We start from the raw sequence: 144,179 nt of genomic DNA on the forward strand, positions 1-144,179 counted from the left end.
AGCATTTTTCTCTCCACATTGCAATATGTTTATTAAACCCACTTCAAATTACAATCACTGGGTGTGTTGCAGGTGGTTGTCATAATTTCCATAACAGTACATAATCACGGTCTTTGATAGTTTTTGGAAAATAACATGACTTTTGTGGAAGCTGCGGAGAAAAGATTCTCATGCAGGAAAAGGTATCATACTGTAATACAAGAAAAATCCTTTGCTTGTCTCCAAACTCGTAAAAAAAGGACAAGCTCTGGGTCTCATTAGAAAGCCTACGTATTATATTGTTTTCAAAGTATCAGTAATCAGTCAAATATGCAAAGTCTGTTTACTTGTCAGATATGGGCCTCATTTTCTCTTTAAAGTGTTGAATTCAATAGTTAATCCCGCTGTGATGCTGTGCTCTGTCCTGCACTTTGTGAAAACTCTTTTTGCAAATTTTTTGTGGAAAAAAGATGTAAGATCTTTATATTCTCTATCAGACTGTGTTCGCCTTTTGACTCAACAGGACCAACTATACTTGCTCTGATAAACAATTCTCTTGCATCTGGTTGTATTCCAGCTGCCTTTAAACATGTTGTTTTGCAATCACTTATTAAAAAGAAGAACCTAGACCCTGCTGATCTTTCAAACTACAGACCTATATCTAAATTATCATTTCTGTCTAAGGTTCTTGAAAAAGTTGTTTTAAACCAAATAAATTAATTTTTAAGCTTACAGGTTCTAGATCATATCATAGCACAGAACAGAGACTGCTTGTTTTGAGAGTTTTTAATGATCTTCTTTAAATCGTTTACTCTACTAGCCCTGCAGTTCTAGTGCTTCTGTCTGTCAGCTGCCTTTGAGACTGTGGACCACAAGATCCTTCTGTTTCATCTAGAACATGAAGGTGGAATCCAAGGCACAGTTCAGACTTGGTTCAAATCATACCTGACGAACAGAAGTTTCTCTGCACTTCTACAACAGCACCACTCACTTGTGGAGTGACTCAAAGGTCCATTCTGGGCCCACTTCTTTTCATTGTATAACTTGCCTCTAGGTTCTATCTTTAGAAAACAAAGTATTTCTTTCCACTGCTTTGATCTTGACCTCCGGGTGTGTATGCTCATTCAGCTGAACAGCAGAGATCCATGGAGACCTCTGTTAAACTGTCTTAGCAACATCAAGTCAGTCATCTAACCAGATGCTTTTACGCAAACCTAAAACCAGATTAAAACAGAGAAGTGGTTAATAGCAATACATAAATGGAATAATGCATATATCCATGGATCTATCTGCACAGGTAGGACATTTACATTTTTATTAAAAAATAAAATTATACTTAAAAACACATTTTTCTCCTTATTTTTTGGCACCAGTGTGACATCCTTTATAGACTATACTTTTATTTATTTTTATTTAAAAAAAAGTATTGAGATGATTTGTTGTGAGATATTGTGAGTTGAGTTATTGTACAATTCTGTTCTTTAAATGTTTGACAACTTAATAAATAATTCATTTATTCTAAACAATTTATTCTTATTTCTTTAGTTGAATACATGTAAATGCCAAGACAAGACAGTTTGACAGGTACAAAATATAATTTTTTGATGTTTTTTTTGTATCCATGCATCTGTAACACCTGGTGTATAAGGGATAATTAATTTCACCATAATAACATCTAATTTGTAAAGATGAAATATAATTATTTTTGATATTTCCAAATTATGATGTTTACAATATCAATCTTATATCACTAAATTGACACTTAACTATTGACACATTAACTTATGAAGTCAAGTTTACTGTATTTATGGACTATATCAAAGTTTAATGTCGGCTAAATCTACTCAAGTAATGGGATTTCAAGCCAGGTGAATTAGTTGAGCCTACAAATTCACCTCTTTTCCGAATGTCATTTTTTGCGTTTTTGTTAGGTGCACATCATATACGTGTATAGGTAAAAAAGTAAGTATCCAACCACAGTGAAAGTTGTGAAACCTTCTTTACTGTGGGAATGATATTTGATTAACTATATTCTTAAATACAAATTTACTCAAAGGGGGTGGACCATGTTTGGTTGAGGAGTGCAGTATAGCACACTTATTTTAAGACAGTCGATGGTTGACGTAATCATTCATAGATGTAAATTAATTTTCCTGTTTATAAACATACAATAAGCCCCATCCTTATCCTGTATTTTATTATTTTATGTTATTTCATTGTTGTCAGTGTGATTAGGTTAATTAGTTTGCGAACAGCACGAAAGGACCAAAGAATGTCGTAGCATCTACTAATATCCTGAAAAAACAACAACAAAAACCCCCCAGACTCCTCCACATCCCCGGGCCATGTGCAGACTGGAAATGCTCTGCATCTCTGTGTGCGCGCCTTGATTAATTTTCCCACAATGCAACGCGGATCTGTCATGGCTGCTCACTGATTCCGCTTGCTCCACATGGGCAGAAATAAACATTTTATCACTGATTGAGACGCTCCGAATCGGCTCGTTAGCACAGCGCTTTATAGCTGGCTTTTATCTGGGACCGTCCTGACTGAAGGCAGCAGCTCCAGCTTGACTTTGGCAAGAACCAAATCCGTTCAGTCATGCCGCCGCTAGACGTGGAGATCGCAGCACTCCGAGGGTTTTTAACTGCCGGTGAAACAGCGGAATGGAAGCAGAACATTTTCAGTATTGCAGGTGAGGCAGCCGCTTGATTCTGCTCCTTTATTCACCACGTAGCTATTGACACTGTCATAACGAGGTTAGTTTTGTCTCAGGTTCTCAAAGCTGTCAGGTTGTGCTCGCCTGCCAAGCGAAGGCACATTTAAAATGTAGAAGCATTTGACGGTAACAGCTCTGGTCTAAGTCTTTAACGGTATTGACAGGACTTCCTGTGTTGTCTTAATAAAAGTGTTGAGTGCTAGAGCAACAGTCTAAATGAATTCATGTTCATGTAATGTCTGCTAAGCAAACTTAGCTACGGTACGTGTCATTCGCGCTCTGGTGGATGTCACACCAAATCCCGTTTATTTTTTTGGCAGTAAAAACTTGCATTGCTTGTGGGCAGCGGTAGCTATTGCGTCTTGTAATATTGTAAAGCGATTTAAAATGTGGTATGTAACTATGCTATTCGGCGTTAATCTTATACTGGGATTGATTTTCAGTAAATGATGAAGTCGATTTAAAAGAAATTAAACATTAGCTAACGTTAGCTTTAGTTCGCCCAGTTGTCCCAATGTTCACCGGAGACGTAGCTGGACGGAAACTAGATGGTTATGTTGAAAAGCTATGAACTACAGCTAGCGTGGTTGTTTTTTTTCCTGGTAGGTTTTATCATTAGAGTCTAGCATGACGTCTTCTGTCCATACACCTGCGTCCAGTCGACTCGAGCCGCATCTGTCAGCTGCGTTTAGAACCCTGAAACTAATCCACAACTGCCAGAAAGCCCCAATGGTAGACATCCTGTATTAAACAGTGCTGTCTGTTTAACTGGGGCTCTTTGTTACCAGCAGGCTTTAAATGGCCAGACTGCGAGATTCCTGCTGGATAACCCGTCTCTAGTGTGACTTCAGTACGGTTTGTTCCTAGACCACGTCTTATTTCTGCCGCAGTAATTGACAGTGCATTAGCATTTAATTAAACTGGAGAGATTTGTCAGTGGAGATATGAAAGAAACTTAAGGTAGGGACGAAAATTGCAGTCTTAAAGCACAATATTCAGCAACTAGCTGTAAATCTATTATCCAGTTCTTGGAAGACAATTTCTTATAAGAATGAAAGAGCCTTTCACTGTCAGTTTAAAGGTAACATGATAGTCATTTTTTTCTGTTGAAATAAATAAAATGGCCAGATTGAAATATTTAGGAAAGCATTAGCTTTGGACTGCATAGCAATAGTCAGACTTTACCCCAGATGCTCTGTTATACTGGAAGGCTGAGGCTGTAGAATAAAGTAGCCTAAAACAATGAAGGAAACGAGAGATGGCTCTTTATTACAGGGTCCCACTGTAGCCAGGTAAGTACTTAATGACCTGTACCTCATTTGATTTCGGTGTGACACGTTTTCTATGTTGACAATGAAACAGATATGTCTTTAAATTGGACACAGCTCACAGTGAGTGACACCACTGTTGTTCTCGGGCTGTAAATGGTTCGATGCGCTCTGCTAAGGTGCTCTATGTGCCAGGATGTGTGCAGGCATGGTCCATCTCTCTGACATCCACACTGTCTTCTTATGGGCTTTGTTGGTTGAGTGGCATGGTTAAGTGCTGTGATCTTTTGCAAGATCCCGAAACAGTCATACTGGTTTCTGTTTTATCCTTGAAAGAGATACTTTTTCTCTCTCCATTTAACGTCATCAGACACCTTTTCTTCATAGCTGGCTCTAGAGTTTTGTAGTTTGCTGCATCTAAGGTGCTCTACAGTACAAAGAATGAAAAGTCCTCTGTACACCATTGCATCTGTATGCAGTTTATTTTGGGTTTTTTCACACAAAAAAAACATGGATGGAAAATCAGTAAATGTAGCTGAAAAACTGCATCAGTGCCACAAATTTGTTTGTCATGATCTTTATATGTTATCCAGGTATGAATACAAAAAAACAGTTTCCTTCCTGCACTGTCATTGCGAGATGTGTTCATGCTGTTGGTAAGAAAAGTCTGTCGATGGTTTCATGTGATGAATCACATTTGAAGATGTAATTAATTTGGTGCAAAAAACCGCAGGCACTGCTCTCTTTTTTATTTGATGTGCTTCATTTGATGTACGTACTTGTACAGATGGACTTGTTAAAAATTTGTTCTTAAAAACTTGTTATTCGTATCAGATCGAGAGGTCTTTCTGTTTACCCGATCCACTGTTTTATTGTACAGGTATTCAGGTAACAGTTTTTTGTACTCTTACCTAAGTTTAACTGCCACTCTTTGATACTTTAAATTGAAACTGCATACTTTTATTCAACAACTACATTATCAGTTATGTTTAGTGTAAGTGCTGTTTGTAGTTACTTCATGTTTTCATTTGAGGTAATTTTTTTGATGAAATTTGATGTTTGAGAATAATGTATATTGTTATCATTTCAGTTTATTTTGGAAAGTCTCAACAGGTTGTTGAGCTTTATTGTGAAAGGTTGATGCGGAAAATAAACAAGTGGACGGCGGAGCCACACGATGGTTTTAACGTCGTTGTTGCTAACAAACCGAACGTAAAACAGTCGCATGTCCGACCGTAGTGTTATTATTTTTAATATAAGAGAAAGAGAGAACTATAAGAAGAAATGAACATAGCAGCTACGTTTAGCTAACATGTTCATCTAACAGTTTAAGATGTTTGCCAAATAGTTTGCAACCTACAATACTGTGCATAAATCTTGAGCCACCCCTGATTTCTTTATAAACTTAGCACAAAAAGTAAGGAAATTTGTGTTTGGTTAATTATGTCTTTGTTGTAACAATGCTTCTTGGCAGTAAATCATATACTGCTGGAAACCCTGCGTGTTTCCCCGTAGTAAGGAAAATGCATGTGCAGCACAACTAAAAATGAAAAAATCAACTCTGCTAACTTAAGAAAAACTTGCCAATGTGAAATTGGCTACTCTGTTGGCTCATGTTTGGTGTCATTTATTGGTTTGGATGAATAAACAAGACCTATTGGCAATTAATCAGTTGCAAAACCATGTAAATCACAGTTCAACAAAAGAATGCTTAATACTAATACAGTGAATTTGAAATGAAACCATATATGTATAGGCTTTCATCTTTAATTCAAGGGGTTAAGCCAAAGTATTGTATTTATAACAGTTTTATGCATCGTCCTCCATTCACAGGGTGATAAAATTAATTGGACAAAATAACATCATTTGAAAAATAACTTACTGCAAGATTTGGATAGCTCTAGCAGGCAGAAACTAAAGACTGCAGCCGTCTTTAGTTTCTGAGATTAGCTAACTGACTTGGCCAGTGAAGAATATCCCATTTCTTTGCCCTGAGAAACTCTAGGGTTGCTTTTGCAATATGTTCTGGTTCATTATCTATCTGCACTGTGAGGTGGCATCCAATCAGTTTTGCAGCAGTTGGCTAAATCTCATTAGAGAGCATAGCCCTTTGTACTTCAGAATTCATCCGGCTATCAACAGTCGTATCAGCAAGAAACACTACTGGCCTGGCTCCATTGGCAGACATACATGTCCATGCAATAACTTTGCCAGATGACAAATGGTAAGCTCTCCCTTCCCTTTTCCAAACTTGTGTAGCTACTCCATACTTTTCACCACTCTTGGTCAATCTTGGTTTCATCTGAAGCATTAGATTGTTTTTTATGTGAGAATTTATGGGAGTAAGTTAATTTGACACCGCTTGTGTCAAGCCAAATGAGATTGTTTGACTTTCTTGGCAGGTAATCTTTCATAAACCATTGTTCTTATATCCCCTCGACCTATTACCATGGAAGTGTTGTGGCAAGATTTATGATGAACTGACATCTTCTTCTGCATTATTTCCCAAAAGTGTGTCGTATCAGAGGTGGTGTAGGGTGTAGATGATCGTAGAACATAACACTCAGAATTAAAGCCAGGCTAATGCAGCTGATTGAGCTTTTATGCAGATTATCGAAGCTGTATGGACAGCCCTGCTTCAAGAAAGACAAGCAGCCCGTGACTGTGTGCATTTTTTAGTGTTTCACAGAGAAATTGGGGTTCCCATGTGAGCTATTCCTGATCTTTCATCTTGAATCTATATGGCTTCTCAGCCCTGTACGCTTTTGCAAATTCTATTCACCATTTCCTTATTAACTGCAGCTCAATGCCTGAACATTTATGAATTATGGACTAATTTGAGGGCCCCTGCCTTGTTTTCCATAATTGCTGCCATTTCAACAGTAGACCTGAAGAGTAGTTGAAATGTCATTAAACATGTGGCCATACCTCAGGCTTTCATTTTCCCCTCATAAAGCCAGAGCCTTCCTCCTCCCGTCTTCTCCCTCCCACCTCACTGCGCTACTATGGCAGCCCCTGGGTTTCATTAGATCGGCAGTCAGATGAAAATCTCCACACCTCTTTTACAGCACCAGTCACACTGCAAGCATTTATTAAAGCCAAGTGGACAGTTGAGCGACCATGTGACTGACCTGTGGATGTGGGCATGTGGGATAGGCTCACACTCCTACATGAAAATAGTTTTCCATCTTTGACAAAACTATGGTGTTTGGATTCAAGGATGCGTGTCATTGGTAAGGGGGATGCATCGTCTTATTGTTTCTAACAGCTGTCTGGAAATCAACTAAGCAAACCTCTTTTGGATATAGAGATATTTTATTTATTTATTTTTAATTTAAAAAAGAAAAGAAAGAAAAATGGTTGTAGAGAGCAGTGAAGCTGGCACAGGTTCTCTGACATGACACATCTGTTATTAGTGTTTAGGTTATTTGTTGTCCACACCTGGTTTGTGATGGAGACAATCTTGTCTGTTTCTCAACTTGGCCAGGCTTTGTTATGCAGCTCAGAGCACAATCTACTTCCTCCCCTCTATTCCCTCCACCAGGGTAACACAAAGTAATCAATGCTAATGAGCCAAGCCAGTCTCCCCGCTCAAATAAAAAGCTAATGAAAGACGGGGAGATGTTGAACGGAGCACTCGGGCAACACAATTATTTCTTGTTGGCAAGCGGTGGCCCAGCAGCTGCCCTCTGTCTTTCAATAAATCGACATTTCTCATCATCTCGGTATCAGCCTTTTCAGCATGTCCTCTTTATCTCACAAGTGTACGGTGGTTTTGGAGCATGAGCAAGGTAAATACACACTGTATGCAGTATAGGTAGGGGATTGTTTATAGCAGAATAAGGCTACAGTGGAAATAAGTGCATTAGCACCACTGATGTCAACTTGGGCTTGGTCATTGTTTCAACATCAAACTTTGTCCCTGTTTACATTGTTATACAGCTAGATTTTGCAAAGCAAAGCTTTCTTGTTCTTTTAAGGGGTTTAAAGAAAAGACTCATTATAGAGAGCACAATGTGTTTGGTGCCACAGTGCAGTCAGATCACAGTTCTGATTGCAAAAGCTGCCAGACCAGACAGGATTTAAAAACAAAAAATCAGACCAATCGATTCAGCTTTACACACAAACTTAAACTACACTTTCTTTGTAGCAATTGTTTTTTTGTTTTTTGCATTTGGGTATAGCAGATCTACATAGTTTTGTTTCTGTCATTTATGTTAAGTACAGTGAATTTGTGTGTCATGAAATGCAACTCATAAATAAAATTGCCATTGCATAAAAGGTGTTACCTGTTTCTTTGTTTGCTGCAAAAGAAGTCAAACAGTGTTTGACATCATCTGACAGCTTGACAACTGCAAGTATTAACTCATTCACTGCCAGCCATTGGCAGTGAATGAGTTAAACCCATTGACTCATTCACTGCAATTGACGGCTATAGACGTCAATGGCAGTGAATGAGTTAATATCAGTACCGGCCTAAAAAAAAAAACCTCTTATACGTTGGAATATCCTTTTGAGCAGTGAGTGTCCAAGGCATTGATCTTTCAGGTCTAACCAGTTACCAAAGGCTGGCGTGATGGTTTAGAGTTCAACACCACATAGCAAATTGCCAGAACCACAATGGAGCTTCTTCAGCAGAAGTTTGCAACGGACTCCGTCAAAACACGGACTCAGCGCCACAGAACACTGATGGAAAGACCCGAAGATGGCAGTTCAGATGTTTTACAGACATCTGAAACTCTAGAACTGCAATTACTGCTAAAGACTTGTTCTAGCGCACGCGCGCACACACACACACACACACACACACACACACTCCTTTTTTGCCTGTCTATGATTGCACCAGTCACTAGGCTTTTTTTGTAAACATTGAAACAATGTAATTGTTATGAGATGGTCAATCCTGTGTTGGTATAATGTTCTTTGGTCCTTGGGGTATGAGGGTTTTCCGTATGAGTGCAAATGAGTCTTTTCTAGACTAAGAAGCAGCGACACTAAACATGTTCTTTTCTTTTGGCAGTAAACAAAAGTCTGTTCTTATTCACAACATGCCGTATTAAAGCAATGTATGATATTTCCTGGCAATATTGGGATCGTCATTCATGTACTTGATCCAAATTTCCTTAACTGCAGTACACAGCATTATTTTTTTTTAGTTACAGAAACCAAACGGTAAACTTCACTTCTCCAAACATTGTCTTCCAGAGGCAGGCCCTCTGCTGGAGTCCCTTATGGAAGGGGACTTTGAAGCAGTTCTGCTGAGCACGGGAGTGACAGATCTGCTCAACGGACATGGCGACTACCACGAAGGGGAGAACATCGAGTCCTACCTGGAGAGACGTTTACTACTGTACCTGACCGATGGCACCAATGATAACCAGACCAGCAGGTACTATTAGGGCTGGGTCACTTGATGTCTATAACCGATTCAATTCTGATTCACAAGGTCCTGATTCAATTCGATCTCCAAGTGGAATTCAATTTTGACTCAGTCAGAAATATTATAATTCTAATCGTTTATCAGTACATATCCATCCATCCATTCGCTTCCGCTTATCCTTTTCAGGGTCGCGGGGGGTGCTGGAGCCTATCCCAGCTGTCATAGGGCGAGAGGCGGGGCACACCCTGGACAGGTTGCCAGTCTGTCGCAGGGTTAACACACAGGGACAGACAACCATTCGCACTCACATTCACTCCCGCATTCACACCTATGGGCAATTTAGATTTGTCAATTAACCTATCCCCACAAAGTCATATCCATCATTTAAAAAAACCCAGCAGTGAACACAGACTGGTGCATAATAAGTGAACGAATAATACAGAAAACAGATTTTTGATGGCAAACTGGTCTTGAAGTACACTGAGCGAGAGAGCACTGTGCAGGAAGTGTGATTTTTAACCGTGATGGATGCAAAACAGCAAAAGTAAGAGAGAATTCATGACATGTTTTTCAAATGGGAAGCGTAGTTTTGATCTTCTTTTGCTGCTGGTTCAGCAAATTCTGGTCCGAGTGACAAAACCTGCAGCTTCAGAATCTTTGAGTTGTCGGCTTTCAGCACTGTCCGTGTATGTGCAGCTGGGTCGTGCTTTGTGTTTGCATCTTTGATCGGAATCCATTGACCTGCTTTTTCAGTTGTTTGGTGTTTTAACTCTTTGGCAGTTTTTGAAATGTTTCATGACCTTTAAACTGAGATTCTGGCGTTTCTGGCAAAATATATTTATATTTAAAATCGATTCAACATTTAGTATTGCATTATTCAAACTAAAATCGATTTGAATCGGAAAATTGCTATTGTGTATTACTGGCATTTTGCAAACTTTATTGATGCATGCTCAATTATCCAGGTAAGGAACTCGCAGATTGTGTTGATCTGGACGTTGATAAACATTTCGTCACTCACCCAAGTGACTTCTTGGATTCCATGTGAAATCCACACACCACATGGCTGGATTTTATTTCACTGGGAATAGTATGACTTATGTGAATCTCATAGACTTTTCTAAACTCTATGGCTATGCCAACCAAAATAATAATTAAATAATTCAATTATTTGCATTTATAAATATCAGTATTTGCAAAAACTACTGTAAATTACTACTGTGGGGCTTTTAAAGACCTTTCCCATTTAATCTGGCTGATATGGTTCATGCTAAATTAGATGGAGAGTTTAAGGGGAGTTGCACAACAGTAGTGAGCCAAGCTCCCTTCAGTCATTCATTTCTACATGAATCACTTAACAGCAAATATACTGTGCTGGTAATATGTGTTTAGCATATATCTGGTCTGGGTGGCTTTTGTTTGAGCTGCACTAAAAATAAATTAAGATGATGCATGTTAACTTCAGTTATTTTTTACATTTGCTGTAAATTCAGCAAAGTACAAAAACTGAGTTTTGTTCATAAAGACAAACACTATCACCTGTTTTTACAGGTGAGCCTTTTGTGGCTGTTACCTAATCTTCCTACATCCGAGTATACTCATGTCAAGAACTAGACTTTCAGGGCACAGTCGCACTAGGCACAGCTACTTTAAACCACATATTAACACTTTCCTATTTTGACAAAGTAATTAAGTTGTGGTTCTTCTATTTTTAATGCTAATATTAAAAAGCCTGCCCTTTCCTTGTAAGCAATGGGTACCAGGGAAAGTCTGTTTCTATTACCTTGCAGTATTAATGTGTCAATCAAGCCTGAGCACCAACATGGCAGCTTAGAGCTTGAAGAGTCAACGAGTATCTCTGTTGTTACTTTTGTAAACTAAAAAAGTGAGTTTTCTGAATTGAGGACACCAAGATGTCCATGGTGGCCCAGAGATGGACAGTGTACATCATTGTTTCTTTCTCTCCATTCACCCCCAATATTCCTTTTGGCATGAAATATTAATTCTTTAATAAGTTCAGGTTAACATCTCTCACTTCTCATTCTCAGGGCAGAACTGTACGTGAGTAAATGTTGAATCCAGCTCTCGTTCCTTCTCGTCCTCCTTCACCCCTCATAATTTTTTGTCTCTTCCATCACCCTCCATCATTTTCTCATCCTAATTGAAATGCAGCAAAACATGTCGATGGTTGTCCCTTCCATTGCCAGAGTTACTGGCTGTAGTCTGTTTTTTCCTAAAGACCTGAGTGAGCATCTCTCAAAAAAAGTTCACTTGTTTTTCCTCACTTCTGAAAAGTATTGTTGAAAAATCTCTCTGCAATATTTCTGTGCAGTAAATCTGCTGTGTGTCTTGTCCTTCTGGCTGCAGGGAGTTGGCAGTTTTGGCCTTGGCTGTCTCATGTCTCCACATGTTTGCCCAGAGTAACTGGACCGGTCCTCCGGTCTCCTTCGATATCTGTGATCTGCTGACCCCAGCCCTGTTGTCATCTCAGGTATGATTTCTTCCTTCTCCTTCATCATCCTGTCCGTTCTGCAGTGATTTATAGGCTGGCGAAAATTTGAACCGACCTTTGTCAAGGTTTTGTTGATATTTTTTTTCCATGGGCTTATCAGTAAATGTCAACATATATTGGAATTAAGTCAGTTAGCTTAGAAGTTAAACGGTGAAACTGTAATAGAGGAAACTTGAATAGTCTTTTGGGAGAAGCAAAGGAGCTGAGTGTCAGCTAAACTGAAACAGATATGTGTGATTTTCTTCATGTTTGGGGATGCAGGTTGTTTGAGGTTGATTGACCTTGTTGATTGTATAAAGGTTATTGCATTATTGAATTTCAAAGCAGAATTTACACAGCAAAATCTCTGAAATGAAAAAAAAAAAATGCTTTGGAGACAAAGTAAAGATGTGTAAATTTCAAGTCTGCCATACAGCATCACTGCTGTTTAACAGAAATCCTAAAGAACCAAATCAACTTAAGATTTGTGCTTTTGTATTAGAACACACACACACACACACACACACACACACACACACACACACACACACACACACACACACACACAATCTATTGGATTCAGGTGTTCCAGTTGCTTCTACAGGTGTAAAAAATCAAGTACAAAGCAAACATTTGTGAAAGAATGGCACTTTCAGGATCTGAGTGAATTCCACCGGTAATGTGATAGGATGCTAAACTATCTGTTTAACATCTGTTTAATCTGTTTATCCGGTCAGCTCTGAGCAGTGGAAGAGCTATAATACTGCTAAGCATTTGGAAACGAAAACAACTTGGCCACAAAGTGGTAGGCCATGTAAAATCACAGAGCAGGGTCAGCAAACACTAAGGTGTATAATGTGCTGATGTCAGTCACTACAGGCCTTCATGTGGCCTTCAGATTAGCAGTGTAAAGAGCTTCGTGAAAGAGCTTCCATGGCCGAGCAGCTGCGTCCAAGCCTTGCATCACCTAGGCAGGTGGAGTGGTGTAATGCATGCCACCACTGGACTCTTCTTTGTCTGGCAATCTGATGGACGAGTCTGAGTTTGCCAGTTGCCAGGAGGAAAGTACTTGTGTGACTTCACTGTCAAAGTGTAAAGATTATAGGCTTGATTTTCAGGAGCTGAGCTCAGTCCTTCGGTTCCAGTGACAGGAACTGGAACTTAATGCTTCAACATACCAAGACATTTCAGACAATTTCATGTTTGTAAATTTGTGGGAACAGTTTGGTGGATGGCACCTTTGTGCTCCAACATTACCAGTGCACAAAGCTAGGTCCATAAAGACCTGATAGAGTCAGGATTTAGATTTGGGATGAATTGGAGCAGAAGCTGCGATCCAGGCCTTCTCGTTCATTTCCTGACCTTACATGTGCTTCTGGAAGAATGATCAAAAATTCCCATAAACGCACTCCCACACTTGCCAGAAAAGCTATAGCTGTTATAGCTGCAAAGAATGGGCTGAGATCATATTAAACTCTATCGAATAAGAATGCGATGTCACTCGAGTTCATATTGAAGTGAATACTTTTAGCAATATAGTGGAATTATGAGAGCAGACTTTTAATTGACTAAGTTATTATTTGAAGGAGTAAGGTACTTTAAATTACAATCTAAATAACATCCCAATTCCTACTGATTTGTAAGTTAGCATATTATAAAATATATCAAGGAATCATAGTCTTGTCAAAGTGGTCAAAGCTTCCTTTTAAAGTGACCTGAATCGAGCAGAGCCAGACGGAGCTCTGTGGACTAGAGCTCAGTACTGAAGCATCTCTGGAGTCCTAATTACTTGGGTTTAGGAGATTGCTTCCCCCTGGCACTGCGATACTGTGAGCACAATAGAGCATTTCACCCTGCCATAACACCAGAAGAGAGGACCAATCCTTTTATCAAAGTAATTTCTTTGGTGTCAGTGATTTATCTCTGCTGTCACATGAAGGAGGCTGCGGTATGAAGCAGGTCACCCATACATGCGTGGCAGCATGCGTGAAAGGGAGGACAAACATGGCAGAGCCATAATCGTGTGGAATTAATTCTGATAAAAAAAAAAATAAAAAAAAGAAGTTAAATGCACTTCTGAGTCCGATTAATGTAGATGATCTTTTTCAAATGAATTGTGACAACAAACAAACAAACTAGGGAGAAGGGTTAAAAAAACTCATCTAAAAATCCGTTTTAGTCATGGGCTGCTAGGACACTTGAATAGAACAACTCTTAATGTGATGGTAATAAACACACTGTTTTCCTACAAGTTTGAGCACCTGCTGTGAAATGAGTTTTTCTTGCACTGTTGTTGTGAAGGGGAGCCTGGATTTCATCTCTCATTCATGTTAGTGAGACGAGAGAGTGTGACGGAGAGGATGACACAATGAATTTAAGTAACTGAAATGATTCTGCATGTATGCTTGGCACAATCACCTGAGAAGAGAACATGCTGTAAAACTGGGAAACTTCAGTAAAAGCTGAACTCAGATCTAGCTAAACGATTTTGACAAAACATGTTGAAATGCCATCTAACTTAGTGTTTGCAGTATAGGCAGGTCCTTTTTGTGCCTTAATGTGCCTATAGGCTTCTAATCAACAAAGTTGATTTGCAGAGCTAGGCTGAAGCAGCAGCGGCGACTCAGCAATAGTAAGAAAGCAGTCCTAATGTCAGACCTTCATTTAAGTCAGCCATTTGTCAGTGTGAGGACTTAATCCTAATTTCCTGACTAGGAGCCTCAGATGCTGGTTGATGCCATCCACTCCAGCCTGCTCCTGGATGGGGAATCGGTGTATAGCCAGGTGGCCAACCCCTTTCTCCTACTGTTGGCCAGGGTAATTGTCACCAAATGCTTCCCCAAGATGGATAGGCTTCAGGTAAGTCAGTCTTTCTGTTACAATGATCGTAGAATTATCTGAACTTATGTATTCATTATAAATATATGCATTATAATAATAATTTTCATTGATGTTTACTCGTGGCCTGCAGAATCTTTTTAAATCAATTTTACAAGTCATTGTGTTGTTTCCATACATAACGAATCCATCCAAAAATATATGCTAACACTTGATGACACAATCTACACCAGAGATGAAAACTGGAGACCAACTCACATCTACTTCATAAATTTTACGGTCACTACATCAATAGGATGTGTGTTTGTAATTGTTAAGTCTAATTGTTGAATGTTGTCATTGGGTTTCTTAAATTTGTACAGTCTTGGTTCAAGCAGTAGGATCAAAGCTATTCCTTTGTTCCTGACCACCTCTCCAGCCCCTCTGTGCTGGGGGAGGTTTTACTGCAGATTCATGCTATCTGAAAGATCTGTTTCTTGTGTTGTAAGCTTCCTGCTTTTATGATCCTTTTGGTCAGCAGGAGGTCACACACACACACACACACACACACACACACACACACACACACACACACATACACACAGTGCCTTGTCTTAGGCTATGTCCACACGTACCCGGGTATTTTTGAAAATGCAGATTTTTCTATGCGTTTGCACCTTTCGTCCACACGTAAACGGCGTTTTCGGTCACTGAAAACAGAGATTTTTAAAAACTCCCACCAGGGTGGATATTTTTGAAAACTCAGTTTTTGCATTTACGTGTGGACGAGAAGAACGGAGAAAACGCAGCGTCAAAGGTGTGTGCATTTTTTTGACGTCACACTGTGCGCCACGTTATTGTTTCGGTGAAATGAATTTCTTCAATACTGTTACTGTTAATTCTACTCTCTGCAGTGTTTAAATGCTTACATATACACACAGTTACTGTCCCTCCACACATACGACTCGGTTCTGCTTCTATGCCCCAGCTTTGTTTACTTTTTCCCACCGAGGCTTCTAGACTTCTGATTGGCCAACATTTCTGCACGGTTAGGAATATATGGCATGTTCATAGCAGCGTTTTCCTTCATTTCTGCGTTTATGTGTGGACGGGATTATTTTTTAAAATGAAAACGGAAAATCTCCGTTTTCAAAAATACCCGTGTACGTGTGGACGTAGCCTTAGAACCAATGGGGGGGGTTTACGGTGGGAGGTGCTTGTGTTGTATTGCATATTGTAACTCAGGGCCGTGCAGTGACGTTTAAAGGGGCGGGTGCTCAAAGTTAAAAAGGGGCACATTGAACCAGGCTGAATAACAACAACACACATTCATCAAGAATCTTAATATGGGATCGCATCATACTATATCACTGTTGTGAGGTGGCGACAAGGCAAAGCAAATGTAGCCGATGTTTTACCTGATGGGTACAATGTTGCTGTTGAGGGGTTGCTGCTGCTCCTGCTGCTGATAGTGCTGGAGGGCAGGGCTGTGTTGATCTGAGACTGTAGACAGTAAAAAGTCCACAGGAGAGATGGTAGCTGATTAAACAAGTGTCATGAGATAATAACAAAATGCAAAGATTGGTGACAGCACTTGGAACCATAAGGCAACAAAAAACTGTGAGAAATAATTTAGGCTCTGCCTGTGAATCACTCTTTGCTTCTCTTCTTCCTTCCATCCCATCATTTCATATATCACTCTCCACTTGCTGTCTATGTGAGAACAAGGCACAACTTGCTATTGCAATAAACTATAATCTAATTATCCACACCTAACAACTCCTGCACTTAATCTAAATGATGACAGAAAAATGTTATAGCCCTGCCTTTAGTAGCCTCACACAGGTCCTGCTGTTTCCTCCTCATGTCCTTACCAGGCATGTCTGGACAATGTTATATCCTGAGTAATAATTTAAAAAAAATCCATACACATAAAACAAACACATGCACACACACACACAGTGACATTTTAGACCTTCTTCAGAATACTGTATATACTATGGGCATCAGTGTGCTGATCCAGAATCCTTACATTATTATTTATTACTAGAGCTACAATAATAAAGCAATGAGGAGGGGGAGGTAATAAATATGAAATAATGTCATTATGATGATTCCATTTGTTTCACTATCCACTCTGTGCAGGGCAAAGCTTATTACATTTTTAAACTGTAGAGATACAATCATTTTACTGCTGTAAAATCAAAATTTTGTCTTATTTAAAATATAAATCTAATATAATCTGCTTGTGTTACAGCGTGTTTTTTAAAATATTATAATGCATAATTATGTGGACATGCATATTAGATCGTTTTTAGTGAAATATAATCCCTCCAGAAAGGCAGGAAAAGCCCGGAAACTTACTTTAAAACTAAATATGTTCCCTAAAACGGGGACAGAGCTACAGACCCATGACAGCCTTACACAGGTAGCCAGCAGCTGTGACCAGCACTGCTTGTGCAGTTAATAAAAGGACAGGTAATGTTTGTCGCGCTGTTGCACACACAGCACGCTCGTTTGTTTCAGTTCGTCAGTTGCAACAAGACAACTTACCAACGTGTACGTAATAAGCTACTCCTGGGTGCTACACACTACAGTGTGCGCTGTACACCTACTTACTGGTTGTGTCGCATCAGTCTGTGTCTCTGAGTTAACTTGTGTTTCTCCTACAGCTCCGGACCGCAAAAAATGCGCGTGCTCTTTGTGAGCTCGTTCCCGGCTCGTAACCAGCGCGTTCTGCCGTCAAGGGCGATCATTGGTTAAATGTGATCATGTGACTGATGCAAGCCGGATCCTCCTTTTATTTAGCAAAACTGTGATTAATAGTTAAATATTATTGTTGAGGGGCACAGACAGGACTCCGCACGCACACACACATAAAAAAATAAATGAACAAAAGGGCACTTTGGGCACCCATCAGGAAAGGGGCGGGCGCTCAAGCCCCCCCCCCCCCCCCCCCCCGCACGTGCCTGTTGTAACTGTCATGTCAATAAATAGCTACGGGGACAGCTGCTCTTTGAAGGATTTTGGGCATGAGACAGGTTAGGAGCGTGAGCTCCAAGAGCTGGTTCTTGACCAAAAACTTTCCTCGTTAGCGAGTGAAAAACCGGTTGAAGATGTTCTGTTATGTCTTGTTTTCTTCATGATGAATAAGTCTCTAAACTAGCAGGGCTTGTGGAAACACAGACCCAACAGTAGTAGTTTGAAAATATTTGTTTTACGTCATTGATTTAGATCCTAGTGGTACAGATCATGTTCCTTGCTATCCATCAAGGCCCATCATTATTCACACTGAGTGGACTTAATTTCTCTTTAGCATAAGGTTTGAAGGAAAAAAATGTGAGTGCATACTGATTCATTGAGACGGGCAATTAAATCTCCATGTGACTGTGCATCCTCGCTAACACACGAGTAAGATTTTAACATGGTTCACTTGCACTCTACCAGTGTGTGACAAGAATGGGAGGTTGCAAGGTGTAAGGAGGTTTTGGTGTAAGGGGAAATAAAACACTCCTCCTCTCTCTCTGCCACTTTCTGTTCTGTTCAGATGCAAAAAGCTAAGGAGTGAGCTGTTTTTAGTGCATGCTCAGCACTTAGCTCCAGGATGCAGCACTCTAAATGCTGGTGTTGTATTTGTCCTGAAGGCGCCTCGAGATCAGCATTATGTGTTTATTTATTCACCTATGCTCTGAGGGGAGTGCTTGTTATAACATTAAGAACAGAGTAAAAATGTCTTCCCTTTAAACACACGTTGCTGTGTAAAAACACTTACCCTCACTAACCAAAAACACAACAAACTGATAATGTAGAAATAAAAAAGAAAATCAAAACATTATTGTGATGTAGTTTCCAGATATGTTGATCTTTAAACATTCCAGCTTTTCAGTAGATTACCAGGCACACAGGCTGGAACTGTGACACAATACTGTTTGTATCATGGCCTCAGTCTTGCCTATCAATATTTTAATTGCATTATTTTAGATGGTATTTGTGGTCTTCAGACTAACAAGCAAGAAACTGAAGCGTGTAAGAAGCTTAAGCACAAATGATCTCATCTCTGTATTAAATCAGATGAAATGGTAATAAGCTACAACCCTGTTGTCAGAGAAGTTGGGTCGTGGCTTTCGTTTAATAAAAACTTGACTCACTTTGTTCACATGTACATGCAGCTGCTGCCCTGCTGGACCCTTCGCTACATTAACCTACACCAGCAAATTCTAGAGGCCCGTTCCCCACAACTCTTCAGCTTGGCCCAGATCAGCATGGACAAAGGTCTGTTTGTTTTTTGTTATTGTTATTGTGTTGTGTTATATGCTCGTGAGTGTATGTGGGAAAGAATATTTCAAACCTAAGTGAGCATTTAGCCAGTTTACCACGTCAAGCATCAGCCGTTTCAGTGTATTCGCGCTGTGTGTGCTACAGTTTGGACAAATTGACGATAGAGTTGTTTCCAGCTACGTCTGTGGTGTCAGAAGTAGTGAATTCTTTGTGGTCCATTTGGACTACACCATAGTCAGCAGTTCACTCTGAGCTGCTGTGCTGCTGATATGTATCAGTATCTTATTTAACTGTTAAACTGGCTGATGAAATTAATGCACATTTATTGCGTACATGAAACGAAAAAAACAAATCGTGAATTATCGCAAAATGTTTTAAGGTTGGTTGAGGCAGAAAATTTAATAAATGCCAAAACTATATAGAGGCTGGGAGGACACAAACAGCCTCAGGGTGACAGGCTTTAGTTTGTTGGCAGATCAAATTCAAATTAATTTTATTGATTGGATAGGTGTTCTTCATGGCTGCAATTCCTGCAGTGTAAAATAGACTTAGCAGCAGATTATAGTCAAGTAGTAAGCTTATATATGTTCTGCATTCCCACATTAATATGATATGCGACACATAGTTTGTGCTTCATTCATTGGCTTTAGTAATTATATTCTATTTTGTGATTAAAACATGCTTTAAGTAAAAGAATCAGTCAAAACTGGACTCTTTTTGACTGATTCACAGATTGCTTTGCTTTGAAACCAAAACTCCAAATATAACTTACTCCCAACCGCATTATTTATTACCACAGCGGTTTAGCCACGCAAAAAGAGTCTCACTTTAAGCTCAAAAAAGCCATTAATCTGGCTTCGTAGTACACTGTGACCTATGTGATCAACACTGGTCTTGCATCCATTATGTGTATTCCTTGGGTTAAGCAGGTCCTGTTTTCCTCTTCGTCTCTGTCAGTAGAGGTTTCTTTGCAGCATTTCCACATAAAAGTCTGACTCCCACAGTCCTCCTCAGTTATGACAACCATTTATGAAGTCAAAAACATTATTAAACATTATTCCTGCATTAGACAAACATCCATATTAAAGACTTTGAGTAGTCTTGTGCACTTTTATAAGATAAATCTTATTCATGAATCTTATTTTGTTGTCTCTATATGTGTGTCTATGACTTGGATTTCATTTTGTACTGAGAGGTTTTCTGGGAAGGCATGGCCCATTTCATACATATGCATACTCCTTTCAAAAATGTCTCTGGCATATAGAACATGAAGCACGCACTGGTTTCTTAGAGGACCACTACCCAAACTGACATGTGGGTACCAGTGCACTGAAGAAACGTTCTTTGTTTATAAGCAGTTGTTTAATCACACTGTGTTCCTGTAATGGAATTAGAGTGGAGAAAATATCAGTATGTGAAATAACTGTTCTGCGTAAAGCAAAGCTACTCTCCCTTTCCCATCGTCCCAGCAGAGCTTTTATCAGCATTTGGATTGTTTATGTAATTATTGTTGGGTTTTTTCCACAGCCTTTCCAAATGGCTGCTTGCTGGAGTTTGTTTTTTAAAGGCAGTGGGTTTGTTGGAGCGCAGTCTGTTGTGTGGCAGTTAACAGAGTGTGAAGGGCGAGCCGACTGCACATACTACAAAACATACTGATCCGTATTCCAGAGGAACAGTTGGACACGATGCTTTTACGAGTGGTGTGAGCAGAAAGGTGATGCTGTGACAAGCATGCACATCTGTTTTCTGCCCATGGAGGTGCTGCCATGTCTGGCTTGATTTCCTTTTGTTTGGTACGCAACAGGAATATTTTTGCTGAATTAATGTCCTGAACATTTTTACTGTTGGCCAGTTGCCTTTAATTATAACAGGTTTTTTTTCTGTAAGGACATTCTTTGAGACTTACTCTGAGCTGCAAAGTCAAAGTGTCTGCATGTTTGAAGGTGCCCACTGATATTGTCACAGCTTAGCTGATCAGAGTAGTTGTTGGGTTAGAATGGAAAAAAACACACCTATAAATATCTACAAAGGGTGTGTGTGAGACATATTTTACATATAAGTCTATTTTAATATGAAAGGTTGAGGTTATTGTCACTTGGAAAGAACAAAATCGGCAGCTTTAGGCACCCAGCACTTTGATGGCTCACAGTTTGTACCAAAAATGTTAAAAGAAGTCCCATGAAGCTAGAAACATTTGTGATGTGTATGTTTTGCAGAGATTTACCATATAAGTAAGCAAATCAGTATGAACGCTGCATGTTTATTTGCTTCTGTGAATCAAACTGTAGTATATAACTGTTAACACGATGTGCTCGCTTTAGTTAACGTGCAAATAGCCAACCGGCGACAGCGCAGTAACACCTGTTACAAATGATCCTGCTAGCCAGCTGATATGGTTGGCTTTGCTTTGCATTGCTTCTGTTAGTAAACTTCCAAATTTTTTTTTTTTTTTTAAACAGAAGCCATTGCAAATGATGTCGGTATTTGTCTTGGCCTACAGAAAGTGTTTGATACAGTAGATTATTGTCAGTTATTAAGGAAATTAGAGAGATGTGGAATAAGAGGAATAGCCTGTTCCTGGTTAAAGCTCATTTGAAAAATAGACAACAGTGTGTGCAAATTAACAAAACTGTTTGAATTTAGAAAGGTTCAATGTGGGGTTACCTCTATGATCAGTGATCGGTCTAAAACTCTTTAGACTTTACATTAATGATATAAACAATTTACTAAAATGAGTAAATTGTTTAAATTTGTTATTTTTGCAGATGATTTAAAGATTTAAAGGATATTTTGTGTGCAAAAGAACGTGAGTATGACATTCTTAACATGTGGTTTGATATCAACAGATTGTCCCTTAAGAAAACTCAATTCATGCTTTTTGTGACCAAAAAAGGATGTAAAGAAAATATTGAATTAAAGGTTTTTAATACCAAAATTAAAACAGTCAGTGATGTAAAATCCTATGAACAACATTTTCATTATATTATAGGGAAAATGTCAAAGTTATTATGTGTTCTTTATAACACTAAGCATCTATTAGAGCTTTACATATAATTTCCTGTTCACTTGTATTTTTTTCTTGTGTGGAGTTGTGGGAGTCGGCTTTTAAAACAATAATAAATTCAATACTTATACTACAAAAAAAAAAAAAAGAGTAATCCGAGTCATTAATAAGACTGGTTATGATCACACTGAGGCAATGTTTCTAAGGTCACACATAATGAAAGTGAACGATTTGGTGTTTTTAAAGTAATGAAAATGATGTTTAAGCAAAAAACAAGTTACTCCCAAACTGTGTTCAAAGGTTTTCTCAATAATTAGAGATTTTTGTCATTTTACTGTAACAAAAGCAAATAAAGAGATTAAACAAAGGTGTACTTCTGTTGTTGAGGTTTAATTGTCGAATGATGTTGATATGTGTTTAAAAATAAAAAATGCAATTCATTTGCAGTCTTCAAAAGAATGCACTACAAATATATTTATCGAGGGTTATATTTGATTTGTTAATGTTAGTCTTGTCTATTTGGAAAGGTGGGGTACCTTAAATGATAAGAATGTTGGCCAGGCATAAATATAAGCAGGGCTGCACATAAGTGGTCCGCAGGTGCGCATTCGCTGTCAAAATAAAAGAATGAGGGAATGAGACTGCGCTTTCCTCTGTCCATTCCCATCGACTCCATGCTCAGTGTGTCTTTTTAATGTCTCATTTCAGGGCCTGAGTTCTTCGAGCAGGGTTGTAAGGAGCATAGATATATTTGGTTCATGCATAGAAAAGAAACTGGACCCCTGGTGTTTTCTCAGCTACTTTGACAATCTCTGAACATTTTAACTGCAAAATCACAATGTAAGATGGCTAATCTGTGTTTCATGTTCATCCTCACTGGAATGTTCTTCCCTTTCCTTTTACAGTGCTCAAATGCCAGTCTGTGTTATCACAACACAGAAACCTGGCTATTCAATTCCACCTCGAGTGCGTCTACACTAGTCTCACCTACTATGAGTACCAGCGTGCCAAGGAACACATCGAGAAGGCTCGGGAGCTTTCGGGGCTCACCATCAACATGACTGGTAACTGAAGTACACACCTGGAGAAAAGAATGCTGAATTGACAGATAACCATAGGAGGCCTGTATAATCAGGGAGAGTTGACAAAAGGGAGTTCTACATGAAACACAATTTGACAGTTTAACAAATTATTATTAGCAAACCCAAAGCTACTAGAGCTGCAGAATTAGGTCTCCAGTAGTTTAGCCTATGTTGAACTCTTGGAGATCTTATTGTTTAGGAAGGAGCTTTAGTTTTAGTCAGTGACTCGTTATTTCTCGAATTCTACAAACAGGATAAAGTATAAACTATTAGCTTCTTAAGTGATAAAGTAACATTAACCTTGTGCCCTGGCTGTGGCTCATCTTTCCAGTGTGCTGCAGCGCTGTATTATAGGACTCTATGAAGTACTGTCCAGTTATCATTTTACACCCGTGCAGCTTTTTATTGGAAAAAATAAGTTTTTAAATACTTATGCTGTATTTTTATATTTTAGTTCCCGTTTTGGTAAATGGGCTGGTTCTTTTATAGCGCTTTTCTACTCTGAGCACTCAAAGCGCTCATCCACACAGCGCTTTTTTTTTTCTATGTTCTTTCTATGTAAGTAGCACTAACATGGGGTTCACATGTGTTCACACACGGGGTTAGTATCTTGCCCAAGGATATTTGGCATGCAGACTGGAGCACCACCAACCTTCTGATTAGTAGGTGACCTGCTCTGCCACCTGAGCTACAGCCACCCCTTTTACCATTATCTTTTATTAAGAACAATTTAGCCCATAAATTAAACTTCTCAGATATGTTATTTTTGCTGCAGTGTCTACACTAGTAAGATCTTTTTATATAAACGAACATAACTATTATCTTTCTCACCGGCATTTTTCAATCATTCAATCAACTTTCATTTCAAAAGTTATAGAGTTGATGTGTGATTTTTTTTTTTTTTTTTTTTTTTTTTTTTTTTTTTGTAAGAAATTGATATTCAGAGATATTCAGGAGATCTTTAGATGTCAGCTGCTGTAGCTAGCTAGCTTTTTGCTAACTTTATATTCAGCATAACCTCATAAATCCTTGATATCCTTGATTTCAGATTTGGGTGTGTTGAAGTATGGACAGAGCAATAGTTGTCCAACATTCTAAGCTGGACTGACAACATGTTGCATTATTGCATTATTTGTTGAATAATGCAAATGTAGTTACCAGTGGTGATGCTGAATAAAATGTCCAAATTTAACCATAGTATATCTAAACCTTTTAAGCTGATTTCATCTGTAGGTGCCCTTGGCAAACGTACCCGGTTCCAGCAGAACTACTTGGCTCAGCTCATCCTTGAAGTCAAAAGAAAGCAGGACCAGCCTTGTCAGATCAATGATGAGGAAACTCCCACCCCTACACCTCAGGCTAGTCTTCCCAAGGTATGAGCGTCTGTTTGTCTTCTTCCCAGCGCACTTTGGTTGTTCGGCTGACTGACTGTTGAGCCTCTATCTTCTATGTTTCAGACACATTTATTTAAAGTTCGGTAACTTGCAACATGTCCCTTAAGCCCACTTACACACACATTGATAACACATCGTCTTTTCCACCTTTAAGCTAATGTCCACACACTCACAATTTACCTTTCAAAACTGAGAGAGATTCCATGAAACCTATGTGTTTATTGTTGGTATTTATATTCTTGGTTAACTTGAATTAACCTTTTTATTTTGCCTTTATACACTCTAAGACCATTTGTACTTGAACTGTCTCTCTTATTCAGTTTTGTGATTGCATAAGTATTTGAAGTTTGATGTGTGACTTAAAATGGGTATGTTTGAGTTTACTAGGAGAAAATCTTTAATGGCAGGGGCCATACTATAAACAGACAAGAGTCTAACCTTGACTCCTCTAAAAATGGATAGCTTATGGAAGCTGTCTCGTTGACTTGGCAACAGTCTGCCCATTTAACCTTTTCTGCTAGCCAAAATTTACAGAGGTGCAAATGCTTTTTAATACCCACCATCATCAGCAGAGGGGGGTGTCTACTTCTGGACCTTTTATAATACCCTGTGAAACCTGTTGATACTGTTGACCCTGTTAGTTCTCTGTTACAAGTTACAAGTTCTCAATATATAGGCCTTTAACTCAATCTTTCTCCTGAAATGGGAAAAGAAATGAAAATTTTTATGCTGGAGTGCAGTTAAAATTCATATTCTACCTCTAATACTTTGCATGTGCAAGACCAACAGCATATCAGGCAGGTGTTGTCATAATATTTTTGATTATTGACATACATGCACATAGTCATGCATACGTAAGTCTTTATAGAGAGGCATGGTTTAGGCTGCATCAAACCCGGTCCCTGTAGCCTTTTGGCATATAGGTTGCCTACTTAACCAAGTGAATGATAACTGACAGTGGCTTATGAATCTGATTGTTTGGTAGGTAACCAGAACCTGAAGTAGCAAAGCAACCTTAAACCATGATGTTGATACGTGGAGTTCCCACCACTATGCATTTGTGTCACCATGACGGGTTTTGTTTGTTTTTGCACACTGTTCTTCTAAAATTTTAGGAAAAGTTAATATTAGTGCCCAATGAACATTGTCTTAGAAATGCTCTAAAATGTACCATGACACATTGTATAATGTAAGGAACTCACATTTATTTAGCACTTTTTTTCTAGTCTTACTGATCACTCAGAGTGCTTCAACTACTTTCTTTTTAACCTCACATGAATAGTTTAGAGTTTGAAGTGGGAGCTATCATCATCTGAGTTGAACATCTGAACCAATGTACCACCCACTGTTTCCTTCATGGTGTCCGTCCACACTGTTCTTATTATTTCTTTTTTTTCTTGAGGTGAATATAAAATTTAACCTTGTTTTAAAACTGTATTGGTTTTGCTGTGACCCAAGTTTTTGTAAATGGTTAAGAACTTTTATTTATAGAGAGGAGAACCTGTAAAAGCCCAGACTTTTTTTTTCTGTCTTTATTTTGGCCACATTTGACAGGAACTGCATGCTGATATCCTCATATAAAACCTTTTTACAACAACTGTTAATAAACTAAACAAGAGCAAAGATATTATGATCCAGATTGATTTTTGCTGGGTTTTTTTGAGAATGTCAGAAGAATGTCAATTATCCTTGTTTCTATTTGATATGTATTTGTACAATTACTCAAACATCCTGGGTCTAGTTCTAGATTAAACTTGACTTTAAAAGGTAACCGCTTCTAAGAGCTACCTCTCATGTGGTTTTCATACCTCTGGTATAGATTTGTCTGACTTTTTGCGTAAATCGGCTGACAAAACAATCCTTTGCTATCCACTCTGCCAAAATCAGATTGTCCTCCTTAGTTCGGTCCTCTTTACATTTATATTAAGTTTAGTTTGTGTGTACGAAAGAGATCTTGGTGTGTGACAACCTATTTTCCTGGTGTCTATGAAAACTAAAATATCACTTTGCTTCCCTAAATTCCCTCTCTGGTGTTTCCCAAAGTTGCACAGTCAGATCTCTAGTGCTCAAATGTGTCAGCCACTTCATGATGAAGTACTGGTCAGATGCCCACCACAGTGTGCTGACACACACACTCTCGCACAAAAACACCAACAAGCAGAAAAGAGAAGAATGGTTACTGTCTAAATGTTTCATTATGCTCTCCAGGCAGAGAGAAACTTGCTTTTAAATGGTCTGTAAAGCACAGAGATTTAAACGATCTCCCACACACACTGCACAATGACTGTCTAATTTCCCTCCATCATACCTGGTAAGTCTCCCATTCATCCTTACGCTACGCAGGTTTGGTTTTAGGTCCCTACACAGTCAATCACTCTCTCTGGCTGACTCCTTTTGTTCTTTTTGCCAGCATTGTGTGCTTACATGGAGGTGGTTTATTTACCTCACACTGCTGGATGCTGTGTAGTCTGGCAGTGAGCTCGGGCTGGGTGATTCATTTCATTTTCAGACAGGAATTTGACTTAAAACATTAACATTAAAAGCAAGTTAATCAAGCGAAAACAATCACTGTAACACATTTTATTCACAGTGATGGTCTTGATTTGTTACATGTTAAGCAGATCCGTGTCCTCTTGTGAACTGGATGTAAAGTGGATTGTACAAATGTGAGGCAGGGTGGTTGTACCCTGCTGGAAATGTGTTGTTGTTGTGATAGTAATCCTGCTTAGTATCCAGAGATTCAGGCATCTAGTCTGTATAATTGGATAAGGAAATGAAAACCCCTTTTCTAATCTAAAAGTGACACCAAAACCCTCCACTTTTTTTTTGCTAGAGTTTTATTGTCCATGTTAACATTGTTTTGGAGCACAGGGTGGCTAGGCTGAGCCTTCGACTTAGGATAAAAAGCTTAGATATTCAGGATTCATGCTACAACTTCCTTTGCATTAAAAGGAGCCACTCTGTCTGTCTGGTATCTGATAAAGTGTCTGCCTCTGGTGGTTTTTCCTATCATGTGTAACTGGTATGAGATTGTTAATCAGATCAAGAACATGGTAAGAGATTATATACGTTGTCTAGCTTGTTAAGACCTAGAAAAAGTCACAATGGACAGAACCGTCTCTCTAGCTTTCTCACTGGGGATTTATCCTTCATCTGTAAATCTATGCTATGGTGACATTGGAACCACACCCCTCTTAAACTACTTACTATAACCTGTGACCTAAACCGATATTAAGCCAGATTTAGACCACAGAGGTCTAAATCAGGTGTAAGACCTGATTTGTCCCCCTTGATGGACAATGATTCATATTTTCTTTTTTATTGATCTGATCTAATAAATTCAAAATCTTTTCCAAAATATTTGCTGGAAATTCACAGGAGGAATCAATGGTACTCAGCAGGCTAATAGCAATAGTTGCAGACTGCATCAACCAGATGTGCATTCACTCTTCTGGGGGGGGGGAGGATTAGGTTTCAGAGTGGTTTGCAGTTCCTATTGAAGCATAATTCCCCAGTTAGTCATCTGCCATTCAGAAGTAGCCAAGCCAAAAAAACTCTGTTTCTGATTTGTAATAATTGCAATAGTTCTTTTTTCCCCATCAGTTTCCCAAATATTTCACTTACTAAGTGTTTTTGTTTCCAGCTAATCACATATTTCAAGCTAATCTAACATTTAACCGTAGCAGTGGCAAAACACAATTACAAAGGTGGAACTTTTCCTTGATCTAGGGGCTAACATTTCACTGAAAGCTGTCAGGGACATTTTGTTGTGTTTTCTTTTTTTCTTTTTTTTTTTTTATATCATGCTAACAAAAACCTTATTAGCTATGTAGTTCAGTCCATGTACATTCCAAGATACTGGTAGTCGGTGCTAAAGAATTTAGGAATGAGACACTGGTTCTAGCTTACATACATTTTCTGAAATCTTTCGAGCCTTACCTGTAGTGCGCCCATAGAGCTCTTAGTCTTGTAGCCATGGCTCAGGTCCAGTTCCTTGTGCTATGTTCAAACCACTAATACCCTCATTACTGGTGGAGGGGAGTAAATTGGCTCAATCAAAGCTGTCATTAACTAGAGCACACAGTCTCCCCATCTCAAGTGGATAGAAGGAAAGTAGAGAGGCAAGGAGTAGGGACTGTTTATCACTGGCCAATCAAACCTAGTGCCAACCGGGAAACGGGGCCATTTCTGTTGCTGTGGGTCTGAGTGGACTTAGACCCACAGATCCAGGGCTTCTGTTTTTTTGCTGATGCCAAACCACATTATCACAACAGAGGATTTGATTGAGTTTGCTCAGACCAGAGGAATGCACTTGCCTGTCACTGACAGTTACTGATCATTAAGTCCAGAATTTTTGAATACCTCATAATTGGTAAAGTAGTTTGAGCCTTAGCTCATCCTGACTGCATGGTGTTCTTATGCAGGACTCTAAAAATTCAAACTGAGTGTGTACACGTGTAGGTGAAGGTTAAAGATGTTATGTGTGTTATGTCTGAATAATCTATCCATATAGGCCTACCCATTAGCTTGTTGGTTGGTAGGTGCAAGGCAGTCTGTCTTAATGAAGCACCTCAATTACCAAAAACATCTTTAGAAAAAAAAGGCAGAATTACATATACTGATTTTTGTGCCTTTATTTCTGATACTTGTGAGTGTGAGTGACATCTGACATGGTTTAATCAAATGTGACTGTGCAATCAGCAGTGTAACAAACTCAAATTCAGCTTTGAAAGCTTTGGAAGTGGAACTTGCACCTTAGAAGTTTTGTTTTGTTTCTGGGGAATACCAAGCTAAATATTATTAAACCAGTACTAATCACCTCTGAACATTACCCTCTTAGCCATCAAACAGCATCTCTTTTTAAATATATTCCGCAGTTAAACAGGTCTTTTAAATCAATTCATTTCTAAGATCTTTCAAAGATCCAAGCTATTACATGCAATAGGCTTATAGTTGTATGGTTGGTATTTCATTCCAGTTATTGGTCAACACTGTTGTTTTAATATGTGCTATATAAATAAATTTTGATTTGATTTGATTGGTCCAGTGAGAACTGCTAGTCCATTTGAGTAAAGCACACCCTCTCTGGGCAAAAAGATGGAGTATTGGTTGTTTGGTGATTTTCTTTTAGCAATGAGGTTGATCAGAAATGCATAAAGTTTATACGTTAAAGCACTGCATTAATGTATGGTTTAATATACCTTATATTCTAAAGCTCTTTAAGAATAGGTGAGGTGCAAGAGAACATTTCTCTTGATGCAGAGATACTATGGGTCGTTCCTGAATGACATATCACCTTATCGTCTTTAGAGGAATTCCAGACACTCTTTTCAGTCATAATCCACTGCATGTGGCTTGGGCAGTAAATCAGCCTTGACTTCATACTCAGCTGTCTTTACCACAACAGACCTCAGTTTGGCACAGAAACCTGAGAAAATTGAGGCCTAAAATATGGAAGTCCTAATTTGCAGCCACTGTGTGGCAACCTACCTCTACCTCCAATCTATGTGACCATATTAACAGAATCACTAGTTACCAGCAGTTAACTGAAATCTTGATTGTTTAGCTTATCTTTGAATGCTCAGTAAAACGAGTTATTTTCTTGCTAATATCCATATTGAAGTGATGGCCCCAAGTAGCAGCATGTTTGAGACAGTCTTCAAATTTAAAACCCTTACCCTTCTTAACATTGTAGCTCCAAGCAATTTCTGAAAAGTAATGCTACATTCAAAAATGTATGCTTAGTCGCTTGGCAGAACCTTATAGTCTTCATATTCAGTGGTTTATGGCTGCTGATTGTACACATTGTGTTTCTTTGCCTACAGGACTATAGTCTGGGGGATGACACACTACTGGATAAAATCAATTTAGCAGAGCCAGATCAGTACCACTTGCCTGACCTAACTGCTGAAGAACAGGCCGTCATCCTGGGTATCTGGTAAGTCTGCTGCCTCAGAGCTGAACTGTAGCTGTGCGTAAAATTGCAGTTAGAATTGTTTAAAACAGTGGGAAAACCACTAAGAGTGCAGGTATATTGTAATACATAACGACGACGGGTTAATTGGGTTAATAGTTCATCTGTTGGATGTCAGAAGAAATTGTGTCTCAGGCCTGAAGACTGAAATAATTTCTCACCATCCTGCACATCTATTTAGATCTAATGATCCCCTCAGTTCAGTTTGCCCCTGCATGAATATATGCCATATTCTAGGGCTGCTCGATTATGGCAAAAATGATAATCATGATTATTTTCACTGAAATTCAGATCTCGATTATTTGACGATATTTATTTAACAATAACAATGTGTTGAATAATGGCTTAAAAGATGGTCAAAAAATAATATAAAATAGTGTGCAAATACTGATAACAGTGCAAATGTTTGCAATATAAAAAATAAATGAAAAATGTAAACATCTGTGTTTAGTGAACTTCAAAATACTCCATAATATTTATGCATACAAATAACCAAACATCAAGGCAAGCTGTGTAGCCACACAGTGTACAATTGCATCAAACTGACATTGAGGTATGTCGATTTACCGTGTGAGCACCGGCTCTGTGGTGCAGCTACGACACCGTAGCAAAGTTTACACACTGTCTTGATCCACGTCTGACTCCGCGAACCCATAATGTTTCCACACCACTGAAGCTCTTTTACCTCTTTTCAACCAGCGGCATTCTTTCTTCAGCAGCCATTATCCTCTCCTCTCCAAATAAGAGGAGGAGGCTACCCCCCCCCGTCCCCGTCCCCGTCCCCCGTCCCCCGTCCCCTTCTGTCTGCCTCAATTTTATCCCACAACTTAGACATTCACATTACTCACACTCTCATTACACATACATATAGGATCTTGGGGGTGGGCACGCTACATGGACTCCAAATTACCATCAGGGTGTACAACCTCACCCCTGGCGTCGTTGCCCACCTCTCAATTTTAAATACACTTAGACATTGAGGGTTAGCAGGAGGGACCATGCGCTTACCTGCTGCTCTCTGGCAGGTAGCTCCATGCCCTCCTGGGTTTTAAATGCACCTTAGAACACACATGCATCAACACTACATATGAGCGGGTGGAGGGAGGTTTGGAGTCTTCTCCCACCCCCATTCTCTGCGACCTGCTGGAGCGGGGGGGCTAGGAGGATAGGTTGGCCGTCCGACTGCGGTCTGGAGTGTGGGGCCTCCCTGCTGCTGCGGAGTTGGGGCGGTCTGCCCCCCCACCGCAGGGAAAAGGGAAACACCACCTGGGTCTGGGTGCAGTTCCCCCCTCCAGGGGCAAGGGTACCTAGACCCGGTTCGTAGAGTACGCTTGGGGAGTGTGATTGTGTGTACAGCGTAGGGCTGCTCGATTATGGCAAAAATGATAATCACGATTATTTTCACTGAAATTGAGATCGCGATTATTTGACGATATTTATTTAACCCTTTAAGACCCACCATAGAACCAAGTCCGCCAGAGCTTATATTATTTTTTTTAGAATAGAATAGAATAGCCTTTATTGTCATTGTACAGAGTACAACGAAATTGGAGTGCCACTCCCTTGGTGCAAGTTTCAATAATAAATATAAATGTAAAATATAAAAAGTACAAAAAAAACCAATCGTAAGTACTCAAACAATAGTATGTACAATATATACAGGATAGCAGCATTAATATAATGACAGTATGAATAGCAGCATAATATAATGACAGTGACGGTATGGAATAGGTTCAATTGTTTTTGTGCTTATTCACTACGGTGATAGCTCTGGGAAAGAAGCTATCCCTGAATCTGTTTGTCCTGGTTTTATGTGACCTGTACCGTCGGCCTGACGGTAATAGTTCAAACAGTTGGTTGCTGGGGTGAGAGTAGTCCTTGATGATATTGCCAGCTCTGCTGAGGTACCGAGAGTTTGCAGTGACCTCCAGGCTGGGCAGAGAGCAGCCAGTGATCTTCTGGGCTGTGTTGATGACCCTCTGCAGTACTTTCCTGTCTGCAGCTGAGCACCCTGCATACCATGTTGTTATGCCGTACGTTAGGATGCTCTCTATGGTGGCTCTGTAAAATGTCACCAGCAGCCTCTCCTCCAGGTTGTTCCTCCTGAGCACTCTCAGAAAGTGGAGACGCTGCTGGGCCTTTTTAACCACCGCCGTGGTATTTGCAGTCCAGGAGAGGTCATCAGAGATCTGCACGCCCAGAAACCTCATGGAGTGTACCCTCTCCACACAGCTCCCGTGAATGTAAAGTGGGGCCGGGTCTGCTCTGCCCTTCCTGAAGTCCAAGATAAGTTCTTTAGTTTTCGTGGTGTTCAGTTGGAGGTTCTTAACTGAACACCACTCAGTCAGTCTGTTGACCTCATCTCTGTAGTCCGACTCCTCCCCCCTTGAGATGAGTCCAACCACTGTGGTGTCATCCGCGAACTTTATGATGGTGTTTGAGAGATGGGTAGGGGAGCAGTCGGATGTGTAGAGCGTAAACAGGAGGGGACTCAAAACACATCCTTGTGGAGACCCGGTGCTGAGTGTGATGGTGCTGGACCGGTGGGGGCCGAGTCTGACAGACTGTGGTCTATTTGTCAGGAAGTCCTTGATCCAGAGGCAGATGGGGGTGGAGAGTCCCAGGTGAGACAGTTTCTGGACCAGGATCTCCGGGATGATATGATTGAATGCTGAGCTGAAGTCCAGAAAGAGCATTCTCACATAGCTTCCTCGGTGCTCCAGGTGACTCAGCGCAGTGTGGAGCGCTATGGTGATAGCGTCCTCGGTGGAACGATTTAGTAGGCAAATTGGTGGGGGTCCAGAGTGGGAGGCAGACCGGCCCTGATGTGCTAACAGACCAGTCTCTCAAAGCACTTCATCACTACAGGCGTAAGTGCAACAGGCCTGTAGTCATTTGGGCTGGCCACAGCTGTCTTCTTGGCGATGGGGATGATGGTGGAGGTTTTGAGGCAGGGCGGGACGTTGTTTGATGACAAGGAAAGGTTGAAGATTTTAGTGAAGACTCCGGTCAGTTCGTCAGCACATGCTCTGAGAACCTTTCCATGTATTCCATCAGGACCTGCTGCCTTCCTGGGATTCACTGACCTTAGAACACACCTCACTTGGTGCTCCCTAAGTGTTAGTGTGCCAGTGCTGGGGGCGGGTGGAAGTGGTGTGGCAGCTGAGGGCTTGGTCGTCTCAAAGCGGGCGAAGAAACGGTTTTACATGTTGTAGTGCCGTTTGTGGGAGCATTTCAAGTTGCTATGCAACTGTTATAGCCCATATTTTAATAATATGTATGCGTTAAGTCCATAGTAACTACATTAATTGCAAAAAAGTGCAATAAACTACAAAAAAATTGAAAATCGTTTTTGTTTTTTACATATATTTCTACTTGGAGAAATTTAAGAGGTTTATCCCTCAAAACTTTAAATACAAAAAAGTTGCAAAAAATAGTTTACAACAACAGGAAATTTATTTTGAGTGTCTTCATAGTTTTATTTTGGAGATACACCAATTTTTATATACTGCAGGAAAAACAAAAAAACAATCCTATGATGCAAATTTGCAAAGAAAACAGCAGGTGCATCAAAATAAACTATTTCCAGCAGTGCAATTCGAGTTCTAAGCATCCCAGAAACTATTCAGAAAAGTCAAACATGACCAGTATAGGTTTTTAAGGCGTACAAGTAAAAAAAAAATACATTTTCCGCGAAAATGACGTCACTTCCGGTTTCGGCCAGGAAATGGCGGACATGCGACAGTTCGCGCTGACGTCTGTTTCACTGTGGGAAGTGTTACGAACAGCTGATCGGATCGGCAAAGCGTGTTTCTGGAATATTATGTTTTTGTTCCTGCAAGCGCTTTTTATGCAATTTTTGCAAAGCTATATGTGGAAGGAAACCGTGACCGAGGACAAGCTGATGGCATCAGATGTAAGTACAACTCCTCCGGTTTCATATGCAAAAAAAATTATTGCGCTAGCTTACACGGTTCAGGTTCTACAGGGATTTAAAAATAGTTACGCAAAACGGAGCGTGCTGCTCTGACTGGCTTTAAAGGGTTAACAATAACAATGTATTGAATAATGACTTTAAAAAATAATATAAAATAGTGTGCAACACCACTGAAGTTTTTTTTTTACCTCTCTTTTCAACCAACGGCAGTCACTCTCCTCTCCAAATAACTTCTGCTTAGCTTTCCGGGCTTCCCTCGGGTCCTCTTAATCAGCGGTCTCCAACCTTTTTTGTGCCACGGACCGGTTTATGCCCGACAATATTTTCACGGACCGGCCTTTAGGTGTCGCGGATAAATGAGGGAGGGGCTAATAATCGGCTCAGTCATTTTTAATGATCGTTGAAAGCCCAGATCGTAATCGTGATTAAAATTCGATTAATTGAGCAGCCCTAGTACAGCGTCTCTTTATGTCTGTCTCCACGTTGGTTGAGTGTGGAGTAAGTGCATATGAGAGCATGAGGGTGGGAATGGATGTTTGTGTCTGTGTGTGCCTGTATTTCTGTGTCTATATGTCAGGTTGGGTATCAGACGCCACCTCTCTGGGGACATCTCAGGCCCTCCAAGGTTTGGAGGCCTATCTCCCCCCACCACTTCCCCTGCCAGTGGTGGACCCCCTCAGACATCGGTGCGTTGGTGGTTCTTTGTGTCTGGGGATGGGCGTTCGGGTACACACCGGCTCACTCCTTGGCGGCCGCTTATCGGGGCCTGGAGCCTGGGGCTTGCTCGGGCCACTTCGGAGGTGGGGTGCCCCCGGCCTCTCGGCCTGGGGCTCGGTCACTCAGGCACGACTGGCTGCCGGCGGAGCTCACGGGCGCGTCACTGCAACTCCCCCTGGCTTCTGCTCCGCGGCTGCTGAGTGAGCTCTCATCTGGGACTCTCCTCAGCTCTTTCTGGGACAGTGGCGTGGCTGCCCCTCTGTTGGTCTTCCTTGGTCTCTTGTGTTCTGGGGGCCTCTGGATGTCTGGAGTTTTGATCTCCTCCATACCTGCTTCATGCCCTGGAGGACGGGGCTGTGGCCCCCCCACACCCTCTAGCAGATCATTACATGAAGGAACCTTTTAAAATAACAAGCGCGTCCATGCTCACAGGTGTACACACGGGTGATCACACCCACAAACTACACCCTTTTGGCTCCTACCTCAAAGCACACTGTGTTCTGTTGATCTTATGTGCTGCACAATAATCTTTAATATTTAGTATTTACTGTCATATTCCCATATATCATTGTGATGTTGTTTATTCTATTACTCTTGTTCTCTTCTGCTTGTTTTCTTTTTTCTTTCTCAGCAGGTGATCCAGGTGATTGATATATGCTTTTTTTATTTCTTTTTTTTTTTTCTTCTTCTGCTCATTCTGTTGGTTTTTGTCTTTTGCCCTTCTCCCCCGTCCCTCTTCTCAGCTGTTTCTCTTTCCCTCTTTCTTTCTCCCCTTCTTTCCTCCAGTCAAGTCTGTCCCGTATTCAGCAAGTGAAAATAAAATAAACAATAAAAGGTGAATCAAATGGACCATTACGGCAAGGCTGGGATGGTCAATTTGGTAAAGTAAATCCGTTGGGCATCTTTCTTTGCCTTTAGACAACAATTCTGATGGCAAAAGAGCCAAACGGGACAGGCAAAAAAAAAAAAATTGAGCAAGTGTGTTACCAAACAAGACACCTTAATAGATAGCCCATGACTATCTGGCACTGGACTTTGGCCCTTGTGGGACATGATTGTCGCGGGTGGAGGATAACCTGTGCTATACGCTCCCCACTCGTCTTTACTGTTTTTAAGTCTCTCTTTTTTCCTCTTCCTTCTTCTATTTATCTCTTTATCACTTCTTCTCTCTTTTGCTAACCTGGCCCTCACCCCCTGTCAGCTCTGGGGGTGAGGGAACCTCATGATCCTTTATATTTCATAAATATGTGACACCCCAGGCAGTTTTTCAGCCAGTAAGCCCCAGGAGTTTGCATGAGTTAGCTGATGTCGTCCCAACTGTTTTGCTATGTTACATAGCTATGAATTCTGCCTGGTTACCAGGCAGAGCAGTATTAACTTACATAAACCAGAAAAAAGCCAATATGGGGTCAGCATCAAAACCAAACAAAGGTCCGTCAATGGATCGAATTCCCTGATTCTTAAGATTTAATTATGTCTATCAGTGGTGTACTAAGGGCTGTGCTCTGGTCTTAGATGACAGTCACTGGAATATAGTGCAGTGGGTAGTAAACTGAATGTGTGACTGTGTACATTTACCACCTGCACAAACATTTTTCCAGAGTCAGTTAATAAGTTGTATGTTTTTCTATGTAAAGTTTAGAGTTCATCAACACTTCTTTTACCCAACCCTTTCTTTTTTTTGTGACCTGTAGTTTTCTCTAAATTTATAGCTGAGTGACTGTTATTTGTGAACGTGTTTGTCCTGGTGGTTTAATCCAGGCAAAGGGATAAAAAAAATAGACTAAAATGTAATATATAAAAATAGTTATCTTCACAGTAACCTGGTGATTAATTTCCTATGCTGGTGCTGGAACTGAATGGGCCAACTGAAGGCCAGTGGAGCAGTCAGTGAGATTGCTAGGAGATGATTGATGAGCAGCAGGTCTGTTTAAATTAAAGGAAGATCTGTACACCCTGATACCACTACAAAACAGTGTTAAGAACAAGTCTCTTGTATAGTGTGTGTCTTCCAGAGTGTTAGCAGACCACATTTATTCAAAAATTAAGCTAGGTAGTCATTTGACACTCAACCTAGTATAGAAACCTTGAGAAAATATAGATATCGCTAGCTCCGGGACGTCGGGCTAGCGATTTTGCGAGCCCTGTATAGTATATTTAAACATTTTAATAACTTGTCTTTATTGTCACTGCTTTTTGTATTAATGAGTGCTAATCCCAGGATATAATCAGTATTTATTAATTCCTTGCCAAGGGCTTAAACAGCAGAGACTCTGGTTATGAATTCTCCATGGTCCCTTTAACTCTGGGAATGTGACCTTGTCTGGTTTCTCTTTTCTCCCTCTTGAGCTCTTGGCAGATCTGAAATTTACCTCTTAGAAAAAGTACTTTTAAAGCTCACTGTGGATTCTGATTAATTCCCACGCTGACTTATATATAATAATTAAAACAATTTCTAACGGTCTACCCTTTATTGATTGTAACAAATCATAAATCATTCCCAGGCGCTTGCATGGTTGGCTGATGTTATCCACATTGGCTCAAGAGTTGTGTAAAAGACCATTTTTGATCTTGGAAATCGGTGGTCCGAAATGTAACAATCCAGCCTCCCCCCTAGTTTGCTTGTTGGTCAACTTGGATGACATCACTACTGAGATGAATAAGATTGTACTAATGAACTGGAAAAATTAAAATAATCTTAATTCTAACCAATATAGAGACTGTCAGATAGATCATATTAGTTTTGAATACAGCCTCTTCCACCACTATAGATCAATCCTTCTGGGCTCCTTTAGTCGGCTCCATCGCCTAGTGGGGATGGGGGGGGGGTGTTCCGCTTTCATTACTGTGGTTGATGCGGGGGTAGGTACGGGCTTGGGGTGTCTGGGGATTCTCTAGGGACAGATTTCTTGGGGGGCTCAACCTCGGGCTGTGTTCATGACCCGGATGGGGCTCTGGTGGCTCTTGGATGGTGTTTTTCTGGCGGCTGCCTGGAGGGTCTGTTTTGGTGGACGTAGGACACTGGCCTGGTAGCCTAGCTGCCCCAGGGTGGGTCTGGGGCAAGCTTGGAGACTTGGGGTTCTGGGGGTGCTCTGCCTCTCTGCTGGGACTCTGATAACAAAAGGTTATCAAAAATAAAACAGGAAATAGGCATGGGAAACTAAACGGGGGCAAAGCCGAAAACACCGGGTCAACGACCCAAATTCCCTGACACACCGAGGGGATCTGGTTAATTAAAGCTCAAGTTACCAGTTGTTTTACTTGTTAAATAGGATATTTGTATTAATCTTTCCACTATTTATTCACAAATATTTTTGTCTGCAGCACTGACTTCCAGAAGAATAACCCTGTGCACAAACTAACAGAAGAAGAACTCCTGGCCTTCACGTCTGTAAGTCATTGTTTACTTTTTTATGACCAGCATTGTAAGTTTTCCCTGTAATACTAAAGAGAAATGACTTTGGTAGTATGCCTTGCCTTTTTTAACCCAGCCGACACATACACTCCTCTGATTAACAGTGAAACTTAGAATTAACAAAATGAAAAATAATGCAGCAGTGTATAAATCACTATTTGGGCCTCATTCATCTTGCTTATACAGGCAATAAATAAGATATGTACAACCAGACTTGCAGTTAGATTGGTAAACATCCTAAATGTAAGTTTTTCAGCAGAGTGCTGAAAATATCGTCGTACCAGCAAATTGAAGTGGACATACAAACATAAGCCACAATACAAAAATGATGAAATGGCTCACCCAAAGGTGAGCAGTAAGAAAGCTGAGCTCATGTTGAGGGAAACGTAACCATAAATCTTTAGGGACACTCCCAAAAACAACCAGTAATTTTTATGAAGGCAATTCCTGAAAACTTTAATGGAACTTTTTGTAGTGGCAGACAAACTGTAGTGGGACCACTACTACGATTTTATCGTTATGATGATGTTAGTTGGAAGATATAATTACACGCTAATCAATGTATATTCATGAGTACAACATAATTGTTTAATTAAATAACCTAAAAATCCCTTTTTAAATAAAGCTGTATTTGAGATGAATATTGTCACCATAATTCACTCTGGAGAGCATGCACGTCTTCAAAACTTCAAACCTTAGCTTTGCTGTAATTATTTGGTTAGCCACTAGGATGCACTTTAAATTTGTACTTGGCAAAAAGAAGCAACAAATACTGTACTGGTGGGATTATTGAATAGTTAAGTGTGTCCTACTAGTTGTTCTGGCTTGCTTAAGCCTGATAATAACGCTTTTGTTTCCTTTCATGAGGTCTTGGAACACATTAGATTTGATTGTTAAAATGACACATTGTCACATTCTCACCACTGGTCCTAATATAATGATTCAGTCTTTGTCACTATGGCTGTAAATTGACACAGCACTGTTATTTACACTTAGGATATGAGTGGTTGTAACTTTTTGAGCTCATGATATGTAAGACTTTGTTTTGCAAAGAAAGTAAATTGGAAATACTAGAAAGAAGAGTATGTGGCAGTCAAAGTCAGATCAGAACAGCTGCTCTGTATTTCTTTGAAAAATGTTAATTACTTTGTCCTGTACCTACATTTTTAATCCTGGTGCATTACCTGAAATCCTAACAAGATAAGGCAATATGCAAGTCTGCGTGTCCATGTTTATTGGTGCTATCCAATTGGAAACAAATATATTTGTGGGTACATTTGTACTATGCCAGTGGTTATTCTCTGTTCATCACTTTTCTTTGAAGTTGAGCAGTAGTTATTATGAAGCCAGCTGTGTATACAAAATAAGATGGCAGCATATCTGTGTCTCACTGCGTTGGCTGGAAATGCTGCTGCAAGCAGCTGCTGGCTCTGTGGGCAGGCATCTTCCCAGCCTACATGTAGATCCAGGAATCTGCAGGCTGGTTAGATGGTTGTCACATGTCTGGCTGTCTTCATCGATACCTGAATCCTATCACCTTACTAGAAGAACATCTCTCAGCACTGCTAATGTGTCAGTTATTACAGGAGCTTTTCGCCCATGATTTGAGTGTAACAGGGAATATTACAGGCACTAATAATAAGCTGCACAAAAATCAACCGAGTTGTTTCATCTCTGCAGTGAAACTTTGAATTCATTCTAGAGAGAAGCTTATGAGACTTTGGCAGCTTGTGTAGGGTTCAGGCAGCAGTATCACAGGGATTGATGATGCACCTCAGCAAACTACCAGCTGCTGGAAACCCAACAAAGAGGATTTAAGGATCTGACTTGTGTCTAGGTTCCAGTTAGGACCATTATATCTATATCCCTTTCATCTCTGCAAACATGCTTCCTCACAGATCTCTCTGTCTGATCTCTATTTCTGCACCACTCGTACATCAGAACACTGCATAGTAAATATGTCAGGTTTTTTTTATTATTTTTTTAAGAAAAACAATGATCTTCAAAAACAAAAAGAGACCGTAAATGTAGCAATACGGATTTATTTATTGCCCTGGCTTTAATTCAATGAATCTGTTAATTTTGGAGAACTGTACCAAAGCACGTGTACGGTAGGTGACAAGGCTCTGCCCTACCATCCGAACAGAAATCTTTATGCAGATCGATGCGTTTGCAGGACATGAATTATGCTGGAAGAAGGGTAAATTGGCCTGACTCCCTTTGCAACTGAAGAAGGTGAAAGCCTGGCCCACAACAAGAGCTCATGGTATTCTGCAGTTAATGAATAAATTGAACCTCATCTCAGGGTTGCAGTAAAAACTCACACAGGTCTTATTCCCATGTGACACAGCCTGATGTCTCCTCTCACATCCAGATGTTTGTTCAGCCCCAGTCTACTCTTTGCAGCATTACACACTGTCCTAAATGCCTCTCACATTAACTCAGTTTTGATCACCATACTCAGTACCTACAAAAATAAATACATAAATTTAGTATAAGTATAACCTGCTCCCAAGCAAACCTGTCTCCTCATAACGGAGTCTCAGTTTCTTGTCGACAGCTGTCTGCTGTATTGAATCTGTCCCTATCGGACTTCATCAGTCTCTCAAATTGTTGTATTGTAATTTTGACCCCCTCTTCATTTCATTGTGGGTATTTGTTTATGCACAATAGGAGTGAATGATATGTAGTAATGATATGCAACAAGGACACTGCTTTCAGTTTGTACGCATCTTTAAGGTTCTAAAAAGCATCGAGTTTGGACGGGTTTTACTACTTGTAATTATGAAGTATGCAACATTTTTTCTAAGCTTTTTTTCTGTTACTCCAAAGCATTCAGTCAAACATAACAGAAAATAATCAATATAATAAGTGGATTTAGTCGTCACCATCAAAACTTCCTCTGTCTTCTCGTTGCTGTTAAGAAACACCCATTTGCGTCAGGAGCGACATGACAAACGCTTTGGATGCTTTATCGTTTGATTTTTTTTTTTAATTGCTCAACGATTGATGTTGGTAGAGGAATAACTGCATAATTAGGACAATTTACTGTTGCATTAATGACTCCAGCAAGACTTGCTAAGCATCCACAAAGATCATTAGTGTTTGTTTATCTCACCTCGAACCATGTATCTCTTTTATCACGCATTTCCATTGTCATAAATATACAGTGTGTAGAAAGTTACTGTTGTATAACTTGTTCTGATTAAAGATGAGTCGAGACATGAATTCAGATGAAAAGCTTCAGTCGTCTCTCTGACATCTACCTACCAGTAAATCTGCTGAACACACCCTCCCCGCTTTCCCTTTAATCAGCTCATCTAAAGCTAAACCACTAAGCTGTGCCAGCTATTATACAGCAGATTATCACCACAGCACACAGATAAAGACTTTGTGGCTGTAATAGGTTTTAATAATTAGGTGTTCTCACTAAAGCTTGCTGCTTGATTTCCCACTACAGTGCACAGCAGACAGGCGAGCCCTGTGCTTATTTCAGCTACAGAAGAAGAGGAAAAAGAAAGTTACTCTTGTGTGCATTTCCACAGTGCTGTGGTACAACCGCAACGCCAAATAATTTGGGAATTAAAATGTTTTTTAAAACGGCAACAATTTGCAGAACATATATATTCTATAATAGAGCATTAGAAATATATTAAATGTTTAAAATGTGTTACGTTTGAGAGGTGTTCAGATGTAAGTAGGTTAACTGACAACAGGTCACTGACGTGTTTGCAGTTTAGAGAGGCTGTATTTATGAATGAGCAGAAGAACCTGTATCTACAGATTGGGAATTCATTTCAGAATGTCATTCAACATAATAAAGAAGACTTAAAATTTTTATGTCATCATATATGATAGATCATCAGATATTCAGAGTGTCTGTATTAAAAAAATAAATAAATGAGAATATCTAAAAATCAGTGGCTGCCCATGATCTTTGGGTCCTCAGGCAGCACTGCATTAGGAAGAAAAACATCATCCTGCTATGCAGACACTGCATGTGTTCACGAACCCTTCCAGAAGGTATCGTCGGTGCCATCCAAAAGCTCTATCATGCAAATAACAAACCAGATGTGAACATGATCCAGAAATGCTGCCCTCTTCTCTGGGCCAAAGCTCGAAGTAACACATGCTCCCATCTGGGGAAGGCCTTGCATATTTAATCAATACAATGCTAAACACAGCATCTATAACAACATCATGGCTTCATAGTAAAAGAGTCTGACTGCTGAACTGGCTTAACTGCACCAAACCATTTGGGCATCATGAAATAAAAAAGCGCCGTGAGACGACCCAGGATTGTTGAGCAGGTAAAATCTTTCGTCAGACTAGAATCTGACAACATTTCAGAGCAGCTGCTGGAAAGCTTTTATAAAAAGAAGGTATTTTTCCAATAATGGTAAACTCTCTCAGTTCAAATGTTTGGTATGGTTTCGGTCTTCTATTGTAAGGGAAAATGTGTTTACGAGATTTGCAGATCATTGCATTCTGTTTCAATTAATTTATTTTTTAAAATTTGTTAATTTATTCATATATTCATAAATACTAATGACGTACTAATTTTGAAGGATAGCGTGGTGTGTTCAGATTTTTCTGGATTACTTTGTACTTCTATTGTGTTACAGACTTTATTAACAGCATATAGCTGCTAACTGTACCTCTGACTGTTAACAGGTGGGCTTTTTTATGTTGAGATTATAATGTCTAAAATCTATGCAAATATAGACGAAAGGTATGCACCGAAATATTTAGTGTTCATGGAGAGCAGCTCTTATTTTATGATGGTGCTGAACATGAGCTTCTAAGTCTTGCTTAGAAATCATCATATTTCATTAAGTTTTAGTCTTCTTAGAATCTCACTCTGTACATCCATCTGATTCAGTAACTAACTTTTAATGCTAAGTAAGTGCCAAAAAAATACAAGTCAAAAATGGCACTCAAAAGAGAATAGCACCATTAATACTCACACAGTGTGGACTGGATTAAAATCACAGACCATGTAATAATAAAGTCCTTCCACTTTCCAACAGAGAAATAAATCTTGTCCAAAAGAAGCTTGGATGGCAGCTTCGAATATAGACTGATTAATTATACAATAAATTTTCAAGTATTGATTGAATTACTCCATTTTTTTTTTTTTTAAAGCTTTTTATTCTTCAGTTTTCCTGTCACTGTTTCCTACTTGAAACATTAATCAAGATATGGAACAAGTTTAATCTTGAACTGTTTGTAAAATTCATTCCCTAACCCATCTGGGCCTGGACTCTTACCATTTTTTAATAAACCAATAGATTTAATAATTTCTTCCTTTGTAATCTTGGCATTCAAAATCTTGCGACCCACCTGATCTAACACAGGGAGGTCACACTTATCTAAAAAGTCCTGCATATCTTTAGGCCCTGCAGTGGAATGAGAAGTATAGAGAGATTCATAAAACTGTCTAAAGTTATCATTAATGTCTTTATGTGATGTAACCAGGTTTCCATTGCGTGATCTAATTTTGTGAATCATTCTGTTAGTTGTTAGCTGTTAACTAGCAGGGCTAGTTGTTAGCTAGCCCTGTTAGCTAACAACTTATGTTAGCTAGACAGCCACATAAGTTGTTAGCTGTCTAGCTAACAACTTATGTGGCTTGTCCCCAAATTCAAAGTACTTCTGTCTTACAAAGGTGAACGCTCTATTAATGCTGCTGGTTAGTATTTGATTTAGTTCATATTTTAGTGCACAAATAGTGTTGTACTTATCTAAAGAGGGAGCCCTTGCATTATTGGCGTCCAAATCGTGGATCATTTTCTTCTAATTTTAACTGTTCTAGTTTATTATTTTTATTCTGTGAGGCCTGATATGATATTATGCACCCCCTGATATAGGCTTTAAACGTTTCCTATAATATATCAGGTGAGATTTCGGCATTATCGTTTATATCGAAAAATAAAGAGGTCTGAGAGTTTATATACTGTTGAAATTTTAAATCGCTCAGTAGTTGTGGGTCAAATCTCCAATTCCTATATGCTTTTGTGAAGTTGCTAAGTGCAAAGGAGCAGGTGACAGGGCAATGATCAGAGAAAATAATATTGTGATAGGTTATGTTACGAACAAGGGAGAGCATTTCTCCATCTACCAGAAAATAGTCAATCCTTGAATAAACGTTATGTGCAGAAGAGTGGAAAGAATACTCTACCTGATGGATTTAAAGTTCTCCACACATCACAAATATTCATATTGTTCATATATGTTTTAATAAAGTTGCTACCTTTACACAATGTGTTTTTTTTTGTTTTTTTTGTTTTTTTTGGAGAGGGATTTATCTAAGTATGGGTCTAACACTAAATCAAAATCACCTCCAATTATTAAATTATTATTAGGTATATCCGGAATTAAGCTGAAAACCTTTCTATAAAACTCTGGGTCATCATGGTTAGGTCCATAAATGTTCAGTAGAATAATCGGAATGGCGTGCAGCTCCCCGGTCACTAATACATATCTACCATTCTTATCAGCTATAGTGGAAGTGTGCCTGAACGGAGTATCTTTCTTAATTAATATAGCTACCCCTCTGGTTTTAGCAGAAAATGTTGAGTAATACACCTGATTAATCCATCTACACCCAAGTTTATTATGAGCAGCATTTTTCAGATGAGTTTCTTGTAAAAAGATAATATCCGCTTTAAGAGATTTCAAGTGTGATAACACTTTGCCTCTCTTAACAGGCTCATTTACACCTTTAACATTCCATGTACAAAAGGTCAGATCCACACTCTTTTCATTTCCATTTCCATTGTCTTGCATTTGAATAAATTAAGGCGGCTTAATTCTGGTGCTCTCCATACTTCTGCAGTCAAGATATGGGCCCCAACCCTCACCCCCCACCGCCCTCCCCATGTATAACCATAACAAAACAAACTCGTAAGCAGTGCATCCCCGCCCATACAGTCCCAACTGAAAATAAAAATAAAAACAAAAGATCTGAAGGGATGCGGTAACAAAAACTAAGCTTACCAAAATACTACTTGATTAATAAGATTGCAATTAGACCTAAAGTTCAGGTTCCACCAGAATAATATAGTATATGCTGTAAAGGTCAAAAAGGTGAACCTATTATTGTTTATGTAGCACACTGTGCATTCACAGTGCATTCAATTATGACTGTACTTTTGTTTCTGCAGCATGGCTCAGTGCAAGGCAGCTTTTGGAGAATATTCTAAACTGGAATGATACTGGGACAATACTTGCACAGACTGAAAAACCTAAAAGCAAAGAGATCTTTTTTGGGTTTAGCTGCCAAACTATATACTGATGTCTAATCTTCACTTTGATCATCGTCTAGTTTAATACTTACACCCAGAATCAGAAGCGAGATCCATCTGTGACAACCTTTAAAGTTGTGCACATTTATATACACAACATGTAACAGTAATAACTTGAATACTGGAGGAACAAATATTGTATAATCCACTTTATTTTGAAACAGACCAACACAGATCAGTTTATAGTTTACAATTCAATCCCTGTCTTATCTATTTTAGTAGTGCATATGGATGCATTCTGAGCTTATTATTAAAGCTGCAGAATTTGATAAGGAAAAAAAAGACAATTCTGACCTAATAATGTTAGGTTATTAATGTTATTATTTGTCTCTGTACTGTTTTATACTGTTTATACTAAAATCATGAGTACTATACTTCATTTGTCATCTGTAAGCTATGATTTATGGGGCAAAGCATCCTTTAACTTATGCTTGTGTTTAAAAGAAAACTTGGTTATGCATCAATTTACTTCTTGTTCAGAAGGATGTCGGTAATTTGAAGTGCTGAATGAGTGTGTCATGTTCCATATTCACCAATAAATAAAACACACACACACAGATTTGTTAATACAACAATCTTTGTATTGTCAGGTATATAAAGCTCTTGTATAGTTCTATGTTTGTGGGAAGGTAATGCCAGGTTTGCTTTTTCATTTGCTTCTTTTTTGTGTAATGTAATTGGTTTTATGGACTATGAATCTGGATTGATCTGCTTGCGTTTGCTTTTAAGGGTTTAATAGTTAGTAGAAAATAAAGAAAAATACTTTTTACGTACAAGTCACGTTTCATTCGGCCATACATACTTAAATGCATCCCTTCAATTCTATCCTTCGGACCTTTGGATTGAGCCACCTTCTGATTAGAGGATGAGGCACTATTTCCTGAGCTCCTTGGCTTTTGTCACCAGAATGATACTGTTGTTGCACACAATCATGTGTTCCTTGATGATGTGAATAAAGTGTTATCTTTGACCCTCTATTTTTCTTTTATTGTTCCGCAGTGTGTTTTGTCCGAACCCAAGTTTTGGCCAGTGCAAGTGTCAGCACTTTGCCTCAGGACGAAACTGGAAAAAGGAAAATCCCGATGTGTAGAAAGAGCCATGATGCAAACCCAGGTAAATATCTACTCGGGGAGGAAGGTCAAAATAAACAGAAAGCAGAGTGTGTGCAAGCGTCTGCCTGCCTTAATCAATCCAGCTTATTGTAGAAATGGCCATACAAGTCGCCCTGTTGAAATAAGATTCAGAGTCTCTTCCAGCACCACCACCTATCACACCATATGTCAAAAATAATGCCAGTCACTGCTATACAGACCCTTTCCAAAAAATTAAAATATCACAGAAAAGTTTATTTATTTCCAAAATTCCATTTAAAACGTTAAACTTTCATACATTTTGATTCAGGGCCCACAACTTAAACGATTTCAAGTACTTAGTTGTTTATTTGTACATCATTTGGGCTTCCTGCTCATAAAACCCACAAAAACAGGATTTCAAAAAATTAGAATACTGTGAAGACATCACCATTTACTTCTCAGTTTTTGCAGAAAGAAAAGATAGAAATTAGGATCACATCAAATCAATCAAAATGTTTGACTTATAATTTTGAAAGTACATCTTCAATACTTGGTTGGGAATCCCTTTGCGTTAATCATTACCTCGATGCGCCGTGGCATTGAGGCAATCAGCCTGTGGCATTGCCCGGTAGTTATGGAAGCCCAGATTTCCTTGATGCTTGCTGTCAGCTCTTCTTTGTTTTTGGGTCTGGTGGACCTCATTTCCCTCTTGATACCCCATATATTCTCAATGGGGTTTAGGTCTGGTGAGTTGGCTGGCCAGTCAAGCACTGTGATGGCATGGCCAGCAAACCAAGTTTTGGTGTTTCTGGCGGTATGGACAGGGGCCAGGTACTGCTGGAAGATGAAATCTGCATCTCCATACAGATCCTGAGCAGAAGGAATCATGAAGCCCTGTAAAACATTCTGGTAGACTGTTGCGGTGACCTTGGATTTAAGAAAGCAGAGTTTACCAGCACCTGCACTGGACATTGCACCCTAAATCATAACTGACTGCGGATATTTCACTCTGGACCTCAAGCAGCTTGGGTTCTGTTCCTCACCTGTCTTCCTCCAAACACTTGGACCTTGATTCCCGAATGAAAGGCACTCTTTATTTTCATCGGAAAAGAGGACCTTTGACCACTGGCTAACAGTCCAGTCTATCTTCTCCTTGTCCCAGTTGAGTCGCTTCCGACGTTGGCTCAGACTCAGAAGTGGTTTTGAAGCTTTGACTCCTGCCTCGTTTCACTCTTTCTGGATCTCTGCCAGATTCTTGAATCTTCTGTCTGCCTGTTTTCGTGGGTTTCATGAGCTCTAAGCTCAAATTATGTACAAATAAACAACTAAGTACTTGAAATCGTTTAAGTTGTGGGCCCTGAATCTATCATCTATGAAAGTTTAATGTTTTGAATGGAATTATGGAAATAAATAAACTTTTCCATGATATTCACATTTTTTGGAAAGGGTCTGTAAGTACAAACATTCCACCTCCAGTCCCAAGGAGGCAGACGGGGACATGAATCGTCTTGGAATTGGTAAAAACATTGTTCTTGTGACTTGTTTATTTTGGATAGTTTGTATTGTAACTGCATCTATCAGAAAAATGAATGTCATTCCAAAACCGTATGTAAGTTAGTAGTGTGCTACCTGCTGTCAGGAGATAACACCTGGTAACAGTCGTCTGAGTCATGATTTTTGATTGACTCACAATCAGCTGCACATCTGGAATGATGAGTGCTGCTCATCATGGGCTATGCAATGAGCTGTCAATAACAGAAATCATTTCCAATCAGCAAAGAGCAGAAATCTGCACCTGTAGTGGGCACAGGGCACTGGAGCAAAACTGGAGAATAGAAAACTGCAAACATGGATTAATGAACCCGTATTTCTGATATCCAAAATTGAGGCTCCATGAATTCATGGAGAAAGTCCAGGCTGCTGCTGTGATATGTTGAATGTTTTCTTGCCATTCTTCATACACCTAAATAATAACAAATCACTGGTTGAATCTCAATTCGTCAGTTTTTTGTGTGCTGTATTCACTTGGTTGTGGGCAGAGTGCAGCATCTTCTAAAGGCTTGTTTCATAAATGTGACAGTGGATATAAGTGGCCTCTTTGGTCACCTGATCACCTTTGGGGAGTGGTATGTTAGTGAAAACCATAGCAGGAAAATCAAAGGCCAGGTTTTCCACAGTACTCTGCGGATGCACATGCTTTCCTTATCTGCCCTGCCCAGATTTGGATAATTAAATCACAGCCCATTAAAAAAAGTTAATAATCATAAAGGTTTATCAAAGTTCAATTATCTAATTGAACTTTGAGTATTAATCTGAACTGCTTGAAATGAAGGAAGCTAGTTTTCTTGTTTTGTTTTTGAAGACAATTCGCGTATCATGGCAGAAGCTTCTAGAAGTTCTGCAGCCTTGATTTCATGAGTGGTTTTTGCTCTAGTGCAAGTCCATCCAAGGATACTGTTTGTTGCTGTGTTTTCATTTTGTGTGTAATCGTATCTGCCCATCTGTGAATGGTTTCGCCATCATGTTACAGAATAAGAAAATTAGTGTGACCACAAACAAAGTTAAGAGCCGCAGAGCTCTGCAGACTCACAGTCCCAGTGAGTTATTGAGTAACCTTGTTCTTTTTCTCTCCAAACAACCCTGAGCACAAACCAAACCATTAATGCTGCACAGCTCCAAATGTTACTGTGGATGTTGATCAATAACATCCCTGAAAGAGTGAGCACAAGGTGCATTATGGGTTTATTAAAAAAAAAAAAAGCCGCAAACGGAGGACTCGAGGACATAGTTTGCAGACAAGTCTTCCTTACAGAAGTAAAACGAGGCTGTTTTAGCTGCCACAGCCTGGGCTGGTAGAGAGTAAAGTTGTAAGCAGTGAATGTCATTTTTTAAGATGTATTTTGTGATTTTGTGTAGTTGGATTGGTTTCCTATAAAGGTCTCAAGCTTATTGAGCAAATAAAATGCACTTGGTTTCTATTTCATTCTATATGATGACATGCATCTAAATCAATTTGGCATGTAGTGTTGTTCTACGTTGTTTTGCTTGATTTTGGATAAATAATTCCAGTTCTCAAGATAAGGATCATCCATCAGTCTGCCCATCAGTCCGCTCTGAGATAATTTCTCTTTGAAAGCAGGCTAACAGGGTCTCTCAGATAAAATGGTTTTTGGCTTTTTTATGGAGGATCCTGGATGAGAGAGAAATGATCTCTCCAGAAGGTTATGGGACTACCCTTAGAGGCTCCTGACTGTTCGGTCTGCCTCCTACAAAGTGAAGAATCCACAAAGCATCCTGATCAGATGCCTTGACCTCCTCAGCTGTTTCTATCAGTGCAAAGCGGCAGTAGCTGTACTCCCTCCAAATGTGCGAGCTCCTCATCCTGCCTCTAAAGGCTGAGCCCAGGGAGCTTATTTTGACAGCTTTTATCCACAGCCTCATCCTTTTGGCCACTACGCAGAGCTTAAGAACATAACTGAGAGTTGGAACGTAGATCAAGCGGTAAATTGAGGGCTTCGTGTTCTAGCTCATGTTTATCTGTACCACAATGTCCTCATCACAGCAGATGCTGTGCTTCAACTCCCTCGGATGGGGCAGCAACTCTCCCACAACCCAAAACGAGCAATCAATTATTTAATTTAATAAAGTTGGCTTTCCACTGCCATTTTCTAATTTATTAGCAACAACTCTGTGTTTACAAAAACATTCCTCTTTACTTTTGTGTTTTTTATGTGTACCATTGGAGATAAACCACGTTTTTTGTATGGGGGGGACATTTAAAACGTGTCTCAATGATTTTAATTTGCTCATCTGATCAGTTTTGACCCTTTGGAAAAGATGCCAAGATTCTGCAAGGATGGTGGCAGAAGGAAACCACAAAACGTGTCTGTTTGTTCCTCCTTGCATTTTATTTAATTCAAAATCATAAAAGGAGAACGAACAGCTGTAGGCTACAAGAGTTGTGTTCACTATTTGCTCTTTGTCTCCATGAATGTTCCCTCTCATTGCCCATTTCATGCCTAATGACCCTGTAACCCTGTCAATGGCACAGAATATATACATATATTTGCACTGCTAGCAGTAAAGATACTGGTTACATCTTCAACTGATGGAAGTAATACTCAGTCATTTTGGGGGATGAACTCTGTTGTTACAGACTCTGCAGCACATTTTGTGGTTTCCTTCTTTATTTGAGTTTCTTTCTTTTCCAGGCAATAGTAGACCACTTTGAAGACAAGAGTTGTCCTGTGACGGAGCGCCTCAAAGTCTTTTACTGCTGCCAAGCACCACCCAGATGGGCTGTCCAGGTATTAGGTCCCTTTCTGTTTTTTTCCAAAACGTTCCGTCTGGTAAACTAAAAGGAAATTAACTAGCACTTTATTCACTTTGACTGTGAGAGTCTGTGTTTTTTAAAATTTATCATTAAAAAGATCTTTTGGACAGAAACTAATAATGTCACTGATGATACGAAACGATAATGTCTCGGTTAAGCATAGATTGAATAATTCGCATTAATGTCACATAAGTGCACCTGAGATGGAATACAATAACATTTTTGCTGTTATTTGGTCATAAACCTTGCCTTGATTGTTCTACCATAAGAAAAAGCGTCTGCTGTCCTTAAAACAAGAATTCACTAAACTGCTGACACGCCCCTTAGGCTTGCTGTTAAGGGTTTGAGAGCTACTTTCTAAATACTGTGAATGTTGTCACAGGGCTGACTTCATCCTCTTTCATTCCAGAGCTCATAGCTTGTATACTTAATGTTGTTGTTATCATACCTTGTCTTGTCCTATTCTAAATTCCTTTTTTGTTTCAAAATAAACTAAAGAAAAAGTAGAGATAACCAAAGTTATAATTAAGTTAACTCTTTAAGCATAGATAAGTGAATGGCAAATTAGATTAAAATTAATATTACATTTGGATTGAAATCAAGCGGTGTCATGCCCGTAACAGGGACAGAACAATACGACAAAAGGCCTCCAGGGCGGGGTGTAGGAGAAAAGAGCAGCTGTTCTAGTGCTTGCCCACGTGCTGCATTCTTCAAGTAGCAGCCTTGTCAAAGGTTATAATCAATAATGCTTAACTGCTGTTTGTTCTTGGCTAACAGAACGAAGAGCAATGCAACAATCAGCTCTGTTGGCTTTATCGTTGCCATTCTTTTGGCATGCTTGGAACATTTTTGGTCACCAGTAACAAATAGCTTACATCACCTTATGATTCTGGTGGGTGTACCACTAGAACACTGGTACTGGTCACTGCTGGCACAATGTTCAAAGAAAACACTAAACACAAGACAGTTCAGCTGTTATTTATAATGAAGATTCTTTGCCTTTAATAAGAATTCAAGTGCCTTAATTCTCATGGCATAGTTACATTTAACCACAAAGTCTCTTACATGACATCATCTGTTTACATAATTCAACCAAGGCAGATATCTGGTCAATAAGCCAATTTCCTCTTGGCCAGCACGTTAAGGCATTAAAATGTAATGTAGACAAATATTTATCATTGTCTGAGACAAATCTTTCCACCTCTCTGGCAGGTCGTCCTTAGCTTATATAGTTCTCATGAGATCTCATACGTTTTTTTGGCTATTGAGAAATGTTTGTGATAATACTTGATTCTGCGGTCAGAGCTTCTATTCATCTGCATTTCTAATGGAGGGGCACCTCTCAGCAGCACTCTCCTAATTTAAATTCTGACTCTCTCAAGAACAAACTTTATCACCCTGAAGTTCTTCTCTGCTTACTCAGCGCATGTGACATAATTGTTATTATACTGGATTAAATTTTAAAAGAAAATCCACTCCTTGCTGCCACATTGTCTGTTAAGATTTCCAGTTTGCTAACGTACACATCCGCTCTACAGTCTTAAAGAGAACATCAGCTACTTGTAATGATATGATGATTTTATTTCATAGAGAACATGACAAAAACAGAAAAGCACCGAGTGACAACAGCTTGATTGTTGTAAAAACGTTCATCTAACTTACATACTTAAAAACCGTGTATGTAAATAACTTTTTTGGCTGCATACATACTGTGATGCTCAATTCAGATAAAAAAAAAACATTAGAACTCCGAGATGTCAGGTTAAGGAGTAAGCATGATATTACCTATATTACGTTAGTTCTTCCATAATAGAACTAGAAAGGAGTGTTGCATACCACTGTTTAAGGTTTCTTGTTTGCTAGAGTAACAAAAGTTGCCCCCATATCTGTATCAAAAACTCTAATGTCACCTTTAATCCCATTGTAAAGTTATAGCGAGTTACTGGATGTAGAAGCACTTTATGTGTATGGGAATTTTATACTAGATTGATAGTTGACCTCTGGAGTTCACACCTTAACCACACCTGTACACCTTAAGCACTTTATCTGCCTTGCATCCATGGCCAATTTAGAATCAATAGTTTACTTAACGTGCATGTCATTAGGCTGTGGGAGGATGGAGTTCAGAGGAGGCCAGAGGACTCGGAGGAAGCCCACTCAGTCACAGGGAAAACTCCACATCAGAGTGGCCCAGCTGGGCAAATTGGCCACATTTTGATAAATAAATTGCACCTGAAAAGGAGAAACTAGCTGTGACATATTTTGATAAAATCTTTGCCTCTTTGTGTCTATGTTGCACCATTAAGCAAGTGATCAGCCAGATCCAGCTGACATTATTGCCAGCAGTGTTGTCCCAGGTAGGGTAAGGAAAGAGAAGAGGTTGAATAGGCAGTAATAGAAAGATTGAAGTAGGAGGAGTGTTGGAGAAAGGGAGAAATCAGTTTGGGAGGAAACATCACACAGGCAGCCGGTAATAACTGATAACAGCAATGAAGTTGGAATTGAAGAGTCTGTATTACCGTCTGGGGAGCTGAAAGTCTGTTGAGGAGGAGGATTGCAGCAGGTACTGCAATGCATTTTTCTGCCGGGGGTGGCTTTCTGCTTTTTCCGTCTCACACTTCGTTTTCATGACAAGCCATTTCATTTTTATGCCTTTAGGGTGAGGCCATTTTTATAGTTTACTTACAGCTGGTTTTGCACATTTCTGGTCAATAACCACACATCAGGTAGTGTATATTTTACATTGCTACTAACCAGTTTCTAAAGCATGCCATCAGTTGCTTCCCTATGTTTCACTGATTTCCATTAATTTCATGGTACTTTAAAAACTTGTGATTTCTTACAGTGGTGAGGTTGGATCTTCACTCATGTCTTTTACACTGTTTTCAAGCCTGCCTGATGGATGTACAGTAGTTGGCGCATCATACTATTGTAATGTCTTACAGATGAGTGTGGATGGTTACAAAAAAATTGCAGACACCCAAATGTCTGAACCCGGCGTAAAAATGTCTTAAAACTTGCATTTTTCTTTAAAAAAAAAAATATAAAAAATCAGCATGTGGCTGGTCTGTGACCATAGCAAATATTTTCCTGTTCAGTTTATCAGTATAACTGTTGTTTTGTAAATTACGATAACTATTCATCATAAATGAGAATAAAACAATAGTCTTCCTGTCTTCTTTCCCATAAGTCTACAACTGCTAGAAGCACTTTGATATTATATTTCTCCATGCTAACGCTAACACAGAACTAACTAACACAGTGAAATTGAATGTAGATAGATTATTTATTTATTTATATACACACACATACATGCATATATATGTGTGTGTGTGTGTGTGTGTGTGTGTGTGTGTGTGTATGTATATGTATATATATATATATATATATATATATACACACACACACACACACACACACACACACACACACACACACACACACACACACACACAACAAATGGATGGACATAAATTATTGGTATAGAATATTTTGTTCCATATCAGTCAGTCAGAGCAAGTTTTATCTGATTTCGTCATCAGATGCATTTATATGCCTTCATGGTTATAGAAGTTGTTAAAGATCTGCAAACAGTATTTTGCATGAATGTTAGCTTTCTAGCATGCTAATATAAAATGTGCCTCTTCTGTCACTCTATTAGCGTTGTCATAGTGAGCACCTTAGCATGCCAGCAGCCTCAACATGGTTCAGACGTCTTCGCTTTATTCTCTCCCTGTGTACAGAAACAGCTGGCCAGCCTTCTGATGGATCTCGGCTGCATCAGTTCAGCTGTACTCATTTATGAAAGGCTGGAGCTCTGGGAAGATGCAATTATCTGCTACGAGAGACTCGGCCAACACGGAAAGGTACACGCTGATCTTAACATTCCTGAGCTTAACTGAATATTAAACCACTAATCTATGTAAATGAAGTCGTTTTAATGTTCATACAATTTTTCTTATTCCCTAAATCCTTCACTTAATCTAGACAACATTTCTAAGTTGTATTATTAGAAGAGGTTTTTCCAGCAGCTTGCTGTTTGAATAATCAAAATCATCTAAAAGCAATAGTGCTTAGTTTAACATTTTTTAACTATATTTTGAGTTGATATGAATTTGTTTTAATACTTCATGGTTTCTTTATTCACATAAATAGTGTAACACTTACTGTATGTAGGCAAGAGTAATGTAAAATCAAATTAAATGTTTCATTTTCTCTTAAACAGACCCTAGTTACTTTGGTAGAAATCATAAATGACACATATTTTTTAATCACAACCCCCACAGTCACTATCTGTTCTTTTCCTTCTATCTGGGGTTTTGTTGGATTAAATCATCTTTATTGAATTCTAGATTCTCTTATCTCGTGTAATAGAGAAACCTTTTCACATCTAGGAAAAACATTAAAGGTTTCCATGATATTTGAAGAATTTCCTGGCTATGGGATAGCTACAATATTTCTTATCTTATCAGGAAAAAAAAGAGTCAGAAAAAGATTTTAATCCTATAATAAGACTGGAAAACTTTTGTCTATTCCAAGCTGTGGTTAACTCTCTGCAGATCTCTGTTCACAGCAGCACAGATGGTGTGATTTACATGTCAATTGTAGATTTCAAACTAAATGATTTGATGCTCATTTGGCAGATCGGTATTTTAAACTGGTTGTCAAGGCCAAATTAGAGGTTGTCAGTAATTAGTGATGAAGCGATCGGGGGGAAAAAGTCAAAAATCAGGATAACTGCACTTCCACTCATCTTTCCCTTGGTCATTATTCAAAATTGCAATGACTTTTTATTCATAGTTTCAACGCAGAAGACATATCCTTAATTACTTTACTTCAGCATATAAGAGTAACAGAAATATTGATATCTTACAGTGAAAAGGGTATTAATGGATTCTGATTAATCTGAAGAACTGGATTTTGTGTATCTTCTTGGTCTTAATTTTGTTTTACTGATAACTTTGTCATAATCCTTCGGGAATGTAAACAGGAAGTATAATGTTGACTTTCACTACAACATGAGCCTCATTTGTTAGCTTGTTTACCTTTTGTTAGAACTCCCTTGGATTAGCCATCAGGATTACAGACTTCCAAGACTGGAGCATGTGATTTTTAATCCCTTGCCAAAAAATGTTCTTCTCATAGCATGATGCTAGGATTACGGTTCACTTCACTTCAATACCATTTTATTTAAATAGCACCAAATCACAACAGCAGTTGCCTCAAGTTGCTTTACATTGTAAGGTAAAAAAATTGTAAAGTATTTAATTTATCTGAACTTGTACTGCAGCTGCAAATGCTGACCGTGACTAACTTTGTATTGTTTTTAAACTAAAGGGGTAATGTCCCCTGTAGGCTCTGGATCTGTCAGAGATCTCCACTTACACATAGCCACAAACCACAAAGGGAGTCGCAGAGGAAAAGCTCTGATGCCTGAACATCACCATGTGGCTCCTAACCAAGTCCTATTACTTCATGTTCTTTTAAGGAGGGCGCATTCTCCACCCTCCAGCTGAACAAAGAGATTGTTATATTCATAAAAGCATTATCAGTCTGGGAGTATAACCAATTCATAGGCCAGCACTCACCAAGGACATTCTTACCTGCCTGTCAAGAGTACAACACAATTCTTGCTGTGATTGTGCTGCGAGAAGTGATCTCGGCGTTTAGATTTAGGTTTGAGTTTAATTCCAAAGACATCCAGTGAGGACCGTGTTTAGAAATAATTCAGTCATTCACTCAGTCATAACATTACTAAGTTTTGATCACTATTGCATCAGATAGTTTTAACTCCGATGATTTTAGTCAGCCATGCAGAAGTGTGGACAGAGACCCAGTACAACTACAGAGACGGTTAAAAGCAGATGTCAGCACGTATGCTGTCTGCAGCTGTGTGTACACTACTAATATTCCTCTTATCTCTTATATGCATGCACAGAGAAGCATTAGTGCAAAACTAGCAACATATTTATGTATGCATTATATATGCATACATGTATAATGTATATATGACACTAATAAGCAAAGCCAAAACAAACATGGCACTGATTTAGTGCTGGTAAACACATTTGCAGCAGAAACACCAGATGACAAATGTTTTCTTTTCAGTTTAATATGATGGATGGACTACTTAACAGACCTAGCAGACACAGGCCCCATGACTGCTCGGGTAACGTTTCTTGTTGGAAAGTCAATGACATTACTGCAAAAAGATGCAAAATGACGGAAAAATTCAAAACAATCACAAACAGATGCAAAATGAGCACACAGGGATACAAAATGGCAACAAATACAAAAAAGTAATTACAGGGAGACACAAAACAATAAACAAAGAGCTAAAAACAAACAGTTAACACAGATGCAAAATGACAACAACAGGAACAATCACCACAGTGAAATGCAAAAAGATCAGAGAGAAACGGAATGAAACACAAAAAGATGCAAAATCACAGCAAAAAGTGGAAGAACTGGGGGAAATTGAGAGGCCAAATGCTGTTTTCTCCATACTGATTTAGACTGTTCATAAGGCAAAAACCTAGAAAGATGAAATTAAATTCCTACTGGGTCTAGGTAACGGATCAAACACTAGATTGCGCCAATTATGTGTTTAACATACCCAGTACTCAAATCCAACTCTGTTATGAAATGCAGATGTGCATAAATGATGTGTGTGGATGTTGAGCACTGACCTGAACATTTAACCTGTCTGTTTGTGAAGAGCTCTCAGCAGGACTCTAACAGCCTGTCAGCTCTTTGTTTGTCAGTTACAGTGTCTATTGTGTCTGATTTGATTAGTCAGGTTGCTTTTTGCTAATAAAAAGTGCAGTGCCCTTCTCTAGTCTTAAAGCATGTGCTGTGGTAATTCCAGCCAATAGTCTGTGTTATGTACTCACTGAGATCCAAAATAACAAGGCCGATCCACTTGTCTGGAGTGGTTGGGATTCTGTCCAGCACTGCTTCTCCGTTATCCCCTACACTCCCTTTTTGCTCTGTCATAATGACATTGTTTCATGACGTAATGTAATGTCGGACATAAATAATGAAAGAGACTGCTGTGTTCAGCATGGCTCACAGCTCGTCTCTGTTTAACTAAATGTTTGCATTGCATTTGCCCAGCTGCAGTAGAAGTTGCAGGCTGAACACTTGGATGTTTAGTGGTTACGTTACATCTTCATTGCTGTTAAAATGTCACTTTGTTTTGTTCTTTGTTTTTTTTTTCTTACTAGCAAGCATGTGGAAACCATCCCATTAGTTTCTAAACTCCACATTTTTCCTAAATATTAACAGATAAAACAGTATTTCAGCCACTGGCATGTTGTTTTTTCTGAGCCTAAAATGACCATATTTGGAAAAGAGGGTGAAGTGCTATGCTCTTAACTAATGACTGTATTCTGCAGTCTGCAGGGAGATACCTGCTAATTATGCCAACTAATAAACAAGTAGAAATCCAGTCATCAGAAATGAAGCACAGATGTCAAGAATTGACAATTTATTTATGAGATATTTCCATTAAATTACTTTAAAAACACCAACAGCAAAAACGGGTTCAAAAGATCTATATTAAAAACTGAGACTTCAGTCTGGATGTCTTGGTACTGATGTTTCACAAGTTGGACTTCTCTCCTCCATAGATCCCAGTAGGTCCCAGTCTTTTTAACAACATTTGTTTTCATAGAAAAGCAGTTAGCACAGGAATAGCAATTACCCTTGGTATACTGCATTTCACAGTGTCTTCTTGCTCAGCCACCATCCTTCAAGTCCACGTGATTGATCTGCACTTCTGGGGGTACTTTTCAGAATAAATTTGTTCAACCTTAAAACTAAAATGACCTGAAGTTATCCTCATAATGTTTTATGCACTGTTGAATTTTCTCAGAAAACAGTATGACTACAGTCATTATCAGCCTCACGCATTAATATGTAATATGCAAATACTAAATTAATCTGAGACGCACCCGCTCGAGTCTGGGAGCGACATTTAACTTCAGACAGATCAGATGAATTTGTTTTCCATGTTTGAGTTATAGTTTAGATTAAAATTCAAAGTAATGGTCTTAATAGGTGTGTGTGTCTGTGTTACCGTATTATCTTTAATTAGGGAATGTTGCATGGGGTACAACCTGCTCAGCGTTGTGTAGTTTAGATAAGTATGATGGGGTTTCTCGTTCCTAATCGGGCTGGGCTGTTGGCCCAGCATCAGCCCCATGACAGCAAAGGAATGCAGTGAACCTAAGGCTCTGTCAAACCTCAGAGGCCCTCGGCTCGCTAGCAGTGGTTAGATTGGCACTCTTCACAACCTAAATCAAGACAGAGGGATTTGGAAAGAGAAAACAATCTCATTATTCCACCCTCACAAGTGCGTGAGCTGCAATCCAAAACATGTAGTGGCAAGACAAAGTGCACCGAGTGCAAATGTCCACAGGTAATTTTACAGCTACTATACTTGTAACATAATCCCTATGTTAATTTTGTTTTTCTGTCAGACTTCATTCCTAGATCTCAGCCTGTGTTTTGATACTTTTGTTTTGGTTTGGGGGTTTTTTTTTGCTTCTCGTAGTGTTAAACTATGTCCTGCCTATGAGTAGATGGGTAGGATAAGGTATTCATATCTCCTGAGGAGAGGTGAAGAGGAGATCTTTTAATAGAGCTCTTACAAGTCATTAAAAAGTCTTAGAAAATGTGAAATGACAATTTTTCAAAAGGTCCTCAGAATATCTGAAATTTGCCATCAATTGATGGTAGGTGTTAAATTTGCAGCGTAAAGAAATATAATCAATCTGATTATCATTAAGTTTTACTAAGTGTTGCAGTTTTATGTCACTTGGTTATTATTCTTCCCCTGCACTTAACTAGGCAGGTAGATAACAATCGTCACACGAATAAAAACCACACCGTTGTTCTTTTGTGGTCGTTTATGTCCAGTTGGATACATAGCATGGATTTTGATGAAAGAATAAATTGTAAAACTGTAAATAAGACACAAAATATCATGTGTGATCTGATATGCGTAAACATTCTTTTACAATTAGAAAATGCTGTGACCTTTAAGCATCATAGGCTATACTTCCTTACCATATAAATTGAAGCACAACGAAATAAGCTAATGGCTAATTAGCATCTAGGCTAATGTCTGATACAGCACATCTTTAGGTGAACTCACTTGTACAAACTATTACAAGCAACTCACGGCAGCTAGTGCCAAACACACAATAGTAAAATACAACATTACTGCCAACTAACAGACTGTGTTGGCTTAAAAGGTAGCAAAGGCAGGCAGGAAGTAGCAAGAGGTGCTATTCCGGTAGGATGTCAACTAAAATGGACAGTGTAAAAATGCCCCTAAAACAAATAAAGACACTATGAACCTATTTAACACCACATGATATCTAGGGCGACTCTTGGGGATCATTCACATGTATTTGAGACATGCTTATGTACTACATGTAAAACACTCACAAGCCTAGTCTGAGCTGGTGAGATGTGTGTCAGCTGCCTCTGACCTATCCTCATATAAAATGCCAAATATTTGTTTTGCTTTTTGGTGCTCCAAGAAATCACGACAAGGGTTTTATAAGGTAGAACATATTTTGCTGTTACATGCATGATTAATATGATATATCACAAAAGTTCATCTTTGTTTTAGGCTGGCCATCCTGACATTAAATTAAGCTATTAATGGTTGACCTGATTAGTTAACTTATGTAAGCAAGTACCTATATTGAAAAGAAAAATGCACTGTTTCTAAGATTGTATTAAATTGTAGATGAAGTTGGAGGCATTCAAAAAGGTCGACGCTGAGGTATATTCCGTATGTCCTAACATCTAACACAGGTAGATATTAGTGTTCATGTTGCTATGTTTGGAAATGAAATCAGTTAAATTCCACCTAAAATCCAACAAACATGGGAGCTGAATGCAGTTTCACATGTCTCATCTGAACTCACCTTTGTTCTTCTCTGTTTGTGCTCAGGCCGAGGAGATTGTGTGCAGGGAGCTGGAGAAGAAGGAGACACCTAGTCTGTACTGTCTACTAGGAGACATCTTGAGGGAGCATCAGTATTACGACCGTGCATGGGAGCTGTCAGGTCAGCGCAGCGCCAGAGCTATGCGCTCCAAAGCCCTGCTACACCTCCGCCACAAGGAGTTCCAGCAGTGCGTCAACTGCTTTGAGCAGTCGCTCAAAATCAACAGCATGCAGGTACAAGCAAATCATCATTCTCTCACATTTGTCTATAAAGTTTAATAATAATTTACTCTTTTAAACTTTTTTCATGTTCAGCAGTGCACAAGAATGAATTATTTTCTCAACTGTACTAAAAGTTGAGTGTGCCAGTGATCACTATTACATGTGTAAGAATGGGTCAGACCTACAGGTGGTTAAAATGCTGGGCCCGTTCTGTAGTCTCTACACTGGTCCCTGTTCACCTTTCAGTGTTTTCCACAGATTTAGTTTGGCTGAGGTGTAAATTCAGTGAGTCTAGAATCCTGCAGATGAATTTCAACTCCACCATCCTGGACTGTGGTTGGTGACTGTATTCCTGTTAAGGAGGCTGTTAGAGTGCAATGCAACTGGTGACATAACAGAAGTTTTGTACTAGTTGCAGTCCAACTCAGTAAAGTATGTCTAACTGCTAGCACAAGATCTTCTTTGTGAAAGCACCTGAAGGATGTCAAAGAACACTACAACCTAGTGATCCAGCTGGTGGAGAAACACTGTCTGAAACCTTTGAGCAGTGGAACTGGATAATAGACATGTACAAGGTCACCATTATACAGCCATGCGTTACCTAGTTAGAGCAAGCATGGCACGAGCCACAGGCACAGCAACCAGATTTAGTCATGAATTTAATTTGTTCAAAATGTAGTTACATGTTCAGATTTTTAGACATCAGGTACAAGATACAAGACAATTAAACCCATCAGTGTAAGTGGGATCACTGATATTTAATTAAAACACCTCTATGCATAAGTACATATTAACAGAGCAGCTGGGATAGATTCTCAGCCTGGTCAGGATTTTAATCTTTCTTTGCTTTGTTAACACACACTTTCATTTCAGGGAAATATCTGTGCCTTAATTTAACACTTCAATACAAACCTTTTTGTGTGTGTGTGTGTGTGTGTGTGTGTGTGTGTGTGTGTGTGTGTGTGTGTGTGTGTGTGTGTGTGTGTGTGTGTGTGTGTGTGTGTGTGTGTGTGTGTGTGTGTGTGTGTGTGTGTGTGTGCGCACAGCTCGGTGTGTGGTTTTCTCTTGGTTGTGCCTACTTTGCCCTGGAGGGCTATGAGGGAGCTGCTAAGGCTTTCCAGAGGTGTGTGGGACTGGAGCCAGACGTGAGTACCTACACACACAGTCTTTCTTTTTAGGGACACTCTTTGACATAATGTCTTTTCTCCAAGTCCATCCTTAGTTTTAAAGGCCAAGTAATGTGGGTTTGCTTGAGGCTGCTAGTGCATGGAGATTTCTTTAACACAAATAAATCATGCAGTTTATTTCAGTAATGTCCAAAGCATCAACTACAGCTTTATGCTGCATCTTTCACTTTTGGGAACTGGACAAAGTCACAGGGAGGCAAATCTGACAAGTGGTTCATAGAGCTGTGTTGGTGTGGGCGACACCACAGGTTGGCATGTACCACTTTTGTCCTAATGCTGGTAAGCTTGCAGGACTGACAGACTAATAAAATACTCAAATTTCACTTCTTGGATGGTTGTACCAAGCAGAGGGCCATATTAAATTACATAACATTATTTTAGTGACAGACATGGAGATGTCAAGTACAGTGAGTAGAACAAGTAGATGTGAAGCTAGTAGACAACAATCAACTACTGTTGCATGTGTATAGATGTCAAAGGAACTACATGGCTCACTTTACGCCTTGCGTAATGGAAAAAGGGCACCCTGCAGACAACTGTTACGAAGGGGAGATTTTCTGTAGACCACTGGAAAAAATGTTTTAAACAGGCTGTAAACATGCTTTTTAATGAAGTGAAGTTTGTGGGAGTCTCTAGACAGCCTGAAGTGCTAACTGAGCTAACGCAGTTTGTGGCAGTTGTGATTATTTTTCAGTCTCGGAGGTTGTTTCTGCTTGGTCCTCCCAAAGTGAACGTTTCAATAAATTTATGTTCATAGCACACAGTTAGTGCACAGCAAATATATAGACGCTAGCCGTCTCTCATTTCAACTCATTTGGTGAGGGTTTAATAGTCACTCCAGCTTTTCTTTATGTGCATAAACCTGAAAATTGTGTCTTGTAGGATTTTTTTGTTATTCTTTACTTCCTTTTCCCCACTGTCTTCTTTCCCTCACTGACCTGTGTCTCGCCCAACCCCCTACCCCACCTTCACCCAGAATGCAGAAGCATGGAACAACCTTTCTACAGCTTACATTCGCCTCCAAATGAAGTGAGTATGAGTGTAGTGCATATTGGAAACTTGTTGGTGTAAGAACGTGTGTGCCAGGTAATAGAATGGGTTGACTTTTGTCCAATAGGATTTCTGCCGTAAGCAGCAAAGTGTTTGAAACCATCCACACCCAGCAGACTGGAAAACGCTCCAGTAGTCTTTCAAAATAACTTGGGCAGGATAAATGTGCCCAAAGGTGATGATGACAGAAAGGTCAGAGGTCAACTGCATCTAAGTTTGTCCATATCTCTCTAAATTGCTATTGCTGGTATTTAGTTTCTAAAACAGAATGACATACACCTCCATGTAGTGGATTTTACCTCCCACCTTAGTTATCTCTTCAGATTTCTAAACTACAGTCTCTGGGAGCATTCCTAAGGTTCTTCCTTATGCTTCTTATTTTACACTAATCTTCTTTCAATATGACGCTGGATGTCCACCTTATTGAAACTACAATGTGCAGACTGACTACAAAACGTGCTCAACGTACTCTGGTCAAAAGTTTTAGAACACACCCCATTTTTCCATTTTTTTTATTGAAAATTATGCAGTTTGATGCCTCATTCCACTCTGAAAAGAAAGCACAATACAAATAATCAATTGGTATTATCAAAGAAATCATGGAATCAAAATGTATCTTAAACTTCTCAAAGTAGCCACCTTTGGCAGATATAACAGCTGAACACACCCGGGCATTCTTTCTACAATAGAAATCAAATATTGTTCAGAAAGTTCTTCTCATATCCGTTTCCAGTTTCTATAAATGTGTGACACTTGTAGGTTGCTTTGCTATCACTCTTCTGTCCAGTTCATCCCAAACCAGCTCGATGGGGTTTGAGTCTGGAGACTGTGCTGGCCACTCCATGTTTTCAAGCTTACCATCTTGTTCTTCTGAGGTAGTTCTGGCACAGCTTGGATGTACGTTTTGGGTCATTATCTTGCTGTAGGATGAACCCCTGACCAGCTAGGCAGATCAGAGGGTTTTGCATGGTGCTGCAGAATGCTGTGGTAGAACAACACGCTTCCTCCTCCATGTTTGACAGTTGATGCCACACAGTATGGAGCCATCCCTTCGCCTACAGAGATCCTGCGTGAAGAACCGAAGATTTCAAATTTTGATTCATCAGTGCATAATACCTTCTCCAGACTTCAGTAGTCCTATGGCGGTGTTCCATGGCCCAGCCAAGCCTCTTTGTCTTATTCTGACAAAGAGACAAACCTGCAGCTCAAAGTCTTCTCTTCACAGTTGAAACTGAGACTAAGCTGTACTTGAAGCCATTGTCCCGTGAACTCTCAGAAACGTGTCCTCAGATTCATTTGTGGCGTTGGGTCTGCCAGACCTCTTCCTGTCAGAGTTTCTGAGTCCCTTTTGATGGTGAAGGAAACTGTGCTCACTGACATCTTGACTTTATTTGTGATTTCTCTGTAGGAACGGACTGCATTTTTAAGTGTCATGATGGTCTGTCTCTCTTCCATCGTTAATTACCTTTCTCTCAACATTTTTGTAGCAACACACTACTTTCTGTAGTCAATACTGTTCAACTGATGCTCACGAGGCTATGGCACCACAGTGTGTTCCAACACTGCTTTTATGCAGACAGAGGGGGCTGTAAGTAATCCAGAAAAGTTGGAACACCTATAGGAATTAGTAGCCTTTGTAAAGACAAAAAGGCAGATGCTGTGTAGATTAAAGTAATGTTACTGTCAATATGAGAAATGGTCTGTCAAATTCTATTAACAGGTCGGGGTTCGAATCCAGAACATGGTCCAGTTATTGTGACCTAGGTTCTATTATAGCCACAAGTCATTACATTTTGATAGTGAGCCATATTTATTAGAACTCAAAGTCAATCATAACGAAAGCAAATGGTAGATAAGACTCAGGGGAATGAGGCAAAAATGACAAATGAATGACCAGAAAGACAAAATGTCTTCAGACTGATGCTGACACTGCACTCTGTTGCCCACTGAGGTGGAAAACTTGGAAAATCTCCACATGTCCATGGATGAGAATAATGCCAGTCAGGGTTTCTGCTACTGGGTTTCAGAACATTTTTGAGAATATGATCTGACACCTGATGCTTACGAAGCTTACGAGTGCCAATCACAGGGAAACGGATAAAGGAAATGCTATGCATTTGTTCCGGTAAGGTTAGCATAAAGTTATGCATTAGACTCTGCCAGGCTCATGACAGGACAACACACTGAGTCACACTGTACAAAGAAATAAAAATTCAAAATGAATACAGTTTTGTCAGCTTAAAAAAATCAGCGATTTAACTGGAAAGTTGTTTAATGTTAAGACCAGTCTTACGAATGGACTTGAACCTTCCCAACTTAAGCATTGTAACATGAATGCACATATGGGTAAAGCTTTTAATTAATTTAACCAACATGCATGTCATTGGGCTTGAATGGAAGGTCAATTAGTGGTCAAACAGTACAGATTAGATGCTGAGTTGTGGTGCAACACAAACTGAAAGTGCAGAGATGGCGCTTCAGTAAGTTCAGAGAGATATTTCAGACAGTAGTTCATTTTAATTTTAGTTTTATTTATACAGCAACAAACCAAAGCAACCATTGCCTCAAGACCCCTTATATTGTAAGGTAGAGACCCTATATAACAGCGGTTCCCAACCTTTTTTGCGCCACGGACTGGTTTATGTCCGACAATATTTTCACAGACCGGCCTTTAAGGTGTCGTGGAGAAATACAACAAAATAAAACCAGTACCGGTACCAAAAAACAAGAAAATATATTCATAAAACACGTGAAAAGAACCAGGAGAAACCAAGTTATCGATTAAAAACGATAAAAAATAAAGATAAAAAAACGATAAAAACCCCAAAAAACATAAATTTCACACCCGAGCCTCACCTCTCGCAGCCTGGTACTAAACGACTCACAGACCGGTACCAGTCCTTGGCCCGAGGGTTGGGGACCGCTGCTATATAATACAGACAAAACCCCAACAGTTACACAAACCTCTTTGAGCAAGCACCTGGCAACAGTGGTAAGGAAAAAATCCCTTTCAACAGGAAGAAACCTCTGGCAGATCAGGGAGGGGCGGCCATCTGCAGATGTTATGAGAGACACAACAAAAGAACACACTGTGGACAGCAGTGAAAAGCCTTCTCTTGACACTAAAAAGCTACTGGATGTATTAAAGAGGGTCATTTCTGTGGCTGATAGTTTGGGACAAGAGTGTTTTTGCAGCCTTGTGGCATAAAGAGTTTCCCTTTCAGGAAAAGAGTATTTAAATGAATCAGTTGTACTGAATTTACTGCATATTGCATAAAATCTGTGAACAAAAATCACGTCTTATGCCTGTTGTAGTTGTGATAGTTACTGCTAGGAGTGTTGGTTTTTAGTAGAGGGAGATGTTTTCTGAATAAGTGTGCAGTCTGCACTTGGTGTGCTTTGCAGCTCAAAAGTTTGTATCGCCAAAACTTGCTCTGTCCTAAAGCTCTTCACTTAGTCATCATGCTGAGGTTTTAGGGGGAAACCCTAATTATTGCTTCTCAATATACTGAGACTTTCATGAAACAGAGCAGAAGTTAACTGTTTTTGTTGTCAGCAGTAACTGCTTTAAAACGGAGGCTGTTGTTCATCTGTAGTTAGTGTAGACAGTCCTCAGCTGGTGTCAGTGTCTGCTTACTGTGGAGGACTGCGTGCGAACTGTGAGCTTCTTTTTGATCTAGCTTCATCGTTAAATCTGTGTGGGGGGGAAACAGCTTAGTGGAATGGAATTTATTAATATTCAACCATTGTCTTTCTTCCCTAATGTCTATAAAAGGAATTTAGACCAAAGTAATTCTGAATTGAACTGTATGACAAACTTGCCATTACAGATGAGTGAAGTCGCTCTCATTCAGGGTGTCCCATGCTGTCATTTAGTCATTCAGAAGTAAATCCAGTGCATTCTTAAGCTTTGCTGTAAAATAGTATCTCGCCTGTCCCAGTTTACAGTCATCTCTGCCTGCCTGCTGAGACAGTCTTCACAGCAGTCGTTACAAGCATCAGAACTTCCCAGAACTTTGTAACCATCCAGACAGTGTTCAGATATTTATTTATGTATTTATAATGTACAGATAAACAAACAAACAATAAAAATACTCCAAATAAAAATATGTGAAGTTCTTCATTCCAGCCCATGTTCGTGTCTCTGTGTTTTTTGTTTTTTTTGTAATTTCTGGCTGTGGGGGCTTTTCAGATACAGAGGTAGACTTTTAGCCCTTGACAGCAGCCTTCTGTCCGTTCGGGCCTGAAACCGAAGCAAAGCAGGCGAGTTTTTAATTAATACCTGGTTAGTTCTACTGCCAGTTAAGCTCAAGCAGTTTTGAAATGAACCAAGCCTAGAACTTCCTAGAACTCTGTTCAACACATTTAATGATCTACTTCTAACTTGTCTCTCCTTTTTGTCATTGGCAGAAATAAGGCTTTTCGAACCCTGCAGGAAGCCCTTAAGTGTAATTACGAACACTGGCAGATCTGGGAGAACTTCATTGTTGTTAGCACTGACATCGGAGATTTTGCTGAAGCCATCAAGGCATACCACCGTCTTATGGACCTGAGGGAGAACTACAAGGACATCCAGGTACATGACTGCACTTAGTCTCTTCTTTTGTTCCATGTAGAATGGGGAAAACATTTATTCTAGGCTGCGTGTCTAATGAGACACAGCTTGGCAAACAATAAACTATACCTGGCTGGATAAAGCTTCTCAGGGGCAATCTATGTCTCCTGAAATCTGTTAGGTTTAGCTCACCATGGTCAAAAATAACAAATAAAAATGTCTGACTTGAACACATGAGACAGAGCTGTGAAGCAGGAATTGGTCCCTTTGCTCTCTGTATTTCTTTCACCTTGCAGTGCTCCTAATAAGTTGCACCAATTAACTGACTTTCTGTAAATGAAGCTTTGTCTGTGTTGAAAGGAAGAACTTTTGAAACAAAAGATATACATTTCTCTAAATTCTGGAATACTTGGCTCAAGTTCAGCGTTTTGGCTTTATCTACCTCTTCTACTCTGTGCAAAGTCTCAGAGCTTTGTGAGACGGGGAAACGTGATTTGTTGTCCAATCACAACACACCGAGCAGGTGAAACTGTTAATCTTTATCACTGTGGTCACTCATGCCGAGTCATTTAGAAACTCTGAAGGAAAAGCCTCTTGTAGTCACAGCTCATTAATTCCACAGCAACTGATGCATTCTAAATAAGAAATTAACCATCAGCTTTGAATAAACAAGGCGAGACAGCCAGTGGTAGTATTTCCATTGTTAATGGTCTGCTTCAGCCCTGCAGTCATTTTACTCACATAGTTTTGAGCAATTAACTTTGAAGAAGACGTCTTCCAGCCTAATGGGAATGGATAAAATCACAGCTCTGACTCAGAGATCCTGTGGGCCTCGGAATTAAATATACAAACAGTCACATTTATCCCACAATACATGATCTTCTTCTTTTCTCTCTTTTGTTGTGTCCCTCTTTGTCGTCTCTGTTTCAAACAACCAAAATGGTCATTTATGCAGGTTGTGTCCTGGTCAGCCTCATCAATAAGGTTGGCAGATGTAAAAGCACACCGGTTGAAAAGGTCAGCAGCAGCAGCTTCAGAGCAGCTCACTCAGTCTTTAGTTCTCTGCTTGCCTCCTCCTCATTTTTAAATATCTTCTCAGAACACAGTTTTCTTGAACAGTTTATTAATGGCCGACAATCTCCTACAGACAACCTAACACCAAAGCCCTTTCATGGAAAAGAGCATGAAATTGCACATTTAAGGAGTGCTGTAAAAGGAGTGTTTAGTAATATCAACTGTGACTAATGATAGCTCAGTCACACTAGAGTGAGAACAAAACTACAACCTCCTTGCAACTAGGAAAAATTGGGAATTGTATTTTTTTAAAATATCAAGCAACAGATTGCAAGTAGTCATAGCAACCACTTTTTTGTGTGTTAGAATTCGGTCCCCGAACAGCTGCAGTCTGACTCAGACTCCAGGCTTCTACAACGATGGCCCAAAGCTCTTCCTTGAATCTTGCCTGCCTTTTGTTCTGTTCTCTGTCTAGATAACCCCACACTGCTCCAATAATGTTGAGATTCAGGCTCTGCAAAGGCCAGCCGCGACCGGCCCACTGCCCACATGTGTGTTCAACTTTGTTTTAAATCCAGGTCAATCTGTTTGACCTGGATTACAGATGGTACTGGTGGATCAGAATCTCACTGTACTTTTCTGTGTTTATAATTCAGTGAACATAGAACTTGTTCAATTTTGACAAGCTCGCCATTACCACTGCCTGAAGTGCTGCACCAAACCTTGACAGAAGCTCCACTGTGTTTCACAGATGGCTGCTGCTTTTGATATTCAGTCCAGTTCCTGTGTAATTTGGCATACACCTGCCTGTCCTGATTGTTTCCCTTCCTTAAGAGTAGCTTCTGACAGCCATCCCTCTTCATTTGTGGCATTTTCAACTTCTGGCTTTTTTCCTGCTTTAATCCTCTACTCGATCTTTTTTCTTGTTAAATTATTCCAATTAATTCAAGGTGCTTTTTATGTAATAAAAACATTTGAATAATAAAAGCAAATAAGGCTTTAAAGGGTAAAGTTCAGAAACCAATGGCTGATGTTGCAGTCTTCTGTATTTTGTATAATGTAGATGTCAAACTCGTGCAGATCATCATCAAGGGAACGCGATTAAAACCAGTCCAAAGTCAGCGGCACCTGACTTTGGACTGGGTCATTTCAACAGCACTAGCGATGTTGAATGCCGATTTGCGACAGCCAGGCCCGTGTGTGCTGGCGTGTATGAGATGATTAAATGTTTTTATATGACTACTTTAATAAAATGTAGTACTGTCCCCTAAGTTCATCACCGAAAAGTCTGTCAAAGCTTGAAAGTCTGTACTTTAAATAGCTGTTCTATTTTTACCCGTCTGTTTTTACTTCGATTCACCTTAAAATGCTGCTTGGCATAACTGGTGGTGACAGACTATGTTAATTTCCTTAGATCACAGTAACAAATTTAGAAGCAACGTTTTTGCCTTATTTCATTTTATGTGCTTTTTGTGTTAGTTTTTCATCGCAGGCTCAGAAGGTGGGAGGGGCCACCAAGGATTGCTGTCCTATGGAATGTGGAAAGGGCTACTGACAAGAGGAGCTGGTGGTCACATGACTCAGCTTTTGTGCCTCATGGGGTTAAATGGGGGATATAGACGCACATGCATTCATTTCCTTACAGTTACTATGCACAGGGAGGAGATTTTCTTTTCCATTTTTGGGTAGAAATGAACTTCCTAGAAACTCTTTGCCTGTTATCCATGTTTTTCTTGTTTTCTCTCAACACAGAAATTAGTACTTTTCCACCTAATTTAACACCCTGACACTTCAACAGGAATCTTAATCGATTCATTTAGTTTTTTCCTTTAAATATCACTTTTCACCAGAGTGATAAATACCAAAATACAAAACTAATACTTACAGATGTACTTGCACTGCCACATTCACAAGAATTCACTGGAAAATCCCATCAAACGGACTGAACTACAGATTACCCTCTTAAAATCACACTTAGTGTGTTGGAGTTTGAACAGATGTAGAGGATGTGTCCGTCAGCACACCTCTGAGGTGTTTTGCAGGATGTCTAACATGATGTTACAGTCTCTGCTCCATAGCCTTGCAGTTGATTTATCTTAATTGTGACTGCAGTGCAACCTGGCAGATGGTTCACTAACTGGTGGGGGTTGGAGAACTGGTAGATGGCAGAAATAAATGGTAAATGGCCTGTATTTGTCTAGCGCTTTACTTAGTGCCTAAGGACCCCAAAGCGCTTTACACATCCAGTCATCCACCCATTCACACACACGTGATGGCAGCTACAATGTAGCCACAGCTGCCCTGGGGCGCACTGACAGAGGCGAGGATGCTGAGCACTAGTGCCACCGGGCTCTCTGACCCCCACCAGTAGGCAATGGGTGAAGTGTCTTGCCCAAGGACACAATGACTGAGACTGTCGGAGCTGGGGCTCGAACCGGCAACCTTCTGACACACAGTGTCTGTAAAGACAAAAAGGCAGATGCTGTGTAGATTAAAGTAATGTTACTGTCAATATGAGAAATGGTCTGTCAAATTCTATTAACAGGTCGGGGTTCGAATCCAGAACATGGTCCAGTTATTGTGACCTAGGTTCTATTATAGCCACAAGTCATTACATTTTGATAGTGAGCCATATTTATTAGAACTCAAAGTCAATCATAACGAAAGCAAATGGTAGATAAGACTCAGGGGAATGAGGCAAAAATGACAAATGAATGACCAGAAAGACAAAATGTCTTCAGACTGATGCTGACACTGCACTCTGTTGCCCACTGAGGTGGAAAACTTGGAAAATCTCCACATGTCCATGGATGAGAATAATGCCAGTCAGGGTTTCTGCTACTGGGTTTCAGAACATTTTTGAGAATATGATCTGACACCTGATGCTTACGAAGCTTACGAGTGCCAATCACAGGGAAACGGATAAAGGAAATGCTATGCATTTGTTCCGGTAAGGTTAGCATAAAGTTATGCATTAGACTCTGCCAGGCTCATGACAGGACAACACACTGAGTCACACTGTACAAAGAAATAAAAATTCAAAATGAATACAGTTTTGTCAGCTTAAAAAAATCAGGGGCTGAGTTGTGGTGCAACACAAACTACAGTGCAGAGATGGCGCTTCAGTAAGGTCAGAGAGATATATCAGACAGTGTTTGATTTTAATTTTAGTTTTATTCATACAGCAACAAACCAAAGCAACCATTGCCTCAAGGCTCTTTATACTGTTAGGTAAAGACCCCACAGGGTTTTTTTACCTAACAGTTGTGGGGATAGGTTAATTGATTATTCTAAATTGCCCATAGGTGTGAATGGTTGTCTGTCTCTGTGTGTTGGCCCTGCGACAGACTGGCGACCTGTCCAGGGTGGACCCCGCCTTTTGCCCTGTAACAGCTGGGATAGGCCCCAGCGCTTCCCGTGACCCTGAAAAAGATCAGTTGAAGCGAATGGATGGATGGTAAAGACTCTGTATATACAGAGAAAACCCCAACAATTAGACAAAATGCCTATAAGCAAGCACTTGATGCTGGAAAGGAAACACTCTTTTAACAGCAAGAAATCTACAGCAGAATGTGCTTCATGGGGTTTAATGGGGGCTATAGTTGCACATGCATTCATTTCCTTACAGCTACTGTTCACAGGGAGGAGATTTTCTTTTCCATTTTTGGATAGAACTTGAAATGAACTTCCTAGAAACTTTTTGCCTGTTATTCTTGTTTTCTCTCAACACAGAAATTAGTACTATTGCACCTAATTTCACACCCTGACACTTCAACACGAATCTTAATCCCTTTTAAAAGCAAGAAATCTGCGACAGAACCAGGCTTAATCAATTTCAAGTCAGTTTTTATCTAGAAAGCCCCAAACATTCACCTCAAGGCTCTTATTATTGTAAGGTAAAGGCCCTACATGCAAAGTGGTACCGGTACATTAACGGGTGCAGCAACACAAATCAGTAAATCATATCTTCCATGATAGCCACCGCCCAGTTTATTGCAAAGTAACTGATGGAGGATTCAGGGTCACCTCATCCAACCCTAACTATTTAACAAAAGGAGCATTTTAAGCCTACCGTAATCTTAAAAGTAGAGAAGGTGTCTGTCTCCTGAATCCAAACTGCTTCCACAGAAAAGGGGTACCATTCTCCTTTTATATACTCATAAGTAAGCCTGCAGTCTCAGAGCAAAGTGCTCTAATGGGTTGATACGGTATTATAAAAGTGTTTAAGATAAGATGGGACCTGACCATGACAGCTATTGAAACCTGTAATCTCCTCATGTTTGTATATGTCCAGCTGATGGCTTTTGTCCTTACCACCTTTGCTTGTTGTAAAGTCAACATGTGATGCCTAATGTCGGTACTAATTTTGACTTTGGCTCCTGGCTAGCCATAAGATTTACACCCAGTCATACCAAGAAGGCGGCTTAAACCTAGATGTTGCAACAGACTTAGAATGACTTAAAAAGTCATGATTGGCTTAGTTTATGATCAGACCGAAACTCTATTGGTGCAATTGGCCTCTGATTACTCATCTGTGTTCCAATAGTAAGCTGACGTATTACATGCAGAAGTTTCCTTCCTTGTGTTATTTGTTTTTCATTTATTTATTTTTTGACTGTATTATTTATTTATTGTACTAATAACTGTACTAACTGTGGCAAACTGGCATAATTATGAGCAGACTAGTAACTCTATTTATTTAAAGACTTCTGTACAAATCACAAATTCAAGTTTAAAAATAAAAACTGAAAACCACATTTCCCATAAGCCCATTATTTTCCATCCAGCCTCTCAGTCATTGGGGTTTTAATGGTCTTGAGCAACGTTGCTGGTTGGATTAACAGTGATTAAGGTTGTAGCAACACATTTAAATCAGTAAATCAGATCTTCCATGATGATGTTTAAACTTGTTTTTTTCCCCATCAGATTCTGCAGATCTTGGTGAAAGCAGTTGTTGAGAACTTGACAGACAGCCAGGGTGAGCAGGCAGGAGCCCTCCAGTCCAAACTGAAGGAGCTCCTAGGTCGGGTCAGTTCTCGCCACAGCAGTGACGCTGAGATATGGCGACAGTATGCCTTGCTGTATGGTGACGGCCACAGCTCCAACCCAGAAAACGACGACAAGGTCAGTAACATGCACTCGCATGTCTTTGTTTGTTTGTTTTTGTTGTTTTTTTTTATTCTAACAAGTCTTGGATCTGCCAGTTTCTACTTTACAACTATACAAAGGGTCAGACCAGCTCTTCATTCAAAGCATGTGATTCCAAACGGTTTGTTTCCTAACAGGTAATGCAGAAATCTGCAGGAAACAACTTCACATACAAGTTCATTTTCATCTGCCTCTTGTTTATATAAAAAACCAAAGTAAAGGCACCTAAACATTAATAAAAACTAAATGCACTTAAATCAGTGGTGTGCGGTGACTTTTACAGAAAGATAATCCTCAACACAAACATTTGTCATCATCTTAGATAAATTTGATCAAATTAAAGCATACCATTTGTTTTTCTTTCTATTAATGTACTGTCTTTAGCTTACATTATAAAACACCTTGAGGCAACTGTTGTTGTGATTTGGTGCTATATAAATTAGAGATGGCACAATACCACTTTTTTATGTCCGATACCGATATCATAAATTTGGATATCGGCCGATACCGATATGAATCCAATATAGTGTGTTTTAATCAATAAAACTGTTTTTTTAATATCTTGCTGCTTTTTGTATAAGTTTATACTCAAATTTAAATAAACAACAACACTAAAGCTATTCTGTTATACCTGTATGCAAAGCATACACTGCACCCAAAATATTTCATAGTTCAGCAATACTGATCAATCTAATAAAGTTAAACCTGCTCCATCCTCCCTATTCTGGTATTTTAAAGAGTAAGCAACCTAACCAATAGGGCTCTAAAACTCCCAGCAAAAAAATAAAAAAATAGGGAACCACCCCCCACGCTCCACCTCATGATGCTTAATCGACGTAATCAACTTTAATTTGATGCAGTGTGAAAAAAATGCACAGAAATCAATTATTTTTCAGGAATAATTAAATAGATTCAACATCTTTCTTCAACAGAATTGCAGACTGCACAGATGGTACCTTCCCAAAGGAAAATTACTATAGCTTACTAGGGTATATTAGACTTAACAGTTACTATATACAGTAATGGACTTCTATACATTTTACATCAGATTAAAACTTTGGGTGTAAGATTCGGATAATTATTTATTAAAAGCTCGACATTTTAAATGAGAATAAGAAAGAAAAGTATGTCTTTGTGCCCCTTTTCCCTGTTCATGCCCTATCGGCCCCCTGGCTAAACTTTGCTAGATCCGCCCCTGCACAGTTACCAGCCGTCAGCTGTAGAAAAGGATCCTGGTGTAGAAAGTGATATTAAATCAATTCTAACAACAGATTATCAAGCTTAAACGTGCTGCTGTTGTTCAGCCGCTGGTTTCCTCTTTCTGGTGCAAAGTGGGCGATAAACAAAGAAGAGAGACGGACTCGCGACAGAAAAGCCGATCAGCTGATCATTAATCAGTTTCACATGGAAGTAGCAGCAGGAGAGGGAGGGAGAAGAGGCAGTCACTCCATGTATCGGTTGTTAAGCTTAACGTGGAAATGCTTTACAAACATTCAGAGATGAACTTACACATTTGCTTTATTCCTCTCTGTGAGATAACTTCCTCTGAGATGAAATGCTGGTTTGGTAGCGAGGCTACAAATACACACAGCCGCTCTATCATGTGAGCACACTGCTCCGACGTGCTACGGTTATGAGCCGAGTTACACCATGTCGCAAGTTTTTTGATGTGCTTTTTTGATATTTAATGGATCGGATTACATTTTTTATTTCTCTCCGATATCCGATCCAGTAATTTACGTCAGTATCGGACCGATACGTAATATCGGAGCGGTCCACCTCTAATATAAATACATTGTATTGAATTACATTTGTGCCTTTCAGCACTCTGCTTAGACATCTTCAGCTTTCTGCACTCCTTCCTGACTAAAGAATTGTAAATTCTTATTCTTTAAATCATATGTCAATCGTTTAATCTTTTAAGGACCACACATCTCTGGGGGGGGGGGGGGGGGGGGGGAAGGTTGTTGCTGAGCTCAGAAACAGGCTAAATCTTGATTTTGAAATGTACATTAATCAAAAAAATCAGCTAAATTAAAAGGCTTGAGCATTGTGTGGCGTGTATGTGCAAATCATTAGAAAAAAGCTACTGCTCTCTGTTTGTCCAGTTCCAGTCATTAACAAAGTGAGACGAACACACCCATAAATGGAGACTGCCACAGTATATATATCAGTATGAAACAAGCGCAGCTTTCAGCAACAATAGCCTGTTGTCCTTTACATTCATGCCACAAGATCGGAGTAATATAAAGGATAGATGCAGACTGGTGTGGAGCTTTTTTTTTTCTTCAATTTTTATTTATACTTAAATTTATTTTGTTTTACAAAATGAAATAATACAAAGTTCCTTGTACTAACAGAATGCCACTGACTGATGTAATATACCGCATAAAACACATTTGAACATTAAAATAACATTTACAAACCTCATATGGTGGAAAAATGTTACCATGATGGCCTCACAAGTCAAATCTGTAGTGTAATCCCTGTTGTTTAACTTTGCTGCTTGAATCATGTATTTAGTTGAGCCACACAAAGTGGCAATAGATGGCTTTGAAAACACCCGTTTGTAGGTTTGGATGCCTAATGATCCATCTGTTAACAGAAGGTCTCGTATAAATCCTCTATCCGGTTGTTCAGTCTGACGTCACTAGCCGTGTCTGGGTCTAAACTCCGCTGCAGGTCCATATATCAAACGATCACTATGGCATTACTGAGAGTTGAAAAACTGTCTAAAGTCTTTCATCTTTAATAAAATGATCAGCGTTCTGCTCTACCAGGTGTAACAATTGAGTTTAACATCCAGGCATCCATGAAAACGGGATTTATGACATTTAACGGAGTTAGAAGTTAGCAGGGAGTTAGCTCGCTAGCTTCTATATAAATACAATATAGCATGTCCTGACTGCGGGGTTTTGGAAACAAATTAAAACGTACAGCTCTGTTATCACTTCCAGCATAAATGAAGACAGAAAGCTAAACAGCAGTGATGTTTGTAGGGTTACTGAAGTTTGGCTAGCTGGTATATGATGATGTGCTACATGACCGCTAGCGACACAGCTATGTTAGCATAATATAAACAAGCTAACTTTTTTCCACTCGATAAAAGTTAACGTGAGTGTTCTCGGTGGTCAGGAACAAATGTAATCGCATGGCAGGATGCTGTAAAAGGACCAAACTTCAGCCAGGAGAACAACTGAGATAATCCATCCACAATACGAGGTTAGTCATTCATATACTGCTGCATGGGCTGGGCTGTAGTTACATCCTAAGGTTTTAAAAACTGAGCTTAAATAAATGATTAGCGGTAATAAAAGCCGAGGGAGGTCAACAGTGATCACTGACTGTTTTAGGAGCTTTTTGAGATCAAATAGAAGAAAATACATAACATTAAACATGTTAACAACACAAAAGCCATATTAAACGCAGACTACTTTAGGCCCGGAAGTAGGATTCGTCGCGTCATCACTGAACAACCGGATTCCTTGAGCACTCGAGTGAATCACCATCAATTATTCACTACTTTTGGTTTCCAACAGTCTCCTTGTTTGGAAATTTAAAACAAGTCAAGGGTAAAAGTGGGGGCTGCATTTGACTACCAGAATGGTACTGCAGCTTCTGTGTTTTGTTTTGTTTTGTTTTTCTAGGCACTGCAGTTCCTGTCCAAGGCCCATCGCTGTGAGGTTCAGGGAGGCGGTTGGGAGAAAGAACCTGCTCTCTTCAAGGAGGTGATCAAACAAGCTGTCCACATGGGAGAAGGTTAGCTCACCACCCAGCTCTGTATGCCCTCACAGCCATTTCTCAGAGGAACAGAGAAGATGAAAGGATGGCAATGAGATGGAAAAGCGATATCTGATTACAGTTTAGATGATAATCTCCTCAAACCTTTGATGTTTTCATTACAGTAAGACAGATTCATAGAGTTAAACACTGGAGAGGCAATCAGAAGTGACTTTGAAAAAATAATAATAATGCTGTGAGGTATTAAATGTGTTTGCATTCTCCATCAGTTTATCCTTCCTCCCTCAACTAATGTTAGCCATGTTCCTGGGTGTGATGTTTGGGTTCTTTAAAACACAATTCAAATCCCTTCACTTTTAAATACTTTAGATACTTTTAAATACTTGTGTGTTAGATTTGATTGTCAGTGAATAAGACTGGATTTTTGTACATGTCTACATTAGTTTAGTTAATATTTGTATTCAGTATAATAATAGTAACGATCAATGCCTCATGCTACATATAGTCTGTGGGTTTTTTTGTATGCTGTCTGTGATGCAGCATTATAGAGGTACTTCTGATCATCTGATTCTACCAGGATCACAGTACCATCTGCTCATCTGCAAGCTCTCTTCAAACCAATGTTCAAACCAAAATTCTCCCATATCACCCCTGTGTTAAAATCCTTGCACTGGCTTCCGGTTGAGTATAGATATCAGTTTAAAATCCTCACTTTTACATTCATGTCCCTACAAGGTGAGGCCCCCACTTATATCACTGAGCTTCTCCAACCCTACTCTCCAAACCAGATCCTTAGATCCACTGATTCGTTTGAAAACAAAGGGGGATCCCGCTTTTCAAACCTTGGCTCGAATATTATGGAACAGTTTACCTCCCCCCTACGCACCATCAACTCTGTAGCTACTTTTAAAAAACAACTCAAAACACATCTGTTTAGACAGGCATTTAGGTAATATTCATGTGTAGTGTACTGTTTTAGTGGATATGCTATTATACCCTCTTTATAGTGTTTTATTTTTCGTTTGGTTTACTTTTATTCCCTTGTGAAGCACTTTGAAATAACTTCCTGTTTTAAAAAGTGCTGTATAAATAAATTTTACTTACAATGTTTTATTATCTGAAAGAGGAACCATTACATCCTCTAAGATAAAAACAGCAAATGAATTATTCCAAATACCAAAAGGGTAAATTATACATGCAGTGCATCTGGAAAGTATCCACAACACTTGTTCCACATTTTGTCACGTTACACCCTTATTTCAAAATGGAAATACGTTCAGTTTTAATTCACGTACACAATATTGCGGGATTGGTGACTTTTTACTTAGAGTGCTTTTAGTTTTTGGGGTGCTGTGCAGCCTGATATAGGGAGAGCCTGATCAGACCCAGCTGCCCTGCTAGGCTTCCTGGCACTGCCCCACCCGGCCACAACGAGTGAACTCTTTGGCCTAAATGCAAAGTGTCCTCTCTCAAGGAAATTGGGCTCATCATCTGGCCAATACCATCGCTGGCACACATCCACATGCTGTGAGGATGTGAGATCAAGGGAAAAATGAATGCAGTCATGTACAGAGAGCCTTGATGATAACCTGCTCCAGAGTGCTCACTAGGCCGGACTTGACCGAAGGTTTATATGCCAAGAGCACACAGCCAAGATAACAGTGGAGTGGCTTCAGGACCAGAGCCCCGACCCAAGTGATCATATCTGGAGCGATCTGAAAATGGCTGTGCAATGACGCTCTGCATCTAACCTGATGCAGCTCGAGAGGTTCTGCAAAGAAGAATGGAAGAACCTGTTCAAAAATAGTTAGACTTGAGGCTTTAACATGCAACATTTGGAGTTAGGCTGTATAGCTTCTGCTTAAACACAAAAACATCTGGTTGATAAAACTCTTGATCACCTCCCTTACTTGACAAAACGACAAACAAGTAAAGTGCTGAGAATACTTTTGTGATGTATTGGGTAAGCGTTCAGGGTCACCTGATCTATTCCTGCCAATAACCTTTAAAAAAATGTAAGCGCCCAGTTTGTCTCCCAAATACAAACTGGGCGCTGGTTCCACAGAGAAACTTGAAGCCTCTACCTCCCATTCTACTGTTAACCCTAAAACACTAATGTCAGGTGATTTTCACCCACGTAAAACTGATAGTGTTACAAAACTCCACATTAATATAGTTTTTTGCTCTCACAAGTAAACAGAGAGTAAAGTGTTGTATTGAGGTGATGTGGTAGTATGAGTTCTAAGTAAGATGGGGCCTGTTACTTCGTGTAGTATTGGCAGTTGGGCATGGAGGAGCAGATCTTTGTCATGAGCTTCTCTTTTAGGTGGAGAAGCATTCAGTGCGTTCGATGCATTACCTGTCCTTTGGGATTGGTACCTAATCTCACAGTTGGACATGCTGGTATCTCCCCCTGACCTGATTTAAAATCTGTGAAATTAAAAAAAAACACTCAATGATGTAAAAAATTTAAATTTCAAGGAAAAACCCCTGAAATTGGCTAGCATAAATTCTTATAGTGTCCACTAATGGAAAAGGGGTGGAACAATTACTGTTAAATGAAAGCGTCCAAACTGAACCACTGAACAACAGCAGCTTTAATCAGGGAGGTGATCAAGAGTTTTATCAACCAGACGCTTTTATGTTTAAGCGGAAGCTATACAGCCTAAGTCCAAGTACACATTGTTTAATAGTGTTTGAGTACAGAAAATGGCTTCTGGGACACTTACAAATTACAAAACATTTTGGGAAAGCTACAAACATCAGCCACACTTGAATCTAGGATTCCATCCATCTATCTTCTTCCACTATCCGTGGCCAGGTCGCAGGGGCAGCAACCTAAGCAGAGTGGTTCTGCTCTGAGCCCCTAATTCCTCACCCTATCACTAAGGGAGAGGCCAGACACCCTTCGGACAAAGCCCATTTCCACCGCTTGTATCCACGATCACGTTCTTTCAGTCACGGCTCGTGGGCATATGTGATGGTAGGGATGTCGATCGACTAGTAAATTGAGATCTTCGCTTTTACACTAAGCGCTCTCTTCCCCAAACTGGACCAGTACAACATCCGCATCACTGCAGCCGCAGCACCAATTCGTCTGTTCCCGTCACTCGTCAACAAGACCCCAAGATATTTAAATTGCTCCACTTGGGGCAGGAACTCGTCTCTGACCCGGGGTGGGGAATCCATCGTTTTCCAGCTGAGGACCATGGCCTCAGATTTGGGGAATCCTAGCAGTGGGAATGAGAATCAGCACCTCCAAAGTACTAAAAGGTTAGGAGTTGATTATATACACACTCTATGAAATACTCAAATAGAGGTAAACATTCGCCAAAAAATGAGCTGGACACTGTCATACAGTAGAAATGCCCAATCAATCTGAAATGGAGAATAACTCGAGTGTTACCATCTGTAGGATTAGATTTTGATTTTGTTTAAAGACAGAAGAATAAATGGAGAGGGCTTAGAGAAAAGATAGCAAAATAGTACTTCCTAGTGAGTTTAGAAAATGTGTTGCTGTTACTCGACTACAGGTCTTGGTTGAACTCTTTCTAATCCCTTTAATCTCCTCCTAATCCCCTCCATGTTGGGGGCATACTTGTGGGTTGCAAAATGGTCCAAACACCCTCCAGTGATACAGCTCACACAAGCAATGAAATGCAACACTTTTGAGGGTTTTGGAAGACACCTTTAGGATTCCTATATTTGATATTTGCGCTTGTGCACGGTTGTCCCAAAGAATTAACTACCATGGTAATAAATCTGATTTCTGACTTTCTAAATGCTGCTTCTGCAGATGCAGAAGCTTTTCCCTGCATTCTCTAAGTCTCTCTTTCTCTGCATCACAGTGGCACTCAGTTGCAGTGTGAAGAAGAGTAATCCAGCAGAAGCTCTTCAGATACTCTCCTCTACACGCCTCAGTCTCAGGAGTCTGGCCACCAAAGCCAAGGTAACATTAAGAGACCCCCACTTAGCACGAAGCAGATATCTGCCTCACTTTATAGACAGTTTTCCTGATCAGGAACTAGGAGGAGGATTGAGTTTAGCCTGTCCTACTGTGTGTGTTCTTACTGTAGCAATTGCTCCTATAGGACCTCTTTCAGTGATGTTTTCGGGTTGTTCCTACTGCTTGTCAAGTACTTCTGACCTGCCCTGAAAAATTAAACACTAAACCTTGTTTGCACCTATTTTGCATTTCCCTTTGTTTACGGACATTTAATGTATGTTGTATACCAACGCTGATATTAAAAGATAAGTACATTTTCATACCATCCATATAAGTAAAAGCTTAGGTTTAGGAGTGCTATGATCACTGATTCATTTTCTTTCTGTTCTTGGCTCTCCATGATATTAGTAAGAATGGGCATCCTTATATGGTCATTCTAGGTGTACAGCTTTGGCTATGAGCAAGAAAGCCACACCTTCCTGCCTCACTTCACCATGGGCAGCCAATCAGAAGAAAAGTTGGCTTGAAGAAATGCAGACCTTAAAGGGGGCAAGACTAAATTACTTTCATCAGACACAGGGTGAAGTCAATGGTTGCATCAAGGCCTAGTATAAGATAAATAAGGATTATTTTAAACTGCAAAATAACAATAAGGTATCTGGAACCTCTTTAGCTCGTGGTCTTCACTCAGTAAGTGATGACGGCAGCACATGCTCATGCAGATGTTGTCAGCATGCAGCCTGACACAAAGTCTTTACCAGGTTGTGACACCATTCAAAGCATCTGTTCTGCCTGAACAAACTCCTCCAGCAGGCGATCAAGACAAATGTCAGACGTGAAGATTTAGACACAGGCGTTTGGGTTGTTAAGTCGTTCTTCTCAGTGGTATAAGTTAACATTAATGACTTTATACTTGACTCTTCCATTGTATATCGTCTTCCAGCAAATCCACACAGACGTGGCCACAGGGAGGATCCATGCTGAGCTGCAGGACGGCGTTACTGCTGTGGAGCAAGTCATCACCGAGCTGCAAGATCTGAGTGGGAAGCTGCGTAACCAGTCACAGTGACCATCCATCTCTAATATGCCCCTTTTGTGGCAAAAGAGACAACCTTTGGTTCTCAGGGGTCCTCAGTAAGACTGAGTAATAAAGACCCAAACCAGCTCTACACCTGCATTTATCATCACAGTGTATTACTGAACCTGTTAAATAAAGCAAGCCAAAGGACTGAATTTGTAATCCTATTTTCATACCTTTATGTCCACTTTGAAATGTAAACACTCACTGGGTGGCATCTTAAAATACAGTGTTAAAAATTTGAATGCTTGCTTTGATTTTTTTGTTGTTGTAAATGAAGTGATAAAATCACCTTTATCTGTGATAAACAAAGTGATCAGTTGACAGATTTTGAAGCTGCATCCATACAGAATAGGCTCTCGGGACAGGATGCAGCTTTAGGTCATCTGTATCTGTAAATATTTAGATCCCTCTCTCATCCACTGAAGAGACACATGTAAATGTAGTAAAAGAAATAGACCTAGATTGTAAAAATGTGATTGATACAGTAGGTTACTGTACCCATTGTGGTAATTTCTGCAGAACAGAACATGGAAGAAAAATCGAGCCTCTATTCCAACTTCTTTGTCGGACATATTTCAAAATGCATACTCTAAAAATATTAAATCTAGGCTCTTTCGTTTTTTTTATACCTATTTAGTTCAGTTTCATTGTACTTATACCCACTATCAGCAAGCACTGGGAAACACGACAGTGGGAAAGAAAAACTCCCTTTTAACAGGAAGAAACCTCCAGCAGAACCAGCCTCAGGGAGGGATGGCCGTCCACCACGACCAGTTTGGGTGAGGGGAGGAAGACAGGGAAGAGAGCCAGAGATTAATAACAAGTGACGATTCAGTGCAGAGAGGTCTATTAACACACAGTGAGTGAGAAAGGTGACTGATTCCCCAGCAGGCTACACCTATTGCAGCATAAATAAGGAAGGATTCAGGGTCTCCTGATCCAGCCCTACCTCATCTGAAGTAAATCCACAGTTCGAGAGGGAAGTGCACTAATGGGGTGATATGATACTATAAGGTCATTAAGATAAGATGGGGGCTGGTTATTCAAGACCTTGTATGTGAGGAGCAGGATTTTGAATAAATGAAGGGAAGCCAATATAGCTCTATTTGTGCTAAAATAATTTTATAGTCAACTAGGAAATGGCACTGATCTTAACCAGCCTGGAATAAACAAACGGATGTATTGGTGTTTGTCTTGTCTTCCCCTTTCAGCCAATAACACATGTATGTATCCAAATAGTTGCTAAGACTAGATTTGTATGAGGTAGTTGTGTGCTATTTTATAAACTGCCACTAGCTTAACAACTTGCATACATAAACTTTACATGCTAGTTGGTAAATGGAAAATAGACTGGTTATATAGCGCTTTTCTACTCGAGCACTCAAAGCGCTTTATACAATAGTAACTAACAGATTAGTAAAGTACTATAAATGTACACATCAAAGCTGAAGTCAAATTATTTTCTATAGATTTACATTAAAGAAATGATCCAAAAGACACAACAGTAGCACAACAGTACAGTGACTCATATTAAGAAAGGCGAGGCTGCTATTAAGGTGCTTATGTCAGCAACAAAGTGATAGATACATAAATGGCAGCAATTAAAAAAACATCCAAGCAGAATGTTTTATTATATCGGAGTTGTTTTGATATTGTAGCTGCAGTGTAAGTTCTTTCTAGAATAACTCAAAATGATTGACTTTTTCCGTCCTTCATGAATATTTAAATGAAATTCCTAACACCAAGTCTTATCTCTTAAAGAATTGGTTGCATAAAGAAGAATTGTATACTAGAGAAGCAGACTTACCTTTCCCTTTAATCTCCTAACTACCTAAGTTTAGTACTCAGCTCTCGAACACCACCTCCACTCATTGTGTTCTCACTAATAAAAAGGCTATTAAAAACCATGAGCCATGCTCTGATGCTCTGCGAGATCATTTCCCAACTCATCCGACATGGTGAGCACACACACACGCATCCCATTGCCCTGCAGTTCATACAGGGAGGAGACCACCATTTGTTTCCTCAACTAGAAGGAAAATGACCTTGACATTGCTCAGGTTTTTTATCTCCCTTCTTTTTTCACTGTATTGGAGCTCGTGTTTTATTTTTCTCTGCCCATTTGTCACAAGAGCCAGAACCTCTGTTTTGAAAGTATTACCACAGCGATACCCATACGGAAAAGAAATAGTAAAAACTTATATGTGATATAAATCATCATATAAGGCTTACATGATTTACTCATGAAAGTGGCCACTTTCTCATTACTTTCATACATTGTTTTAGTAAGTATCCAAAACATACAAGTTTCATTATATAATTTTTCAAGGGATCTTATATCTGTTTTCACTTTATATGCTTTTCATACAAGTTTCACACAAGACAGATACAAACTTTATAAGATTTATATATATCTTTTCCATATGGGTAAGGACTTAAAGGCCCCTATAAATGGATGATCTCGCATGAGGGAGTGGAGCACTGTGACAATGTAAAATGTTGATGATTGCACTTTGACAGTTGTCTTCATGGTAAATTCTCTGAGCTAATATTCATGTTTGAATCCACATTTCCAGCCTCACTGCAGTTATTAAATAAAAATGGCAAGAAGAAATGACCTATTTTAGGCTCTGGATCATCATTCATGACCACATTATATCACACCCACAGGATCTCTCAGCACTGGTGACTAATCTTCCTAATATGATTGTAAATTTACCAAATGCTATTATTAGATAAAGTCCACAAGAGTGATTTGCTGCTGTTCTGTCATCACCCAGAGGACAGCTTTGATAAAAGAAAACACAAGTTTGATTGTTTCGTGCCAGACTTACGCTCCCAGAATTCCTGGTATTTCTCAGCAGGGGCTGCAAAGCTGATGTCAGCATTCACAAAACTCCCATTACCTCACACTTTAGTTCATGCGGCAGGGATTTTATTTCAGTTGGACAAAATCTCTTCTCAAAAGAAGCAACAACAAAATCTGTCACTTGCACTTGAAAAACAAATGTTTACAGCATCCCAGAAGGTATTGTTTTCTTGAAATTGTGTAAATCAACTGGTTCTTATATGGTGTTTCTCTACTAAATATTAAATTGCAATTTGATCCAGTGTAGTGATATTATTGTTCTGTGTCTTTTGTATCATGTTTGATTAATAATTCAGAAAAGTTCTAAAACTTTTTTGTACAGAACCCTTCATTCAAGCTAGTGCAGTTCGAATTGCTTCACTAATTATTAAACAAGCTGATAACTGAAAAGAACAGATGTTTAAAAAAGCAATACATTCATAAATTCAAAGCAATATAAAGTAGATAAAATTAATAGAATTAAATAGTTGCATTATAAGCAGTTTAGAATTACAGTAGCATTCAATTCAATTTTATTTATGCAGCACCAAATCACAACAACAGTCGCTTCAAGGCACTTTATATTGTAAGGTAGACCCTACAATAATACATGCAGAGAAAAACCCAACAGTCATATGACCCCCTGTGACCAAGCACTTTGGCGACAGCGGGGAGGAAAAACTCCCTTTTAACAGGAAGGCAGAACCAGGCTCAGGGAGGGGCGGGGCCATCTGCCACAACCAGTTGGGGAGAGAGAAGGAAGACAGGATAAAGACGTGCTGTGGAACAGAGACAGAGATTAATAACAGATATGATTCAATCATAACGTTTAACTGTTTTTGTAGAGAAGGTCATCAGGCTTTTTATTCTTCTCCTATGTGATTATATGATACCCCCATCATATATATATATACACACACACACACACACACACACACACACACACACATATATAAATATATATATATACACATACATACACACATATAAGATACACAAGTTTCACATATGTGAAATTTAACAAAACTTCCCCTGAATCAACTTAATTAACAAAACTCAACAACACATGGATTTGGTAACACAGCTCACCTCTCGTGAATCAAGCAGAGACTTTAAATAGAGCTATCAATTTCCCTTCAGTTAGTCTAGCCAGTACCACTAGCTAGAATTTAAAACTCAACACAACTGAATGAATTACCTAAAGCTCCCCACTCTTCTGATTAACACATTTACGCAACTAAATGGCTCTATATAAGAAAAAATATTTTGCAAATCCCTTTGTATCCTTTTTTTTTTCCTGTCCCGTTTGGTTCTTTTGCCATCAGAATTATTGTCTAAAGGCAAAGAAAGATGCCCAACAGATTTACAGCCTTGCCGTATTGGTCTATTTGATTCACCTTTGCTTTTATTGTTTATTTTATTTTAGTTTCACTTGCTACACACGGGACAGACATGACTGGGGGAAAGAAAAGGGGGAAAGAAAGAGAGGTATAGGGAAAGAAAAACAGCGGGGAAGAGGAACGGTGGTAAAAACAAGCAAAAAAAAAAAGCAATATAATAAACAACATCATCGCGATGATCTATGTGAATATAAAAGTAAATACTAAATATTGTATATTATTGTGCAGCACGTAGAATTGACGGCGCACAGTGTGCTTTGAGGTAGGAGCCAAAAAGGGTGTAGTTTGTGTCTGTGAGCACCTGTGTGTACACCTGTGAGCATGGACACGCTTGTTTTTAAAAGGTTCCTACATGTATCTGCTAGAGTTGTGGGGAGCCATAGCCCCGTCCTCCAGGGCATGAATGCTCAGATGAAGGAGATCCAGGCTCCAGCATTTGCTTTAATTTGCTGAATGTTTGTTTTGCCAGCAACAGGAGGCTTACACAAACAAAGCCGGGATAGTAAGTGCAGCAATGTTAATTTGACAATAGCAAATGATAGCAAATAAAAAGACAGAGAGAATAATGTGCATAATGTGCAAAAAGTCAGCACTTCTGGACAAGTGGAGAGTATTACAACTGCTCATCCACTTTGTCACAGGCTAAAAGGTTGATATATAAACACAACAATTTGTCATGTGTCAGCAGTATCCCCATAAGGCATATAACAGCCCTACACACCAATGCATGATAGTTTAATCACAATATATTAAATTGTGATTAAATTACAATATATTTATAATTTAATCACATTAGCTCAACAGTGTCACCAAAATAAGCCACATACTTGAGATAACCTGCTCAGCATCACATAAATCACATTTTCAACAAAGGTTAGCGGGAAGACACAGTTAACTTGATTGATTGTAAACCTATGTTTTAATTAAAAGGTTGTAATATTGATGGTTGTTAACTTCAGTTATCCAACCAGTCAACCTGGTTGGATAACTGATGAATGAAGAAACACACTGTCCATTTACTTTTTAAGCAAAAAAATTAAAGGGACAATTTGAAAACATATCAGATCTCACGAATGTTGGGGGGCATATTTTTGATGGAAATAAAAATGGTCAGCCTACAGAGAGCCAAATTCAAAGACTTCTTGAAACCCAAAGTAAAAATTTTTTGTTTTACACTAGTCCTTTGTCTAGAAATTTCATTGCAGCCACTCATAATGGTACTGAGCAGTTTGTATGGCCCCCACACATTTGTATGCATGACTGACAACATCAGGGCATTGGCCTAATGAGACAACGAATGGTTGTGTCATTACATGGTTCTCCTCCCACATTTAGACTCAGACATCAGTGAACTCCTGAGCAATTGGAGGTGCAGCCTGGTGGTGTCGGATAGACCAAATATTAACATCCCAGAGGTGTTCTATTGGATTTATAACAGGCAAGTGTGGAGGTCGGTCAATTCCTTAATTCCTTTAAAAGCATGCATGCTGTTTGTTTTTTTGAGGAGTGCACATCCTTTGCAGATATATCCTCAACATCATTTTTCCATTGAACTAATTTAAAATAGGCGACCTTCTGAAAGGTTTTGATGGCAGGGGTAGAGGTGAGGGATGTGGGACATGCTGGGAAGTACATCAGTTGTTCTTCCTGGCATTCCTCTTTGTATTTGGTGGAAAATGCGCGTGAACATGTTGACAACAATTATTTAACAATTTGCTTTTTTGGCAAGCTCTTACAGAGTAGTTCGTAAGCAGAGTGGCATTATAAATTATGCACAATCAAACAAAAGTGGTATTCAAAAGAGGAGGGAGCATGTATATATCGCCAGGAATTTGCACCAGAGAACTGTTGTTAATGTCTTTGTTGAGCAGGAGGCCCAAAAGACCAAGTTTTGATGGGTGAGTAGTTTGTGGGGTTTTTTGTAAAGTGTTGAAACATCGTTAACATTTATGTGAAAATGTGCTCTCTCACTCTAATATGCATGTGTGATATATCTATTTTCTGGTCAACTGGAAACAATTGTGGTTTTAGAAATTCTGTAAATGAGTGTGCTTGTTTGGTATGCTGACCCTGTCTGGTCAGTCTGCTAGGACATGTGCTTGATGGGCTGTTTGTTCCATTCTTATACACATTGCAGTTGTCTTTATGTTTAGCAAGGCTAAATACACATTGGGTTTATGGCAGCCTAACTATAGTACATGTACTACAGTGGTGTGGCTGTAGCTCAGGAGGTAGCGCAGGTCACCTACTGATGGGAAGGTTGGTGGCTCCTCCAGTCTGCATGGGCTGACTTCGATACCAAGTTGCTCTACGATGCATCCATCAGAGTGTGAATGTTGTTAGAAAAGCACTCAGTTTAGAGTCAGTGAATGTGGCATGTTGTATAGAGTGCTTTGAGTGCTGCGGGAGAGTAGAAAAGCACTATATAAGAATCAGTCCATCGTTGTGAGGCCGTAAGAGATAAGTTAAAATGAACCTGTTACTGCATGTGTTTCCATGGTGATAATAATCAAAAATGACCTCCCCACCTCCACTCAACAGACATCTGGATGAAGTTGAATGGTTGTCCTTGCATCCCTTCCTCAGATCTTTCTGTCACATCCTTGTGAGAAGGAACTAAGAAAACAGTATTTGGATGAAAAAGATCTGAAAACACTGCATCACCATCATCTATGATTATCATGAAATCATGGCTATAACTCATCACTCAAACCTTTTCCACTGGTTTCGGCAAACAACTTCTACAGTATGGCCTCCACCCTCTTTCTCAAACATGTGTTTCTGGGTTCTGTTGAGTATCACCTTTCAGTGTTGTGGAAAATCTTTTGGTAAAATGTGTGAAACTTTCTCATGCCACCAAAGCAAGCAGAAGACGTCTGCAATCAAATGTAGCAATAGATGAAAGAAATCAGCCTTGCTATAATTTTTGTGGAATCAGTTAATAATGAAATCATGTTACACCCACAACTTTGTGTGTCCACTGGCGTGATGTGGTGGAAAATGGTGCACTTAAGGGAGTGGTTGTGGGGATTTGTGCACATGAAATAAATTAATTCCCCCTTGTGCCTTCAAGGGGAATATATTCTTCTAGCTTTGGGTTAAATATTTTAATTCCTGGAATCTACCAAAGTATATCGGGCCTTGGTGCAGCCCCTCAGTTCATTTACTGTCTGAAATCCTTTCATAGCCTCAGAGTGCTGAGTTTGGGGCGGAAGCCTCAGTGCATCGCACTGGCTGTCAACAAGAAATCCTTGCAGTGGCTGGAAAATCAGGAAGGCTAGCTCTGTGGTTGGCATGAAGCTGGACACTCTGGTGACAGTGGCAGAGAAAAGGACACTAAAAAAACTGCTGGACATTATGGACAATGCCAGGCATCCTCTGCACACGGCCATTAACAACCAGAAGAGTCTGTTCAGTGACAGGTTGCTTCTCCCCAAGACAAGAACTAACAGACTTAAAAACTCCTTTGTCCCACACGCCATCAGACTGTTTAACTCCTCTCTGGAGGGGAGAGGGAGGGGAAACAGGAGGACAAAGGAGGGGGGAACAACTAAGCTGTAGTGCCTCTTCACCTCACTGTGCAATACCTTTGTAAATAGTCAACGGTGCAATAGACCTCAATACTTGAAATGTGCAATTCACTTGTATTTTTATTTTTTATTCCTATTTATTCTATTTATCCCCTTCGTATATTTTATTTATATTTGTCTCTGTATTTATATGTGTGTGTGTGTGTGTGTGTGTGTGTGTATATATATATATATATATATATATAACATTCTGTAACTGTAACTTCGGTCGTTGCTGTGCTTTTTTGGAAACTGAATTTCCCAGAGGAACCCACCCGAGGGATTAATAAAGTTCTATCTTATCTTATCTTATCTTATCTTATCTTATCTTATCTTATCTTATCTTATCTTATCTTATCTTATCTTAAAAGGCCAGCTTAAAGACAGCACAGAGATTTTTATTGTAGCAGGAATATAGAAAACTTGTCCAATTATATGTGTCAGGTCTTTCTGAACAACATGTTATTATCCAGTAAGCATGTTAGTGAGTTCTGGCACTAGAGTGCTAAAAACAAGCTAGCATGGTCACAAAACTGATTAACAACGCCTCTGCTACTTAACGGACCAGTTTAATATCACAGAAGTTTACACAATTACAACGTTTCCCTTTCATTTTTTGACCAGTGTATATTATTACTGTTGTGACAGACAAAATGCATTTTCATTTGGGGGATGCTTTTCTGCCCCAACGTGATGCTCAGTTGTTTCTGCATCATATGTTATGGTTGGGATCATTTATTGTAACAGTCAGACAGAAATGCCATCATGGAGACAAACTGGGGGAAATAAATGCTGTCACTTTCATCCAGCATTCTGTGGAAAAGAGATCATCCCCACAACATTGTTAAGGACAATATTTATCTTGACAGAATGAATACAAATTATGCCAGGTTAAATATAAGCTGACTAATGCAGCTGTTAGTATAAAAAGAGACTGCTCGATAAGCAAGTCTTTTTTTTTGTTCAAACACACACATACTTTCTGACTCAAAGATCACAGTAGGTGGACTGAATCCAGATATGATCTACTACATGTGCATAGAAGGAGTTGATAACAACATTTGGAATATATCTGAATTTACAGCATTACACCTGTCAGACAGCTATGTGCATGGAATTTCTCCAAACCAGATGTGTGTCTGCTGATGTTCACTTTTCTCTTTATGGAACGTGTCCATTACCTTGATCCACAGCAGAGCACATGTGTTTTGTTAGGTCTGGTGCAACTGTCTGAGTCTTTCTACATTTTTTCATGAAGCTAATGTCTGCAGGTGATGTCACACAGCTTTTACAGATGCAAAGTATAGAACAAGTCACACACCATACAAGGCTTAGGTACACTTTAGGACGTTACCTAAGAAAGCAGATACTGGGAAAATGATTAAAGTCTTCAACCAGTCAGGAATTGACATGCATTTAATGTTTTATATTTGCATGGATGGTTGGATGGATGGATATATTTGCATGGAAATGAGTAGATTTGACAATAATGCCTCCCATAGACAAAAAGACCATAAACAGTCAGACACCCTCTCACATAAAAAAAAGTGTGTCATAAATCGTGTTTTTAGTCAAATGATTTGAAGACTAGGCTCTTGAAAGGCTACAACTAGTTTTAGCCTTTCAAGGCTAAAACGTTAGATGGATAATGTTTTTTTGTGATGCTCCTGGTGGAAATTTACAAGAACAAAAAGATTTGAACAATGGAGAAGCAAGGGAAGCTTTTGGCTACAGATGTGTAGTGTGTACAGAGCCTTGTTCTAAAAGACCACCTGAAGTAAAAAGAGAAGACACTGAAAATGTGGAAACGACACTGGACACAACACTGGGTGGGGCAACAGAAAGAGAGGCCACCTACTGGTGGCTGACAATGTTGACTTGACTATATTTTTCATGACCTGTAACAAAAAAGTTTCTTTTATGTGTCATAAATAGCAATACACAGTAACTATGACTGACATGACATATTCAAGTCTACATTAACAAATTCAGAATTAAACTTTACAGCCAGACAACAGTATTTTTTATTGCCAAAATTGTTGTTGCAGGATGTGAAGAAGCATTAAGCTTGAATAAATGTACAAAAATTGTGAGGATTGCTTATATTTCTAAGATAGGAACAGACCAGTACACAGAGGTTCCCGACAGCCAGGGCTAAGCTTGGTTGTAGCCTCAATATTCGTCTTTAGGAATCTGCTTTCCAACAACAAAAAAAGCTCTGGTTCTAGAACCAGGCTATCACGTGGATCACATTTTCCATGTATTTTATCCCCGCATTAAAAGCTGCACAGGAACAAAGAAACAAGAAGATATCCTTTGTGCTGTTTTCCTGTGAGTTCTTCTTGGAAATATTTTCCTCAGTCCAGCAGTCCATTACGAGTCTCAAAGGTTTGATGTCTGAGGTTCACGTTAGGGAATCAACTAATGATTCACAGTTAAAAATCACGCATCAAACACCAAAGTTTGGAATGTGCCTCCACAGGAGATTTGATTTGGTTTATGTTAGTAATGAAAGTGTTGTTTTTTGTTTTTTAACCATTAGTGAGGTGAGTGTTAGTCTGCACATCAGCTGCATATGTTTTACAGACACTGCTTTTACATTTTATTTTTATTATTTAACCTTTATTTAACCAGGAATGTCCCGTTGAGATCAAAGACCTCTTTTTCAAGGGAGTCCTGGCCAAGAGGCAGCACATTTCAAGACAAATACATACGAACAAACAAAGTTAAAATTACACAAAACAATTACACATTATTGAGGCAGCCTGTAGGCTGTATACATAAGCCAGTATACAAGTGAAGTAAACCAAATACAATTTGTTGTGGGACTGCACCACAAAATTGCAGTTTACATCTCCAAGTACACTAGGACCTAGTCTGCTGTATATATAGTATCAATATTAATTAAATGATAATTAATATTTAGACTGGTCAACCAATACAACATGTGTATCATTTAGTGTAGAGAGAGAAAAACTAGTAATGTTAGATATAATAATTATTGTATATGTTATTATATGTTCTATATATTATTCTTTAACCTACACAGTGTGTGTGTGTTGTTGGGGGGGAACACAGTGTGAAAGTAACAGCTTATTTGATCATGGACAGCACAAAGAGGGGATTTCCAAATCCAGATTTATCCAGACTACATTTTTTACGACTTGGTCATGGAGCTAATCAAGTGAGAAACACTGAAAGATATAAAAATATTTTAATAATTACTAATCTGGTCTCCATCAGTGCCACCTGCTGAGAGATGACTCAGTTAACATGTGTAATATTTGTTGAACACAGTCTGCTTATTTATTTTAGAGTTTAGTCATTTAAACTGGAAGTCATTATGTTCTTAGAGAGGCCTAACTGGAGAATGTGTGTGGGTGTTGAGGTGGGTCAGTCAGTGAGTCTGTGTGGGTGGGGGCTTCGGTTTGAGTCCCCTGACAAACTTGGGCCCGAGAAACTCGAAGCAAACGTTCTCGGGGTTGGCGTGTAGACTCCCCCCCTCCTGACGTCACGTCTGGAGGCAGGCTGCTCGCGCTGCTGACACCGTTCACCTCCAACGGAGGAACTTTTTGGAGTTCTCGGGCTCTCCTGGCTCAAGTCAAACAGGCTGAGAGAAACCCGCTGCAGCCCGCACAGCCTCGGCGCTACAGGCAGACAGAGGAGGGCGACGGGCTCGTCTACAGCCGAGGAACACTGCAACGTTACAATTTCTCTTTAATTTGTCAGGGCTAAGTTAGCTCATTCTGATGGTTGGAATTCCGTATCTACAAGAATATGTTGAGGAATACACACGTTTTTCTTACTCGTAAGAAGTGAGGAGGTTTTTTTTACAGAACAGAATCTGGACCCTTTTCCCCCCTTGCAAACTTTTATCTTTACTTCTTCATTGTGTGTGGATATGGCTCGGATATATTTGGGGTTTTTCCTTTCCTTTGGGATGTTTCTCTTCACGCTTTGTGTGTCACCGGAGCGGCAGCAGAGCCAGAGCGGCTTCAGGAGGCTGTACGTACTGCAGCCCGGGCCGGGGCCCGGGACGGCCGGAGCCAACGGCGGGGTGCGAGTCAGCTCCATCTCGAGTCTTCACGGCCTGTCGGGGCAACCGCACACGTATAATGTGGAGCTCACAGCCAACTTTGGCGGCCAGGTCCGGAGCCGCAGGATGGGGAAGCAAGCGGCGTCAGCCCCGCAGCAGCCGGCAGTCCGGCAGGAACAGAGCCAGAAGCAGCTCCTGAAGCTGTCCGGGTAAGAGACTGGCACCGTGTCAAGAGGGAAACAGGGTTTGCTAGCGGGGAATGGATTTCATGACTTTTTGTAAACTTTTATGTTAAAGCAAATAGTTTAGAAAAGCAGAAAATCGAGACACCTATAGGTTATATTACAGCGCTATCTGAGTGGTATGCATAACTTTATTGTGCAATTGTGCATGAAGCGGCTCTCTCCTGCGCACAGGAGCACACCGCAATCATCAGGTGCTGACTTTTGTTTGACGCTATCAGGAGCTGACAGTGTGTATTTGAGTTTGGTTGCTCTCTTAATGCGCAGGTCAAACATCGTCTAACCCGCCTAATGGACCAAGTAGGCCAGTGATGATTGCCCAATAAAATTAGCTGGCTAACACACGACTCTTCAGACAGATAACAGTAACTGAGACTATTTCCAGAGTTAGAATGTGACTGAATCCGTGCTGCACTTTGTTACTCTAAGTGTAGGCCTGCGTTGTTGCAAAGGCTTAGTATCCTCTTGGAATATCCACACAGGTGTGTTTCTTCCAGTCATGCCTTGTTAGGCCTCTCCTCTTCAGGGTGAAGTTGACTGACCCTGGTCCTGTTAGTTTGCTTTACCCGCAACAGCAGACAAGTTGCACTTTCTCATCATTCTTATTGGCAGCGACCTCATATAATTTCTTTGTGACTCTTTAATCAAGGTTGTAAAGGTTGTTATTGAATAACAATACTAAATAAGAACAAGAGTTGTCTTAGCTACACTAGACCTACTCATTTGTATTAACTGTTTAATAGGTCACGATCAGTTTAAATGAATTTCAGGTAAGTTGTAGGACAGTATTTATCCACAGTAATTTGTATTTGGTGGTATGGCACTCTTCATTGACTTGCCTGCTATTACAGCTGAATATCTGGATTGCATCCAAGGAGAAGAGCATTAGCACAGAACAGAGCAGGCACCACTTACAACAGTGATGACACTGATTATGTCTGAACCAGCAGGAAATGGAAGAGGGGGTTGGAAAGTGGCTTGCACATTCAAAGCAACTATGGCCAGGCTAAAGCTGCCTAAATAGCATGCACTATGAGATTTACCAGTTGTAGAAGGGTATCAGCTGAGCAAACACTGAATGTGGACTCGCATAGAGATCTGAGATTGTGGCTGAGTTTGACTTCTCGGCCTGCCTGCACTAATGATGCAGTATTCCAACAGAATCACAAAGCAATTTTGTAGTAATTGTTTTTCAGTATAAAACTGACACAACTAAAGGTACAATGAACATACATGTTTGTATGGCGTTGAGCATGTGCTGCAAGAGCAGATTCAATGCTACTTGGGGTGGCTGTAGCTGAGGAGGTAGAGCAGGTTGGTGGTTTGATCCCAGGCTGCTCTGCAGGCCAAATATCCGTTGCTTTCTGATACATCCACTGGAGTGTAAATGTTAGATAGAAAGCATTTAAGCATAGAAAGAAGTGAATGTGTGACTAAGGCATGTAGTAAAGTGAGTGCTCAGGTAGACTAGAAAAGCCCAATACTGTATGAGAACCAGTCCATTTGCTGTATCTTAGTATTGACACTCCAAGTTTCTCTTACAAGTCTTTTCCTTCATGTGATGTTTTGATGGTGGTAGAGACATAGAGGCAATTTCTTAATTACTATTTGAAAACGGTAAATGAACTCGTTCTTATAAAGCACTTTTCTACTCTATATGAACATTCAAAGTGCTTTTCACAACTTGTACATTCATAGGTGACCTGCTACAGCCTCCATGAGGTTTCAGTGGGTTTGAGATCTGCTAACCATGAAGGCCAGAAGCCACAAGCTAGCAGTCTTATTATGAGCAAAAAATCAAAGCAGTTATTCAGAAATTTTTGGAGACCAGTGAAAAAGAGAAAAGGTCCTGATGTAAGTAATGGACATTTGTTTTGTGATATAAATCTGTTGTTCCTGGTATTGTTTTGTAAGGTTAACTATATGAGCTCATAGTGGATGTACAGTCACCTTCACAGGTAACTATTTGTAGCTCCTCCCAGTACCAGAGAAATAGATTTTCAGTTTTTTATTAGTGAGGGAAGATCCTGTGACCTTCTGCTGTTTAGGAGAAATAAAATGTAAAGTTGAATATTTTTTTAATGACAATTATATTTCATATTAATGAAAAGTTGTTTTTTGTTTGTATATGCCGTCAATTAGAGTTCTTAGAGAAAAACTCAGAATCTACAAAAATCACTATTCACACAGTCAGCAAAAAATTGGAAATTGGATTTGGTTAAAAGAAATACACTTGGTGGCTCTCTAGTAAACAGTCCTTCTAAGGGGATACCTATACAGGTACCTATAGGTACAGGAGGTGGCTGATGGCCACTACATGATGCCTACCTCTGTATCCACTCTTAGTGATGAGCTGGCTTAGTTCTATGCAGAACAGCAGTGGGCCATCAAGTCACCATCAAGTGTGTATATTCCAAGCTTGATGGTGACTTGTGTGCCTTGGAATCAGTGTTGTTTTCCACAGTTCCACTGAACACCTGATGAATGTTTTTAACACAAGCTCTCCAGGATCCACGAGCAGGGCGTTGAGTCGTAGGGTTTCTTGGAGCCAATTCAAATCAGGTGTTAAAGTTCTTCTGTATTGCTCTATCAACCAATTACTGGTGCTTTGACACACTGCAATTACTCCCATTGCCCTTCTGAGCTGTGCCCTGGTGTTGATCTGGAGTCTCTTTGTCGGATGTCTGCTATTGTGATGTTGACCACTTCTTGTTCTGGGAGGTTGCTGTGGTCTGCTCCTAGGTCCACCAAGCACTTTGTGTTGGTCGTGTGTAATGCCTTTCTCACAGATATTCTTCCAGTGTTGCTCAGTTTCAGTTCTAGTTGGGTCTGCCTTTTTGTACAACTTGTTGTGCCTCTTATTCATTCAGGACCCGTCTCTCATTTTGAGTCTCATCAGAATCTCGTGATTCTGGCTTCCAGGCTTCTTCTCCATGTTGGAGCGTTCTCATCATCCATTCTTGATTTTATACCCAGGTGCTTCTAAGATTACTGTCAGTGAAACCTGAGCGCTCACTTTCCGTGCTGTATTCATGTCTGCCAACATCTGTTCTGATTGGACTTTGCTAGTGAGCAAGGGGAGTTGTGCCCTTGGATGTGCTTCTCATAATACCTCATATTGTTGTCATTCTTTGTCCGGATAAAACTGTGGGTCTTTGTGGACTGGGTCTAATTAGTCTGTACCATGACTGATGGCCTTTTAATGCTTGACTCCTGGGGCTGATTTAGCATGAACAACAAAATGTTCATACATTTATGTAGACCCTGCCCATTTCTGTGTGGGGATTTTTAAGTAGTGCCATCTAAATGGGACCTGGATGTGGTCTGTATCTTATTTTCCAAAGGACAGTGTTCTTGTTATTCACCGAGTACCAGGATATTGTAGGGTCTTGACCTTAGAAAGCACTTTGAGGCCACTGTTATTGTGATTTGCTGTTATATAAATAACATTGAACTGATTTGAATTGAAATGAAATTGATCTCTAGAGTGTAGTACCAAATCTTAACATTTTTTACTACAACACACAAAATGAGTGACAAATTAACCTGTAAGAACATCCATCCAGTACAGGGTAGCAGGGGGTTGGAGTCTGTCCCGGCTGTCACTTGGTGAGAGTGACAGGATCCACAGTGGTGAAAGAAACAAATGTCCCTCTTTTGACGTTGAAGCTAGCAACAGGTTGCACTAAACATGGCTTTATTTTGGACAGGACAGTAGAACAGACGGGAAAGCAGGGAGGGAGTGCAAGGGAAACAACACACGGGAAGCCCAGGGCAAATTCAAGCCTGGGCCCCTGCAGTAGCCTTCCAGCAGCAGGTTTTTACAGGCTGTAAAAAGACAATTCATCCAGTCTTTCAGAAAACAGTTTGCAAGGGTATCACCACCAGTGTTGGTCAAGTTACTTGAAAAAAGTAATCAGTAACTAATTACTGATTACCGCCCCCAAAAATAATCCTGTTACTTTACTGATTACTTATTTTCAAAAGTAATTAATTACTTAGTTACTTTTTAAAAACAGGATTTACAACCTGAAGAGGTGATAAAGTGATAGATCTTTCAGCCCAATTCTACTTTTTCTGCATAATCCATCATACAAAATGTAATCAAATGGAAAAGTCTCTTTTTTTAACTTGTTTTATCAGTTTTAACCTTTTAACTTTATGCATCAAGCAAAAATTTAATTATAAGCAACATTCTCTGACTGGAAGAAATTAGTTTAACATTTAAACCTATTTTCTGCACATTCCAGCACATAAAATATATTTTTGTGTGTGTTTACACTCACTCTTTCAAATAGATGCAAGTAAAACACAGCAGAAAATAAATAAAATCAAAGACTCAGCAGTCCTGTTGCTCTATTTTCACCTGTAAAGCAGGAGTAGGTAGGCGGAGGTTTACCCTGGTGCAGGTGTGCAGCGGTCAGTGGAAGAATCCGCGAGTTTCTCTGTGAGTTTCCCATTACGTCGTTGCGCACTCGGTGCTTGTTGGAAGTTTAGGGTTTTTTTTCGCTGTAAAAAGAAGTTTTCTTCCCACGCACAGCGGACACTAATGTTTTTGTCACTTTTTATGGAACCAAACTCAAAGTAAGGTCAGTACTTCCACGCTTTAAACGCTGCACGCTCATACTCTCTCCCGCACTCGATATGTGATCCATTGTTGATCTGCACACAGCTGTTGTCACGAACGTCGCACTCGCTTACGTCACTGTCGTGAGACATTCTCGCAAAAAAATCACGGTTTTAGTAACGCAGTAAGGCAGCGTTCCTACGGGAAAGTAACGGTAATCTAATTACCGTTTTTGCAATAGTAATCCCTTACTTTACTCGTTGCTTGAAAAAAGTAATTGGATTACAGTAACGCGGTAACGCTTTACAAGTAACGCGTTACTGCCCATCTGTGATCACCACTCTGTGAAAGATTGTAAGTGCAAACAACATAAAACTGAAAAGCATTTAGGGATTTCATGTCTTTTAGAGAAACTGAAGAAATCTTTATGTGCAAAGGACAAGAATGAAAATCAGCACTGGAGGATCTTTAGACAACAGGCAGAAAATTAGAGGTAACTGGAAGTTGCTATCAGTGTAAAATATCCATCTTCTATGGTGGTATTGATGGTTTGGGGGTCATTAGGACAGGTGCTGCCATCTGTACAGTGTCTCTTTCAGGGAAGGACTTTTAACAGGACACTGCCAAAACCACATTCTGCGTGCATTCCAGCAGCTTGGTGTGTGAACTGAACTTCAGGTAATCAGTAAAGTCAAACCACAGTTTGAAAAGCAGATCTGTGAATTAAACAACAAAACGTTGCACAAATACATGCAGAGTAAACTACAATGTTAAGCTTGCGTGTTTCCAGCCAAGCGTGAGTCATTAAAACTGCAGACCAGTGGCTGAAGGAGCTGATTTCAATCTGTTTGTTTGTTGGCTTAAACATGTCGAGTAGTTTAGTTGTGTCCTCAGGAATCTTTGGTTAGAATGAAAAGAGGGAAAGCGACCAGTACGGGAACACAAATCCACCAGTCTGTGTGTGGTCTCGCCGCCTGGCTTCAGCTGCTCACTCTGTGGCCTGGCAAAATGTTGGGATGTGTAATCAGTGAATAAAATTCAGCTGTGAATTTCTGTCACCCCTACCAAAAGGAAAAGAGTCTGAATTTTTACCAGAATACACAAGGCTGCAAGTGTGTGTCAAAGTACGAAGTGTCTCCATAACCTGATTTGGTTACAAAATAAGTCTGTAAGTGTGTTTCTGTTCCTGCAGTTATAATTTACAGCATGCTTTTCCTGGTGAACGCCTTGTTCCTGTGCTATACATGAGTGTGTGTTGATAGATTTGAAAACTGTTTTTGACTAAATTATGGGGAAGAATAGACTAATGCTTAAGCAGAGCTCTTTCAGAGCTGACTCATATGTTGGAGCTTCTTAAGAGCGCATGAAAACCCCTCCCCCATTCTCTGGGGTCAATTACTGCAAAGAGTGGTTATAGTTTTCACACACATTAGTCTGCAATCACTGACAATGTGATGCAAGGCAAAACAGCACTGGCAGTATGTGTGAATGGGTCGGGACTTTTCAGCTGAACTTAAAAACCCTCTGCTGTCCTCGATGGCTACGTCTCCCCCAGAGGAGGGAAAAGAGTGTGAAAAAAGAATAAGAGATCACAAACCTCCATCTCATCCTACCCCCGTGTCACACAGCCCTCTGTATGTCCTCCTCCACTACATCCTCTGAGATCTTCCTTTTTTCTCCTGCCTGGCACTTCCATATTCAAAATTCTTGTCCAGTATAACCAGTATACCCCTCATTCCAAACCATCTTAACCTTGCCTGTTTAACTTTGCTGAACCTGAGCTGTTCATCTGATGTACTTGTATCTAATCCTGTCGCTTCTACTCACTCACAAAGGAAATCATAACATCTTCAACTCTACCACCTCCAGCTTGGCCTCCTGTTGTTTTGTCAGTGCCACCAACTCCAAAACATACATAACAACTAGGGGTGGGGGAAAAAATCGATACTGTGTAGCATCGTGATATTTTGTTTGCTAATAATGTATCGATACAGGGACAGCAGAAATCGATATTTTGTTACAACAAAGGTTTTTGTGCTCCGACTTCAGAGCATGTCGATCCTTTTTCTGAGCAAGAATCCTGACACTGTCCAAATGTGTTTAACTTGTTTTTTGGCAGCAATAAACATGACAGTTTACTTATTTTAATTTAAGACATGTTTTATTTTAATTAAGTTTAAAACTTTTTTATTTAATGTAAAATTATATTTTGTTTTAATTTACTTTCAAATTCTTCAGTTGCTGAAGGGGCTGCATAGTTTTCATAAATTGCATAGTTCAGAATAGCTATAATTGTGCCAGATGGTTGCATTCAGTTAAGTTGGACTAGACTGTAATACAAACCGTTCAGTTTGTCAACAATAAAACTGAAATGAGAGAAAGACTGAGTGTGAGACTTTGATATTAGATAAAATGAATATTGATAAAGTTTACCTTTATGTACAGAATCTGAATATCGCAAAATATTTTTAAAAATTGCAATAATATCGTATCGTGGGATGTATGGTGATTCCCACCTCTAATAACAACAGGTCTCATTACCATCTTGTAAATCTTCCTGTTCCCCTTTGCTGCTGTCCTTATGTCAAAAATCAGCTGAGACTCGTCTTGGCCCACTCCACCCTGCCTGCACTCTTTTAACCTCTGGGTAATTTAACTCATCTATCTTGACTATCTCTATTCCTTAAATGTTCATCTTTCCATCTGTCTTTAAAACTCTCTCTTTGGCATATACCTACCCTCCCAGTTCTCTTGTCTACTTTCTTCATCTCCCCACTTTTTTTCCTAATCATTTAATTTGGATACTTTCCTACACTTCTTCATTCCACTACCACCTCTTCTTATCCTCTTTTCTCTGTCCAGAGGATATATCGAACACCTTCTTGACAGTTTCCTTCAGCACTGAAGCTGCACTCTCCATGTCATCTGGTATCTCTTCCCTGGATACTAGAGACGAGTTATCAGTGAAGAGTTACCCCATGACTGTCACGGGAACTGCTCTTGCTCTGAAATCCCAGCGTCTCCTCCATGCCTCCTCTGGGATTCCCGCAGAACTGCTAACGCAGTCAGCTGGAAAAGACTCTCCATTGCAAAGGAGAAAACTAATGAATACACTTGCAAAATAAAAAAAGACATGTCGCCTTCACATAATACACAACAAGCAAATAAACCTCATCAGGTGTTTTATTGGTATTGACGTAATTGCGTGATTTTCAGTAAAAAAACAAAAAACAAAGATCGACACTGCACACTCATAGACTGGAGTGACCTCAGTGCAGATATTTTTTGGGCCCTTTCTGCCACGTCATCCCTGAGCAAACACACTATCTCACTCTCTCCCAACAAATTGTTGCATTGATGTCAACAGGTTCAAATACATTTTCCACAAATGACAGAAAGCGAGGTCAGGAAGTACAAATTATTTCCTAGTTGCAGGATAGTCGTCAGTTACAGCAAGATGATGTATGCAGTTAGTTAGCAGAGAGAGGGATGTAAACAGCCTAGAAGACTGACTGACTTTGGAAATGTTCCTTCACAGTAAAGAGATCAGAGTTGTGCCATTTGTTGGCCTCATTTCTTCTGTTCATAGAATTACTGTAGTCTGGTCCAAATATCTGAAAGTAGCAGTTAAGGTAGTGAAAACATCATTGTTAATTAATGCACTCAATTTGTTACTATGGCAGTTAGCTTGTGCAATCTTATTGTCCTGCTATGTCATATCGTCTGTGATGATAGAACAGAGATATGGTGTCTATCTCCTGTCTATCTCTGAGTTCCTATAAGTTTAAAGTCAGCATTAGTTATGACACGTACATTTAAAACGTTATAAAACACAAAAAACTTGAGTTTTTTTCTATGAAATTATTGCAGTTTTTTTCCTAAAATGTCTTTTTTATTTTTCTTTAAAACCCTAATAGCTTTAGGGTAAGGATTACTTATCGTCAGTCAAGGCTTGCACCTCAAAGGGTGAATAGTAATTCATCTGTGTATGAAATTACAGCTGTCAAATATATATGGCTCAGTGCAGTTTGATCCTGTTTTGAACAGACCCGTGTCTTACAAGCTTCTGCCATGTGTCTCAAACTCCTCAAGAGGTTAAGACTAACTTCATCACCTAACCACTCTCTTTGTTGATGATGTTTGTTGGAAACTCTAGCTGATCCAGCTCCTACAGTTTAACTTAACCAAGTCTGTGTGAATCTCTTTAAGATTCAAGTTCGCTTTTTAAGTGTAACAAACTTACCACAATAAACACTGTTTTACAGACAAATCTTGCCTTTCCAGTCATACTTAATGTCACGAGGCCAAACCACATCTCAAGCCCTCTGTGAGCATTCAAGTCTGGAAAACGTCTGCCTAACTATGATGGAACATGTGCATGAAGATCAAACTTTTAGGTGTTAAAAATTCAAATAAACATTAATATGTTCCATTTCTTTATTTAAAACCTACGCTGAAGAAATTTGAAGACGAAACCAGACTGCCAAATTACACACGTGTTTAGGTGCAAGAATGTAGAAAAAGAGGTGATGCTGGGATAGCATCAAGTTATGTGCCAGCATGTACGTTAACTGGCTTTCTATGGTTCTAGTTGTTTTATCTGCCTTTTCTTGTTTGGTGTTTGCAGGGTGAATGTCTGTGGAGGGCAGTGCTGTCACGGCTGGAGTAAATCTCAGGGATCACAGCGGTGCACGATGCGTAAGTTTGCACTGAACACCTTTCAGCACAACAGCACCTTTACATTAAAACTGCTACTCCAGGCTACGTAAGAGCACTAGATGCTGTGTTGCAACTGTCTCTCATTCTTCTTCTGGTTCGGCTCCTGCAGAAGTTCTAAAATCATTTTCTTTCACAAAAATGGGATACTTAACAAAGCAAAAACTGATGTTCTGTAATTGTGTAGATGGGCATTGTGTAGATGAACTACAGATGGGCAACATTTTAAAGCAAAGACAATATAAAGTGTGTTTTTCCTACGTATACTCAGAGTTATGAAAATATACCCGTTTGCAGTGTTAGAAAAAGTCACCAGAAAAGCTTCAGGGTATCTTGACATGGATTCTTTGATTAAATGGAGCTCTGGTGTAAAATAATACCATTATTCTAAAAGATATTCCCTCATTTGGTGCTTTTATGGTATAAACAATTGTGTGGTCGAGGAACGTGGCCAGGAAAGAAATCGAAACCACTGCCTGATGAGCAAGTACTTGGTGGTAGCGAGGAAGATCTCCCAGTTAACAGTGTGCCTTGTATTTTTTCCCATATCGCTAGCAGTCAGTTGCAGCAGCTCCCATTATTGTTTCCATCCATCCATGCATTGTTTTTCCTCTGCAATCCTCTCCATCTTTTATCTGCCGGCTTCTCGTTTAATTCTTTTCCCAAGGAGAACATGCGTCTCGTGAATGAGTCGTAGTGTCTGGATGTTTTACATTTTTAAATTGCTGTCTGCAGAGTCATGAGGAGGTTATTATTGTACCGTCCAACTGGGGAGAACATGAGTCAGAGTGAAAGAGAAACAGATTTGAAATGGACTGTGTCTCTTGGCTCAGAAACATTGTTCAGGCTGTTTTCTTATTTGGGTAACTCACTTGCTATTCAGGAAGTAAACAGCTTTTCTCCAGTGTTGTGCCCATCAGTTGTAGTTGGGAAAGAAGGTTGTTTTCTCTGTAGAGCATCGCCATGTGGTCCCGTTGAACGGCTCTCCCTGTGTTTGCCTCTGGCTTCCTTTAAGACATACTGTCAAAGCTTCTGCTTTTTGACAAAACAGACAACGTGTCTTTTGGCAGCAGTGGATTACCTATGAAGCTTTGACAACTCGTCATTTTTCAAAGTGCAATGCTACTGTTGTGGGGGGCTGTGGTCCCTAACCCTTTTCTTAACCCTGACCTTTAAGTGCCTACTACTATTTGTTAGTGCCTAAAACTAAAAAGCAAGTTAAAGCAAAATAAAAAATATATAAATAAATAGAAACTAATCAATAAGTGGGGAAAAAGCAAAACCAAGAGCATAACACAAAGGTCCAAGTGGGAGGCAAACCACACTCTCCTGGCTGATGAACTTGTGACTAATGCCACAATTTCCCCACAAACTTCCTAATACCAACCAACCTAAAACTATCTTTAGGCCTCTAAAATGGGAAAGTTCTTCTATCAGCAGCCAGCATTGCTGTGGTCCAGATGTTTAAAGAGCAGTTGTGCTTAATGGTGAGACGTAGGCAGCATGTGACAAATGGCCTTACGTGACATGCTGAGATGAGAATTTATGACAACCGCAATCAGGATTTTTTTTCTTAAGTATTTTTATTAATCTTTAGGCATGAAAAGATTAATAAAATACTTAAGAAAAAATCCTGATTGAGGTTATCATAATTCATGCATGAAAGGGTTAAATAACAATAATTACAATGAAACACGTCATACATCTATAGTAACATTAAACGACCAGCGGATGGCAGAGTATGGAGTGACATATGTAGTGGTTTATCTGCAAGTATACCATCAACACTGACACAAAGACAAGAAAACTGCCTTTGAATAGCTGTCCACTGTAGTGACCGCAATGTGAGAAAGGGTTAAATTGACTTTGCAGCTAGTGCCTCAAGTCTACAACACACGGACACCATTGATGAACACTAGTCGCCTGGTTTTGTTCTACTTTTTTTTTTTTTTTTTTTTTTTAACAGAACTCTGACGGCTCTTAAATGTTTTACGGTTGAAGTCTAATCTGACCTTTCAGTTCTGGATGTAACCAGTAGTTTGCACCTTGTTGTAAGCCTCTGTATTTCTGCTCATCTCGTGATCGTAGACTCCGGTACACGTGCCTCCTCATGAGCTTTCTTGACTTGGTTAAAAGTTTTTTGTTTTTTTTTTATAACCAGGGAAATAATTGTTCGTCATGCACTTCTGTCTTCTGTGTGTCTTCTTTCAGGCCTTTTGGTGTTGCTGAGCTAATCAATGCATTTATTCATTTTTTCCACAATGCACTAGATTGTTGACTTGGCCACTTCTAAAGTTTTTACTCTCTCTTATAGGTCTATTTGGGTTTTTCAGCCTCATGATGACATCTCTCACTAACATCTCTTTGAGTCTTTTATTTTAAATTGCATTAAAAAGTACAGTAAAAAGCTATAAAACAGCTATAAAATACAACACTTTGAATCAACTAATATTATTCCTGCTTTGTTTGTCATGAAACTGCTCCTTAGTCAGTTGTGCTGTTAATTTTGAACCAATGAAAATGGGCGATTGTTTATAAAAAATTGGTGTAATTCTTAAACAGTTCATGCAAAAATATTTTAAAACCCCTTGAATTAAAGCTGAAAGTCAAAGCCACAAGAATTACATCTTTGTCCTAAACATTGTGGAGGGTTCTGTACAAATGACGCTTGACAGCACAGAGAGATTAACTATAATGAGACAAAATGCTGGTGTAAATGTAGAAGAGAGTTGCTGTAAAGAGAACTTTGTATTGTCTGTATTGTTTTGTGGACTCTTGTTGGAAAACTTCTGCATTTAACTTCACAGCTGCCACACAAAACAAACCCAAGTTGGATGCAACACGTCCTGGTTGCCTGTGCCAGAGAGACTGATGCTAACCTTTGTTGATTGTGGATGTGGATCTACCCAAATCCATCTGCTTCCCCTTTGCTAATAAAAATGACTGAACCAGACCCATCCACAGTGTTTGGGCTGTTTGTGCCCAAACACTGTTACAAACATAAAAAACAGATCAGATCTTAATGGGGAAGCAATCATGCTGGATATCTATACTGATACAGACTAAGTAATGTGAAAGGAGTGAAAGGATACCAAACACAAATTGTCTGATGAAAATGATCAACCTACAGAGGGCTGAATTCAAAGACACCCAAAACATCTTCCGTTGGATTTACGTAAGATGAGCATGGGACCAGACCATGGCATCACTTCCTTAATCCTCCAGGAACTGCCTGCATTCTCATGCCACATGAGACAAGGCATTTTCATACACCAGGAGGAAACCAGGACCTACTGCACTAGCGTAAGGTTTGACCCTGGGTCCCAGGATTTTATCTTAATATGTAATGGCAGTCAGGGTGCCGTTGACTAGCCTGTAGAGGTCTTTGTTGCTCTCAGTGGAGATGCCTCCCCAGAGCGTCACTGACCCACCACCAAAACCAGTCATGCTGAATGATGCTGCAGGCAGCATAACTTTCTCCACACCTTTTCATATCTTACACATGTGCTCAGGGTGAGCCTGCTCTCATCTGTAAAAAGCACAGGGTGGTGGACCTGCCAACTCTGGTGTTTCATGTCCAATGCCAGTCTTGCTCTACCGTCCCGGGCAGGGAGCACAGGGCCTACAAGAGGGCTGCAGGACATCCTCATGAAGTCTGTTTCTGATTGGATTCACACCAGTTGCCTGTTAGAAGTCAATTTGTAAGGACAGGACATTCCTTCTTGCACAAAGGAGCAGATAACAGTCCTTGTAATGGGTTAAAAACAGCTCTATGATGCTCTTGAGGCTGTGCTGGGAGGCACAGCACACCTTCTGACAATAGCACATCACACTCCCGTGACCCTGAAAAGGATAAGCAGAAGAGAATGGTTGGATGGATCCCCTCTTTTGATACAGTTACTTTGAGGGAAAAAAGTATCGTTTTTGGTGATAGCCAAAACATTAATGATGAGTTTTTAAAAATCATGTTATTGCTTTTTTATTAGTTAAAATTTCAAGTAACTATAAGGAAAATTTGAAGGTTGACTTTAGCTTGAATAAAACTAAGAGGACTCATTGCAGTCCTAACTTGATTATGAGATGGATAAAGATGAAAAAATAAGATTAAAAAGGTAATTGCTACGAGAGACTTAAATTTGTTTTTCCCAGAATGTTTGAGTCCCTATCTCAGGCAGGTTGTTGAGGTCTTTTCAGAAAAAAAAGCTTCTGTGATTACCACCTCACTGAGACTGAATAGAAGGGGATATGGGAGCAGTTCAGGATCCCTTTTAAAGGCACTAGAAAATATATTCTAATCATTTGGAACTGTCACAGTGTTATTATTTCTATTTGTTCAGTGTGCTGTGATGTTGATATTAAAAACAACAACAACAATCTTATATCCATAAAATCTGTAGTCCTTGATGGTTTTAAGGACCTCTTGGTCTTCTTCTCCTAGTATCTCATTGAGCTGGCAGCTTTTCTGTTTTGTATAAAAGAAATACTGCAAAAATACTGTATTAATAGGCCCAGACAGCCACTCGCACTGTACCCAGAAGAAGCAGGCGACTCGCTGCCCTGCACTGCATGGTGGTAAAGGGGTATGGCCAAGATGAGGGATGTTGATGTTACCGTCTCTTTAGTACCAGTCTTTCAATTTTTTTTACTGCTTTTATTCCCATCAAAAGGATACGATTTGTTTGCTTGCCAGTGATGTGTCTGCGTTGGGCTTAACAGCTTATATCAGCTTGGACTTGAAGAGTTGCAGCATGTGGGTGGAGAGACTGCTTTTGTTTATACAGGCACAGGAAACACTGCAAACCCACAGCACAATGACCAATAGGGGACATTCCTCTGGTGGTTTGGTATGCAGTCTCTGTAATCTGTTCATAGGAGGTCTCATAATCACATGCTGAAGTTATGATGCAATTGACAAAGCAATAGTTTATCTTTGGATTGATAATTCCCACCTCAAAGCAAACTTTAATGTTTTTCTGCCTGTGCAGGATATTGTAGTTGGTAAGTAGTGATTTGTTTTGCTGTATTTTTTCTCCGTTTCTATACTGAGATAGGCTGTGAGGCATACATTTCCTTCTTTTAGATTTGGAGCAACTGTGGAATACAATTCCCATGTATTAAATACATGGTTTAAATAGTTTGCACCAGCTGAATCAATATTTTTTATAGCTGTGCATGCCTTGTGCAACAGCCACAGTTTATTTGTGGCCAGTAGGGTTGGGTTCAGAGAGGAGGGTCGCTCTTTAGATCGTAGCTTCACATTCTCATTCATATGGCAGACAGGGCGAAAACATTATGCAAATGCCCTCCCACCCCCAAAGCAACCACACAGTAATACGTGTGACATTTAAAGTGTCGCCTCTGGATCTGCTTACTACTCTGTGGCTGAATACAGCCTGTAATGTATGAAGGTATTACGCACCTTTCTTTTAAATTATGGCTTAATTTTCATTTGGAGGCTTCTCCTCTCCTTTCATATTCTGAGCAGGACTATTTATGTCATGTAAATGGAGTTATTTCATGTTGACATGACAAAGAAGCTCTGTGAATGCTTAGAAAAGTGTTACTATTACCACTTTTGGCTGTTTGCTGAATGAAAGTCAGCATTCTGTTTTTGATGTTTGTGTTTGCTCACCTACCTTGAGCAAGTTAGCATTGGTTAAATCAATGATGACATATGGAAGACTGCTGTGCATTTTAATCTGGCAAAACTATAACTACTGTATGCCAGGTGTCTTACAAAAACAGGGTGATCATTGTAGGTACACCTGAGTGTGCACTGTATACTCAACAAAACAGACTTGGATGCAACAAAGCTACCAAAGCTGGATACGTTTATGTGGTTAACTACAGCTAACCCCATTGCGTATTACTTTACAAAGCTAGTGTAACGTTAGCTTTGTTTTGGTTAACTGTCAGTTAAAATCAACACTGATACTAACATAAATTACTATCATAGTTCCTATCTGCTGGCAAATTTGTCTGACAAACCCCACTCAGACATATGGTAGTGTTAGAAACCCAGACATGTCACATCTTCCCTAAGAGTTTTGTTATATTATCTGATGTTATCTACTCAAGATTGTAATTTCCTGTGCTTGGAATTTATCAGTGTTAGCAGGCACACTAGTGTTAGCTAATACTAGCCATAAAAAAGACCGTTCAGGTTTGGATCCCCGTCCCTTCTTAGTAGGCAGGAAGCTGGCTAACCTTAGCTTGCTTGCTATCTAACAATGTTACTACTAAAAATATTATTATTATATATTATAATATCTGAAGCTACGATTCCTTGTTTTGTTGTTCTTACTGAGAGACTCTGTTCTTTAGGGACACTGTTGATGTTATTAATGGAAGGGAAGATGCCATGACTTATTAGTCAGATAATCTAAGAAATTTGTTCTTCAATTTTATTTTTTAGTGGAAAATCCTTCCACCATCCAACTGAGGCAACTGTAAGAGTCAAGAAAGTTCAATTTAAAAAAAAATTATGCTATACATTAAAGAAGCCACCAAACAACCATGTAACCCCAATAATTATCAGTCAGTTCCTTGTGTTCTTCCTTGCTTCCAATAAGTGACAGAAATTGGACAAACACGAATGTTGGGTATTTAGTTACTGCTGCAGAGCAGTGTTTCTCTTTGTCTCTTTGGCATTCGTGGCTGACAACATGTGATTCTGCTACACAGGAATCATCTGATTCAGGCGGAATTATCAGGAGACATTCCGATTAGTCTTCCTCTCTGGATGAAAACAAATGTCTGCAGATTATTGAATTGCAGGGCAGAATAGTGCTTTGTCAAGTCTGCTTGAAGTAAACATGTTACGATTACCTCATTCAGAAAATAGCTTTGCAAAATTTTAGAACTGCTTAGTTTACTTTCTGGAAGATAGCAGCCAGACATGAGGGTAAATAGTGGGTACTTGACTTTGTGTTAAAGTATGCTGATAGCAGGTTAAAATGAAATGTATCTGTTGTCATGTTTCTATTGCCTATTAAGACAGAGTGCAACATGTCCGGATGTCCAGAATAAATGGGGCCCTGTTAAAACAAAATCTTGGGGTGAACATTTTCCTCATTTGTCATTGTGTTTTTATTTTAATGGAAAGGGTTGAGAAAACAGTTAAGAAGAATTGTAGGTCTTGATTGCAGTATAAATTCTAATTGACTGATTGCAACACAATACTTTATTAGGAATGTCACAGCATCACTTTACTGCATTTTGATTTCAGGCATGAAGCAAGTAGCAGTAGAGAATTTGTAGCAGCAGCATCTTGGTATTAACTGTTGTGTTCCCTCTCATAAATACTTAATGGCCCAATCAGTATGCATTAACAGAACGCTTGTGGGTTCACTGTAAGAAAAAATAAGTGGTGTTTTATTTCAATTAAGACATATTAGATATTTACAAAGATCAAGATAAAATGTTTTTTTTATTTAAAATGTATAAATAACTATTTTAGCCATTACCCTCTATTCACTCTTCCTATATTTATTGAGGAGTATCTCACAAGCACCACTGCAGTGGGCAAGTCCACAGTCATGGAAATGAGGAGTGTTTTCAGGTCTTTTCACACAGGTGATTTCTTCTTCCCACTGATGGAAGGGCTTTCAATTTGTCATTTTTTTATTCCCATTTCTGCTTTCAATCGCAGTAGCAGCTAACTGCTCTAGCAGCTTCATCCACTGGAAAAAACCCAAACATACACTCAGCGAACTGGGGTATACAAAAATACCCACCCATGCCCCCTGCTTCTTAACGAGGGCAACTCCAGATTGGAACAGTCCAGCCTCTCTCCACCAGACTCCAAACTGTGCATTGAGGTGAGCCTGACTGTATCTGATCAGTGTCTCTCGACCTCATGCACCACCAGGACCTCCACCTTTGACTGCCTCTTGAAATGCTTTGCAACCAAAGCCTCTTCCGGCCCCCCGTGCATGTGATGGGCCTATAGGAGAGCAAGCTTATGTCTCCTCCATTGGGCTAAGACCTTGCAATCAGGTGCTCTCCCTTAAGATCCACGGGTTGGCACTGGTAACTCTATCCTGGGTAGGAGGAACTGGTCCCCTGATAAGGTTCGGTTGTCATATGGGATAACTTTAGCTTTTAACAGAAAGAGTGCTGTTTTAACTTATGGAATATTTCATGTGCCATTTGGCATATTCTCTGATCCCTATTTTCTAAACTTTGATATTAATATATTGGTAATTGTACCTAGCAGAGGGCAGCCTACAAGTACAAGTCAGCCAAGAGCTAATGAATTGTTCCTTAGCTTTATGAATATCTTTGCCTTTTCCCAAGAAGCATATTGATCTTGCATCTGCTTGAAAAAGTAAAGTGACTGTTCCTTCTGTGTTGAATGTTCATTATATGGTGCTCTTGAAACATGCATGTAGAATTACTTTGTGTTTTTGACAAGTCTATGTGTAAGCAAAGATGTAGCTAATCTGACAGTATTAGCTAGCACGTTGTGTTTATCCTGTTTCAGACCAAACAACCATTTATGTTTGTGAACCTGCAGGATTTCAGTTTCAGCAAAAACGAAACCCTTTGTTACCAGAAATGACTGACCTGACCTGATGAGCAAGGCTGTTTTTACGTGTGAATTTGTAACATTTTCAGAAGAATCATGTCAGGAAATTTTTGAAGGCTGTCTTTCGAACATGTCACATTACACATTAAGTTCGTGTGAGCGATCTGCCTAGATAGCTGATTTGCAATACACACCTGACTTTTAGGTTTGTATAATGGCCCAATGTCTTATGACACAGACTTAAACTTATTGTGGTAGCACTTTGATCTGACTGCACTGAATCCTTATGTTCTCAAGTGTATCTTCTAAGACAGACACCTGCAGGGGATTCCTAGAAAAGGTTGTGTGTTTTCGTACTGACAGGATTCTGTATAGCACAATGTTGAGCGATTAGGGTACAACCACCATTTGTACCCAGAGATCCCTAGCTGGCTTTGTTCACATGGTAACATGGCTATCAACACCCACTAAACAGCTGTAGGTTAGAATTGCTTTCTGTTAGTGTTACATCAAACCAAAGTGCATTTAGTGCATTACGCTAACTTATTCGGATTGTTAATATAACAGGGATTCTTTAGTGTTATTGTTGGCCAACAGAAAGATAGGGATTAGAGAGGCCAATAGATTCTCAGCAGACACTCTTATCTGAGCTAATCTGAATTTGAGGGCCAGCAGTGACTCAGATAATGTGGAATTCAATATCTCATATATCGATGTCATATCTTTCCACTGCTACCTGCTTCTGAATTCAGTGAACATCTGTCCCAGCCACATACAAGGTTAAACAGGCTCTAGCACTTACCCATAAAATCTCAGCATTTTTTTTTTCACTTGGGAATTTGTAGTTCCTGCATCAAGGCAGAGACACAAAGAAAGTCATTATGCCTCACAGTTTCTGCCTCTCACCTTGAAACCATACAACATGAAAACAGCAGCACACACAACGAATAATTTCTACTCTTACAGACCCCGGCGAGGATATGAAGGGGCTCTCTGAACACCAGGCCCAGCGTGGTTTGATCAAAAGGGTGAGGACATCAGCATGACTATTTCCTGTCCCCAGCTAACGAGTAAATTACCATCACTTATTCCGTCACTCTTGTCACAGACCGCTGCTCTCATGTAGCTGACCTCAGAGAAAGAGCGAGAGAGAAAACTTTGCAGAACAGATGGCAGCCTTTGCTCCAGGCCAGTGAGGGGTGGGGGAAATGAAAACTATTTATGCTAGTCAGAAAAGAAAGCAAAAAGCTTCACCCAAACTGGAAAATTAACTGTGGGGTTGTTTCAAAATACTAACATAATTCAGCTTCAGGGGAGAAAGGACAGCAATGATGTAATCTGTGAGGTAATCACTTTATAGAAGATGGGTGTAACTCGACTGATATTATATGGTGAAAGGGAGTCCACACTTCTTTGGGCTGTGGTTGTTGGAGTATAAATGTATTGTGGATATCCTGGATTTAGTGCATTTCAGTGCTGCTAAAGTTTGTGCTTAACCTAAAACGATACATCTTTCAACTTTAACTTTTTTAGTGTTAGGGCTAAAATAAGAGTGTAGAAGTAATCAGTATATGTACAGATGATCAGAGCTTGATCACAGAACAATCTGTTGATTTTAAAATAACAGTCTCGTTCATTGCAGCTAAAAGTAAGTCTTGCATTTAATTAAGTTTGGGGTGTGGCTGTCCAGTGTTGTGAAAGACAATTTTAAATCCTTCCACAAGGGGTGACCATAAGGGGGGACTTGCATTACTAACTTGCATTGGAGCTTTTCAGACGGTTTGTGAGGGTGAAAGCAAAAGAGTGCTTGCTGTTGCACGGCTGAACAATGTAGAAAGTGTAACGAAGTATTCCCAAAAAAGCGACTTCAAACTGTATGTCATCAGTGAAACTGCATCATATCCATCATGTGAGGAGGAAATGTGTACAGATCTCACTCAGTATATTAGCATTGTCGTGAGCCACGTGGATGACCACACAGGGTGTATGTTGTCCTTGTTGCAGGAGATGTCTTTCAGCCATCATTTAGTTTCCTTTCATTAATCATTTTCACCAACCTCAAAACTGCCAATTAGTCTAACAAGCTTAGTGAGGAGGTGACACACCCTCAGGGCCCATGGGGAGAAAAAGAGGGACTCTTTCTGAGTCATTTCTCCTGCTGCTGACACACACACACACACGCACACACACAAACACACAAACACACAGAAGCAGTAGAATTTTTGACTTTATAGACAGAATTTAATTAAAGTTATTTAGTTTAGGGTTAGAATGTGGAACTAAGGTTTTCTTTTTAAGTTGGGCAGTGAATAGTCAGATGGAGGTCCAGATGTGTGGCTTATCTTCAGTCAGTTTCCTTTGTATGGTTTATCCAAACATATCTATGCATGTATGTGCATGTGTGTTTGAGTACAGTATGTAAACTTCTGCTATGCTGCCTGTGAGACGGGCTTTGTAGTTGATAGATGGATGCCCCTATCATCTGCTCGGCAAGAATAGTGCCTTGTCTAATTACATGCTTTTGGCTGGTCTCCTTTATAAACATACACAAAGACCTTTAAGCACACACACACACACACACACACACACACACACACACACACACACACACACACACACACACACACACACACACACTTACAATTTCATAATTAGGTCAAGTATATAGACGAAAAGTATTTCTAAACTGTCTCCTGAAAATATCAGTTGTTAAGTGACATTTCACATTAATTTCACATTAACAGCTGGTCAGATGTACCCACATGTTCTGTGGTATGCTCAAGTACTTTTGATTTTGTAGTTTTGGATACATGCCTTTACACAGAATTCCCAGTTTGATATGTACCTTGTAGGGGTGCAACGATACACAAAATTCACGGTTCGGTTCGATACTTTGGTGTCACGGTTCGATATTTTTTCGATACAAAAAAAATGTTCATGCCTTTTTAATTTGTCATTTATTAAAATTATAAATATATATTTTAACTCAAAAGTACAGTTTTTAAATTTAATGTTGCTGAAACAAAAGTAATTTAAAAAAAAAAAAAAATCTCAGGGCTCTCAAAATTTCAAAATCCCTGGTAGCCCTTCGGGCAGGGACTCTTCCGTTTTTGGTAGCCCAAAATAAATTTAAGTAGCCTGAATAAAAAAGGGAGCAATTTTTTGATTAATGTTTTGTTTCCTTTACAATATTATACATTAAAGTATAATATTGTAAAGGAAACAAAACATTAATCAAAAAATTGTTGAAAAACAAATTACAACATTGTATAAAAATTACAATCATCAACTCAAATACTTGGTTCTAATTGAACAGAAATGTCTATGAACTTGTAAGAACTGTGTAGGACATGAATCAGTCTGTGTCAGATCCTGAATTTGAAATTTCCACTGAAGTTACGGGTAAGAGGCAAGTGGAACCAAGATCGAGGCCATTTGCTTTTTGAAGTTTGCAAAGACTGCTACATTGTGCCAGTGGTAGTTCACTCTTTGCAATATAGTACGCTGTTCTAAACAGATTTTTCGGGTTTATTTTTAGTATGTTATTTGCAATTGGTGTTTGTTCTGGGAAAGATATTGCAGACTGAGCAATAATGCATTTCTTGCATTTCTCATGCGTTCTAATGTGGGCCTTTCTTAATATGACTGGTCCCAGTAACAAAGGCGCTTGTCGACTCAGAAATCGAGGGAAAGCCAACAACACACCCGGCAGAACATTATGTTATTTACACGAGTGCACATAAGTGGTCCGCATGTGCGCATTCGCTGTCAAAATAAAAGACGCGCACCAGATAAGAAGTCGCAACGCGCGTTTGCGTCCATATAAAAAGCACTGTTTTTGTCCGCTAGAGTGGGATTTTCACGGCACATTCTGCACCACATCTCTGTGCGTTCATCATTTGTTTGAAGCCAGCTCACCTCCTGCAACCACTTTTCCGAGAATACGCGCTTCTTTTGTGGTTCAGCCTGCTGACATTTCTTTGGAGGTGGAGGAACACCAAAGTAATTGCTTAAAGGAGCTTCTTCGACATCTTTAAGAGTTCTAAACAAATGTCTGTCCTCCTCCAGAAAATCCTATGTATGCAAACACGCGTTGCAACTTCATATCTTGTGCGCGTTTTTTTTTTTTTTTTTTTTTTTGACAGCGAATGCGCACCTGCGGACCACTTATGTGCAGCCCTGGTTATTTAGCTCGTCATATTGCAGCCACAGAAATTCTTTTGTCCATGAAACCATAAAGCTGCACTTTCTTTTTGCCTTATAGTCTGATTTGTCATAACTTTTCTGTTTTGTGGTAAGCTTTTCTTTGGCTGTCACTTCTTCACCCTGACCTGTCTTATTTGGCTCAGCAGAACTAAAATATATATCCTGCTGCTTTTACACACGCACACATAACGGTCAGCGATTCTCTGCGCGATCAACCTCTCACATGTTTAAGCTTGCTGCGGGAGATTTCACTTGTCATGTTTGCATAGTAAGCTAACGATTAATAAGACGATGTCAGAGGAATTGGTGCGCAAATGATCGTCACTCACCAATCAGTGCTGTCGCTCTCTATACACAGTTCGCACGATTGCAAAGTGAAAGCAAAAAACAAGCGCAAATTCAAACGCGATTTCAATATGTCACATATTGACAGTGGCTCACCGATGCCAATGACATAATTACCCAGCTACATTTCTGAAAGAATGCAAAAGCATTGACATATATTTTTCCTTCCTACAATAGCCCGACGGGCAGGGCAGAGATAGATTTTGGTACCCCGACTGGAAAAATCGCTAGCCCCAGGACGTCAGGCAGGCGATTTTGCGAGCCCTGTATCTGATTGAGGAATCACTCATCTTTGGAAAAGAGAGTTTATTACAGAGAAATGGCTCTTTCCAAAATAAAAGCTATACTATACGCTTCTTCTGGGCTATATTCTCAGCAGCATATTGTAGCGGGCCAGGGCTGTTCGGGGTTCTGTTTGTACAGTTATGTTTTGTTTATGTTGCCATAGTGACGGGTGACGCCCTCTCGCTGCGACGGTGTGTCCTTCCGGGGTCAGAGGGCGCCCTGTGTGGTATTGTTGTTGTTGCTGTGCGGTTGCCGCGCTGAGCAGTTAGCTAGCGGCAGTGTTCTTCTGCAGATGTCAATAAACGGCTGTGCTCCCTGGCTAGCTCACGGGAAGCAAGACCAAACGATACCTCCGTCTCCTCCTTGTCTGAGCTCGCCACAATATTAAACATATCAGGTCCCCATAAGAAGAATCATGTGCTAACGGCTGTCTAAATGACTCGGGTAAAGTTTGTAGCATGCATGCTTGTTGTTTTGTCTGCTTCCACTTGTCTTTGCACTAGGATGATGTCGGCGTAAATTAGCAGTCATATTCGTTGTGTTCCCACTAGTGCTGTCAGCATTAATCTCGTTGAAATGACGTTAACGCCACAACACGGCAAATCTCCGTTAACGAGCTACCCCTGATCGCCTGTGCGTGGGGCTAGACGGCCAACACGTTAACGAGCTAACTGCGCTAACACACTAGTTCACACCAATGTAATTGAGCATTGCATGGCACATCCAACATACTGTTTTACTTTAGTCCATGACGCGCTTACCTTCAGGGTCATACTTCACATGAAAACCAAAATAATTCCAAACGCCAGATCTGAATGAGGGTGGGGGAGGTTCAATTTGCCATGTTGCAAGGAGAGCTTAGCTTCTGTCTCGCTAGCTTGCCCTTCGCTCTTCCTTCTGACGATGCTGTCTGTGGCTGTATCCCAATTCAGATTCTGCAGCCTTAAAGTACGCAGCCTCAACGATCCTCAAGGGCCGCATACTTAAAGACCGCTAAGGCCGGAAGTGCGAGGCTTGTGAAATGGGACTGTCTAGCCTCCGTTGCGCTGCCCAGGTTGCCTAGCAACCATGATACTAACAGCTGGAAACGTGTCGTACAGCTTTGTTTGACAGAAATGAAGGAGAAAATCTTTTGTTCATTTGTTTGTTTCTTTCTACATGAGCTTTGATCATTCTCTGTAGGATTAAGCTCAGCTATTGAACGGCGTATATTTTAAAGTAAAGGCTTTAAAACCAAGTTAGTACAAACGTCACTAATGTCACATAACTTTGCCGACATGTGGCCAACAGTAATGTTTTAATGTTCTTCGTTATTAAACATTTGCACATAAATAAGTGACATAATATTCAGTACTTACTTAAAGTTTACTCTTCGGGCGCCCCTCATCCGCCGTTTTTTTTTTTCCGGCAAATTTATCCACACGCACCGCTGCGCTATGCATTCTGGGATATGTTGGGCCACGAAGTCTACACTGCCACAGCCTTAAAATTCAGGGAAATGAAGGACGCAGTTCAGGGCCGCATTTCGAGCAGCCTTTGAATTGGGACAGCCTTCGGCGCGCCGCTGTGACGTAATCGGTCTTGAAATGCGGCCTTTAAGGCTGCAGACCCTGAATTGGGATACAGCCTGTGTTGAGCGCTCAGTGGATCTGCGCTCGACAGTGCAGCCTAGGCGGAGTAATCGAACGCAGATTCACTGAGCGCTCAACACAGACAGCATCGTCAGAAGGAAAGTTGATAAAATAAATTACAAATTTTGTATTGTTCGATACATATGCGTACCGAACCGAAAGCACTGTATCGAACGGTTCAATATCGATACAAGTATCGTTGCACCCCTAGTACCTTGTTTTTGGAATAATGGTTTCTCAGTTAGAAAGAGGAAATACAAAAAAAATCCACTTTTAAATTAATTTGTTTCAAATTACTTTTTAAGCATGTTCATGGGTCAAATTCGTTGGTATCACAGAAAATTGCTAATACAAACCAAATGTGCATGTGATGTGTATTTCACTTGGGATACTGAAAAGCACATTATATGTGCAGGACATTTATGTAGTCAAAATAATCCCTGTTAGCAACAGTTTAGGCCAAATGCTGTTTCTCACATTTTTTTTCTTTGTCTTATTATTATCACCCGTGTTTTGTTACCCAGCTGTGTTCCCTTCCACTTCCCATACCTGCCTGAGTGTATAGAGGTGTTTTCTCCTCAGTGTTTGTCTCAGCATCTGCGCGTACGAGTTCCCGGTAAAGCCTGGGTTCCTTTGCCTTGTGGGTTTTGTACTTCTTGGACTGTTTCCACAACTTTATTAAAAGGTGCATTTTGAGTTAACTGTCCTGTGTTTCTCAGGCCCATGCTTCATGACAGGGTAAGAGTCATAAGATGACTTGTTTCAGACAGTTTATGAACTGAGAGTCCATCTTAAGGCAAAGCATAGGCTAAATAAAGAAATAATGGGTCAAATAAAAATAATTTGGGGGGATACATTTGCAAGCAAGCAAGCAAGGATACATTTGCTTAATTATAAAGAGACTAAAAGAGAGGAACAAAAACATTTCAGCGTACACTCCTGGACTGCTGTGTCAAACTGTGCCCCTCAATGCGTTGTCAGAATAGATATGTAATGACCTGTTCACCAGTCCTGCTGTAGGGGTGATGTTTTGGGTCTCCTATAGCAGCTGCGTGCATAATAAATACATTGGTTCTGGAATTATTTTTTCTAACTGGATTCATAAATTGCTGTAAAAACTCTGAGAATATATAATTAAGACAAAAGGCAGCTCTAACTGAACCGTTTGCCATGTGTAACCGCTGTCTATACTAACACTGAGCAGAGACATTTAAATGCTTTACAGAATCTCTGAACAATAGAAGTACATTTAAAATGAAGAAAATCCAAGTCTGTTATATCCATATGCTTTGATGTTCCTTTTTTGTATGGGTGACATCTTTCTATCATCACTTATTCTCAATCTGTCTTTCTGTTTTCCTCTTTCTCTGTACCCTGGACTTCATGTGGTGTCCTAGCCAACTGCATCCCTCAGTGCCATAATGGAGGAATGTGCCTCAGGCCTCAGCACTGTGTCTGCAAACCTGGCTCAGAGGGGAAGGCATGCGAACAGAAGACTGTACCCACACACTCCTTTCCACCGCGGCCTGGGAACGGACCCACCAACGGGCACAACACTGGTCACACAAGCGGGCACACCACTGGTCATACTAATGGACACACTTCTGGCAACACCAATGTACACAGTGTGGTACCCCAGCGGCCAATACCTCAGCAAGTGCCTCCTAATGGTTATGGCTCTGGCCCCTCTCCATCTAACAACATGGGCCAGATGAAACTAACTGTCAAGCCAGCCCCGCAGTTTGTGCGGCCACATTACATACAGCAACACATCCAACAGCAGTAAGTATCTTTGATTCAATCTTTCAATACATTTTTCCATGAAACGTCTTCACACCGCCACATCCCTAATTTGCTTTGGTAATAAACATTAATTTGTTTCCCACATATAGCTCCTGTGATAGACAAGCTTCTGGAAGTCATAAACCACATAAAAAAAAATAACAAAACCAAAAATGCATTTATGCATTTGTGTCAGATTTGTAGGCAGCATTTTCATGATGAAATTCTCTCATCACATCCCAGAGATCTTCTGTTGGATTGAGCTCTGCTGATTATGGAGGCCATTTAGTAAATTTATATTATAAAATCAGTCTGAGCTTTGTTACATGGGGTGTTATCCTTCAGAAAGTAGACATGTACTCTGTGGTCATCAAGGTTTCAGCAAGAACAGTCAGGTAGGTGGCGATGATTAAATGATACTCAGTTTGTACTTACAGGTTACAGGTTACAAGTTTTCCAAAAACGGATGTTCTCCTCCTATCTTATGTAGATGCTATACCTCCACCAGTTGGTGGTATACAGGGAGTGCAGAATTATTAGGCAAGTTGTATTTTTGAGGAATAATGTTATTATTGAACAACAACCATGTTCTCAATGAACCCAAAAAACTCATTAATATCAAAGCTGAATGTTTGTGGAATTAGTTTTTAGTTTGTTTTTAGTTTTAGCTATTTTAGGGGGATATCTGTGTGTGCAGGTGACTATTACTGTGCATAATTATTAGGCAACTTAACAAAAAACAAATATATACCCATTTCAATTACTTATTTTTACCAGTGAAACCAATATAACATCTCCGCATTCACAAATATACATTTCTGACATTCAAAAACAAAACAAAAACAAATCAGCGACCAATATAGCCACCTTTCTTTGCAAGGACACTCAAAAGCCTGCCATCCATGGATTCTGTCAGTGTTTTGATCTGTTCACCATCAACATTGCGTGCAGCAGCAACCACAGCCTCCCAGACACTGTTCAGAGAGGTGTACTGTTTTCCCTCCTTGTAAATCTCACATTTGATGATGGACCACAGGTTCTCAATGGGGTTCAGATCAGGTGAACAAGGAGGCCATGTCATTAGTTTTTCTTCTTTTATACCCTTTCTTGCAGCCACGCTGTGGAGTACTTGGACGCGTGTGATGGAGCATTGTCCTGCATGAAAATCATGTTTTTCTTGAAGGATGCAGACTTCTTCCTGTACCACTGCTTGAAGAAGGTGTCTTCCAGAAACTGGCAGTAGGACTGGGAGTTGAGCTTGACTCCATCCTCGACCCGAAAAGGCCCCACAAGCTCATCTTTGATGATACCAGCCCAAACCAGTACTCCACCTCCACCTTGCTGGCGTCTGAGTCGGACTGGAGCTCTCTGCCCTTTACCAATCCAGCCACGGGCCCATCCATCTGGCCCATCAAGACTCACTCTCATTTCATCAGTCCATAAAACCTTAGAAAAACCAGTCTTGAGATATTTCTTGGCCCAGTCTTGACGTTTCAGCTTGTGTGTCTTGTTCAGTGGTGGTCGTCTTTCAGCCTTTCTTACCTTGGCCATGTCTCTGAGTATTGCACACCTTGTGCTTTTGGGCACTCCAGTGATGTTGCAGCTCTGAAATATGGCCAAACTGGTGGCAAGTGGCATCTTGGCAGCTGCACGCTTGACTTTTCTCAGTTCATGGGCAGTTATTTTGCGCCTTGGTTTTTCCACACGCTTCTTGCGACCCTGTTGACTATTTTGAATGAAACGCTTGATTGTTCGATGATCACGCTTCAGAAGCTTTGCAATTTTGAGACTGCTGCATCCCTCTGCAAGATATCTCACTATTTTTGACTTTTCTGAGCCTGTCAAGTCCTTCTTTTGACCCATTTTGCCAAAGGAAAGGACGTTGCCTAATAATTATGCACACCTGATATAGGGTGTTGATGTCATTAGACCACACCCCTTCTCATTACAGAGATGCACATCACCTAATATGCTTAATTGGTAGTAGGCTTTCGAGCCTCTACAGCTTGGAGTAAAACAACATGCATGAAGAGGATGATGTGGACAAAATACTCATTTGCCTAATAATTCTGCACTCCCTGTAAAGGAAGAGTCATTCTTCCTTTTGTGGAGTTTTGTACAGCAGTTGCCATTTTTTTCCAAAGCTTTTTTCCTTTTCTTGGTTGCCAGGTCAATACATCTTCTCTGAAGAGTCTCGACAGAAGACATGCTACTGACACAAAACATTGAGCCTACTGAAATACATTAATCTTGCTGATATTAGTGAAAAAATCATGTATGTGTGCATCAACAATGAGATTTGTCTTTTATACTTTTATTCAGAATAAAAGAAAAATTCTGTCTTTTATTCTGTTATTCATAACAGAGTTCCATTTTGGGATGATTGCTATCCTCTTTAGGAGTGGTTGAAGTAGATTTATTTCAGCAGTAGTCTTGTCTGGTCAAAACATTGTTTATACCACTTCAAGGTGGATATTGCCGTGTGTGTGTATTTGCATGATATGCAGGATCAATAGAGATTTAAAGAAAAGAATTTTAAAGCATTTGATTGTGAGGAAAGCTATCCGTTTAATTGCTACCAGACCTGTGTCCTCGAAATGGAAAATGTCACCTTTAAAGGTTTTGGAATAAAGAAGCACTGATGGATTTGATAGAGGTTTTTAATTTGTTTGCACGTACAACATTGTTTATACTGATAATTTATGACTGAAGCCTTTCGGGGCTTCATTAGATCAGCTGCACATTGAAGACTGTCTATGAAATGTACAGCAATAAACATGGAAATTTTGAGAACTAAAACAAAATGAAATCCAATCCAATACAAATACATCTAATCACAGCAGTTTGAGCAAACTGTAATATTTGCTGCAGGCAAAAAAACTCAACAAAAAGTTTCTGTTGAGCATCTGGAATTGTTTAACTCTGTGTAGCATCATAATGAAGAGCTGGACCTTTCTCCGGTATGTTCCCTTCAGGACCATTTTGAGCAAATCGCGAGCATTTAATCAGCTTCTTAATCCTATAATTAGAATTTTCTATTGTGTAGAAAAACAACATGCTGTTGTAATTGCTTTTCTTTTTCTTATGTTAAGATATCTCTGGGATTAAATGTGCAGTTATATTCATGTATAGCGATAGAAAAGAGAGTTAACATTAAAGTGGGCTGTGTGTGGCCTGTGTGATGTCAGAGGGGAGGGGAAGCCATCTGCCATGACCGGTTAGGAGTAAGGGGAAGAAAAGAGAGAAAAAGACAAACTGTTGGAGACACTTTAGTAATTACTAATAGTGATGTAGGAGAGACAAAAGAGGTAATGCTCAGTGTATCATGGAAAACCTCCAGCAGCATAACTAATAAAAGGTCTCAGGGACACTTCATCCAGCCCTAACCACAAGCTTTGCCAGTGAAGATGAAATATATGAAATATGGTCCCTTCTTCTAGTCCCTGTCAGCATTCTTGATCAGCTGAATGCTTTTCAGGAAGTTTTAGAGCATCTTGAATTACAGTAGTCCAGCCTAAAAGTTATAAATGCATGAAATAGTTTTTCAGTGTCACTCTGAGATTGAATGTGTCTGATTTAAGCAATATGAAAAAGGCAGTCCTACATGTTTGTTTGATTTGCACATTGGAGGATTTCATTGTTTAGAATCCTGTCCTGTCTGGCAGCTTTTGCAATCAGAATTATTATCTGAATGCATTGTTGTGCTGAACATATTTTTCTTTATCCTTTTGTGTTTTGTGTTCTTTTGCTTATTACGTGTTATAGTATTACAGTGTAAAAGACAGGACAGACAGGGGAAAAAGGAGGGGGAATAGGGTGAAATATAATAAAAGGATAGAGTACAAATAGAAATTCACAATGTATTGCCTACTGCCGCACCTGTAAGAAAAAACAAATATACAAGGGCAGGGCTCTAGAGTGCGACCAATTTGGTCGCAAATGCGACCAAATTTTTCAGTGGTGCGACTAAAAATAAATATTTGGTCGCACAGGTGCGACCAACTGTTCCGGTAACAAAAAAAAAATCTCTGTAACTCTCCGTGTGGTCAACAACAGACACACATTATGCCCCTATCGTGGACTAAACCAATCAGAGATAGTCAGGGGCGGGACCTCTCTGATTGGCCGTGGTCCAGTTGAAAGTGCAGGTGGAAGAGAGAGGTGAGTAGCTTGAATAAAGTGATATCAATTCATTAACGGATTCCACACAAAGACCTAAACACGGAGCGGACCCAACACATCAGAATCAGCTTCGTCTTTCTCGGCTTTCTCACCCGACGGCCTGAACACGGACACGCTGTCGGAGCTTAGCGATTCTTCGGGTCCGCGCTGTGTTTACGTCTTTTTGCGCTGATTCTGAGCTGCAGGTTTTGCCTCTCTCCAACCAAAATTCACCGAGCCTGCAGCAAAAGAAGCAGCAAACTGCGCTTCACATTTGATCAATGTCGTCATGAATTCCCTCTGACTTTTGCTGTTTTGCTTCCACCACGATAAAAATCACACTTCCTGCACAGCTCTCTCTCTCTCTCTGTACTTCAGGAACAGTTTCCCGTCTCAAATCTGTTTTCTGCATTATTCATTCGCTTATTACCCACCAGTCTAGCGTTGTTTACAGCGCTTTTTCTTTTTTCACTTAAATGACCTCGGACAAGAAAGCCTAATTTCTGCTGTTCAATACTGAAGAAATTTAAATTTCTTAAAATTATGCAAAATTGCAGAATATTTTTAAGGTTATCTGCTATAAAAAGCCAGACCAGGAAAATCTCCTTCATGTTTTCCTGTGTTTTATTCTCAGTTACTTTCACACAAAGGCATCTGCTGTGATTTTCACAATTCTGATGAAGTCTCATGTGTATCAGTACTGATAAATGATCAGAATTATAATATTTCTGACTGTCTGAGGCTAAATTGAATCAAATCAGGACTTTGAGAACCGGAATTGAATGGATTATAGAAATCAGTGATGATACTCAGCCCTAGTGAGCAGCCTAGGCCTGAGAGAAGTGGATGTACTGTAGCTGTGGGTAATAAGAAAAGATGAAAAGAACTATTGATAACTTTTTTGTTAAGTTAAGGCCTGATCTGTCTGAAATTCATAGCCAGTGCTCTGACACGGTGCCATCAATATTTGAATGCTGAAAAAGCACAGTGTATCCAGAAAACACATTATATGCTGCAGTAAATGCACTGCCCAAGTGTCCCCTCTCCCCACGGCCTTTCAGCAGCAGACAGCAGCAAACAGGTCGTCAGAGGAGGCCAAGATGATGATTAAGTTTTTAACATTTTCTACAATATTGACAAAGCACTTTAAGCACAAGTTTGTTAGTTAATAATTTAGAAATTAATATTGTCTGTATGGACTTCCCCCCCAAAGAAAGTGCACATGTAAAACTGCGGTGTTAAGCGATGCGATTGAAAAATTTGAGTGCGCCTAACTTTTGTGCCGGTACGCCTAAATTTTTAAAGTTAGGCGTACCGGTGCGCCCATGTCAAAAAGTTAGTCTAGAGCCCTGAAGGAACACAAAAATACAGATACTGTCACAGTCCTGGGTCGTCTGACCGGTGTTTTGAGTTTCCCTGTATTGTCAGTGTTGGGGAGTAATGGAATACATGTACCGGCGTTACATATTTAAAATACAAAATATTAGTAACTGTATTCCCTTAAAGTTACCGTTTAAAAAGGTGGTATTCAGAATACAGTTACTTTGTTGAAATAGATGGATTATACAGCGGTCTCTTCCTGTTTCATATGTTAGGCTGTTCCCTCTCTATTATTGGTAATTCCACGCCGGTGGAAACAAACAACACGCATTAAGAGGCTCTAATGCCTGGGTCTCAATCTCGCGGCCCATGTCACTTCTACCTCCGCATAATGACGTGAAGAAATATTTTGAAAAATTATTATTCAAAAAATTATTTAATATGAAGGCAATAGGCAAAGTGTTACAGGCATAGCCCTAAAGAATGTAGCTTCATGGGCAGTGTAGTCTGTGCTGCAGGGAGAATGGACTGCCATACCCGTTATGTGTCTGTGAGCGCAAATGAGGGAGAAAAAAGAGTGGAAAAGTACGAGCTGTCACCGACCAGAAACGGGAGATGGAAGCATGTAAATATAATAATAACCACTGCAGCCAAAAAGAGTGCCTGACGAGCCCAGTTGTAAGTAAGCTACTAAGACTCGACTGTACACTGTGTTCGTTTTTTCCTCCGAACCAATAAGTTCTGTTTGAGCAGCCTTTCAATGCCTCTCTCTGTCTCTCGCAAGCACAGTTGACATAGACAACAAAGTAAAACTAGTTTTTGGCGACAAGCCCGACAGGGAACCAACGTATTAGCCAGAGGTCCCTTTATTACGGTTCGGAGCTGTAGAGCTGTTTTATACAGGGTGGGCCATTTATATGGATACACCGTGATAAAATGGGAATGGTTGGTGATATTAAAGTCCTGTTTGTGGCACATTAGTATATGTGAGGGGGCAAACTCCTCAAGATGGGTGGTGACCATGGTGGCCATTTAGAAGTCGGCCATCTTGGATACAACCTTTTTTTTTTTTTTTTCAATAGGAAGAGGGCCATGTGACACATCAAACTTATTGGTAATGTCACAAGAAAAACAATGGTGTGCTTGGTTTCAATGTAACTTTATTCTTTCATGAGTTATTTACAAGTTTCTGACCACTTATAAAATGTGTTCAATGTGCTGCCCATTGTGTTGGATTGTCAATGCAACCCTCTTCTCCCACTCTTCACACACTGATAGCAACACCGCAGGAGAAATGCCAGCACAGGCATCCAGTATCTGTAGTTTCAGATGCTGCACATCTCGTATCTTCACACCATAGACAATTGCCTTCAGATGACCCCAAAGATGAAAGTCTAAGGGGGTCAGATCGGGAGACCTTTTTGTTTTGCCCATTCTGCAAATTCTGTGCGCTGATCTGGGTCGTCCTCGTTGAGATGCTGCAGCAGCTGGAGTTTGTAAGGGAGCCATTTGTGAGTAGCCAATATCCTCCGAAGGGATGTTCGACTAATGCCACTCTCCAGTGACATGCGGCGAGTGCTATGCTGTGGGCTCTTGCTGAGTGAAGCTAGGACAGCCACTGATGTTTCTTCATTAGTGACAGTTTTCTTCCGTTCACATTTTGGCAAATTCAACACTAAACCAGTTTCCTGAAACTTAGCAAGCAGTTTGCTGACTGTAGCGTGGGAGATGGGAGGTCTCGTAGGGTGTCTTGCATTGAAATCTTCTGCAATGACCCGGTTACTGCGTTCACCAGATATCAACACAATTTCGATCCGCTCTTCACATGTTAACCTCTTCGACATGTCAATGGCTGTGAACAAAGAGAAACTTGTAAATAACTCATGAAAGAATAAAGTTACGTTGAAACCAAGCACACCATTGTTTTTCTTGTGACATTACCAATAAGTTTGATGTGTCACATGGCCCTCTTCCTATTGGAAAAAAAAAAAAAAAAAAAAAAGTTGTATCCAAGATGGCCGACTTCTAAATGGCCACCATGGTCACCACCTACCTTGAGGAGTTTGCCCCCTCACATATACTAATGTGCCACAAACAGGGCTTTAATATCACCAACCATTCCCATTTTATTACGGTGTATCCATATAAATGGCCCACCCTGTATACGTACGGAATAGTTTCCTATATGAGATTGCTGCTAAAAGTGCAGCCGTCCACCCTACTGTTACTCATTTTATATTAAGATTTAAAAATCTAGTTGGTATTGGTATAGCAAGTAGCCTTCAGTAATAGTAATAAATCACACAGCAATAGTACATTCATGTAGTTGTAAAAAGCATGATAATATATTAAGCAATCCAAAGTATTCAGAATATGTTACTCTCATTGAGTAAGGAACGGAATACGTTACAAAATACATTTTAGGGCATGTATTCTGTATTCTGTAATCTGTAGTGGAATACAGTTTAAAAGTAACCTTCCCAACACTGTGTATTGTGATGTTCATTGTTTAACTTTATTTAGTCATCTTAAGCTCCAAGGTTGTTCGGTTTGAGTTCTTTGTTTATTAGATCCCTTTATGTCATCACCCCTGTGTCCCTTGTAGGAATGGGTATCGTTTAGGTTTTATCCGATACCGGTGCCAAACTGGTACTTTTGAAACAGTGCTGGTGCTTAAACCGGTGCTCAAACCGGTGCTTAAAGAATGGAGAACACAAAATTGGTCCAAAATCCTCTCATGTTCAGCTGTTTTTTTTGTAAAAAGATAACAATGTTAGCCTTTTCTGCAGCTATGGGGCATATATGGTATCACTCTTAGCTGGAAGCAGTGCTTAAACAATGGAAAAAACACAAACTTTGTCCAAAAACCTCTCATGTTTAACTGTTTTCCACTTTTTCTTTGGTCATTTTAGCCTTTTTGGCCAGGGTGAAGGGAGTATCTGCCATCAAACAAGAAGACAGCCGCATGTAGCTATGATGATGTTTGCTAGTTCACCTTACATGCATTAATGTAATAACGTGGTTAGCCTACTCAACGTAAATTACACACGAACAACATGAAGCTACTCACGCAGAGAAGAACGGCTGCTGCTGCCATCATCATCCGTCATCATTTCTGCTACACTGGCAGGGCTAGGGGCCAGGACTCTCCTCTTTGTGTTTTTGGGGGATGTTGCTAACTCCGGGTCCGATAACAGACAACCCACCCGCAGTAGATGCGCTCGGTGTGAGGTCTCACAGCAAGCTATCAAATACGGCGCATTTCTCGGCTTTTAAAAAAAACGCTATGCGTCGCCAGGTGTTTCATCAGATTCGAGGTGTTACCTCCTTTGACAGTATCACAGTATCAGCTTAAAGCACTTGTTGCAGGCTGCTGAGTTTGCATATTTTGCTGTGAAGTACAGCCAGACTTTTGACCGCTTTGCCTTGGTCATTTTTAATCTGTAGCTCTGCTCTAAAAGAACGCACGTACCTGGCCCCGCCTACTATCCTCGGAAACGTAAAATGATTGGCTAGAATCTAAAGTGTATCACAGCTCAGGAAAAAAAAGCACAGAAATAAAGCACCGAAATGTGCGCTGCTTTTCGGTCTGGTTACTACCGTTTATGTCAGAACCGGTGCCATCATGGCACCGGATACCGGTACCCATCCCTAGTCCCTTGTTGGTTCATGTGTCTTAACCTGTCATGTGTCATGTCTGCGTCCCGTTATGTTCCTGCTTTATTTTGAAAGTCTTTCATTGTGCTTATTGTTACCTTTCCCCATGGTGTCATAATGTCATTCTAGTCAGCTGTTTCCCCACACACCTCCTGTGTGTATTTAGTCTGTGTGTTTTCTTTCAGTCTTTGTCAGGTTGTCTGTTTGCTTTCATGTCTAGCCATGTCATGTCTCAGAGTTCTTTGTACTGATCAGGTTTATGTTTATGTTTGGTTTATTTCATAGTTCCATAGTCGCATGTACCTGTTCAGTTTCATATCAGTGTCTCTCGTCAGAGTTTTCATAATTGTTTAGTTATTTCCCAGTTTGGGTTTCAGGTTAGGATTTGCCCTGTTCACTCTTGCTTTGTTTTTGTGTTCATGTTTTGTCAGCCAAATAAATGGCTCGCCTTTTGTTTAAAACTCAGTTCCGTCTCCTACCGTGTCTGCATTTGGGTCCCACCTTTCACTTGTTGTGTGAGTGTGGATGTGAGTGAGAGATTGAGAGTCAGTGTTTCTGTATGTGTCTTTGTCACAAACATACTTGATAAACAGGGTGGGAAGCCGCAATATCTGTCCCCCAGAGCCAGAGGCAGAAAGAGATGGAACCAGGACAACCGTACCATCTGCAGCCCCCAAGAGTACCGAAGATCTGAGTCCGTACATCTCTGTAACATCTGCATATTCATCCAAGCAGGAGAGGGAGGGACGCCCTACATGGGGTGAGAATCGACATTACCAAAGGTGAAATGCAGTAAACTCCACTAGATACTGACCACCCCGGTGCGAGTCAAGAACAGGCTCCCAGGGGCCCAGGCACCCACGAATCACCAGGCGTCCTGCAGAGCCCCCTTTCGACAAGGAGGAGGTCCAAGCCACCTGAATCCACCGAGAGAAAGGGCCAACGACCACACGACAACACCCAACCTCAACAAGCAACCCACATCCCTGGGAGGGGCAGAAGCATCCAGCGAGCATAAGCCGTCCTGAACCAGCAGCAAACCGGGACGATGCCAAAGCCCAGGACAAACTTTCTGCAGACCCCCGTCTCAGACAGGGTATGAGAAACAGTGGTGCAGGAAGATGTCCCCCCCCCCTCCTAGTGTCTAAGGCGCGATGTTGAGTGGGTATGTTGTGGAATGTACAGGATGAGCATGACTGTGTGAAAACTAGAGTGTTGTTAAAGTTGAGGCTAACGTCTCGTGCTGTCAGTGACCTTGAAAGTGGAAATATTCTAAAGATTTCACATTACGTTTGTCAGAAACTCACGTTTCATTTGAAGGCAGCTCTGGCTTTATTTTCACCTATTTTAGAAGTGATGCCAGGAGATTGTTGCACAACTTTTCCATGTTTCAACTTCAAGAGTGACCCACTTGGCAACACGCCCATGCCTCTAACAATGTTGTTTTCCACATCTGGAATATTGTTGAGCGCATGGAGAGTCTTGATATAAAGTATCAATGGACACCGTTGCTTTTTTTCCTTTGTAACTTCTCATAGTTGGAGTCCGGGAGATACTAACGAATATAATCTGCTGATGATTAGTAGAAATCCTTGATATGGTTAATGATAAGGCCTGCAAACAAACTGTATTGCTGATACAAACACATGGACTGTTCAGTGTGTTTTTCCAAACATGGATTGCTTACTGTGAAGACTGTGTTATTGCAGTTTGGATGGCCAGTACTCTCCTTCTCCAGCAGTCAGTGTAATAATAGGTAAAATTTCTGCCGGCACTTTCATATGTGGACTTGAAATGCCATTAACTAAAGCTGTGGGTAAGACTTGGGTTTGGTTTGCCTGTCACTATAGCAGATGACTGGAGAAAGTGCAGTCGCATCAGACACGATAAAAACTGTCCCGATGCCTTGTCTGGTCCAATTGTTGAAAGTAGATTTAAAACAATTTTCCCCTTTTCAGGTTTGTGTTACAGCAAAATGTTGATGGAAATGTCCAGAATGACCAGCGTGTCCGCTTAATGTTGGCATGTTAGAAGATGAATATTTCTAGTATGTTAATGAACACATTTTGTGTGCAGTGTTTAAGATGCACTCTGCAAAACGTTAAGAGGAGTTTTTTGTTTAATGTCCTGCACAGGCACACATAATTGCTACCAGACCTGTGTCCTCGAAAGCTGTTCTTGATTTGCAGAAAGCATTTATCTCTCACAAGGACCTATTCTCCTTTTGGTTCAAGCAGAAGAGTGGTTATGTCATAGAGTACAATACAAAATATAGTATTAATTCCCCATTCCTTGTTAGGTCATTTGTGTGGAATACAGATAATTAATATTTTTTTCTACAACAATGCTGACCAAATTTATCTACACATATCTACACATTTTTTAACTGATACACAACCTGGATTATTACATGGATTGTTATGTTGTTTTGGGGGTATGCCATTTGCCTCTGTCAAAAACAGAGAAAAGTAAAACACTTAACGTAAGCTCAGATTTACAAGAGACCTTATCACTAGAACTGCTAGTGTTCCAAAATCTCCAGAAGTGGTCATTTTAACCGCTCCTGCAACAGTAGGAATAATGGCAAAGGCATAATTTCTAATCAAAACTGATAAACAAAGGGTACAACAAATAACGTGACAACTAACACATCTAAAAAAAATAGAATAAGAACGTTCTGAAAGGTTGAAAATAACTTTTGGATAACATCAGGATTAATTGCACTAAAATAATGACAAAATAAAAACAGGTCAGTTTTAAATTTCAGGTGATTGCCTGAATTGGAAAACTGACCTTACAGCTGGCTACAGAAATGCAAGAAACACATTTTAAATAATTATTGTATAGAGTTTATCATCACGTCCACATCACCAAACTTGCAGCCTCTGCACATTGCTCCGCCTAAATCTGAAGCCCTTCCCCTCCTTAGCTCTCCATGCTCTGACCTACACCCCAAAATCCCGTCCTCAACCTGGCAAAAGAAAAAATAGTCCCCTATATATTTATCTATCAAGATTCGAGAAGTTTATTGTCATGTACATGCCAAAACACAGATGGTTATGCAGAGCAATGAAACTCTTACTTTGCAGGTTCTCCTCACACAACTAAAAAGAAAGTAATAAATTAGTAAAACAAGTGCTTTGTAGCACTTGTAGTTTATGTGTGGGTGTAATTAGAATTTAAAGTGCAAGTAGTTGCAACACTGTCACAGTGATAATATACAGGGAGTATGCAATATTAGCTATGAGCTAGTTCTTGTGCTGCCCTGATTAGTGCCTTTGGGAAAATAAGCTGGCCAAGCTGGCATCCCTTTTCTGATCATGTGTTTTTGCAGCTCCGATAGTTGGCTAAATTCCCACTGTGCTAACTTGATCTTGGCCTCTAGTCTCCGTGTCCATGGAGGGTACGGCTCCTTGTGGCTGTTCATCTTGTAGCCAAACATCTCAGTGATCACTGCTGCTGTAATGTAGATGAGTTGGCTGCTTTCCGTCTTGGTAGCAGTAGAGTTTGTCCATAATGCTACATTCACATCTTTACACTTACCGAGGGCTTTCACATTCAATGTCTTCAACGCACCAGTTGTTCATGGGGCATGGTACTCAATCTTCGATGGTGAGGATGATGGTATCTCCCCCCTGACCTGATGTCCAAACTCCCTTTTGCTTTAGCATTTATGTTGTACCTCATCAATCTCTAGTTGAGCTAGCAGTTGCTTCGTTTAAATGTAGAAACACCTAGCTACTAGTTTTTTTGCTTTTGGGTATCGAATTGTCCCACATCCTCTTCATGTAAACCCTCCTTTTGGGATTACTTGTGTAGCAGCATTCCCACCGTGCCCCACTCTCATCCTCTGTCTAGCCTACTTAGAACATGCAAACCTAAAATCCCCGGCCAGATGGTATATAATCAGTATATAATCCAGTCCTGTATCCAAAAACCTAATACCAAGCTAAAGCGTTAGAAGCCTTGTGTTGGAAAATTTGTTTCAAAAAGATACAAATTTGTCCAGCGTACATGGAAATCTTGTTGGGTCACGTCTGCAGTTCACAGTATTTGTTTTTTGGCTTTGATGCTGCTTGGATGTGTTGAATGTAATTTCCCAACCAATGTTTCAGTAATGAGTTAACAAGAATGTTGTGAATGTATTTGTTCTTTTGTCCCTCTAATGATGAATAGGAAAACAGCATAAATGGCACAAAAAGCAGTTGGCTGTGTGTTGTGCATAAAGTCTCCATTTTTGAAAAATGTCTAGTGGTTTTAAGATTGGAGTGGAAACAGAAATGTTTACAGATAGGATCCATCTTATAATTGTTCAAAATATTGCGCTTGTCTAGAATGCCTTCAGTTGGAACGTTAGCTGGTGAATGGCACTGTATTGCCTCATTCTTTTTGTAAAGACCTGAATCATTTAATTCTTTTTTCTTTGTTTTTTTGCCTGTCCCGTTTGGCTCTTTTGCCATCAGAATTGTTGTCTAAAGGCGAAGAAAGATGCCCAACGGATTTACCAAATGGACCATCCCAGCCTTGCCGTAATGGTCTATTTGATTCACCTTTTATTGTTTATTTTATTTTATTTTATTTTATTTTCACTTGCTAAATATGGGCCTTGAATGTGTGGGTGGTTGTGGTGGAGCGGGAAGAGGGAGGCAGCTGGAGATGGAGAGGGAAGGAAGGGAGGGGCAAGTGACCCCTCCCTGGGGCCAGCTCCCCCTGCTGACCCCAGTAGGCACCCCCATACTCCGCGACCCGCCAGGGAAAGGGGGCCCAGGCCCATCCAGACCGGGGCCCAGTTCGGCAGCGCCGCCTGGCCCCACAGAGCCCGGGACAGCCCACCCGACCCCACCACAGAGAAAACTGCACCCACCCCGTCATCCACTCATCTTCCAGACTACACAAGACAATAGACGCCCAGGCTGAGATCTTCCTCCACCTCTCCTATATCTCCCCCTCCTGCAGAGAGAGTTCCTGAAGAGAGGAGACCTCCTGCAAGATGTAATAGCCTCTCCCACCAGTTGAAGAGCCCCCCAGGTGGCTCGATGCACTGGTGGCACCCTGCGCCAGGGCTTGTTGTGTCTGTTTTTTTAAGACCTTTCATATTTAGTACTGTGAAAGCCTCAGTCAGTTTATGTGTGATTAATAGATGTAGTTTCCGGTTCTGGAAATTTCAGTAAGCGGAAGTGCCTTAAACCTGCACTCTTATTTATACAATCTGGTTGTATAGGAGTCTAAGAAAAAACCCTTCTGCTCCACTCTCTTCATCAGTGACCCCAGTAGATTTTAGGTGAGTTCATTGCTAATCTTACAACATGTAGGTCATTTTTTAAAATGATGGTTCCTATTAGAGTCCAAAAGGACGATAAAACAGAGCGCGCTTAAGAGTTGGTCCACTGTGTAACTGACAAGTCACTACCCTTTGAGTATGCCAGAACTGAACACAGTTACACTTTAGAAATAGAAGTTTGAGTGACTGCAACTGAGAACATTACATTTCTACTGTAGTTTCATAACAATTTAAAACATGTAACACAGGTTCAGACTGACTGAATTTGAACTTCAGGAATTTATAAAAAAACGTGAACACTTGAGATCTTGGACCACATATATAAATTTTAACCAAACACATATAAAGACTGAGATTTCCTGTTTGAGCAGTGATGTTGACAAAATGTGTCCAAATGGATAAACATGCAAATATCTGTTAAAGTACCCAGAACCATTTTTGTAGTAGTCCCTGCTTCACTAACTCTATCCAGGACCACATTTTGCCAGGATGTTGCACACACAGTCTCACAAGGTGAAAATAATACCAAGCCATGGTGTTAGGAGCCTCATAACCTATGTTAGAAAAGTTGGCTTGGCTGTAGCCCAGGAGGTATAGAAGGTCATCTGCTAACTGATCCCTGGTTTCGCCAGTCTGCATGCCAAATGTCCAAACCCAAAGTCGGAGTGTGAATATGTGTGGATGTTAGATAGAAAGCACTTACGCATCAAATAAAAGTGCTTGTATGAATGAGGTAAGTTGTAGAGTAGGAAAGCGCTATATAATTATATAATTTATTCATGAAAACCTTCATTAACAATGTGCCTGAGCAAAGTGTTGGCTCATTAAGTCAAGTGACCACACTACTCTAGAAAAACTGCACTGAAGGGAATAAGCTATCGGTTTCCTTTCTTAATCATTGTTGTGATCATTAGGACTAATTTAGTGGTCATTTGACAGCCCACACATGCTCTTTAGAGACTAACAGAGGAAAATTCTCTTAGTTCTGATCATGTAGTCATGTGAAACTTGCAGGTTTTCTGCGGCATGTACACATTACAAAGTACATGCAGACCCACCATGTCCAAAAGAGAAGTTGTTGGATGTAGTGCAGAGAGAGAGAGAGAGAAATGGTACTGCCATAGTTAGGGAATACAAATGGAAAAATATAATCTGAAAAACTGAAAGCAGATTTTTTTTAGAATGCAAGTTGTGGTGAAAGCAATCATAGTGGAAACCTTTACTGTTATTGAGGAACTGAATCCTTTTGACAGAGGACCAAATTTGGCATACGGGTCTTGATTTCTCAACTGCTGTCTTGTACTTTCTGCCAGGGTTCATTAAACAGTCTTTGCAGATTATTACTGAAACTCTGATCTGATCTTATCAGATCTTATTCAGTGTAGATATTGCTGCTTTCCCTCCTTGAAGTCCGACTGCCTTCACTAGTGTGTGTGAGGGCACTTGTGAGGTTCAGCGGGTTCATTTCGGTAGACCAGAGTATGTCAGTTCTTGTGGGGAAGACTTGGACAGCTAGTTCTGGAGGTCGGCACTGGATTGTGATTGTGGCCACAGCATTGAAGGCCGAAAGTGAACAGATTCAGCCCTCCCTCCTCTCTCTCTCTCTCTGTCTCACACACAAACACACACTTGTTGGTTATTCATATCTTGTGGGGACATAATGCTTTCCCTAGCCGTTTACCCTAACCCTAACCATGAAAAATGAAAAGCCTAACCCCTTCCCTAAACCTAACCATTAGGTTAGTCACTAGGATTTTGGTCCCCATAAGGGCTGTTGGTCCCCACAAAGATATGAATGCGCACTCACACACACACATGCATGCACGCACACACAGGCACACACACGTACGCACCTCACTCACCGATCTGTTTGTGTGGAAATAGTTCAATCTGATATTCAAGACCAGCAGGCTTTTGTAACAATCACTGGACACCCTCCAAACTTTTGTCTTTTTTTTATTTGTTAAATAATTTCTTTATTTTACTGTTGCACTCATTGCCAGTGAATGCAGTCATGATATTTTCTTGAGGCAGGATGAAAATTATGGGCTCAAAATGTGGTCATAAATATTTTGTACTTTGTAGGTCTTTGAAGGGAATAAATGCCCTTTTACATGCCAACCCAGCGTTTTCCTTCATCACCACGAAGGAAAACAGTCTGTGGTCGTCCAAGTTTGGTGATTTTTGTGTCACAGGACTATGTGTTTAATACAGGGACTTCCACAGCCTTTTCAACAGCGCTGCGGACCGCGGGGGGGGGGGCAGTGTTTTGGAAATGACAGTCTTCATTACAAAGCTTTCTTCGTTATGAATTAGCATACATGTTTTTATTGAACATTTGAAGAACTAGCAAAAAAAGAGAAACTCTTGTAGAGGACATAAAGTCAGAGATAGAAACGACAAGGAGCAGGTGCATCTAGTACAGGTAGAGCTGCTGCAAAAACCCACAGAGCCCAGCAGCCAGCAACAAATTCTGGATCCTTTGCTTTTAGTTAGCAGTTAGCATTAGCAGCACATCCTGCGTCGGATGTGAAAGGACTTTTATGCTGCGCACTGTGACTCACAGCAATGGTCCCGGGTCAGCCCTGACTTTGTGTTAAAATAATCCTAAAGTAATAAGTAGTAATAAGTATTTCTAACCACTGATATACCACAACTTTTTCCTTTCAACAGCTGCTGAAAGTTAGGGGACCTAGCTTCTATCGGGTATTTATATAGAGATCCTCTAGCTTCAAACTGTATTACCCTTCAAGGACCTGCAGCTCAAAAAAGCGCCCCTCCGACAGCCAAACCCATCTGTTCTCTGATTGGATTGTTACATTTGTGATTGACATGACATTGACCAATCAGATGAAAGGAAGAGAAATAGGGTCAAAATTCGTACTTGTAACTTGCAGGGTTTTTTTGGCTAAGTCCACACACAAATCTTTTTTACACACACAGTGCTTTTCTTGGCTGCAGATTTGAAAGGTTACATGTTTTTATAGGTTTCATTTAGGGGAGTGAGCAGTAAACAAAGTCAAATATGCTCCCCTTGCCTGTCTCAATTTAGATTACAACACCTGTCACCTCCATAACAAACTAGATGCTGGTCAGTTTATATAAACAAGCATGCACAAAAGCTTTTTTACATACGCCATTGTGTCCACTGTGAGTACACAGACACAAATTTATCTTAACAGATAATTGTAACCCTTCAACCACAAAATGTTTTCATGACTGCATCGTACAAGCAAACATTTCATACAATGAGGTGTGAAAAGTTACAGTACAGTTCTGCATTAGCCTGCTGCATAATCTGAACAGAAGAGCTATTTAAGACTTTACAGGGTCATAGCTGAGCTATGTACAAGGCTATCACTTTCTGTTTATTTATACTGTGGCAGGAGGCCTATCATATGAAAGGGATGAAAATATGTCTGGTTGACAAATGGCTCTCCCTCCATGTTATCATCTTCTTTCTGTGGCCATGCACTCTCCTTGTATCCCTCATTTTCCAGTCCCGGAGAAGGACATATCATTTTCCATTAGTGTTAAATCTTCTGCACATACAGTATAATGTGCTGTGTGTACTGTATTAATGACATTTTCTTTGAAAGCCACCAACAGGAGTTATCCAAAACTTTGTATAATTACTAATAATATTACATATTTTAATTTATAAGAATTATTTTATTTTTAATTGCTTTTTTGATGACAGTTTTGTTTTTGTTCAAATGCAATTTAATTTCTGCAAAACCTTTCATTTATCCGTTATTGCTTAATATTCTGTACTATTTTTTCATGTTATTTTTACATTTCGCTCTGTGTCATTATTATTGCTATCTTAGATCGATCGACTGCCTGGCAACCTTCAGTTGCTACATAAAAATGTGTATTACCCGACCACTCAGCGAGTGGTTCTTGGAAGCTGCTTGCTCTGACTGGGTGAAACAGTCACAGAGAGAGTGCTGCACAAAGTAAAAGTTGTTCCCCACCACTAAACCCAACATTAGATGGATGAATGTTATTCAATTTGTTTCACAGTTTGAAAAAATATAATTACAGCAACAAATCCAACACGTTCCCATGCCAAAAAGTAACATTCCGACGCTATGTGACAAATCGTCGGTATGTTACACGTTTGGAAACATGAGAACTGTTTGGATCTACACATGTAAATTTATCTTGCTTTCTCATCATGAATCGCTTTGGAAAAAACTATCTGATATGGTTAAGGTTGTGGTTAAGGTTAGGGCTGGAATACATGGCTGGAACGTGTGTTACTGCCAGGAGCATCATTCTATTGGATTCCATCCACAATCTGGAGCATAGCATAGGGAAGGTTACCTTTTGCGTTACTATGAGACGTATCGGGACTAGGGCTGCCACGATTAGTCGACTAGTCACGATTATGTTGACTATCAAAATCGTCGACGACTGATTTAATAGTCGACGCGTCGTTTGAAGCTTTGTAAGATCACAAAAGACGCAGGAATAAGTAGAAGGATTTAAGAGTGTAATAACGGCCTGACACAGAAGATGGCAGCACTGCATGTACAAGGATGCCAGCTGCCGTTAACCCCGAAGAAGAAGAAGAAGCTGTGTCCCAGAATTCATAGCGCAGCCCAGCTCAGTTTACAACAATGGCGGCAGCTAGTTAGTTTTAATATTACTCTTATTATTCTTTCTGGGTCACAAAATAAACGTTTAACATATTTTCAGGTGAGAATGTAGCTGTGTAAACCTCAAATATCTGCTCAGTTTATCAAGACACCACATATTTTCAAAAGCGCCCCGACATTTTCGGAGACGTCTGTTGCCCACTAGCTCGATAGCTAGCCGGGGGCAAGGCTCACTGGAGCCCATGAGAGCACCGGACTCCCGGCAAATCGTTTTCAAACCCACTGCCGTCTGTCGCTACTCAGGTTAAATATATATAAGTCACTTAGATAACTTCAAAATGTTATTGTTTGGCTTTTTTAATATTTTATTTGTTCCTGAGTAAATCGGTTTGGCTGAGATTAAAGTTATAGTTTTTACACAGCTGAATAAACAACTGATTATCAGAAGTGTGAGATTCTCGAGAATATACTCCGGTGTCCCGTTATATTTTAGATAGCAAGGAGTTTATTAAACTTCACTGAAAGAATCTGCAAATTTCATTAAAATTTAATAAACTATCATCTTGTCTTTATTTTTAGTGAGCACATACCGTAAACACTTAAAGCTGTAAGCTAATGATAGTTATATAAGAGCAGATGCTGCTGGTGCAATAAGCTGTACGTTTTACGTCCAATAGATGATGATCTGATTAGTCGACTAATCGCAAAAATAATCGGTGACTAGTCGACTATCAAAATAATCGTTTGTGGCAGCCCTAATTGGGACGTGACAAATTGTTGGTATGTTAAGTGTTGGGATTGAGGATGCTCTGACAAATCACTTACAGATCTCATGTCTGGTCCATCAGAATAAAGACAGACAGTTGGTGTCGTAAGCCCCGCCCTCTGTTCAAAAATGGTCGCTCATATTGGAAATAAATGGCTTCTTTCACTCCTCTTTCAAACCAAATGTCTTCTCTGTCCAAAATATGAACACTGGCATTCTCGAAAGAGTGATCTTTGTCCTTTAGATGCAGATGGACCGCCGAGTCTTGTCCTGTCGAGGTGGCTTTCTATGTTGTGCCATGTGTTTATGAAGTGGCTGTCTGGTCTCTCCAATGTAGAGGTCTGAGCATTCCTTGCTACACTGTACAGCATACACTACATTAAGTTTGTGTTTAGGAGCTTTGTCCTTGGAATGAACCATTTTTTGTCTGAGTGTGTGGCTGGGTCTGGAGTACACTGGGATGTTGTGCTTGGAGAAGAGTTTCTGTGATAAACCTGTCACATAGGGGATGACAATATTGTTGCGTTTGCCTTTCTGGCCCTTCCTAGTTGGTGTCTGATCTTCTTTTCTGTGCATCTTTGTTGATTTGATGGAAGTCCATGTTTTAAGAGCTTCCTTTACATGTGAGTGTTCCCTCTTTTTCCCCTCAGGCTTAGAGGGAACATTTTCTGCCCGGTGTTGTAGGGTCCTGATTACTCCATGTTTGTGTTCCAGAGGGTGGTGGTCCCTGTGTGTGTGGGGCTTCCGGTAAACTTCAATGTTTAGGTTCCATTCTCTTGAATACGCATGGCACAGTCCAGGAATGGCAAACTGTTATCCTTTGTGTCTTCCCTGGTGAACTTTATGTTTTTATCCATAGAGTTGATGTGAGCAGTGTAGGCTTCTACTTCTTGGGTTTTGATTTTGACCCAAGTGTCATCAACATGTGGCTAGGTACTGTCCCTTTAAAAGAGCAAAGAGCGTGTCTTTCCACCTCCTCCATGTAAAGGTTGGCTACAGTAGTTGATGGTAGCCCACACACACGGACCAGTACCTCCAGAAGACTACTAATCTTAATGGTTGTACGGGCAACTTGAAAGACTTCTAGAGATAAAACATCTGATTACTTTACAAAATTAAGTCAAAACTCCAGACTTCATGGCATTTCAAACATGACTAAAAAAATGCTGATGCACTCAGCCACTTTAAGCCAATGCTCGATATGGAAGTGTGTGAGATGATTTTCTGGACAGGGGCAGTTTCTTGTGACTTGGTTGCGGCAAGAATGCATGTGGAAAAGAAATAATCATTATTCCTCTTTTTATATGTTGTTAACACCAGAAAGTCCTCATGTTCAAATCTGCAGCCTTCCAATCTGTCTTTTTTGAGATCTCAAACATTGATCTCTGTAACAACGTTGAGCTAAGCTGCTAATCTTCCGAAATGTCGGACTAAAAGATGGCAATTAAGACCACATGTCCCATTTGTCTGAATGTAGCTCAGGCATTTATTTGTTTCATTAAGCAGTAAACATGGTTGACGGCGTGAAGTTTGGTCAATTGAGAAGATAAAGAATGGGAAGTACAGTGTATCAGCCTGGAGTACACGAGCATTCACACCATTGTTTTTAATAATAAAGGATGTAGAGGATGCCTAGTGCCTCTGATCACTGACAGCTGACCAAACAATGATCAGTGCCCTAAGCTATATTCATACCGACTTTATTTTTACCATAGTTCTGTGCCAGCATTTGGGAGCTCCAATAGATGTACTATTTTTATGTGCTGAAGGAATACACAAACACTACAATCACAGTGTGTCAAGACAGCCAGCTTATATCCAGTCTAATAAGTGTTAAATTTAGTATTCAAATACTAAGGGCTAATATTGATATGAATTACGGTGTAAAACGACCCAATGTTCAAGACAGTATCCTTAATTCAAATGATTAAATTTAACGTAAAATGTACCTCTTCTCAGTTACTGCTTAAAGACAGGCAGATTGACCTGCTGTTTCAGTTCATGGTTATGTAGATGGAAAGCAGCTGCTGTGTATGTCATCAGGACGCTACAACACAGAGCGAACACCATCCCCACTGACACAGCGGCCAGGGAGGCAGAAGAACTGCACATCAAGAAGGCCCTGAGTAAATCTGGTTATCCCAGGTGGACTTTTGTCAAAACTGGAAAGGCACCTAAAGAAAGCTCCAGCTGATCCAGGAGAGAAGGACAACCGCTGCCCAAGCGAAAACCTGTAGTGATCCCATATGTGTCAGGAGTATCGGAGCAGTTGAGACACATTTTTTCTAAACACCGGGTCTCTGTGGCTTTTAAACCCCAAAACACGCTGCGCCAAAAATTGGTCCACCCCAAGGATCGGGTCCCCCGACACAAACAGAGTAACATAGTGTACGCTGTTAAGTGCAGGAGGATTGCCAGGATTTATACATCGGGGAAACCAAACAACCTCTGGCGAAGCGGATGGCACAAGACAGAAGAGCTACCTCGTCGGGCCAGGACTCTGCAGTCTATTCACACCTACAGGCCAGTGGACACTCTTTCAAAGATGAGGATGTACACATCCTGGACAGGGAGGAACGCTGGTTTGAGTGCGGAGTCAAGGAGGCCATTTACGTGGAAAGGGAAAGACCATCTCTGAATCGAGGAGGGGGCTTAAGGGTACATCTTTCGCCATCTTACAATGCTGTGATTGCAGCCATTCCCCAACTCTGTGAATGGTACTCATGGCCATTGATCAGTGGTCTTTGGTCAGTGGGTTTTGGTCAGTGGTTGTTGATCAAAGGTCATGAGAATTTGCATAATTAAGATTAAGGAACTGACCTCCCAGCCCATTGTTCCTTCAGTGGGCTGGTTTCAGTCATTATGCAAATGTACTGTTTATAAGATTGGGGAAACCTGCAGTCAGCTGAGACTGAAGAAGTCACTTGAATGAGTGACGAAACGTTTCTCCCACAAAAACACTACGTCCAGATGAACAGATTCAACTTTTGGAGATTTACTTTCCTGGATGATTGAGAATGCATCAAAATTTCAAATATGCAGTGGCCTTGAGGTTTCCATTGATGAAGATTGGACCCACTATCGTTGTACCCCATATACCACACCAAACCATCACTTTTGTTGTTCCAACAGTCTGGAGGGATCCATCCAATGTGGG

The 144,179-nt window shown here is 40.0% G+C and overlaps 2 protein-coding genes and 1 long non-coding RNA gene across 11 annotated transcripts in view; 2 read left to right on the forward strand and 1 right to left on the reverse strand.

Moving 5' to 3' along the window:
* The first annotated feature begins 2,376 nt into the window (after positions 1–2,376).
* Positions 2,377–83,318, forward strand: ttc27 (tetratricopeptide repeat domain 27). 3 transcript variants are annotated; one of them, XM_026190483.2, is made up of 20 exons: positions 2,377–2,674; positions 9,172–9,355; positions 11,714–11,837; positions 14,553–14,696; positions 18,824–18,926; positions 22,842–23,000; positions 24,252–24,391; positions 30,238–30,350; positions 38,365–38,431; positions 46,762–46,875; positions 51,047–51,142; positions 54,912–55,034; positions 61,139–61,366; positions 62,401–62,499; positions 63,518–63,570; positions 68,002–68,167; positions 74,087–74,284; positions 77,956–78,067; positions 81,898–81,998; positions 82,939–83,318. In XM_026190483.2, the coding sequence occupies exons 1-20, from the start codon at positions 2,581–2,583 to the stop codon at positions 83,062–83,064; spliced, it is 2,544 nt and encodes an 847-aa protein (XP_026046268.1). In that variant the 5' UTR covers positions 2,377–2,580; the 3' UTR covers positions 83,065–83,318. The 3 variants fall into 3 exon arrangements, with proteins under 3 accessions (XP_026046268.1, XP_080143937.1, XP_080143938.1); XM_080287811.1 differs by lacking the exon at positions 82,939–83,318 and adding an exon at positions 82,436–82,644; XM_080287812.1 differs by lacking the exon at positions 51,047–51,142.
* LOC145419792 (uncharacterized) lies at positions 16,058–17,533 on the reverse strand. The gene is made up of 2 exons (XR_013901134.1): positions 17,274–17,533; positions 16,058–16,157 (listed from the first exon to the last, which is right to left on the reverse strand). It is a non-coding gene; the product is annotated as an uncharacterized LOC145419792 (long non-coding RNA).
* Positions 83,319–94,303: 10,985 nt separating the features above from the next.
* Positions 94,304–144,179, forward strand: part of ltbp1 (latent transforming growth factor beta binding protein 1) — a 135,958-nt gene continuing 86,082 nt past the window's right edge. For 3 of the 7 annotated variants that reach the window (XM_080287813.1, XM_026190474.2, XM_080287814.1), the window contains exons 1-3: positions 94,310–95,138; positions 104,366–104,436; positions 120,849–121,233. In XM_080287813.1, the coding sequence (XP_080143939.1) occupies positions 94,795–95,138; positions 104,366–104,436; positions 120,849–121,233 (800 nt within the window). In that variant the 5' untranslated portion in view covers positions 94,310–94,794. Of the gene's footprint in view, positions 95,139–104,365; positions 104,437–120,848; positions 121,234–144,179 lie in introns of all 7 variants that reach the window. The other 4 variants (XM_080287815.1, XM_080287816.1, XM_026190477.2 and 1 more) reach the window with 4 other exon arrangements.

Source organism: Astatotilapia calliptera, chromosome 13 (assembly GCF_964374335.1).
Source record: "Astatotilapia calliptera chromosome 13, fAstCal68.1, whole genome shotgun sequence".
Classification (NCBI taxonomy): domain Eukaryota; kingdom Metazoa; phylum Chordata; class Actinopteri; order Cichliformes; family Cichlidae; genus Astatotilapia; species Astatotilapia calliptera.

Bases quoted from the DNA above. Each gene is read 5' to 3' on its own strand.
- ttc27 (XM_026190483.2), top strand. From the start codon at position 2,581: ATGCCGCCGCTAGACGTGGAGATCGCAGCACTCCGAGGGTTTTTAACT. The intron at 30,351-38,364 runs GTAAGTCTGCTG...TTTTGTCTGCAG, and splicing joins GCCGTCATCCTGGGTATCTG to CACTGACTTCCAGAAGAATA. The intron at 68,168-74,086 runs GTACATGACTGC...TTTCCCCATCAG, and splicing joins AGAACTACAAGGACATCCAG to ATTCTGCAGATCTTGGTGAA.